The sequence below is a fragment of the Cupressus sempervirens genome, chromosome 7 (assembly GCF_028749045.1).
Source record: "Cupressus sempervirens isolate cs-2001-9-10 chromosome 7, ASM2874904v1, whole genome shotgun sequence".
NCBI lineage: Eukaryota > Viridiplantae > Streptophyta > Pinopsida > Cupressales > Cupressaceae > Cupressus > Cupressus sempervirens.
Window position 1 is genome coordinate 52,229,682 of NC_143124.1, and position 144,179 is coordinate 52,373,860.

At 34.9% G+C, this 144,179-nt stretch overlaps 1 protein-coding gene across 1 annotated transcript; it reads right to left on the minus strand.

Moving 5' to 3' along the window:
* Positions 1-68,034: 68,034 nt before the first annotated feature.
* Positions 68,035-70,807, minus strand: LOC149545437 (aquaporin TIP1-1-like). Its single transcript, XM_089790651.1, has 3 exons — positions 70,332-70,807; positions 69,958-70,208; positions 68,035-68,677 (listed from the first exon to the last, which is right to left on the minus strand). Exons 1-3 carry the CDS (start codon positions 70,462-70,464, stop codon positions 68,300-68,302), a joined length of 762 nt encoding a protein of 253 aa, XP_089646777.1. The 5' UTR covers positions 70,465-70,807; the 3' UTR covers positions 68,035-68,299.
* Positions 70,808-144,179: the final 73,372 nt, after the last annotated feature.

Consider the following 144,179-nt stretch of genomic DNA (forward strand, 5'->3'; position numbering starts at 1 on the left):
ATTGGTACCAAGTGGGTATTTAGAAAAAAGCTAGATGAAAATGGTGAAGTCACAAAGAACAAGGCAAGATTAGTTTGCAAAGGATATGCATAAGAAGAAGGAATTGAATATGGAGAGACATTTGCTCATGTTTCTAGATTGGAAGGAGTAATAATCTTACTTACTTATTATGCATACAAAGATTTCAATGCTTATCAAATGGATGTTAAATTTGTATTTTTGAATGACATATTAGAGGAAGAATTTTACATAGAATAGCTAGAAGGTTTTTTTGATGTTAATAGTAAGAACATGGTATGCAGATTACACAAAGCTCTATATGGTTTGAAGCAAGCACCAAGAGCATGGTATGAGAGACTTCATAACTATCTTCTAAAGATTTGATTTGAAAAGACTAATGATAACAACAATCTTTACATGAAGATAGAAAAAGGCAAATATATTTTCTTATTTGAAATTTTTGTTGATGATATCATATTTGGAAGTCAAGATGCTTTATGTAAGGCTTTTGCAAATGAAATGAAACAAGAATTTGAGATGTCTATCTTTGGACAGATCAATTTCTTTGTGGGTTTGCAAGTATATCAGATGAAATATAGTATATACATCACTCAGTCAAAATATGTCAAGGAAATACTGAAAACTTTTGGATTGGAGGATTCCAAACTAGTAAGTACACCTATGGTAACATGACACAAATTGTTAAAAAATGATGGTTTAGCTGAGGTGAATTAAACATTATACAGGTCTATGATTGACAGATTACAATATGTAGTACATAGTAGACCTAACATTGCATTATCTATACAGATAGTTGTAAGATTCTCTATTAATCCTAGAAAGAATAATTTGATGGTTGTAAAGAGAATAATGAGATATCTGAAAGGAATAGAGGAGTATTGTCTATATTATAAGAAAAATGAGAAATTTGAATTATGAGCTTATATTGATGTTGATTGGGCTAGAAAAATTGGTGACAAAAAGAGCACTAGTGGAGGAACATTTTTCTTAGGCAAGAGGCTAGTTATATGGACTAGCAAGAAATAAAATTGCACCTCACAATCTACAACTAACGCTAAATATTTTGTTGTTTCTATCAATTGTACAAACATTGTATAGATCAAATAGTTACTCAAAGATATGAAGGAAGAGATCACAGAACCAGTGACAGTTTATCATGATAATATAAGTACTATGAACATATCAAAGAATCTTATGATGCACATAAAGAATATGCACATTACAATCAAGTATCATTACTTGAGAGAATTAGTTCAAGATAAAGAGGTGAAGATGGAATATGTTAACACAAAAGAGAAAATTGCTGATATCTTCACAAAATAATTATCTAAGAATGCTCATGAGTATCTAAGAGGAAAACTAGGGGTGATAGCCCTATCAAAGGCTATCTAAGTAACAAAAGGAGTACCCTACATCAAATAAGTTGATTTCCATATATTACAAATTGATACAATGGATCTTGTTTTAGGAGTTTCCTAAAGTAGTCAAAGATATGAAACTACAAATTAGTCACAAGTAAGGTGACAGAGGGAGAAACTAAAAAATTTCATATCTGCATATTAAGATGACAAGTCTTTGGCATTGTTATCAAAGAGGGAGATAATTGTTGATAAAGGGAAATGCAAGAAAGAGGGAGATAGTTATTGATTAGGAGAATCAAGAGAACTAAGAAAGAGAAATCCTAACATCTACCTAGTAAGAGAGAGTTATAAGGAAGAGTTTTGTAACCTATTTAAACGATGGAAGTTGCTGATAGAGGGAGAGATTCCAATACAAGGAACTATTTTATTTTTTGGTATTTTGTTGGTCTTACTATTTTAACCTAGTTAGTTTGGTTTGCCATCAATGCCAAAGAGGGAGATTGTTGAGAATAGATTGAAGAATATTGTTGAAGAAGGAGAGTGTAGAGAATAGATTGATATAAGTATGATCAATATGTTTCAACCATTATTTTGTCACTGATATCAAACTTGATATTTTCTAGTAAGACAATTGCTTATATGATTTAAGTACTATCACTTATTTGATTGATGAAGAGGATTTGTTCAAAAGATGTAACAGTAGCACCTAGAGGAAAGGTTGAGTTATGATTATGTAAAGTACAAGAATTAGTTAAGATAGTGATAACATGATGTATTGATAATCTACTTAAGGTTAAAAGGGTTGGTTACACTAAGAAAGTTTAGAAGAACAAGTTAAAGAAATTTTTTCTTCCAAGCTTGACTGAGTGGATAGTAGGTGCTGAGCAAAGTTAGTACAAGCTAAGCAAAAAATCAGTTAGAGCTGAGTAAAAGTCTATTCTAGTGTATGCAAAGTAAAATAGTGGATGCCAAGTAAATTTTAGTTGATGAAGAGCACCAATAAACTTTATTTCATGTCAAGTGGTTTTATGAAGGATGTTGAGTAATGTAGTATGTGTTGAGCATAAAAAAAAAGTTAATGCCCAGTGGTTGTATTATTCGAAAAATCATGAATTTGATGGATTTGAGTTGACAAGTTTATTTTCTTGGATTGTGTGAACCAAGTGGAAGATAAGATTGATGAGCTAGTGGCACAAAAGTCAAGGTAAACCATTTTGAAGCAAATTCAAAGAGGATTGAAGGAGAATTTTGTAGAAGAGATATGAAATATAGGGTAGATTCATTGTATCCTACCTAATCTATCTTAAACCTAAATTGAATGATGGAGAAAGAGCGGCAAAAGATTTGAATTTCCTATTTATAGGAATGACTAGTCAAAAGCAAGGGTTGTCATGTGTGAGAACCTAAGGAAGACAAGGAGTCAAGGATTTTATTTCATCAAGTGACCTAATAGAAGAGTTTCCATTGGCATGTTAAGAAAGAATGCTTAAGGGTATAAATGCTTGAAGGGTGAACAAGCTATTAGAGCTGAAATGTGTGAAGGCTAATAAGAATGGAGGACTGAAACAAAGATCTGCAATTTACAAATGGAGTTGTAAGTTGTTATTAGATCAAGCCTTACTACTACTATCTAATAATTGTATTAGTATAAGCTAAATCCTTTGGATTAAGGTTGACCTAACAACCATTTGTAAATTCTTTAACTAGGTGACATTCCAAGTGAATGGTCTAAAGTCCTCTAATAAGGCTCACTCATAATAGGGTGATTGAAATCCTTTAAAAGGGTCACATTTAATAGTGTGTATTGTAACCTTTAACACGGTTGGCCTTTCACATGACATCACTTTAGAAGAGTGAGAAAAAGTAGCATGTTATTGGTGTTTTTTGCCAATTTGGGTTTCCACATAAACCATTGTGTCAAGTGTGATGTTGAATCTGTTATGTTTCATGTTTACATTTTTGTAAATTGATTTGATAGTAACCTACAAGTTTTATGTGATTGCATAATCTAATGGATGCATGCATGATGATAAATGTTTTATGGCTTCACTAAACTATGAAAAGTTTTATTTATATATCTGGACCTTGGATAACTAATTAATGCCCTTGCTTGTCAGCTATTATAAAGTATTTGAACATAGTATTCATCTTATATCATAGATTTGATGAATCTGAGTTGACTATTTTATTTTCTTGAATTTTGTGAAGCATGTGGAAGATAACTATGATGAGTTGGTGGCACATAATTCATGGTAAGCCATTTTGAGGTGAATTCAAAGAGGATTGAAGAAGAAGTTTCTAGAAGGGACTAAAATGAAAAAATGGGTAGATTCATTGAATCCTACCTAATCCTACCAAACCCTAAAATGGATGATAGAGGATGAATGAAAAAAGATCTTGGTTTTCTATTTATAGAGATGGCTAGTCAGAAGAAAGGTCAATCAATGTTTGAGAATCTAAGTTAAAGAAGAGGTCTAAGATATTGCTTCATTTAGAGACCAAATAGAAGAGACTATTATTAGAAAGTGAAGTATGAATGCTTAAGAGTATGAATTCTTGAATGGTGAACAAGCTATTAGAGCTAAAGTGTGTGAATGACAAGCAAAATAAAGGATTACAACAAAGATCTATAATCTACAAGTGAGTTGTAATTATTGTAGTTGATGAAATTCAACTCCGAAGATGCCCAAGATCACTTGCATGCAAAAATCTGTCAAAGGGAAGCCAAGGAAGGAAGAGAGTGGAGCAAGGGAAAAACCCTAAATGGACATGATAGAGAAAATATGCAAACACAAGAAAATATGTATTTACAATATGCTAAATGAGTTGGTTGTTGTTGATGAAAATACAATGAGGGAGCCCGAACATAAAGAGCTCCACGAATCTCCTAGAGGAAGCTAGAAGACACTAGGAGATATGTGTGACAACTAAGCATACATCCACATAAGATGGAAAGTCCTCAAACAATGTGAAAGGATAAGTATGACTTAGGAGAGAAAAAACTCTCGTATTGTCAACAACTTATAACTAACTCCTAGACTAAAATTAATAAATAAAATGCATTTACCTAAGTAAGCTTAAGTATATAGAATAAATAATTAGTAAATTAATTATTTACTCTAACAGTAATTTGTTATCAGATCAAGCCTTACCATTACTTTCTAATCATTGCACCAGTCCAGGATAAATCCTTTGGATTAAGGTTGACCTAATAGTCATTTGTAAATTATTTAACCAAGTGACATTCCAAGTGAATGATCTAGAGTCCTCTAACAAGGCTCACTCCTAACAGGGTGATTTAAATCCTCCAATCGGGTCACATTTAATAGTGTGTATTGTAACCTTTAACAGGGTTGACCTTTCATAGGGTATCACTTTAGAAGAGAGAGAATGAGTAGCATCTTACTAGTGGTTTTTCCCAAATTGGGTTTCTACATAAAATCATTGTATCAAATGTGTTATTAAATCTATTATGTTTCATGCTTACATTTATGCAAAATGGATTTGACAGTAACCTTTAGAGTTTAAGTGATTGTATGATCTAATGGATGCATGCACGAATATGTTTTATGGATATGGGTTTATGAAGCCATGAAATTTTTTATATATACATCTGGACCTTGAATAACTGATTCACCCCCCCCCCGCCCCACCATATTTATTCAAAAGAATTCCAACAATTGGTATCAGATCTATCTTCTTAAGAGGACTAGTTTGAAGGTACTAGAAGCAAAAGGACCAAGCTATCAAAAGAGAGGAACCCAAGCTTAATAGGGAAAATTTTACTCCATGGAAAATTTTGATTAAGCTACACCTAGGAGGTCTTGGAGACCATGCACACTCTACCATCACCACTAAGCATGTTGATTCGACTAGAGCCCAAACTGCTGAAGATTTAAAAAAGGAAAAATTACACAATCAAGAAATGTTGGAGATTGCCTCTACCCTAGGTTATGCTAAGTTCAATGAAATCAAGGGTTGTGATAGTGCAAAGAAGATGTAGGATGCTCTTCACACCATCTATGGAGTTTATGCCAATATTTTGAAAGCCATATTTGAAAGTATTAGAGGCAAGTTTGATGATATGAGGATGTAAGAAGGTGAGAGTATTGCTCAAGGATAAAAGATGTTGTTTATGCTATAAGAGGATCTATTGGTAAGATAGATGATGAGACTATACTAAGAAACATTTTGAGAACATTGTTGCCTATCTATGCTATTAGATTTTCTACAATACAAGAACTAAGATGTATACCAGGTTCTAATCTGACTCTTGAAGGTTTGGTAGGTAGGCTCATTGCTTTTGAGCTATCTAATTTTTACAACTACAAATGTAACAATGTTGAATCTACTTTCAAATATAAGTTGTCATTGAAGGAACCTAATGTGGACACCTAAAATTGTCCAAATCCCCTTTTTCTTGACCAATTAAATAAATATTTATTATTTATCTAATTACCTTACCTTTAATTAAATAAATTTACATTTATTTAGTTAAATTTTCCTTTCCTTGATTTAAATAAACTAAGGTTTATTTAAATCTTAACCTATTCCACTTGCATCCTAACCCATTCCCTTTAATTAAGTACTTCGTTTACTTAATTAATCCCTTTCCTACTTGGAATTAAATATTGCATTTAATCCTATTTGAGCACATGGCTCCTACCTTTAGCCCTCACCTAACCTCACTACTCTAACCTAACCCCCCTTTCTAAACCTACCCACTTCCTTAATCACACTCACTTTTTCTAATCACCTTGCTAATCACCTCTTAATCCTAAGTGTGTGCTCACACATGTGTGAGGAATCCTCACACATGTGTGAAGGATTTTCCCACTTCCCACACCCCTCATGTCTTCCATGCCTCTTGCACACTTGTCCTCTTACATGAGAGTCAAGGTGTCTCACACATATGTGAGAGACCATGCTTCTCACACCTCTTACAAGCTTGTCCTCTTACATGAGAATCAAGGTGTCTCACATATGTGTGAGAAGCCAGGATTCTCACACCTCTTACACTTGTCATTGATCATGTCACCATAAAAGGTTGCACACAAATGTGTGAGCATATTTCCCCCTTTAAATTGGTCAAAACCATAATCCACATGGAGTCTACTTGGCCTCCATTTCATGGACACCTCATTGATCTTGAGAGATCCTAGCCCTTCATCTTGCATTCAATCTCAACTATCCATTTCATCTCATTTCCTATAAAAGGAGAGCCCTCTCCTCATTTTTATCAAGAACTATCTACCTCATTTTTATGCTATAGGAATTATGAGCAACCACATCCCACAACAATGAAATCATCTACACTTGATGATTTCATGAGGTTTACATATGTGCTATTTTGAATAGTTTATACTCTTTTGATTTCATGTTATGTTTATTTCTATGTTCTCTTGCATATTTTGAGGTTTGCATAATCATGTAGGAATAGATGTTAGTTGCTTAGTGTTTATTCCGTTTATTACATTTTTATGCAACACACCTAATGAGAAGCAGAGGAAAAAGGTAAAATATGTTTCTAGTGACAATGATATAGATAAGGAGGATGTAGAATAGCTTGAAGCATTACTGGCAAGGAGATTTCACAGACGTAAAGGAAAATTCAAAGGTAATTTTACCTATCATGTGTTTTAATTGCAATGACGTTCTTCATATTTCTGCTAGATGTCTAGAGAAGAAGAACTACAAAGGTGGAGACAAGTACAAAAGTAGAAGAGATGAGAACAACAAAGATTACAAAGATAAAGGAAATAAGTCTTGCTACATTGTAGAAGGGGAAACCAAAGATGGATTTGATGATCATGATTATGAAGTGGTGTATGTTGCAATGAAGGATAATTTTGATGAGGATAAGGCAACTGCATTCATCTCTTGTGTGAACAAGAATGATAGATGGATCATTGATAATGGGTGTTCACATCACATGACTAGAGATAAAAGTATGTTAATTACCTTGAATTAGTATGAAAAAAATAGTGTAAGGTTTGGTAGTGATGAACCATGTCTGATAAAATGAAAAGGTTCTATCAAACTCATAGAAAACATTTTACGTGATAATGCTTATTATGTTAAAGGACTTTACTATAATTTTTTGTGTGTGTGATAATTGAATAGTTTAGGTTGCAAGGTTGAGTTTGAGAATAAGATTGCTAAGATATATGATTATTATTAAAAACTAATGGGAAAAGGTGATAAAACTAGAAATAATCTATTCTATCTTGATATAAATGATGCTACTTGTCTAGTTGTAGAATTTGATGATGTGTGGTGATGGCACAAGAGGTTATGTCATGTTAATTTTAACTTGGTTAGTATAAGTAACATGAGAAGAGTGAGAGGTTTGCCTAAATTGAAGAAACCTAACAATATAATTTGCAAACAATTTCAATTAGGCAAAATGACAAAGTCTAGTTTAAAGAGTAAGACTCACACCTCTAAAGGAATTTTGAAGATTATTCATACTCACTTGTGTGGACCAATTGATGTGAAAAGCTACAAATGTGATAAGTACATTATGTTATTTGTTCATGATTATTGTAGGATGATGACAATTATGTTTCTAAAATATAAATCTTATGCTTTCCAAATGTTTAAGTGATACTTAACAAGAGTTGAGAAGGAAATAGGTAAAAGCCTAAAATGTTTGAGATACAAGGATAATTTACATCAAATGAGTTTGAGATGCTTTGTAATGATAGATGAATCAAAAGATTAACATCTGTCCTTGGAACCCCTCCGCAAAATGGAATTGTTGAAAGGAGGAACAAATATGTAACGAACTGTACTAGGACACTCATGATGGAGAATATTATTTCTTTGAAATATTGGAGAAAGGCTATAAGTATAGCTATCTATACCTTGAACTATGTGCAAATCAAGAATGGTACTAATTCAACACATTTTGAACTATGGTACAAATACTCACACTATGTAAGATATTTTAAGGTATTTGGAAGCAAGTGTTATATTCTCAAAGATTCCAAGAATGGTAAATTAGATGCAAAAAGTGAGGAAGGTATATTCCTTGGCTATTCCACAAGAAGTAAAGCTTATAAGTTTTTAAATACTAAAACTAACAAAGTTGTGAAAACTACAAATGTAAAATTTGATGATTATATAGAATTACATGAGGCTGAACCTATGAAGGAACTAGAGGAATAAAAATAATTTGTATACTTTTATAATGGTATGCTTGCTAATGAAGATGTTGTAAATCAAGGTACAAATCAATAAAAAGTTTCAGTGATTGCCAAGTCACATACAATGAATGCAAAGTTGTATCCAAGAACTGAGCTAGATTCAAGTGTCAAGTTACAGAATAAAGTTGAGGCACATTTTGATTCTGAGATTAGTGTACATGTAAGAGATGTTGAATTACTTGATAGAGAAGTACATAGTGATTTCAAAGTTGACAGACCTAGTGAGGAAAATAGAATAGAACCAAGATTGTCAAAGTATGTCAAAAGACATCACCCTGCTAAAAAAATTATTGGAAATAAAGATGTAAGATTAATGACAAGAAATAGGTTGAGAAGTGATACATATTTTCATAGCATGCATGAACCTAAGATAGTGAAAGATGACTTAGAAGATATGGATTGGATTAAAGCCATGAAAGAAGAGATTAAGTAGATTGAGAAGAATAAGACATGGACTTTAGTTCCTAGACCAAGAAATAAAAATGTGATTGGCACAAAGTGGGTGTACAGAAACAAGTTAGATGAAAATAGTGAAGTCACAAGGAATAAGAAAATATTAGTTTGCAAGGAGTATGCACAAGAAGAAAGGATAAACTATTGAGAAACATTCACTCCCTTTGCAATATTGGGAGGATTAAGAACTTTTCTTTCTTACTATGTATACAAAGGTTTAAAAGTTTATCAAATGGATGTTAAATCTACATTTTTGAATGACATATTAGAAGATGAAGTCTTTATAGAACAACCAGAAGTATTTGTTGATTCTAGCAAAAAAAATATGGTATGTAGACTACACAAAGCTTTAGATGGTTTGAAGCAAACACCAAGAGCATGGTATGAAAGGTTTCACAATTATCTTCCTAAGATTGGATCTGAGAGGGTTGATGATAATATAAATCTATACTTGAAGACAAAAAAAGGAAAAGGTATTTCTCTATCTAAAATTTTTGTTGATGATATCATATTTGGAGGTTAGGATACTTTATGTAAAGATTTTGCAAATGAAATGAAGATAGAATTTGAGATGTCTATGTTTGGAGAAATCAAGTTCTTTGTGGTTTGCAAGTACATAAGATGAAATATAGTACACACATTACTTAGTAAAAATATGTAAATGAGATACTAAATTTTTTTGGATTGAGATTCCAAGCCAGTAAGCACACCTATGGTGATAGGACACAAATTGTCAAAGAATGATGATTCAATTGACATGAATCAAACACTGTATACGTCTATGATTGGAAAATTAAAATATGTAGTGCATAGAAGACTTGTTATTGTAATATTTATTGTGATAGTTGTAAGATTATCTGTCAATCCCAGAGAAAATCATTTGATTCTTGTTAAGAGAATATTGAGATATCTAAAAGGTACAAAAGACTATCGTCTATACTACAAGAAGAATGAGAAGTTTGAGTTGAGAGCCTACATTGATGCTGATTAGGCTAGAAATATTGATGAATAGAAAGAACACTAGTGGGGGATCATTTTTCTTAGGCAAAAGGATGGTTACATTGACTAACAAGAAACAAAATTGCATATCTCAATCTACTGTTGAAGCTAAATATGTTGTTGTTGTAGTAAATTGTACAAACATTTTATGGGTAAAATGCCTACTCAAAGCTATGAAGGAGGAAATCACTGAACCTGTGATACTTTACTATGATAGTCCAAGTGCTATAAATCTATCAAAGAATCCTATGATGCATAGAAAAAATAAGCACATTGCAATCAAGTATCATTACTTGAGAGAGTTAGTTCAAGAAAAAGAGGTGTAGACGGAATGTGTGATTACACAAGAGAAAATAGTTGATATCTTCACAAAAGTATTACCTAAGGATTCACATGACTATCTAAGAGGTAAACTAGGGGTGATACCCTTATCCAAGGCTATTTAAGGAGCATGAAAAGAGCCCTATATTAATTAAGATGATTGACATATGTTACACATTGATGTAGTGGATCTTACTTTAGGGTCTTCCTAAAGTAATCAAAGAGCTAGAGTTGTAGATTAGTTAGAAGCTTGGAGATCGAGGGAGAAAAAGAAAATGTTCATATCAACATATTAAGATGAAAAGTCTTTGGAATTGTTGTCAAAAAGGGAAAAATATAGAAGAGGGAGAATACAACAGAAGAAGAAATACAAAAAGGAAGAAACATGGAATATCTACTCAGAAGGAGATAGTGTACCTAATGATTTAACTACAAAAAGAGAAATGATTAAAAGACATACATCTATCTAGTAAGAGGGAGATAATGTTGAGGGAGATATAAGAACATAATACATAGAGATAGATACTTGAATATTAGATAGAGGAAGTGATCAAGAGGGAGTCATAAGGATGAGTTGATTGTCTGTTGATCAGAACAAAATTTTGTAACCTATACAAAAGATGAAAGCTACTGATAGAGGGAGAGATTTTAATGCAAGGAATTATTTTAATTTTTCTATTGTTGTTGGTAATGGTTTTCTATCAATGCCAAAGATGAATATCGTATAAAACATATTGATACAAGTATGAGAACATGTTTCAATCATTATTTTGTCACTAATGTCAAACTTGCTACTTGCTAGTAAGACAACTACTTAATTGATTTGAGTACTGTCATTTTTTGATTGATGAAGATGATTTGATCAAATAATATGACAAAATCACTTAGAGAAAAGGTTGACTTATTATATGTAAAAAGGAGTACAAAGATCAATTAAGACAATGATGATATAGTGGCAAAGTTTGGATACACTAATAAAGCCTAGAAGAAAAAGTAAGAAGAATTGAGTCTTCCAAGCTTGACCAAGTGGATAGTAGGTACCAAGAAAAGTTAGTGCAAGCCAAGAACAAAATTAGTTGGAGCTGAGCAAAGTCAAAGTTCAATGTATGCCAAATGATATAGTGTAAGCCAAGTAAAGTTTAGTTGATGTCAAGCACTAGTAAACTTTAGTGTTTGCCGAGTGATCTAGTTGAAGATGAGTGGAAGAATGATATAGAAGTTGAGTGATAACATATTGATGCCAAGTGTCAGTATTCATGTTAAATCATAGATTTGATGAATCTAAGCTGACTGTTATGTTTTCTTGAATTTTTTGAAGCATGTGGAAGATAACTATGATGATGGGCACAAAATTCATGGTAAACCATTTTGAGGCATAATTAAAGAGGATTGAAGTAGAGTTTCTAAAAGGGACTAAAATGAAAAGATAGGTAGATTAATTGAACCCTACCTAATCCCACCTAATGTTAAAATAGATGATAGAGGATGGATGTCAAAAGATCTTAATTTTCTATATATAGAGATGGCTAGTCAGAAGCAAGGCTTGTCAAAGTTTAATAATCTAAGTTAGACAAGAGGTCTAAGGTATTGATTCATTTAGAGATTGGATAGAAGAGACTGCTATTGGAAAGAAAATCAAGAAGACTTAAGAGTATGAATGCTTCAAGGGTGAACAAGCTATTAGAGCTGAAGTGTGTAAAAGCTAAGAAGAATGGAGGACTAAAATAGAGATCTATAATTTGCAGCTAAGTTGTAATTTGTTATCAAATCAAGCATTACTATTACTTTCTAATCATTGTACTAGATTAGGGTATATCCTTTGGATTAAGGTTGACTTAATAATCATTTATAAATCCTTTAATCGGGTGACATTCCAAATCAATGATCTAAAGTCCTCTAACAAGGCTCACTCCTAATAGGGTGATTAAAATCCTATAACCAAGTCACATTTAACAATGTGTATTCTAACCTTTAACAAGGTCGGCCTTTCATAGGGTATTACTTCAAAAGAGTGAGAATGAGTAGCATGTTACTGGTGATTTTTCCCAAATTGGGTTTCCATGTTAAATTGTTGTGTCAAATGTGTTATTGAATTTGTTATGTTTCATGGTTACATTTCTGCAAAGTTGTTTTTACAGTAACCTACAAATGTTAAGTGATTTTATCATCTAATGGATGCTTGCATGAATATGTTTTATGGATATGGGTTCACTAGGCTGCGAAAAGTTTTATTAGTACATCTAGACCTTGAATAATGGATTCACACCCCCTCTTCCCCCCCTACCCCCCCTTCAATTATTCTAAATAGTTCCAAAAAAGGTTGTATCTCACTAACCAATGAAATTATAAGTGATAATGTTTATTGGGTTGAAGGACTAAAGCGTAATCTACTGAGTGCAGCACAATTGAATAACATTGGATTTTGGTGTAGGGCACCAATGCAAGGACAAGGAACAAGGGTTATACATCTTCAACATCAACTAGGATTGGCATCGTCATGATTAGATCTAGATTATTCTTATGAGATCTTGGTCACTTGTAAAGGAAAATCCATCAAGATGTCTTATAAATCTTGATTGCATTAGTCCCATATGACCCTTGGGATTTTTTTTCTTTAATTTGGTTGAATAAGGCTAGAAAGGTCCAATTATTGGTTTTACATATGTTTTTAAACTTATCTTAGTCATATAATAAGGTTAGGAGTTGGGTTTTGTTGTTTGCAAAACTACACTTTATTGCGAAGGTTGTTAACAACTTTTAGAAGTTGCTTAGAAACATTTTGACAAGAAAATGTAAAAACTTGAAAAATGACCTCCAATAGCCAAATATGGTTGTAGTCATTGGAGGGAGGATATATTAGTCATTTTTTCTCTTTCTCAAGTTAAAGAGAACCATTGTATGAAAGGACATTTTGAAATCAATAAAATATACCTTATTTTTGTGCAATTTTGATGTTGTAACTATTATTGGTATGGATCTATATGGATGTTTTGACACCTACAAGTGACATGGTTCGATAGCAAGGAGAGTTGACATGATATTAGAGTTAGTTTTAAGTCATTTCATCAAGTAGACAATGAATTGTATTGATTCTTGTAGACTAGTCTACAAAACCCTTAAAACTAGGGTATTAATCAAAATAGGGCCCTAACTTAACTTCCCACAAGAGGGTTTATATTTCTAGTTGGAGGATCAAGTTAGGATGATGATAAATTAGATTCAAAAAGTAAAAACTCAAGGATAGAGTTTTCTATCTTTCCTTCATTGCGCTAGGCTAAATATCTCAATGTATTTAGCATGTAGCGAGTGTGTTTGAAGGATCAAATGACTAAGAAGTGTTGATTTGGCTAAGTGATGCTAGATTTGTTGTAGTTTGGAGTCAAGGCACTTTTTGGAAACAAAATTTCAATCCCATGGACCCATTTTAGATTAGTTCCTTAAGAAACCACACTTAATTAGGCCTATTAGGTTTCTAAGTCTTAGGATCATTCTAGGGTGTTGGAGTAGGGTTGGATTCTGAAACCTTGTATTCTTTAGGAACTCTCAAAAGGGTATCAGAATCCATAATCCATTTACCAAGGCTTTTGGAGAAATATTTTGTTTGGGAAATATTAATTTTGGAGACCTAATTGGAATTAGGCCTAAAAGTTCAATTTTCTAGTTTTCATAGTTTGGTGATTGATGAAGAAAAGTTATTATAGGATCTTAGTGAGGGTATCAAGTTGATATTATAGAAAAGAAGTGAAGGTTTCAAAAACCTATGTAGCCATACTTTTGGTGATCAAGAAATTTCTCAATGAATTGAGCAATATTGAATCCTTGTGAGAAAAAACACATTTTGTTGCTAAGTCTTTGTAGCAAGTAGTATTAGAGCCACTTTGATTCTAATTTAGGATTTTACATAGGACAAGATGTTTGAAGGTGAAGAAGGGGATAGGGAGACCCTTTGAGGGTGACCAATATGGAGTTGGCCAAGATAGTAAAGAAGTAAATGGTAGAAAGTAGAGTAGTCAGGGCTAAGAACATAGCCATGAGGAGAGAGTTGGATAAGTTGAAGGGGAAGGTAAGGAGAGGAGCCAATGAAGAGTCAAAGGTAGAAGAAGTAGAAGAAGATACACCTAGACTAATAGACATGCTAGAAGATTAGAGGGCTATTCTTGTAGCCCTAGAGAGGGTAGGGAAGAAGGATAAGGGAGGCCTACCTATATTCCATGGTAAGTTGGAACTAGGGAAGTGCATGGACTAGCTGGAGGTTCTTGAAAATCCTTTTGAATGTGATAATGTACCTACAAATGAGAAGGTTAAAATTTCCATGTCCAAGTTGAAGGGACCAACCCTTAGTTGGTGGAACTTCTTGTAGAATGAGAGGACATAGGAAGAGAAGACATATATCAACTTAGAAGAGGATGAAAGTGGAGATCAAGAAGTAATTCATATTAGAGAACTATGAGATCATGGTCCATAAGAAGCTACAAAATCTAAAGAAAAGAGATCTAGATGTAAGTACCTATACTCAAGAATTCCATTCTTTATCTTTGAAGGCCAAAATGTATTAAAGTGAGAAATAAAAGTTGGCTAGGTACATAAATGGTCTTAAGTACAGTATTCAAGATGAACTCACTCTAGTATCTATGGAGTTTGTTCATAAATGCTTTCAATCAGCCCTAAAGATTGAAGATAAACAAAAGAGAAAGAGATATTATACTAGCAAAGGAGGAAGATGAAATAACTTTTGATGAAGGGGCATATTTTAGAGTAGAAACTTCAATAAAAATAAAGAGTAATAAAGTAGTCTAGACTAGGAGAGGGAAAATTTACCAAGGAGAAACTCTAGAGGTGGCAGTGGCAATAGTAGGGGAGATTTTAAGGCAGAGGTCAGAATGTCTTCACAAGGAAATGCCTCTCCTACAACCAAGTTGGTCACCAATATTTTAGGTGTCCAAACACAACAAATGCTAGTGAGAGTAATTAGAGAGGTGATAAGAGGATCCAATTAACATATGAGGCACAAGAAGATGACTGCTAGAGTATAACCTCCTACCATACCACACAATCAAGGTTTGTAGATCTAGAAAAAGGTAAATACATAATGTTTGATAGGACTTCGTTGAAAGAAATAGTTAAGGAATCACAATAGAGGAATTCTTTATTCAAGACTAACTATGGGGTGAATGGGAAAGTATACAAAGTTATTATAGACAGTGGGTCTATGGAGAATCTAGAATTCACTAAGATGATTAAGAAACTTGGACTCAAAAAAATCCCCCACCCCACACCATATAAATTCTCTTGGTTAAACAAGGAGCAACAAAATGTGGTAGATGAAAGTGTTGGGTAGATTTCCAAAGAGGAGAATACAAAGATAATATTTTGTGTGAAGTTGTAGGTATGGATGCATGCCATCTCCTTCTTGGAAGGCCTTGGTAGTTTGATATGGATGCCCAACATGGGGGAAAAATTTTCTTAATACTTTGACCAAAGATGGGACCTATTAGAAAATAAATCCCTTACCAGATAATGAGAAGGATAGAGTCTTGAAAAATGATGTCCTACTAATAAGAGAGAAAGAATTCTTTAAAAAAAAATTAAGGAGAAGGATATACCCTATTTTTCCATTGTGGTGAAACCAAAATTAGAACCTAGGTTGAAGGATAAGAGTAAAGAACCCTTAAGGAAGGTAGGGCCAAAGGAAGTGCAAGAATTGTTGCAACAGTACCAAGGAATAGTATCAGACGAGAAGTCAAGTACCTTACCACATAGGAGGGAGATAAGTAATTGTATAGACTTGATCCCAAGTGCCATACTATTAGATAAAGTTTCCTATAAACTAACTCCAAAACAAACATTGAGATTGCAAAAAAAATTCAGGGATTACTAGAGAATGGATTCATTAGGAAAAGCATAAGCCCTTGTGCAGTCCTAGTAGTTTTGTCTCCCAAGAAGGATGGTACATGGAGACTATCTACAAACTCTAGAGACATTAACATGATAACAATAAGATATAGGTTCCCTATGCCTAGAATGGAGGACCTTATGGACTACTTAGGTAGAGTGAGCTAGTTCTCTAAGATTAATTTGAAGAGTGGTTACCACTAGATGAGAATTAGGGAAGGAAACAAATGGAAGACAACATTTATGACCAATTAGGGCTTTTTTGAATGTGTAGTCATGCATTTTGGCCTCTCAAATTCCCCTAGTACCTAAATGAGGCTAATGAATGAAGTCCTCAAACCCTTCATAAACCTCTTTGCAGTAGTCTACTTGGATGAAATAATAATCTTTAGCAAGAATAGGAATGAAAATTTAATCCACCTAGACATGGTGTTGAAAAGGTTACATGAAGAACATCTAAAGATAAATTTAGAAAAATGCATGTTTTTGCAGGAAGAACTAATCTTTCTTAGTTTTTTTTAATCTCCAAAAGGCACTTGAAGATGGACTTCACAATGGTGGAAGCTATCCTAAACTATCCTATTCCAAGAGCTCTAGGTGAGGTAAAAAGTTTCCATGGCCTAGCAAGTTTCTATAGAAAATTTATTAGGATTTTAGTGGAGTTTTTGCACCAATGATAAATACTATCAAACTATTAGGATTAAACCACGAATAGAAATAACAATTACATGAAAATATAACCAATATCATAAAATAATAGATCACATAGAAAAGAACACAAGACACTAAGATTCAATGTGGTTCACCCAATCCCTAGGCTACATCCACCAAACAACAAGTTTGATATTATTATGATCTAGTGATTATAACCGGATTAAAATCCATAATCCCTTATAGCTCAATACTATCGCATGAACCAATTTTTTCATCACCACTATGAAATAATCCCTAACCCGAGGCTATTTTATATAACTATTCTTACCGCTTTAGGGTTATAATTAATAATTATGTGTCAGCCTAAAATTCAGATAAAGTAGGGCCAATTTTTTTTTTTAGAACACTCGAACAACCATGGCTTAATGAACCTGGCTATATTGGGGGCTGTCACCCCCAAACCTTTTCTTGGGGCCTAGCCTAGCCTTGAACCCTAGCAAAGAATTATGGAGTATGTACAGTACTTCCTTGATCAGTCACCATAATCTAACAATTGCCCACTTGGGGATTGATCAGACTCCACACTAAATAACAATCTCCCATTTGGAGACTAATCTTGTACCTATGCCACTACTCCACAAGGCTCCCACTGAATCAAACCACCCTGGACTCTGCTATTCTTTTATTCATGTTTAGTCTAGAAGACCAACCAAAGCTGAAGAGGAGTTTAATTTCTCCCTGTGACTACTTTGGTAAACATATTTGTGGGATTGTCATCTATATGTATCTTGTCCAACTTTAATTGTCCAACCTCTAAAACTAATCGAATGAAATGGTACCACAACTATATGTGTTTGGTCTTTGAATGTAGAGCTAAATTATTTGCAAGCTGAATGACACTGACTATTTGTAAAAAAATAATTATCCTTTTGAGGGTGTCCCAATTCTTCCAAGAAGAATTGAATCCATATCATCTCCTTGGCTGCCTCTGTAGTAGCAACATACTCTACTTCTATAGTGTTGGGAATTCATTTTGCATGAGGTCAATGATAGGAATCCATAGTGTAATTCCTCTCTTGAAAAGAAAATATTTTTAAGGATCCACTCCAAGGTTCAGTGTTTGTCTTGCGACGTACCAAAATTTTCTCAGTAGAAGATAAATGTGAGTGTTCACAAGGAGGCCTTTGCTGGTTCCAAAAACTCTTTTACATTGGAATCAAGTAAAATCTATTCCCTGTCTCAAAAATATCACACCAAAAGAACAATTTTTTTTTTTGTATTTTCTATTTTTCAATGAATGCAACTCTATCAATGCAGCTACTATGAGGTCTTATTCTAATAGGGTGTTAGCAAGGCAAATAATGAAACTGAAAGCAAACAAAATGAAATCAAATAACTTGAAATTGAAATTCCTAAATGGACATAAGCTACAAAACACAACATGCTGCGAGTTAAACCTTTGAAGAAATCAGTAGGAAACCAATGAAAATAGGAGCAACGCTTCCTAGAATCCACTGATGCAATCATCAGTGAGAATTTGTAACAAATCGAATGATGTTTCACTCTTCATCAAATTGCAAGGCCACAGAAAGTGTGCTCATGCAAGACAAAAAGCTATGTAGACACAATCGGGTGATCTCTTCTCAAGCTCGTTATGTCAATGAAATTTATATATCTATAGAAAACACTAAAACTAAAAGATCGTACAACCAGAAACAATGAAATAAACCTTTGGCTCAATCACAATCTCATGAATAAATCCACAAAACAATGACACATTCAGGCAAGAATAACTACACTCCGAATGCTAGCACCAAAAGCATAATTTTATTGCATAATAACGACAGCCTTTTTTACATTTTATAATGGGGTATTTATAAGAAATCATCTCCTCAATTTGTGTTGAGAGTGAGAGATATCTTAATGCAATAAAATGCTTTTAAAACATTAAAAAAAACTAAATATATACAAACTGGTAATCTAACTGGTACTTAGAGGGACTCCATCCATATTTTATTCATTAATTGGATGCATGAGCCCTTTACATGTCAAAAACAATGAAAGCATGAGAGAGAAAGTAGGAGGAAACCATCAGTCGAAGTAGAAGTGCATGGAGACACCAAAAATAGAAGTTGGCCCTTCACTTGGCATGTGTCAGTGTTAAACTTGCCATCAGAATGTGCTCCCAATGCATGGAAAGTAATATTTTTGGAACTAGCAGTCAACTGTTGGCGCACCTCTGTATTGCGGAGCTGCGGAGCTCAATTCGCCAAAAATCAAAGTTCTCAATTTTGAAAACAGTTTCTGGGTTTTGCTCAAATGAGGTTTTAGATCACTTTTTGTATACGCTCCATGCCCTTTTTTGATGATTTACACCCTCTTTATAGCCAATTACTTCAATAAACTTGCACTGCCTCTACTTCTTCAATCAAAAATCTCAAGGCACCTGCGCTGAATCTTGTCCCAAAAAACTACATAAGATGAGGAACCTGATTTGTTTTATGCATCCAACCTTTGTATCTTTGACCTTTGTCTTCTCTCCACCTATCAAATCCTTCTCGAAAAGAAACCAAGTGATCCAGATTATCCAAGATGATCAAATGTTTGCAACTTTTTCATATTTTTTGCAAATTTTCTAGGCGTTTTTAAATGACCTTTTTGGAGGTCTTCTGCTCAAAATTTCAAGTCGGAACCTTCGTCAATCTCTAAAATTGGGCAACCCAAGGCCCACTATTTTAGGGATTGAAATTAGATCTTCAGTTCTTCTTTCTAACGGTGTAGGCAGTTCTGAATTTTGAGGCCCGAGTCAAAAGTTATGACCTCGACAAGTTGAGGATGTCACTTTTATCTACATAAGAAGCAAACATTAGTCCGTAGAGTTAACAATGCATAGCAAAAACACACTAGCCATTCAAACAAAACTAGAGGTGAATCTTGAAATCTGGCTAAGTCTAAAATTTTGAAGCCCTGAAATTTGGCTAAGTCTGAAATTTTTAAGCCCTGAAATTTGGCTAAGTCTGGATTTCTGAAGCCTTGAAATTTCCTAGAATCTTTACCTTATCTCCGGGAGGCCTAAAACCTATCTCAAAAGATTTGTCGCATATATTAAAATATATCTTAAGTATAAGGTCAACTTATACGTAAATGATATATTTTAAACCCCTCTCATTGGCTATTCAAGCAAAACTGGAGGGGAAAGGGCAGCTTGGCAATGGCACATGGTGCTTGGGAGTGCAGCGGCGCAAACACGCATGAGGCACCTTGATTGTGCGCACGTGCACACTTACAAATCGAGTGCAGCACTACATGGCACATGCGTGGTGTGATATGTGAGTGCAAGGTGCGACACGGAGCACGCAAGCCTGAGGCGCGACGTGACGCGGCATGGCACGCGCAGGCGCGAGGTGCAAGGCATGGCGCGGCGTGTACGTGCATGCGGGCGAGGGCGAGCAGAGTGCGCATGCAGGAGCACACGATGTGTGGCGTCGCGAGCGCACTAGTTGCACAAGCGCACGACACTTGTTTTTTTTCAAGTCTCCTTTTTTTGATTTTTTTTTTTTAATGTGATTTTTCAACTTTATTTTTTGTGTTTTTTCAATTTTTTGATTTTTTTGTGATTTTTGAACTCAACTCTAAAATCCTTCTCCTGACTCAAATTGTGAGTCCAGGAGTCAAAAAAAAAAGGGGGTCCCCATTCCTAGTGAGGAATGGGGCATGTGTTGTGGGCACTTCAACAAATAGCCTCGAAAAAAGGAAGAAATGACCAAGGCATTTGTTCATCAGCAAACATTCCTTCAATGTGTGTCAAACACCAACCGAATTTTGAACAGCTTGAGCGTATTTCAAATGACTTTGCAATCAAAATCTCAGAAGCTAAAACCTTCAAACTCAGTGTGTGCATTGTGTATTTGTTCCCTTTGATGTGTTAGGATGCAATTAATCAGAGTTTTCTGAAAACTCAGAACAATCTTCCACTCCTTTCGGCTCATTCATTCTGAATCTCCACAAAGGCTCATTATCAATCAATTGCTTGACCAGATGAGAGAATTAGTTCGAGGGCTCTTGGCGGGATGTCACGTTCTTCTAATTTTTGGCCTTTTGCATAATTACTCCATATCATTTAAAACGTTACTTTTGATGAAGCAATAGTTTGAAATGAAGATACTTGTTTTGGGAACATATCTTTTGCCATTTTAGATCTTGGAATCCTTTAGTCTTAACACTGTCCTTTCCTTCTTCTTCTTCTTCTTCTTCTTCTTCTTCTTTTTGAATTTTGTATCCTGACTATGCTTAGGCTATGTAGTTAGAACATCAGTGTCATTTCTTGGATTCGATCTCTTATGAACATCCCTTGTGTTCCTCTTTTAGAACTTTTTAGGAAACTCTCATGCTAAACAATGATCTTAGCAACCTTTCGAGGAGACCCCTTCTGCTTGAACCAGTTAGAGTTCGGATCATTTCTCATCATCTTTGAATTGAAATTGAACAACACCAAACACAATAAAATCTTTAAATTTGCAAACTATTGAGAACTTGTTGGTCCAGACTTCTGATTTCTAGATTGAAAGTCCCCTATTTCCACAAGAAATGTTGGTTGCTCGGTTGGTATTAGACACACAATCATCCAAATGTTTTGACAAAGAAATACCTCTTCCTTGAATAATAAGAATGTGGGTTAGTTTTCAGTAGATTTCTCATTATGTGCAATAGTAATGAACCACCCCATATAGTTCTCAAAAATGCTGACTTGTCTTTGTACTCAGAAAAATAAAGTTTGGACAATCTTGGTTCAAATTCTGAGCACAAATCACACAAAATCAGAAGTTGTGGTAACTCTTTATAGCCATGATTAATCCACAAACAAGTTCTCTTACCTTTAGCATCATATTCAAATTGACAATCATCAAACTGAGAGGGATAATGGAAAGATATCACCTGATCCAGCAAGTCCCCCACCATAGGGGTACACTCACACATTGTAATTTCTCCTTCTGGTGGTCTCATCTTATGGTACACCACTTCACGCACACATGGAAACACTTTAGGTTTTGGTCTAGGCTCCCTTAGACTAAGGAACTCAATTCCTAGTCTCACTTTCGAATTACAAGATTCATTACTATCATCAACCAAGACATTTTCTGCCTCATATTCCAAAGAAGCTTGTTCAAAATCATACTTTCCCTTCGTTGCAATCTCCCAAGCTAAAAAGAAATTAGGACAACTTTCTTTTGAATGGAACCCAAATGGATGGATCCTACATGACTCAGTTATTGCATGGTTTGATATGTGTGTGGAATACCAAATAGACATTTCCTCAGTCAAGCTTGAGACCAAATTTAACACTCTATCCATCTCTTTTAATGACAAATCTTGTTTTGAAGGAGGCAGCTTATTATTATCCAATGGGGAATCAATATCACCGTAGGGAGAATTGGTGTCTTCTTCTTGATGACTTTGTGATTCAAAAATCTCACCAACCTCAGGATCTTCTACATTTCCATCACCTTTTGCAACTTCATGGAGTTTTGGAACTTAAAAATTTCTCGTGTCCTCAAAACTTCTTGGCATATCCACACTTATTGTGACATCGACACTTGGAAGAATTTCTTCATTGAATGGGAATGCAAACTCCTCTTGATCATCTTCACCAAATTTTCCTCCTGTGGACTTATCATGTGATTCAAACATCATTGCACTAAACTCCAAAGGTTGTTTCTCCATGATTTGGGGAGGTTGATCTGAAACATCATTGTGCCCATACCAATTTTTACTTGGACTCATTCCTGTAATACGATCATTCTCATTGTTGATGTTCTTGTAAACGTTAAAATTTTCACTCTAATTTTGAGAATAATTGTTCTGGGTAGCAAGTTGTCTAAGATGATTGCCTTGATCTCTTGAAGAATTTGACTTTATTTTGATGAGTTCATTGGATAAAAGAGACATTGTCTCCTTCATGGCCTTAAGCTCTCTAGCCACATCATTTTCTACTTCAACGGATGCAACTACCTTTTGCTCAAAGAAAGCAATCTTTTGAGACCCATATCCGAAACATGTAATTGTTGGCATTGGAGCAGCAGTAACCTGATTTGTGAATGTAATAGCCTCTTTGAAAACCTTTTCAATGGTATCAATGTCTATAGGTAGGAGCCTTCTTAGAAAAATAGAAGTTAATGAATCCATTGTTCCACAGTAGATCTGGATGGCAGCCTCCTGTAGTACAGTGTAAGGAAACTCCATTCTTCGATACATCTTATAGAAGTGATGATTAAACTGTGAAATAGTTTCATGGGGATCCCTCTTAATTGAGATGAACTGATGATATAGAAGAGCTGGGTCAACATAGATCTTGAATTTCTCTAGAAAGTTGTTCTCAAAAGAGTTCCAATCCCTTATTGATGTTGGTGGTAGATTGAGGTACCAATTGAACGCCATTTCCACCAAAGTGTAAGGAAAAAGGTGACATACCACATCCATATGTTGAATTTTGTTTCGATTACAAATCTGTTTGAAAATTTTGATATGATCTTCTGTTGTTCGTGATTCTCCATAGATGAACCGTGGGTAAAACTTTTCAAGATTTTTGGGCAAGTCATGTAATGGTCCAGTTAGGTTCAAAGGTGAACTTTGGGCATTAAAGAAAGACATGGTGCATAATGATGAAAATGTGTGAAGTGGAATGTAAAGTGAATGATAATGATGAAATGTGTAATGTGGAAGGGTGGAGTTCTTGGAATCCCTTTATCACTGTGATGCTTATGAAAGTGACTGAGTTGTAGGAACTTCTATTTATTCTAGAAAAGTGTACCTCTGGAGAAACACACTTTCTCAAAATAGTGCACCACAAAATTTTGCGGAGCTACGGATCTGCAGAGTTGCAGATCTGCGGACCTATGGATCTGCGAAGCTGCAGACCTGTTCACCTGAATTTTTGAAAAACTCAAAAAAATTTATAAACTTGTGCGAAGTGCAGATTATTGCAAGAGTGTAAAACTTTTGAAACATTATTAATTCTTTCTTGTTTCCAAGAGTAGGTTCTTTGTTTTGGGCCCTCCTTCTAGCGCCACTTCTATTGGGCATTTATTTTGCATGAGGTCAACGGCAGGAATCCATAGTGTAATTTCTCTGTTGAAAAGAAAATCTTTTTAAGGATCCACTCCAAGGTTCAGTGTTTGTCTTGCGACGTACCAAAATTTTCTCAGTAGAAGATAAATGTGAGTGTTCACAAGGAGGCCTTTGCTAGTTCCAAAAACTCTTTTATGTTGGAATCAAGTAAAATCTATTCGCTGTCTCAAAAATATCACACCAAAAGAACAATCTTTTATTTTGTATTTTTTGTTTTTCAATGAATGCAACTCTAACAATGCAGCTACTATGAGGTCCTATTCTAATAGGGGGTTAGCAAAGCAAATAACGAAATTGAAAACAAACAACATGAATCAAATAACTTGAAATTGAAATTCCTAAATGGACATAAGCTACAGAAGACAACACACTGCGAGTTAAACCTTTGAAGAAATCGGTAGGAAACCAATGAAAATAGGAGCAATGCTTCCTAGAATCCACTAATGCAATCATCGGTGAGAATCTGTAACAAATTGAATGATGTTTCACTCTTCATCAAATGGCAAGGCCACAGAAAGTGCGCTCATGCGAGACAAAAAGCTATGTAGACACAATCGGGTGATCTCTTCTCAAGCTCGTTACGTCAACGAAATTTATATATCTATAGCAAACACTAGAACTAAAAGATCGCACAACCTGAAACAATGCAATAAACCTTTGGCTCAATCACAATCTCATGAATAAATCCACAAAACAATGACATATTCAAGCAAGAATAACTACACTCTGAATGCTAGCACCAAAAGCATAATTTTATTGCATAATAATGGCAGCCTTTTTTACATTTTACAATGGGGTATTTATAAGAAATCGTCTCCTCAATTTGTGTTGAGAGTGAGAGATATCTTAATGCAATAAAATACTTTTAAAACATTAAAAAAAACTAAATATATACAAACTGGTAATCTAACTGGTGCTTAGAGGGACCCCATCCATATTTTATTCATTAATTGGATGCATGAGCCCTTTACATGTCAAAAACAATGAAAACATGAGAGAGAAAGTAGGAGGAAGCCATCAGTCGAAGTAGAAGTGCATAGAGACACCAAAAATAGAAGCTGGCCCTTCACTTGCATGTATCAGTGTTAAACTTGCCATCAGAATGTGCTCCCAATGCATGGAAAGTAATATTTTTGGAACTAGTAGTCAACTGTCAGCACACCTCTGTATTGCGAAGCTGCGAAGCTCAATTCGCCAAAAATCAAAGTTCTCAATTTTGAAAATGGTTTTTGGGTTTTTCTCAAATGAGGTTTTAGATCACTTTTTGTATACGCTCCATGCCCTTTTTTGATGATTTACACCCTCTTTATAGCCAATTACTTCAATAAACTTGCACTCCCTCTACTTCTTCAATCAAAAATCTCAAGGCACTTGTGTTGAATCTTGTCCCAAAAAGTTGCATAAGATGAGGAACCTGATTTGCTTTATGCGTCCAACCTCTATATCTTTGACCTTTGTCTTCTCTCCACCTATCCAATCCTTCCTGACGAGAAACCAAGTGATCCAGATTATCCAAGACGATCAAATGTTTGCAACTTTTTCATATTTTTCGCAAATTTTCTAGGCGTTTTTAAATGACCTTTTTGGAGGTCTTCTGTTTAAAATTTCAAGTCAAAACCTTCATCGATCTCTAAAATTGGGCAACCAAAGGCCCACTATTTTAGGGATTAAAATTAGATCTTTAGTTCTTCTTTCCAACGGTGTAAGCAGTTCTGAATTCTGAGGCCCGAGTCAAAAGTTATGACCTCGACAAGTTGAGGATGTCATTTTTATCTACACAAGAAGCAAACATTAGTCCGTAGAGTTAACAATGCATAGCAAAAACACACTAGCCATTCAAACAAAACTAGAGGTGAATCTTGAAATCTGGCTAAGTCTAAAATTTTGAAGCCCTGAAATTTGGTTAAGTCTGAAATTTTGAAGCCCTGAAATTTGGCTAAGTCTGGATTTCTGAAGCCCTGAAATTTCCTAGAATCTTTACCTTATCTCCGGGAGGCCTGAAACATATCTCAAAAGATTCGTTGCATATATTAAAATATATCTTAAGTATAAGGTAAACTTATACTTAAACGATATATTTTAAACCCCTCTCATTGGCTATTCAAGCAAAACTAGAGGTGAAAAGGTAGCTTGGCAAGGGCACATGGTGCCTGGGAGTGCGGCAGCATGAACATGCATGAGGTACCATTATTGTGCGCACAAGCACAATTACAAACTGGGTGCAGCACGACATGGTGCACGCGTGGTGTGATGTGCGAGTGCGCGGCGTGGTGCGACGCACGCAGGCATGAGGTGCACGCACGGAGCATGCACGCATGAGCACATGACACATGGTGTCGCGAGCGCGTGGGTTGCACAAGCACGTGGCACTTGTTTTTATTTTTTGTGTTTTTTCAATTTTTCAATTTTTTGTGATTTTTTCAATTTTTCAATTTTTTTGTGATTTTTGAACTCAACTCTAAAATCCTTCTCCTGACTCGAATTGTGAGTCTGGGAGTCAAAAAAAAAAGGGGTCCCCATTCCTAGTGAGGAATGGGGCATGTGTTGTAGACACCACAACATATAGTAGATAAAGCATTAACCTTCTATAATCTAGAAACTGGGCTCATAGTTACCCCACCAATAGTAAAGACATAACCTATAATACTCTACTTGGTATCAATATCCCCTACCAAATCTAAGTTAACATAGCCCTGTAAATCAGTAGAAGAACCCCCAAAGTGTAAACACTTATTGGATGTTCCTCTCAAATATCTGAGAATCCATTTGACTGCATTCCAATGCTCAATTCTTGGATGACTCATATACCTACTAATGACTCCTACTACATGTGCAATATCTAGCCTTGTACATACCATAGCATACATCAAGCTTCCTACAACTAAAGGATAGGGTACCTTGGACATCTTATCCTCCTCTTCTTATGTCTTGGGACACATCTCCTTAATCAACTTCAAATGACTAGGTAAAGGTGTGTTGATAGCTTTAGCATTCTCTATAGAGAAACATTGCAATACCTTCTCAACATAATCAGCCTAAGATAGTGTCAATTTTTTATTCATCCTATCTTTGTAAATCTTCATACAAAGGATTTGTTTTTCTACCCCCAAATCCTTCATAGCAAATGCATGTTCTAACTAGCATTTTAGCCCCTTGATATGATCCATGTTAGACCTAGCTACAAGCATATCATCAATATATAAACATCAAATAATGTAGTTGTCATCATCCAACCTCTTAAATTTAACACAATGATCTGAATGACACCTATTGTATCCATGCTCATGCATACAACTATTAAATTTCAAATACCATTGCCAAGGTGCTTGCTTCAAGACATATAAACTTTTCTTCAATTTGCACACTAAGTTCTCCTTACCTTTGACCTCAAATCCCCATGGCTAAGCCATATATATTTTTTCATCCAAATTAGCATGAAGGAAGACTATTTTAACATCAAGCTACTCTAAATGCAAATCTTCAGTACCCACAATACTTAAAATAGTATAGATAGAAGTCATTTTAACAACAGGAGAAAATATCTCTACAAAAATTAATGCCCTTTCTTTTGTTCAAATCCTTTTACAACTAACCTGACTTTAAATCTTTTCTTACCTCCATCCCTTTCTTTTAACCTATAAACCCACTTATTCTATAAAGCTCTTTTACTTGTAGGCAACTTGCATAAATCCCATGTCTTGTTCTTCAGCAAAGAGTCCATTTTATCTTTCATTGTAGACTCCCACTAAATCTTAGTATCCACCTACACAGCTTCATCATAACATTCAGGATCACCAGCATCAATAAGTAGAATAGAATACAAAGAGGGAGAAAATCTTTTTGGAGGTCTAAATTACCTTGTTGACCATCTAACATTCACTAGCGTGTGTGGTATTTGTTGTTGTGGTTGTTGCACATCATGAGGAATGGCTAGAACATCATCTTTTGTAGTATCATCCAACACGATATAATCATCTTCTTTCTTTTCATGTTGTTGTAATAGATCTTTGTACACCACTTTCTCATTGAATATGACATCCCTGCTTCTTAAAATTTTATGATTTTCAAAATCTCAAATCCTATTACCAAATTCATTAATGTCATATCCAACAAATAAACATTTCTTTGACTTAGCTTCTAGCTTGGTTTTATTTTCAAAATCTATGTGAACAAATGCTTCACAATTGAAGCTTTTGAGAAAAGAATAACTCACCTTCTTAGCAGTCCATGCTTCCTCTTGAATATCACAATCCAAAGGAGTAGAGGGACCTCTATTAATCAAATATACAATAGAATTAATAGCCTCCACCCACATGTTAAGGGCAACCTAGCATGCAACCTTATGCTCCATTATAGTCCTTTTCATGTATTCAGCCACTCCATTTTCTTGTGGAGTCCTTGGAATAGTTTTTTGTCTATGAATACCATTAGTGGAGCAATAATCTTCAAATTCATGACTGCAATACTCACTGCCATTATCAGATCTAAGATGTTTTAATTTCTTACCAGTCTCATTTTCAACCAAGCATTTCCATTTCTGATCCGGTCCCTAGACATCAGTATGCACAAGCTCTAATTTTTACTTTTTGTTTTCCTTCCCAAAATTCACAAAACTCACTCTCTTTTGTTTTCCATACACACAAATTTCATAGAAATCCATATTAACACATTTCAAACCTGGTAAAACTATTTTTGAATGAAGTACTTTCATACCTTTCTCACTCATGTGCCCAAGTCTGTTGTTCCATAGTGCTATATTAGAATTTACAACAACTATTTGTTCTCCCTATTCAACTATAGCAACTATTCTTGAACGTTCATTTTTCTCTAAAAAAATTAAAGTAGAAGGTACAATATGACCTATACAAATATATAAGGTGCCTACTTCACACCTTTTGCTACTACAAGAGAGCCTTTTGAACCATTCCAATTTTTATCATTAAAAGTAACTATACAATCCTCATCACCGAGTTTCCCTACTAAAATTAAATTCCTACTCAGCCTTGGAACATGTCTTACCTCATGTAGTATCCAATGATTTCCATTCTACAACCTAATCTTAATTTTTCCCTTCCCAACAATCTAACAGGGTTCATTATCCCCCAAATAAATAAGTCCAAAATCCACTTAGACATAATCTATGAAATAACCTCTATCAGGTGTAACATGAAATGAAGCACCAGAATTTAAAACCCATTAATCATCATTACTTTCTAAAGATAGAAGGAAAGCATCCTCTTCAGATTTATTACTTACCACATTTGCCTTCTTGTCTACATCTAGTTTATCTCCTTCATTTTTCTTTTGGGTCCAACAATATTTATTTTTATGCCCTGGTTTGCCATAGTACCAATAGTCATTCGGTCCTCTTGATTGAGACCTCCTCTCCTTTTACTTTCCTCTTGATTTCCCATGATTTCTAAAATTACTTCCTCTCTCAGTCATTCAACCTTGACTTTGTGCATTTAAAGCATTTCCTGATGTAGATCCACCTAAGGATTTCCTACGAGTTTCCTCACTCAAAATAACACCAATCACATCATCATATTTTAGGGTACTAGATCTAGGAATAGAATTACTCACAACCATTACCAAGCCATTCTAGCTTTTAGGCAAAGAACACAAAATCAAGAGAGGCCAAAAATTTTCATCAAAATTGATACCCATAGAAGATAACTAACTAGTAATAGTATTAAACTTATTTAAATGATCTACAATAAATCCACCTTCTACCATTTTCATATTAAATAGATGCTTCATGAGAAATATCTTGTTTGAAGCAAAGGATTTTTCATATAGTTTCGCAAGGATTTGCATCAACTCTTCTGTTGTCTTTGCTTTTTTAATATTAAATGCCACTAATGATGCTAGGCATAATCAAATGCTTTTGAGTGTCTTTCAATCTAAAAGATCCCAGTCATCATTTGACATAGATCCTCGATTCTTGGTTTTTCCTTCCAATGGCTTCCATAAATCCTTTTGATAAAGATAGTCTTCCATTTGCATCTTGCATAACTGAATGTTCTACCCATTAAACCTATCAACCCTTAGCTTACCCTCATCTGCCATTGCACCCACTCAACTGTGAGACTTTCCTATAGAGGATAATTGAAAAAACAACCTCACTTTGATAACACTTGTTAGGATTAAACTGTAGATAGAAATAACAATGACATGCAAATATAACCAACATCAAAATATAATAGATCACATAGAAAAGAACACAAGACACCAAGATTTAATATGGTTCACCCAATACCTGGGCTATGTATGTAAAATAGCAAGTCTGGTATTATTACGATCTAGTGATTACAAGCTAATTACAATCCATAATCCCTTACAACTCAATAGCGTTGCAAGAACCAATTTTTGCATCACCACTATGAAACAATCCCTAACCCTAAGCTCTTTTATACAAGTACATTTACCACTTTAGGGTTATAATTAATAATTACATGTCAGCCCAAAAATCCTAATAAAATAAGGAATTATGTAGTATGTTCAATACTTCCCTGATCGATTGCCACAATCTAACACAAAGGAGGGAGAAAATGTTAGTTTATGTGGATAGATGAAGCAAATAGGTCTTTTGAATACCTCAAAACAAGGGTAGCCCAACAACCTATACTAGTGTTACCAAATTTTCACAAGGTTTTTACCATTGATTGTGAAGCAAGTAACAAAGCCATAGGTGGTGTTTTAAGGTAAGAAGGAAGGCCTATGGCCTTTTCTAGTAAAAAGTTGAATAAAGCTAAGCAAAAATACTCCACTTATGACTTAGAAATGTATGACATGGTCCAATCACTCAAGAAATGGAGAAACTACCTTTTCTAAGGGAATTTATTGTTTATACTAATAACAATCCTTTGAGATTTTTGAATAGGAAGGAAAATTTGAATCACAAACATCTTAAATGGGTGGAGTACTTGCAGGCATTTACTTTCACCACCAAGCATAAAAAAGGGGTGGCTAACAAGGTAGTGAATGCCTTGAGTAGGTAATATCTTACCATTCAAGAAATCAAATTGGAGAGTGTTGGCATTTCAACACTAAAGGACATGTACCAAGAGAATGAAGACTTCAAGATTACTTATGAGGTTTGTTTGGAGCTTGGTGACAAGTATCACAATGAATACTCTGATTTTCTCATTCAAGGTCTTCATCTTAAGGGCAATCAATTATGTATCCCTAAATTATCCATGAGGGAGAATATAATAAAAGAAAAACATTGTGGCAGCCTATCAGGTCATTTCAGCCTAGATAAGACTCTTGAACTAGTAAAGAGTATTTTTTACTAGCCTAAAATGCATTCATGTGTTAGGAGATTTGTGGAAAGTTGCATGATATGCCAAAGGGTTAAATGAGTCACTTCTAATGGAGACATGTATACACCTCTATAAATACCTTCTAAGCCTTGGGACTCTATAAGCATGGACTTTGTCTTGGGTTCACCAAAGCTCAAAAATGGGTTTCATAGCATTTGTGTTGTTGTAGATAGATTTTCAAAATTGGCACACTTTTTGCCATGTAAAATAACTAATGATGCCTCAAGCATTGCAATTCTTCAAGGATATTGTGAGACTCCATAGGTTACCTTTAAATATTGTGTCAGATAGGGACTCCAAGTTCATTGGACACTTCTAAAGGACTTTGTGGAAAAAGCTAGGAAATAATCTTGTCATGTCTTCAACATACCATCCACAATCTAATGGTTAGACTTAGGTCACAAATAGATCATTGGGAAATTTTCTTAGACTTCTAACCAAGGAGTATGGGGCATCATGGTACACTATACTATCTCAAGAAGAGTTCTCATATAATGAATCAACAAATAGGAGCATCGGATGCAGTCCTTTTTAAATTGTCTATGGGGCACACCCTAAAGGAGTCCTTGAACTTAGAAAAGTGGAGAACATTGGGAAGAAAAGTGCATTGGTTGATGACTTTCCATAAGTCATGAAGGATATACAACAACAAGTTAGGGAAAGACTACAACAAACCACTATGAAATACAAGCAAGCAACAAATATGAAAAGGAGGAATGTGAAGTTCAAGGTGAGAGATTTGGTAATGATACATTTGAAGAAAGAAAAGCTTCCCAAAGGAAGATATAGAAAGATACATATAAACAAGGTTGGCCCATTCAAGATTTTGAAACAATGTGGCCCAAATGCATACAAAATAGATCTTCCACTTGATATTTCTTTTTCTCCCATTTTTAATGTTTCTAAAATTTATGCTTATAAATCTATCAATACTAATTATTATGCTACAAGACAAAGTGAAGTTGAATCTAAGGAAGCTCTTAAAGATTTTCCAACCCAAATCCCACCAAGCATTGAATGCATTGTTGACAAGAGGATAAGGGAAAAAAAAGAGGCATGTGTATTATGAATACTTGGTAAAGTAGCAAGGAAAAGCCTTGGATGAAGCCACATGGATGACAAAGGCTCATATTGAAAAGATTGGAACAAAATTTTCTACGAATCCAACTCAAGGGACTTGAGTTCAATTGGTCAGAGGAGTATGGTGCAAGGTACCCATGCAAGAGCAAGGAACAAGGGGTCTACATCGTCAACATCAACCAAGATTGACATCATCATGATTGGATTTGGATTAGTTTTATTAGGTCTTGGTCACTTGCAAAGGAAAATGCATCAAGATGTCTTATAAATCTTGTTTGCATTAGTCTTCTATGACCCTTAGTTAGGAGTTGTTTCTTTATTTTGGTTTAATAAGGATAAAAAGGTATAATTATTGGTCTTACATCTTATCTTAGTCATTTAATAAGGTTAGGAGCCGAGTTTTTATGTTTGAAGAAAAATTGTAGTTTATTGCAAAAGTTGTTAGCAATTTTTTGACAAGTTGTAAAAACTAGAAAAATGCCCTCCAATAGCTAAATATAGTTGCAGACATTGGAGGGAGGCTATATTACTCATGTTTTGTCTCTCTCAAGTTAGAGAGAGGACCTTTGTATAGAAGGACATTTTGAAATCAATAAAATATACCCTATTTCTGTGCAATTTATGTTGTAACTATTATTGGTACAAATTTGTACATATGTTCTGACACCTACAAGTGATATGGTTGGATAAAGGGGAGAGTTGACATGCTATTGCAGTTGGTTTGAAGTCATTTCATCAAGTAGGAAGTGAGTTGTATTGAATCTCATAATATTGGTCTACCAAACCCTTAAAATTAGGGTATTCATCAAAATAGGGCCCTAACTTAACTTCCCACTAGTGTATTTGTATGACCACTTGGAGGGATCAAGTTAAAATGATTATAAATCAGATTCCAAAAGAAAAAACTTAAAGGATGGAGCTTTCTATTTTTTCCTTGCTTGCCTAGGCTAAATATCTCAATGTATTTATTATCTAGTGAGTGTGTTTGAAGGATTAGATGACTAAGAAGTGTTAATTTGGCTAAGTGATGGTCAATTTGGTGTATTTTGGAGTTAGGAAAATTTTTGGCAACAAAATTTCAATCTCGTGGGCCCATTTTAGAGTAGTTCCTTAAGAAACCACACCTAATTAGGCCTATTAGGTTTGTGAGTCTTAGGATGATTCTAGGGTGCTAGAGTAGTGTTGAAGTTTGAAACCTTGTAGTCTATAAGAACTCCCAAAAGGGTACCAAAATCCATAATTCATTTACCAAGTTTTTTGGAGAAAAATTGAGTTGTTTGGGAAATATCGAGTTTGGAGACCTAATTGGAATTAGGCCTAAAAGTGCATTTTTCTAGTTTTCATAGTTTGGTGATTGGTGAAGGGAAGTTATTGTATGATCTTAGTGAGGGTATCAAGTGAACATTGTAGAAAAGAAGTGAAAACCTTTGTAACCACACTTTTGGTGATCAAGCAATTTCTCAACGAATTGAGCAATACTGTGTCCTTGTGAGAAAAACCACCTTTTTCTGCTAAGTCTCTGTATTAGATTCAAGGTAGAATTGATGAATGGGAAGGGCAAGTTGCTTGATGTAAAAAGACATCTTGTTGGATCTGGTAACCAAACAAAAAGTAACACATTCTACCTAGATCTTAGTGAATGTTCATGTTTCATTACTAAAGTAGAAGAAAGCTAGTTATGGAATAAATGGTAATGTCATGTGCTTTGATGATTTGATCAAGATATTAAAAAAAAAGAGTGAGAGGTATCCTTAGTTTGGGAAAACTTGATATGGGCCTATGCAAAAATTTCAAATTGGTAAGATGGGCAAGAAAAGTTTCAAAAGAAAGAATTATCACTCTGAATAAGTCTTGGAGCCAGTTCATACAGACTTATGTGGTCCTATTGGAATTGAGAGCTATAATGGAGATAAGTACTTTATACTTTTTGTTGATGATTATTCTAGAATGATGACTATAATGTATCTAAAAGATAAGTCTAAAGCATTTCAAAAGTCTAAGTTGTATCCAACAAGAGTAGAGAAGGAAATGAGAAAGAAGCTAAAGTGTTTGATATCAGATAGAGGTGGTGAATTCATTTCTAATAAATTCAATGAATTTTTCACTGAAAGAGGAATTAAAAGACATGCATCAGCCCCTGGTACACTATAATAGCATGGTATAGCTAAAAGAAGGAACAAATCAATCATGGATTATGCAAGAACTTTGATGATAGAAAACAATGTTGTAATCAAATACTAGAAGGAAGCAATTAATACTACAGTGCACACCTTGAACAAAGTACAACTAAAGAAAGACAAAAATAAAACTCCTTATGAACTATGGTATGGATACTAAACCTAATGTAAGTTACTTGAAATAATTTGGTAGCAAATGTTATATCTTGAAGGAATCTAGGAAAGGTAAATTTGATGTCAAAGGTGATGAAGGAATATTCCTATAGAAGTAAAGCATATAAATGTTTGAATTTATCCACTCATAAGATCATAGAAAGTGCACATGTGAAAACTAATGAGTTTGTAGAGAAGAGTGAATAAGAGAGTAACAAAGAACCTAAGGATTATAGGAAATTAGTTTACTTTGAACCTGATACAGTGCCAAATCCAATTGGAAGTTAGTAGACTTCACCTCCCAAGTCTCCAAAATCTCTAGAAGCTACCAAGTTGTATCTAGGGAAACCAGAGTTATAGTTTGAAGGACCTGAGTCACAGTCAAAGGCTATAGAGATATTGCTAGAGAAAACCAAGTATGAAGGACCCAAATCACAGAAAGTAGGACCTGAGGTCCATACAAAAGATCATGGTGAGGCAAGTGGAACAAGTCCTAGATCCAAAGTAGTTGTGTTAGCAAGATATATTAGAAAGCACCATGCACCAAATCAGATCATTGGAGACAAGTATCGTGGAATAATGAGTGTTGGTCTTAGATTGGTTTTGACAATTGAGTGTCAACACACTTAACCAATTCTTTAGTTGATGTTGATTATAATATAGAAACCAAGCTACAATGTATGCTTAACTAGAAAATTCAATAGGTATCAAGTGAACTTCAGATGCTGAGCAAAGTATAGATGCTGAGTCACTATAGATGTTGAGTGAAAAAAAATTCTATAGGAGCCAAGTGAGCCAATTTTCCTATATGTGTTGAGCATCAACACCTAGTATGTGTCGAGTAATACAGAATCAACATATGAGTTTGTGCCTTCACAAACTTAGATGTAAACCATTTTTGGAGCCGACATAGGATGAATCTCGAAGGATGTTGAAGATAATATTGAATCTTTTGCATTACCTATGCAATCAACATGCCACCAATAAGAAAAATGAAGAAGGCATGCAACCAATAGGAAAAGTGCAAGAAATGAGCAAGAAATGAAGATTTAATATTGATCGTAGATTCATACCTAACCCTAAGTCTTTGAAATCTTTAAAAGGAGAACAAAGCCATATTATGTAATATGGAGGATATGCAAAAAAGTAGTGTATGGGTGAATTATAAAAAAGTGCAGAAGGGTAAAAAGAATTAGTAAAGAATAGAGCAGAATAGCAAAATCCAATTGTTGAAGAATAGAGTATTAGAACCTCAAAGAGTGATAGAGCAGAATAAGGATCTGGAATTAGCAATTGAAAATTGCAAAGCTATAAGGTCAAAGACTTTCTAATACTCTCTAGAAATTGTGTTAGATATGGAAATCCTATGAACTTAGGTTGGCCTAGCATCCATTTGTAAATCCTTTAATAGGGTGGCATTCCAAGTGAAAGTACTAAAGTCCTTTAACTAGGCCTACTTTTAGCAGGGTAGTGAAATCCTTTAACCAGGTCACTTTTAACAGGGTGTAAAGTCTTTAATAGGATAGGCCTTTCATAGGGTAGACCATTGGAAGTGGTCAAACATTTTAACCTTGAATAGTTACACATTGTTGTAGTGATATTTTTTGGGTGTCATCCCCACCCCAGTTTTACCTTCTCATTTTGGAGGGTTTCTGGGCTACCAAATTTGTGTGTTATCTGTTTTTATGCATGTCTTTACTTTCATATTTATTAGATGAATTAGATGCATGTAAATGGTTTTAGTTAAAAGGATTTGAAAAGGTTAAAGTCAGTTACTTCTGATTCACCCTCTCCCCCTCTCAGAAGTAAATCTTTCCAAATGTTAATTCCAACAATGACAAGAAGCAAATTGAAAGGTACATGTTTTCTTATTGAATTTGAACCTAGATCTATTAAAGATGCTTTGGCTAATGAAAGTTGGATAGAAGCAATGAATGAGGAGATATAATAAATAGAAAGGAATAAGGCTTGGACTCTTGTTCCTAGACCCAAGGATAAAAATGTAATTGGCACAAAGTGTCTTTTTAGAAATAAGATGAATGAAGATGGAGAAGTTTCCAAAAAAAAAGAAAGGTTAGTATGCAAAGGTTATTCTCCAGAAGGAGGTATTGATTATGGTGAAATGTTTGCTCCTATTGCAAGATTAGAAGGTGTTAGGACTTTTCTTTCTTATGTTGCACATAAAGGATTTAAAATTTATCAAATGAATGTGAAATTTGTAGTCTTGAATGGAATTATTGAAGAGGAAGTTTACATAGAACAACTAAAAGGTTTTGTAGATCCTAACAAAAAGAATATGGTTTGTAAAATGAACAAAGCATTGTATGGACTCAAGAAATCTTCTAGAGCTTGGTATGAAAGAATCCATAGCTATTTGATAAAGATTGGTTTTCAAATAACAAATGATAACAACAACCTATACATCAAAGAAGGACTTGACAAGAAGATTGTGTTGGCAAAAATATTTGTGGATGACACATTATTCACTGGAAATAATGACTTGTGCAATTTTTTTTAGAAGAGATGAGTAAAGAATTTGAGATATCCATGTCTAGAGAGATAAAATTATTTTTTGGATTATAGATTCAACAAAAGAAAGATGGTATCTACATTACTCAATGGAAGTATATCAAGGAGATACTAAAGAAGTTTGGAAAGGAAGATTGAAGACTAGTTGGAACACCTATGTATATTGGAAATAAGCTTTCCAAAGATGATGATTCAAAGGAGGTAGATCAAACCACATATAGATCAATGGTTGGACAACCACAATATGTAGTGCATACAAGGCCTGATATTTTATTAGTAGTTGGTATGGTGGCAAGATTCTTAACAAATTTTAAAGAAAATCACATGATGGAAATCAAAAGAATCATGAGGTATCTTAAGGGTACTGAAGACTATGGTTTATGGTACAAGAAAGGAGACAATTTGGATTTGAGAGCCTTTACAAATGTTTATTTGGAAGAAAGTGTTGATGGTAGGATGAGCACCAGTGGTGGAGCATTATTTCTTGGTGAAAGACTAGTGTCTTAGAAAAGTAAGAAGTAGGATTATATTTCTCAGTCTACAACAAAAGTAAAATATGTTGTATTAGTAGTTAATTATTCCAATATTGTTTGGTTCAAGCAATTGTTGGCAAGTATGAAGGTATAAATCAAGGATCCATTGGTTATCTTTTATCATAACATCAGTGGAATTTATATATCTATGAATTATGTGATGCATATGAAGACCAAGAACATTGCAATAAAATATCATTTTCTGAGAGAATTGGTACAAGATAAAGAGGTAAGATTGGAATATGTGAATACTAAAGAAAAAATTGTAGACATATTCACTAAGCCATCACCTAAGGATGCATTTTTTTAATCCAAGAGGTAAATTAGGGGTTATTCCCCTATCTGAAGCTTACTAAAATAAGTTTAGTGATGCATCAACTAGAGCATGTTGAAGATCAATCAGTTGATGTAGTAATGAAAGCACAGATTGCATATGAATTATTACATAAGGTATATTGATATTTAGTGAATATTGTCTTTGGCATAAGATGTCAAAGAAGGAGAGTTTGATGTCATGTTCACATAAATTTTATAATGAGGGAGAGCTCTATGATGAGGGAGAGTTTGCAGATGTCAAAGAAAAAGAACTTGGTATAATATCAAAGAAGGAGAGTTTTCTATTAGAAGAAGATGTTGAAGATAGAGTTTTTTGACAGAGGGAGAAATTGAAGGAAGAGGGAGTTCACAATGGTAGAGGGAATTCTAATGGATGAGAATCAAAATGAAACTAAGGATATTTTCCTTATTTTATTTTTCTCTAAAATTTCATTGTATTATGACATTTGTTGCCATCAATGCCAAAGAGGGAGATTGTTGAATAGAATTGGTTAATTGTGTATTGTCTTTGATGTTACACAAAATGTCATATCTTTACTAGTCAGTATATGTTGAGCTCACTCAAGCAATGAAGATAGTTTCCTATCTCATTCAAGCATTCCAGTGTTTGTCAAGTTCAGAAGGTAGTGTCTACTGAGTTCACTTAGGCATTATAGAGAAGGTTACTTAAGTTGAGTGTTAACCGAGCTCATCCGAGTAACAAAGGAAATGTTGGATAGAACTAGTGTTAACCAAGCTCACTCAGTTATTAAAGGAACTTTTTGAAGATGTAGTGTTAACTGAGTTCACTTGGTTAACACAAGAAAATCATTTTTGAGTTAGTGTCTACCGAGAAGGGTTAGCTAATGAAGGATTTTCTTGTTTTGGCATATTGAATTCAATAGAATTGTTTGTTGGTTCTAGCTGACCGAGGAGATGAATATTAATTATTTTAAGTTATATTCAAGCCAACTTGACAATAGATATGATATAAGTATAAGGTCAAAATGAGGATTGAATGTATGTAAGTGTATGGAAGAATAGAAGATGCTAAGAGGAAGCAAATTAGAAGGATAAGAAGAATATCCTTGAGGAGCTGAAAAGATACATTTGATCAGGAAGGATAAAGTACTCAAGCTAGAATTGAGATCTATAATAAAAAAATTAGTTGCACTAGAAATCAAGTCATCTCATTTTTACTCTCTAACCATTGTAGTGGTGATCTAAATCTCTTAAAAGAGTTGACTGAACAACTATTTGTAAATCCTCTAACAAGGTTGCATTTCTAGATTGAAGTATCTAAAGATGTTTAAAAAGGACACTCCTAATAGAGTGATTAAATCCTCTAATAGTGTTGAACCTAATAGTGTGTTTTGTAACCTTTAACAAGGTTGGCTCCCTAACAAGGCTCACTTTAGAAGAGTGAAAAATAGTAACTAGTTGTAATTGGTGGTTTTTTCCAAATTGGGTTTCCACATTAAATATTGGTGTCATTTGTGTTCATTTTGTTTCTTTCATGTGTATGAAACCATGTTAATTAAAGTTAATCACAACAAATATCTTAATATTTTCATGCTAAGCATTTTCCAAGTTACATTTGTTATTTCAGTGGTTACCAAGTTCCAACATAACATTAGTATTAACTAAGTGCTTGAGTGTTTTCCAAGAAACAATGTTTATAGTAGTGTTTATGTTCTATCCTGACATCTAGGGGATCTGGGACTTATTTTAGTGGTAATTGATTCTCCCCTCCCCTCTCACTTACTCCTTGTATATTTCTAACAGATCCAGTACCATCATGCTCTCACTTTCTATGTCCCACCATAATAAAATTATAAAAATATTGTACTCCACTTGTCACATGCACCCTACTCAACCAATAGAACATCATTGCAATCATGAATTGTGTAGTAAAATTGTCTGTCCATATAATGTATTAATTGTATGTTACATCTCTTTCCCTCAAATTTTCATAGAAAACTCTAAAACATCCTTGCACAAACTCTGATGAATGAGTTTGATCATCATTGGTATAGAAGTAATACTCTCTTAATATTTTATGGCATCCTTTATGATATCATGTGCATGAATAAATGCTATGTGTATAAAAAATTAACACTTGTATAGAGTTGTAATACATTGGTTGCACTTCATCTTAAGGTTTTAGTGTATATTTTTTAGTGAAGTCAACAACTAACACAATCATACCCAAGGGAAAAGTGTCCTTACCCAACTTGAATTGCTCATCTCACCATCTAGCTCTATGTATATGACTTATGTAGTCATAAAGTATTATCTCTTGAAAAAGAATCATAAAATCAACTACACATACATCACTTTTCACTAACTCACACCTCTTTAATTCTTTTCCATCTTTAACACCATATATAACTCACTTGTACTTTCCAAGAGAAACTAGTGTCATACCAATTTCATGTGTGCTATCTAGATGTAGGCATCTAATCAACTTTTTCAAACCACCACATTGAGGGCAACAACCTTTCAAACACATGGTCTTATAATAAATGTACCCATCATCTTGTTTACATAGTACACTCGCAATAAATTCTCTTAATGACTTAGGAGGTAATTGTAGACCACATTCCTACAATATTTTGTTAGTATGGAAAGCACAACATACAAAACAATAAACATCACAATGCTTAGAAAATTCAACATGAACCCTACAACAACATGTAGTGCATGTATGATTTATCTGTTAGATTGTGGTGAATTATTGGGGAAGTACTGTACATACTCCATACTTCCTTGGCAAAAATACAAATTTTACATGTTGTAACTATACATGTTTTAACTAATTTTAACCCTAAAGTAGAAAAAATACTTGTATAAAAGGGTGTAGGGTTAGGGATTGTTTTATTGTGGGTGATGCAAAAATTGCTTCTTGTGCTAGTATTGAGTTGTAAGGGATTACAAATTGTAATTAGGTGTAAATAGTGGATTGTAATAATATTGGACTTGTTATTTTGTGGATGTATACTAGGGATTGGGTGAACCACATTAAAAATTCTTTGTGTTTTGTGTTCTCTTCTATACAATCTATTGTTTTTTATTATTGTTTATATTTTCATGCAATTGTTATTTATTTTTGTGGTTTTATCCTAACAAGTGGTATCAGAGCCAGGTTTTTTTTCAATTTTCCTCTGTAGGAAAGTCTCATAGTTGAGTGGGGGTGATGGAAGACAAGGGTAACCTAAGGGTTGACAAGTTTAATGGGTAGAATTTTTAGTTATGGAAGATGCAAATGGAAGACTATCTTAATTAGAAGGATTTATGGAAGTCATTGGAAGGAAAAACCAAGAATTAGGGATCCATGACCAATGATGAATGGGATATTTTAGACAAAAATCCACTTGGAAGCATTCGATTATTCTGAGCACCATCAATGGCATTTAATATTACAAAAGCAAAGATGATGGAAACCCTAACAATTTTTTATGAAAAGCCCTCTGCTTCAAACAAGGTATTTCTCATGAAGCATTTATTTAATATGATGATGGAAAAAGGTGGATATGTTATAGATCATTTAAATGAGTTTAATACTATTACTAGTCAGTTATTTTATATGGGTATTAATTTTGATGAAGAAATTAGAGCTCTCTTGATTTTGTGTTCTTTGCCTAAAAGTTGGAATGACTTGATAATAGCTATGAGTAATTCCATTTCTAGATCTAATACTCTTAAATATGATGATGTGATCAATTTTATATATTGACTGAATAAATAGAGTGATCTTGCTTGATGCCAAAACTCATAGTGTGTCTCAGTTCATAGGTGCATCACAACGTAACTTTAATATTGTTGATCTTAACATCAAATCATCAATGCTATTAGTTCTGGATGGGCAGGTGAACTTAGTGACACCCTTTTTCTAGCTATGGAGAGCCTCCAACATTCACAACCTACCCATACTAAAGAGTCTCCAAGGTGCTTTAAGTGTGTTTCAAGGTTGATCTTCTGAGGGTCGTAACTAAGAGCTCTTGAGGGCTATTGATGAAATGTCAAATGTTGGAAGATGGTCATGCTCAGGCCTAAAATAACCTATCTCATTTTTAAGAAATCACATTTTATTTTGATTCAACACGACGATCTTGCTCGATGCTAAAACTCGCTGTGTGCCTTAGTTCATAGGTACATCATAGTGTAACTTTGAAACCACTGATCTTGGCATCGAATCATCAATGCCATTAGCTTTAGATGTGTAAGTAAACCTTGATGACACCCTTGTTTTAGCCATAGAGAGCCTCCATTGTTTGTGGCCACCCCATACCGAAGAGTGTCCAAGGTGTTCTAAGTGTGTTTCAAGGTCGATCTTCTGAGAGTCATAACTCAAAGCTCATGCAGGCTATCGATGACATGTAAAATGATAGAAGATGGTCATGCTAAGGGATAAAATAACCTATCTCATTTTTGAGAGATCGCATTCTGTTTGGATTTGGCACATCGATCTCACTCGATGCCAAAACTCATAGTGTGCCTCAGTTCATAGGTACATCACAACGTAACTTTGAAACTGCTAATCTTGGCATCAAATTATCAATGCCATTAGATCCATGGGTGAATGAACCCTAGTGACACCCTTTTTCTATTTTTGGAGAGCCTCCATCATTTGCAGCCACCCCATACAGAAGAGTCTCCAAGGTGCTCTAAGTGCGTTTCGATGTCGATCTTCTGAGGGTTGTAACTCAGAGCTCATGATGGATATCAATGAAATTCTAATTGCTAAATGATGGTCATGTTGAGGCCTAAAATAATGTATCTCATTTTTGAGAGATCACATTTCATTTGGATTTAGGACAGTGATCTTGCTTGATGTAAAAACTCACAGTGTGCCTCAGTTCATAGGTGCATCATAGCGTTACTTTGAAACCACTAATCTTTGCATCAAATCATCAATGCCATTAGCTTCAAATTGGTGGGTGAACCCTAGGGACACCCTTGTTCTAGCTGTGGAGAGCCTCCATCATTTGCGGCCACCTTGTACCAAAGAGTCTCCAAGGTGCTCTATGTGTGTTTCAAAGTTGATCTTTCAAGGGTCGTAACTCAGAGCTCGTGAGGGATATCAATGAAATATTGAATGATATAGGACAATCATGATGAGGCCTAAAATAATCTATCTCATTTTTGAGAGATCACATTCTATTTGGATTTGGCACAATGATCTCACTTGATGCAAAAACTCATAGTGTGCCTTAGTTCATAAGTGCATCACAATGTTAATTTGAAACTGCTGAACTTGGCATCAAATCATCGGTGCCTCTAGGTGCAATTCTGAATCTTTGCCTCATTTCATTCTAAAAAATTTTCATAATCAAATTCCCACTGTCCAATATTTTATCTGTTGGATTTCTTCTACACACTTCTATGATATTCTCCATTGTACACCTCTCACTATTCATAATCTCTGTGACTAAAAAATATGGAAATCTTTTAAGCACATGAAAAATATGTTATTAATCAGTGACTAAAATCTAAACACACCACTCTCAATCCTCTTGATCTTTTCTAGGTTTTCAAGAAATTGTTGTTGAGTTGTCATTTTGCATGATGCTTAACGAAAGAAATGCTTTTGAAAAGCTAATTTGGGATCAACTCCAAGGTTTTGGGTGATCTTGTGACCTACTAGAATCTTCTCACTAGAAGATAAATGTGAGTGTTCATGAGGAGGCCTTTGCTAGTTCGAACCCATTTTGGATAAGATGACCAATCTACTTGTTGTTTCAAAATTAACCATAAAAAAAGATATATATTTTTTGTATTTTTTGTTTTTAAATAAATGCAATTTAACAATGCAACTATATGAATTCCTAATTTAACCAAGAGTTAACAAAGAAAATAATGAAGATAGGGTAACAAGAAATTTAAACAAATAACATGAAAAATAAAATCCTAATGGACTAAAGCCACAAAAACAACACATCTATGAGTAAAGCCTTTGAAAAGATCAGTGGGTAACCAATGAAAATAGGAGTAGTCCTTCCTTAGTTCCACTGATGCAATCATCGATGGGAATTCAATAACTATAAGATGTTTCACTTTTCATCAAATCACAACACCATGAAAAATGCACTCATGCAAGATGAGAAGCTATGCAAGAAAAATATGGTGATCTCTTCTTGAACTAAGTATATGAGCGAAATTTGTAGAGCAGTAGCAAACACTAAAATTAATATATCACACAACCAGAATAATGCAATAAAACTATTGGATCAATTACATTCCATGAACATACATTCAAAAAATATAACACACTTAGGTAAGAATCACTACACTCCAAATGAAAGCACCAATAATATATATTATTGCATCAAAATAATGGTCGCCTAGAATACATATTACATTCCTGAATTTATTGGAAATCATCTCCTCAATTTGTGTTGATAGTAAGAGATCTCTTTATGCAAATATATGCTTCTAAACTAATAAAACAAATCTAATTATGTACAAACTACTATCTAATTGGTTCTATGTAGGACTCATTATATGGATGCATAAGCCTTTACATGTCTTAAAACAAAGAAGCATGAGAAAATAAGAAGTAGAAAGCCATTAGATGATGTAGGAGTCTCTGGAGGTGCCAAAAATAGAAGCTTCATCTTCACTAGGTGTTTGTAGGAGTCAAATTATCATCAGAATGCATTTCCAATGCATGGAAAGCTCTAAATTTAGAACTGGTAGTTAACTATTGGTACACCTTTGGCTTTTTTAAAAACTTCCACCACAGATCTAAAAAAGCACAACTCAAAAGTAGTGCACCTAGCGCACCTGAGCATCTACACACTTATGCACCTTAGAAAATCAGAAGCTGAATTCGCCAAATCAAAGTTCTTAGTTTTGAAAATAGTTTCTGCATTTTTCTCAGATGAGGTCTTAGATAAATTTTTGTGTACTTACTTTTCCCCTTTTTGATGATTTATACCCTCTTTAAATCGAAACACTTTCATAAACTTCAACTCCTTCTACTTCTTCTACCTAAAATTCTAAGGCACCTATGTTGAATCTTGTCATTAATAGTTGCATAAGATGAGGAACTTGTTCTAGTTCATGTGTCTAACCTTTGCATTTTTTATCTCTTCTTCTCTCTAACTAACTAATCCTTCTGTGTCAAAGAATAGGTAATCCAGATTATCCAGAACAATCAAATGTTTGAAACTTTTCCATATCTTTTTTAACAAGATTTTCTAGGTCTTTTTACCTAGCTTTTTTAGAGGTCTTCTGCTCAAAACTTCAAGTTGAAACTTTCATTAGTCCCTAAAATTGGGTAGCCAAAGGCTCGCTATTTTAGGGACTAAAATTATATGTTTAGTTCTTCTTTCCAATAGCATAAATGATTTTGAATTTCGAGCTCTAGGTCAAAACTTATGACCTTGACAAGTTAAGGATGCCTTTTTTATGTACACAAATAAGAAAACATTAGTCTAGAGAGTTGAAAATATAACCCAAAAAAAATCCTAATTGTTGCAAAAATTTAATCCAAAAACTCTAAATCTCAAAACTCTTAAAAAACACTAGAAAACTTAATTCTATCCCCAAAAACAAAAAAGAGCACACCTGGCGCACCTTAGAGGTGTGCTTTTCCCTTGTGCAAACTTTAAAAAATTAAAGTGCAAACTTAGTGCACCTCATGGGGTGCACTAAGTGAGCACCTTTTTCCTTCATTAGTGAAGGTGTGTAGCTATGCACCCTAGATAGATGCACAACTACGTACCTTTAACTAGGTGTAGTTTTTAAAGTTTTTAGGTTTTTTAAGATTAATGCAAACAAAGAGGTAAGGTGTGCACCTTGGGCACCTAATGAGTTGCACTAGGTGCGCACCATTTTTTAGAGGTTTTAACTTGTTTTTCTGGTGTTGTGTGTAGGCATGAGGGCGGGGTAGTGCAGAGGCACACCTCTTAGAGGTGTGTCACTACATAGTTATGCACTTCTAAGAGGAAAGTGTTTTCCCATGTAACTTATCACACTAGTGCACCTGGTGATTTCCAAAATCTAGGTTTTCAAGCAGAGACCCAGATTAGCTAAAGAAACTAGGCAAAACCCTAAAAAGACCCAAACCCTAGACTAGGGATCTGAAAAGCTCAAAAATAAGTAGGGGGTCCCCATTCCTAGGTAAAATGGCACATGTGTTTTGAAACCACAACAATTTCATTCTTAGTATTTCACTAAGGTTAACTTGTTTGTTCTCAACACTTATCTTGTAGGCTGCATAGATGAATCTGGCTGACAATTCATCAATCTTTGAACTTGCATATATAGAGTAGGAAATGATTCTACTCGGGAATTTTACAAAAAATTTCTTAATGGTGTTGATTACCATGGCCTTTCCATTATATACTACCTTTGTGTAGCTCTTAGCTTTCTTCTTAACCACTTTTTCACCTATAGGTAGACTGCCTTGTTTACAAAGACTAGTTACCTCATGAATAAGGTTGCCTGAGATATCAACTACACTATCTTGCATTCATAGTTTCCCATCATGTATTCTACTTAGTATGATATGTATCCACTCATTAGTGTCTAATTCTTAGTAAAAATGATATTTGAATAGGTCCAATTCCTTCAAGTGTTCAAATTTGGGTTTCATAGTCATATCGTGATTAAAGACTAATTCCATATCCTTTTTCATAAACTCACTTCCAATAGATTCAAACTTGTTATTAAGATAATTTCCTACATCTTGCAAATAAATTACATCATTTAGAGTAATGGATGATGCTAAACCAGGGTTTCCTTCTACAAGTTTCATGAAAACAACCTTCAATTTCAATCTCTACTCATTCTCAACATTGTGAACTCTTGACATATCCATGATCCTATTAAATATGAACTTTTATTGAATAAATTATACAAAAAAAATCATTAAAATACCTTTTTTGAAAATAGGGTTTGCTTCGAAATCATCTTGTCAAGTTGCTTCTGAGTGCTCTATGCTTCTGATTTATTCGCAATGAAATGATAATCAAGTCTATACTCCATTTATTCCTTCAACTTGAACTTGCATTAATTGGGTACTTTGCAAATACCAAAAGGATTTCAATTGCATTTTGAGATCAAATAATTGCTCAAGATCATCTATCCGATCTTTAGATGCCACTTGAGGTTTAGTATATCTTCCTCCCATCATGATAATGCTCCACAAAACTTCATTCCATGAATTTTTTTAGCAAAAACATAGTTTTCATCTTCTACTATAGAATTAACTTTCTCTATAATAACAGTAACTCTTAATTTCTTCATAGCTAATTTAGATAAGCTCCAAATTACAAGCAAGCTTAGATATAGTTTAAACTTATCATGATACACTTTTAACCAACTTCGCTACCCATACCTCCATCCCTGAAGTTAAAAATTATGGTGTTATGAACAAGCTTAGTTCAACTTAGTTGAATCAAACTCGATAACTAATTTTGATCTTCATGTCTCATCATCTTCTAGCTTTTCTTTAGAGATGTCTAATCCTTTTACAAATGCCTCATTGAGTTCTTCTTGAAGTTTACTGGCTACATTTCCTTGTTCCTCATTATTTTTCTTAGTTATGAAGTTCCTCTCATGGTTCCTTTTGTCATTTCTGATGTTTCTTCCATCATTCCTTATGTTTCTAAAGTTTCTCCCATTGTTCCTTCTATCTCTAAAGTTTCTATCCATTCTATAATACTTTGTTGTATATCTGAAGTTGTTGCATAGATGATATATTGGAGTTTTGCTTCTAGGATTCTGTTGATCATCAAGTGCCTAAAAATTTCAAAGCTATGTGTCCAAATTTGTTGCACTTATAACACACGATCTATCTTCCTTCTTCATAAGGTCTTCCTTCTTTGGGTGTCCTTTCATTATATCTTCTTCTATCTATAGGGTTAATATTTTTAGACATTTTACTATTCCTTCTATCAGTATCATACTTAGGTTTCCTACAATCAATTGCTTTATAACCCATAACATGACAATTATGACAATAAAAATCCTTAACATGATTAAATGACTTATTTGTACAATCTATTTTCATATAACCTATTTCATTACATAAAAAAAACATACCTCTAAATTCATGCTTGGTTTCCTTAAGAGATTCCATTTGCTTTGGTTCATCTAATATTTTAACTTCCTTGTCTTGTTCAATTTCTTTAGGTTTATTAGAAGATTGATTGGATTCAATCTTATCATTAGATTTATCCTTTTTCTTTAGGATATGACCTAATCTTAGGTTTCTTTGCACACATGCTAAATAGATAACCAAGACCAGTCTTACTATAAGTAGGTCTCTATATTGCCATTAAATCATCAAGCTTTTGTCTACTAGAATAAAGCTTCTCAAGTTGTTTCTTGCACTGAGTTAATTCGCCTTTCACTATAGTATTGTACTTATGAAGTTCTTCATGGTCTTATTTCAATGTTTCAAGCTCAGATGTCTTCTTTGCCAAAATTTCTCTAAGATCTATATTTTCAGTCTTAAAATCAATTTCAATTTTGCTAGGATCACTCCTCAAAGTTAACTTCAGATTTGTAATCTTCAATTCATGCTTAAAGACCTTATACCTTGTTTTCAGTTTTGAATAATCATCATCACTTGTTTTAGATTCAATAGATTCAAGCTTGGATTTGAGAAGTTCAATCTTTTCCTTCAATTGTCTAATGTATACTTTGGAGTCCCCATATCTATCCTTTAGCTTATCTCTTTCTTCAGTAAGGAGATCAATTTTTTCAAGTGCCTCTTCAAAGTTCTTCATCAACTGTTCCATATCCATAGTGATCTTACTCAAGTTGTTAAGCCTCTTCTAAGTAATTGCACTCTGATATCAATTGTTAGAAATAGGAATTACTTGGGGGGGAGGGGGTGGGGCGGGGGGGTTGAATTAGTAATTTAAAAACTTCATTAACTAACTAGATATTATTTGTTACTTTAACCAATAGATAACAAAGTAATAAAGTAATGTTGAATAGTAATAGTAAGCATGCACAAAGATAACTCATAACACCATATTTTGTTAACTAGGGAAACCCTGGTCAGGGGAAAACCCCAGTGGGGATGATACCCACTAGATAATATATTGATATATAAGTTCATTGTTAGAGGATGGACCCTGTTAGGATTCAATGAGCAAATTTAGTATAGAAAGTCCCTATGAGGAGACTTTGAATCCCTGTTAGGAGATTCCAACCCTGTTAGGAGTCATGCCAACCCTATTAGGAGTTGTAGTATAGTAGATGCAAGATGAGCCCACTGCCCAAATATGCACTTCCAATTACAAGAAGAGCTCACTTCCCAAACAAGTAATCAAACTTCTGTGATATAGATTCTTTCTCAGTTCAATCTTGGATCACAAAATAGCTTCACAAACTTTGCATCTATTTATTTCACAAAAGTTCACATACAATTTCTCAACACAATTTCTCCAAGATAGCACAATAGCACAAAATCACACTTTGAGATCGCAAGATGTCCTTTGCGTAAATACCATGGTTTTACACAAATTGCTACTAGGTTAGCTAAGACCACAATATGCTTTTCCAACTTAGAGTAAACATCTAGGATGTTAGCCCTCATTGGACAAGTAATTATTTTGTCAACAAAATAAGTCCTTTCCTTAATTCTGTTGTTCTATTTCATTGATAAAAAATGAATAACTCTTTTTCGTATAGTCCATACTGACTTCCAAGGTTATACATGTCATCATCAACTTGTATACTATCTCCATCTAACTTTCCTAGTCATAAAATGACATCAACAACAAGTTACAAATAAAGCAAAACACTATTATATACCAAATTCATACTTAGACAATTTTCTATGCAACAAAAGCTAAGTATCTTTATTTTTGAGGTTTCCTGTAAGCATGTACATCATGTATTTCCATAAATAAAAACAATTACATATCCTCATTAGCCAATTTTCAATAGGTTAAACGGTCAAGTTTTAAGGTGAAGTGTTATTTCTTGAAGGGTTGCCAAGTGAATCAGAGATGGAGATGAGAATAGAGCCCAGACAATGAGTCAACTGTTGAAACTAAATTGTGACTTGTATTTTGAAAGTGAGTTGTATTTTTTTAGATCAACCTAATGATACTTTCTAACCATTATATTAGTTGAAATAATTTAATCAAGGTTGACCTAATAGTCATTTGTAAATTCTTTAATCAAGATGACATTCAAATGTAATGTTTTTAAGTCCTCTAACAAGGCCACTCCTAATAGGGTGGTTAAATCCTTTAATAGGGTCACACCTAATAATGTGTATTGTAACTTTTACCAAGGTTAGCTCCTCATAGGGCTCACTTCAGAAGAGTGAAAATTGGCAATGTGTTAGAGACCTATGGATTTTCCTGAACTGGGTGTCCATGTTAAATCCTGGTGTCTTACTTGTGTGGATGTTATTTGAGTTGATTTACTATTAATATTTTTCATTGTGCAAGTTAGTTACTTTTGGGACAATGGACTGCAAGTTTAAATTACTAATATATTCCTATAGAGACTGAGTGGATGAAAACATAGATCTAAGTGCTTAACATTTTAATTGGTATATCTAGACCTAAGGATAAATGATTCCCCGCCCCCCTTCCTCGCCCCTCGTAGTTATTCTATATCATTCAAAAAATTGGTATTAGAGATTTAGTGCTTATAAATCAAAAGTTTGAAGGAACTTGAACCTAAAGATCAAGATGTATAGAAAGGAGATACCCAAGTTGAAGAAGGAGAACTTCCTATGTATGGCAAAGTCTGATGAAGCTCCATGTTGTTAGAATTGGAGATACAAGAGTAGTCTACTATGTGACTGTGTCTTCAACTTTGATAGCTCAGCTAATATAGGAGAAACAAGAACACATCATAAAATGTTTGAGATTGCATCTTCCCTAAGCTATTCAAAGTTTGATGACATGAAGGATTCCAATATTGCAAAAAAGAGGTAAGATAAGTTGGCATAAGAATGTAGGAGATAAGAATGAACTTTGAGCTAAATTAAAAAGTTTGAGAGGAAAGTTTGATGACATGAAGATGATGGAAGGTGAAAAAATTTCTCAATATGTTGGAAGAATCAAAGAATTTGTGAATGTTATCATAGGGGATAAGGAGATATCAGTGATGAGACTATGATCTAAAAGGTATTGAGAACCTTAGTTCCTATTTGTGCTATTAAAGTATCTATAATACAAGAACTGAGATGTTCTCCCTATAATGACATAACCTTGGATAGTTTGGTTAGTAGGCTAACTACTTTTCAATTGTAAAATTTTGATAACTTTACTACCCCTACTATTGAATCTACTATCAAGTAACAATTGGTGTTACATAAATATAAGAAGAATGGAAGGTATGAGGAAATTAAGAGTGAATCTTTTGATGGTGACGTTGAGGATCCTAAAGCAATAATGGCTAGGAGATCACCTAGTGTGATGCAAGAGCATCCTAGGTTGACATGTTATCTTGCTCATTTGTGTTTATTCTGCTAGTTTTTGTCAAGTTACAATCATTATCGAGTTGCAACAATTGTCGAGTGCTAGTAATTTTGTAGTATAAGTAGAGTTAAAGTTATCCCACATCATGTTAACATTCAAATTAACATGTTATCCAATATCACTCTGTAGTATGTGTTGAGTTCTTCAATGTGTGCTGAGTTACCTAGTATGTGCCGAGTGTTCCTGTTGATGCCGAGTGTCAACATTTTTGATGAGTTTTCTACATTTGGAAGCTAAATTGCATGTTCAATTCTAATCATGAATTTAATGAAACTATCTTCTCTTGGGATGTGTCCAGACTATTTTAGGGTTGACCTTTTTGTTATGTAATGTTATAGAATCTTCTGTAAGTCATTTTGGAAAGTTAAATAGGGTGTTTAAGCTTAGAGTTAGAACATATTTTTGGGTTAGAAAACTTAGAGATTTTGGAGGACTGTGCAAATTTTATGTATGTGTCTAGAAGTGTGAATTTGAAGCTGGATCTTGGATCTAGAATGCATTTTGTATCTTTATGTGTTTGCTTCCATTGTGTTTACTTTGCAAGGTTGGTTTGTATTACAAGATGTGCCTTTGGCGCTATTTCTTCTTCCCCTCCTTGCATTAGGTGGTATCAAAGCTTGAGGTTCATCCTTGTGGAGATTGGATCATGTAGAACCTTGATTCAAATTTGGTTTTAGGGTTGCAGATCTGTAGATTTGACCTATAAATTGTAGGGGGTTATGATCTTGCAGGAACTTGATTTGTAAAGATGGTTCGAGGTAGAGGAAATTTTGGTAATGCAATATTGGATACATTGAGACAAATTGTAGATAGATTAGATGTTGTGGAGACAACCCAAAGGAGAGGAGCACATCTTGAGGATGTGAGTGACGATGAAGTAGTAACACTAAACCCTAATCCAGAACCTGAAGAAGATCAAGATGAGGAAAGATTGCTAAGAATATTGTCTAAGGCACATTCCAAGCCTATTGCAAAAGTTGTTCCCTATGATGGAAAATTGGACACCAATGTTGTGTTGGTTTGGATCTCTAATATGGAGAAATTCTTTGAGTATGAAAAAACTCCTGATAATAGGAAGGTGAAACTTTTAATTACTAGGTTGAAGGGTCATGCTTCACTATGGTGGGAGAATTTACAAACTAATAGACAAAGGAAAGGGGAAAAAGTAATTAGAACTTGGGTGAAAATGGTGAACAAGGTAAAGAACACATTCCTTCCTATTGATTACCAAGTTAGCTTGTTGAGAGAGATGCAAAGTTTGAGACAAAGAGACATGACTATGAAAGAGTATACTGAGAAATTCTATATATTGGACATTAGATCTAAACATTTGGATGATGATGTTGAGAAAATTTCAAGATATCTAAATGGATTGAGATCTAGAATTCAAGGTGAGATAAGTTTTGCGAAATTGGAAATTGTGGAAGAAGCATTTCAATATGCCTTGAAAGCTAAGGAGATCTTGATAAAGAAGCATGAACAAAGACAAAGAGGTAGAGGTGGCAGATTTGAGAGAGGCAAAGGTCGATCTAATGGTGATGGTAGTAGATATGATAGTTTTGTGCAAGAAAAGGGAAAATTTGAATGGAGGAATAATGATAAAGACAAGACAAAATGGAAAGGATGTAGTTCATACCGAGGAGGTACTAATTCTTACCAAGGAAGAGGTAATTCTTATTCTAGAGGTGGTTTTTGTGGTAATTGTTTCAGATGTGGCAAAGAAGGGCATAAATTTTTTGAATGTAGATCCTCTAAAAGTGGGCAAGGTAACAAAAATGTTGTGATTCAATGAGATATTGAGTGTTCACCAAGTGGACCAAAGGTTGGAGAAAATTTGATGGTCAGAAGAATGCTATGTAATAAGGGAAGTGATGAGGAACATGTCCTTAAAAGAATTTTTTTCAAGACTAGATGTAAGATGGCTGAAAAATGATGCAAGGTGATCATTAATAGTGGAAGTTCTACAAATTTGGCATCAGAAGAGTTGGTTACAATTCTGTAGTTGCAGAAGCTAAAGCATCCCAAACCCTATCATGTTTCATGGATCAAAGAGGAGCATAAGATATTCATAAGCGAGAAATGCATTGTGAAGTTCAAGATTGGACATTACTTTGATGAAGTGTTGTGTGATATTATGCCTATGGATTGTTATCATATTTTGTTGGGTAGACCTTGGAAATATGATACATATGTTATACATGATGGAAGATTGAATCAATATACTATTTGGGTGAATGGGAAGAAGAAAATATTACTACCTTTGATTGAAAGTCCAAATGAGGTTAAGTGTACTACTATGAGAGTTTGCATGGCTAATGGGAAACAATTTGAAAAAGAAGTAAAGAAGAATCAAGCTTGTTTTGCTATAGTTCCTGGAGGACCGAGTGTTGGTAGTAATGACCGAGCAACTAAAGCTAGTAATGACTAAGTAACAACAAAAACTAGTGATATTGACCAAGTACTAGTAGAACTTATAGAATTTCTTAATGAGTATAATGATATTGTTGTAGATGATATTCTTGATGGTTTACCTCTAGTAAGAAGTATAAGTCATTGTATGGATCTGATTCTTGGAGCTAGTTTTCCTAACAAAGCACCATACAGATAGACACCTATAGAGAATAAATTACTTAGCAAACAAGTGCATGAATTACTACAGAAGATATTAATTAGAAAAAGCTTGAGTCAATGTGTTGTACCTATTATACTAGCACCTAAGAAGAATGGAGAATGGAGAATGTGTACTGATTCCAGAGCTATTAATAAGATCATAGTGAAATATAGATTTCCTATGCTAAGGATGGATGATATAATAGATTGTTTGAGTGGAACAAAGTATTTTACCAAGATTTATTTGAAGAGTGGCTATCATTAGATCAAAATTAGAGAATGAGATCAATGGAAGACTACTTTCAAGACAAAATATGGTTTGTATGAATGGTTGGTAATGCCTTTTGGTTTGATTAATGGACCTAGTTACTAAAGTTTTGAAAAGATTTATGCACAAATTTTTGATTGTATATTTGGATGATATTATGATCTTTAGTAAGACTAAGGAAGAACACCTTGAACATGTTAGACAAGTATTGCAGAGATTGGAAGAGAAGAAGTTTATGGTTAATTTGAAAAAGTGTTCTTTTATGCAAGAGGAGATTGTGTATTTGGGATTTGTTATTTTAGCTAATGGTTTGAGAATGCATCTTGAAAAGGTTAAAGAAATTTTGGAATGGCCTACACCTGAGAATGTGGGTGAGGTAAGATCATTTCATGGTTTGGCTAGTTTTTATAGAAAGTTTATAAAGAATCTTAGTGTTGTTTGTAATGCTACAACTGAGACAATGAGATGAGATACAATAGAATTCAAGTGGACACATGGAGCTGATAAGAGTTTTGAGACTTTGAAACAAAAGGTTGTTGAGTTGCTTGTACTGGCTTTACCTAATTTCAATAAGATATTTCAAGTTCAATGTGATGCAAGTGGTAGTTCAATAGGAGTTAATTTAAGTCAAGAAGGTAAACTTGTTGCTTTTTGTAGTGAGAAGTTGAATGATGCTAAAAGGAAGTAGTATGTGTATGATCAAGAGTTTCATGCTATTGTTCAAGCTTTGAAGAAGTGGAGACGTTATTTGATTCCTAAGGAGTTTGTGTTGTATACTGATCATAAAGCTTTACAGTATTGACAAGTCAACATAAATTGAATCAGAGACATATGAAGTGGGTTGAGTATTTTCAGAGTTTTATATTTGTGATTAAGCATAAGAATGGAGTTAGTAACAAAGTCGCTAATGCATTGAGTAGAAGATGTTCTTTCTTGACTGAGATGAAGATTGAAGTTCTTGGTTTTGATGAAATGAAAGAGTTGTATGATTCTGATCCTAATTCTTCTAAGGTGTAGAGAGAGTGCAAAACACCAAATCTAAAATATCACATCAGTAAGTATGATGAATATTTTATTCAAGAAGGTATGTTGTTCAAAGGTATTCAGTTGTGTATTCCTAGAAGTTCTATGAGGTTGAATTTTATTAAGGAAAAGTATAGTGGTGGATTGGTTGGACATTTTAGAATTGATAAGACATTGAGTTTTTTGAAAGAAATGTATTATTGGTCACAAATGTATAAGGATGTTTAGAAGTTTGTGAAGAGTTGTGGATTTTGTTAAGCTGCAAAAGGAATGAGTTAGAATACTAGATTGTATACACCTATTTTTATTCCCAAAAAACCTTGGAGTGACATCAGTATGGATTTTGTTCTTGGATTGCCTAAAACAACAAAGGAGTATGATTCTATATTTGTGGTTGTGGATAGATTTTATAAAATGGCTCATTTTATATAATGTAAGAAGATATCAAATGCTGAGCATGTTGGTAAACTTTTCTTCAAAGAGATTGTTAGATTGCATAGATTACCAAAAAGTGTTATTTCTGATAGGGATAGTAAACTTGTTGGTTACTTTTAGAGAACTTTATGGAAGAAGATGGGTACTAAGTTGAAGTTTAGTTCTACATTCCATCCATAGACTGATGGATAGACAGAGGTTGTAAATAGAAGCTTGGGTAATTTGTTGAGATGCTTAGTTAGAGATGAAACACATAATTGGGAGATGGTATTGGCCCAAGCTGAGTTTACAAATAATAATTTTGTGAATAGAAGTATAGGGAAGACCCCCTTTTGAGATTGGTACTAGAATGAAGCCTAAAGGAGTATTAGAATTAAGGGATGTTGCTGGTGAAGAGAAGAGAAGTGTTGTATGAGAAGAATTTGCTGATTTTATGGAGTTTTTGCATAAGGAAGTGAAGTTGAAGTTAGAACAAAGTAATCAAAAGTACAAGGAGAATGCTAAAAATTCTAGGAAACATCATATTTTTGAAGTTGATGATGAGGTGATGGAACATTTGAAGAAAGGAAGATTTCCTGTTGGAACATATATAGTAAGTTGAAGATGAAGAAGTTTGGACCTTGTAAGATCTTGAAGATGTTTGAAAGTGGAAATGCTTATGAAGATGAGTTACCTAATGACATGGATATATCTCCTATATTTAATATTGCTAATCTATATAAGTATCATGAGTCAAATTATGAAGTTTCTATACTTGATGATTATCCTAGGAAGCATATTGATGAAGTTCAATAGATATTAGATCAAAGAGTTGGTAAAAGCACAAGAGGAAAACACTACTATGAATATTTGGTGAAGTGGAAGAACAAACTAGTTGAAGATGCTACATGGATTTCTTAATCTGAGTTGGATTTAGCTCAGGTTGTGACATCTCAATGATTCAGGAGAATCATTTCATTCTACCCTTGTTGTCTCTTGCAAGAGCATCCTAGGTTAACATGTTATCCTGCTCATTTATGTTCATTTTGCTAGTTGTTGCCGAGTTGTAGTCATTGTCAAGTTGTAGCAATTGCCAAGTGCTAGTAATTTTGTAATATAAGACAAGTTGAAGTTATCCCATGTCATGTTAACATTTGGATTAATGTGTTATCCCATCTTGCTTTGAATTATGTGTTGAGTTCTTCAGTGTGTGGCAAGTGATACTTCATGTGTCGAGTTCCCTAGTATGTGTTGAGTGACCCTTCATGTGCTGAGTCTTCCTATTGATGTTGAGTGTCATCATTTTGGACGATTTTTCTGTATTTGAGAGCCAACGCATGTATTCAATTCTAATCATGACTTTAATGTCATGATCTTGTCTTGGGATGTGTCTAGACCATTTTAGGGTTGGCCTTTTTGTTATGTAATGTTTTAGAATCTTTTGTAAGCTATTTTGGCAAGTATAAATAATTTGTTTAAGCTTAGAATTAGAGAAATTTTTTGGTCAAAAAAGTTATAGATTTTGGAGGATTGTATAAGTTTGATGCATTGTGATGAACCTCCTTATAGCAATATCGTGAGAATGCTCGAAATAACAGAATACAAAGTGATAGCAGAACTCAGAATGAATCTACTGATCGTAGGCCACTTCGAGGGGGTAACCTCCTTTGAGCAAGCTCAATACAATAAATTTGTCCGTGCCCATCAAGGGCCTCAACCTATTCTTATATACTGGGTACGATCTAGAAAAGTAATACTACCTATGCATGTGGGATAATAAAATATACTCACGGGACGACTTACAAAGCATATGCGTCCAACAACACTACTCTAACAAAATAAACAGAAGGAACACACAGGTTCCTAACATCCCCTCTCCCTTAGAAAAAAATCTTTTTCCTCAAAGCTTAAGGTGTGGAAATTGTTGTTGAATCTGAAGAAGGGGTTCCCAGGTAGCATCCTCTGGTTGCATGCCATGCCACTGAATCAAGACCTCAGAGATGGAGCGAGAGAGAAGCTGGCGAGTGCGCTGGTCAATGATTGCCACCGGCTCCAGGATAATGGATCCTTCCGTATCCATTTCAGGGAGAGTAGTTTGTGCTCTGACAGTGGTACCCAGAACTTTCTTTAGACAAGAAACATGAAAGACTGGATGAATGCGGGAAGAAGGAGGAAGTTCCAGTTTATAAGCAACTGAACCAATCTTCTGCAGAACCTTATAAGGCCCATAAAATTTTGGGGCCAGCTTATGACGCCCTTTCAGCTTTAGGGAGGATTGTTTGTATGGCTGTAGACAAAGAAAAACCATATCCCCAACTTGAAATGAGCGCTCAGAACGGTGTTGATCTGCTTGCTGTTTCATCCGATTACGGGCCATGTGAAGATTATCCTGTAAGGTATGAAGAATCTGATCCCTGCTGCGGAGAACTATGTCAACTGCCTGGACTGGTGAGCTGTTGGGAGTGTAGGGAAGGAGCACTGGAGGTGCCTGACCATAGACTGCTTCATATGGAGTCATTTTAGAGGCAGTGTGGTAAGAGGTATTGTACCACCATTCAGCTAAAGGGAGCCACTTGGCCCACTGATGTTGCTGTTCGGAAGTGAAGCAACGAAGATAAGTTTCCAAGCATTTATTGACAATTTCAGTTTGACCATCAGTTTGTGGGTGATAGCCCGAACTCATCTTCAGTTTGGTGCCAGTTTTCTGAAACAGTTCAGTCCAAAAATGACTGGTAAAAGTTGCATCACGATCAGAGACAATGGAAGAAGGGAGTCCATGAAGACGAAATATCTGGTCCATGAAGATTTGTGCAACAGAGGAGGCAGTATAGGGGTGGCTGAGGGCACAAAAATGACTATATTTCGAGAGACGATCAACCACAACCAAGATCACTGTCTTGCCACCGGATTTAGGAAGCCCTTCAATGAAATCCATAGAAATATCAGTCCAAATCCATGTAGGGATGGGCAATGGTTCGAGCAAGCCAGGAAGGAGGGTCGTTTCACCCTTGTGGCGTTGGCAAGTATCACATTCAGCCACCATCTGTTGAATCGTCTGTTTCATCCCTTTCCAAAAGAAGTTTCTCCTTGCTCGCTCATAAGTTTTGAGGAAGCCTGACTGCCCTGCTGAAGGAGAAGCATGGAGTTCATAAAAAATAGCCTGATGTAGAGCTGGGTTCTGAGGAAGCACTAGCCGACCCTTGTATCGAAGAGAAGCACCATCCCAAGAGTAATGTGGTATAGCAGAAGGATTATTGGCTAGCTGGTGAATGATTTGAGATAAAGAAGAGTCACTATCATAGCCCTGCTGAACAGACGCTAACCAATTGGGAATGGGCATAGAAATAGCGGAAAGGGAAGCTTGATTATCAAATGTGCGAGAAAGAGCATCTGCCACAATATTCTCCTTACCCTTCTTGTAGGTGATCTCATAATCATACCCCATGAGTTTGCTGACCCATTTCTGTTGTGTAGGAGAGGATACCCGTTGTTCCAGGAAGTATTTCAGACTTTGGTGATCGGTTCTGATGCAAAAATGACTCCCTAAGAGGTATGGCCGCCACTTCTGTACAACATGCAAAATAGCCATCATTTCTTTTTCATAAGTAGAGAGGGCTAGATTCTTACCAGAGAGGGCTTTGCTAGTGAACACAATAGGATGGTCATCTTGCAGGAGAACAGCACCCAATCCATTGCCGCAAGCATCACTCTCAATAGTGAAGGGTTTGGAAAAATCTGGCATCGCGAGAACAGGTGTACTGCACATAGCCTGTTTCAGTTGTTCAAATGCAGTCTCAGCAACAGGGGTCCAGGAGAAGGCATCCTTTTTTAACAGAGCTGTCAATGGTGCTGCAATTTTCCCGTAATCTTTGACAAACTTGCGGTAGTAGCCAGTCAACCCCAAAAAACCCCGAAGGCTCTTGAGAGTTTTAGGATGCGGCCAAGTTTTCATGGCATCTATTTTTGTAGGATCCACCCGCACTCCATGGTGTGCAACAATATGCCCGAGATACTCCACTTCCTCCTGGCCAAACACACATTTAGATAGTTTTGCACAGAGTTGATGATCAGAGAGAAGTTGCAAGACAAGCTCCAGATGATGGAGATGCTCAGCCCAAGTTTTGCTATATATGAGGATATCATCAAAGAAGACCAGAATGAATTTCCGAAGGTATGGTCGAAATATGTTATTCATCACTGCCTGAAATGTTGAAGGAGCATTCGTGAGGCCAAAGGGCATGACTAAAAATTCATAGTGACCATCATGTGTGCGGAAGGCAGTTTTAGGTATATCCTCCTCATTAACCCGAATTTGATGATACCCAGAACGAAGATCTAACTTGGAGAAAAAATGAGCCCCATGAAGTTCATCAAGAAGTTCATCAACAACTGGAATGGGAAACTTGTCCTTTATAGTGAGATGATTAAGTGCTCGGAAATCAATGCAGAGTCGCCATGACCCATCTTTTTTGCGAACAAGCAGAACTGGAGAAGAAAAGGAACTGGTACTAGGGCGAATAATACCTTGCTTCAGTAAGTCACGGACAAGTATCTCAATTTCGGTCTTCTGATGAAATGGGTAGCGGTAGGGCCTGATGTTGGGCGGAACACTGCCAGGAAGGAGCTGAATACGGTGGTCCTCTGGACGAGAAGGAGGTAATCCCACAGGTTTAGCAAATATACCAGAATACTTGTCCAAAATGTGTTGGAGATCGGCAGGAGTGCTAGAGACTGCTGATGGCTGCATCTGAATGGAATGGAGCTAAGCGATGACACCATGTGAATTCTTCTTAAGAAGTTTTTCCATACGGTGTGAGCTGATGATGCTGAGAGACCCTGGTTGTAAGCCTTTCAAAGTGTGTTGGTGCCCCTCGGCTGAAAACTGCATCCAAAGTTCAGCAAAATTCCAGAGAATGGGGCCAAGAGTGCGTAACCATTGGGCACCCAAAACCACATCACAGCCACCTAAGGGTAAGGCAAACATGTCAGAGCGCATGTTATAATCTCCAATAGAGAGACGCACATTGCGACATTTCCCTTTACAAGGTAAAGTGCCCCCATTGGCAATCATGACTTCAAAGCTAGAGCAGGGATGGATAAAGCAATCAGCCTGTTTGGCTATTCGTGGATCAATGAAGTTATGAGTGCTACCAGAATCAATGAGTATAGTAAGAGGGATCTTCTTGAAGAAACCCTGGACCCGCATGGTTTGTGGAGTAGTGACTCCTGCCAAAGCATGGACAGATATCTCTGGTGGAGCTTCTGGTGAAGGAGGTTCAGGCTGGTGAGGCTCAACCTCATCATCCACTGTTTCCTGAGCATCTACATATTCTTCCAGTTCCGGTGGAGAATCCACATCCAAGAGATAGAGCTTTTGCTGAACACATCTATGGCCCCGAGACCATTTCTCATCACAATTATAACAAAGCCCTTTGTCTCGCCTGACTCGCATCTCTGTTTCAGACAAGTGCTTGATCGGAGTAGTTCTGGGAGCTGGTATGACTGGAGGGTTGTGAGAACCTGTATTTCTGAATGGAACAAAATTAGATCTGGAGCGTTGTAGAGCACTAATCTTGTCTTCCGCTAACTTAGCCAACCCAAGGGCTTCCATCATTGTAGTAGGTCGAAACATTTTGACTTCTGAGCGAAGTGCATCCTTCAGACCACTGACAAAACAACTACGGAAGAATTCATCAGACAAGCCCTCTGTGTAATTAGCTAATTTTTCAAACTCTGTCTGGTATTCTCTTACAGTGCCTGTTTGACACAGTTTAGTGAGTGCTCCTGTGAAATCATCAAAGGAACTAGGGCCAAAGCGCTCCAAAATGAGGGTGCACAATTCTCTCCACGTTGGGCCTACATTAGCCTTGATGTACCAACGGAACCATTGAAGAGCTTCATGTTCCAAATGAAAAGATGCAAGGGGGACTTTGTGGTTATCCAAAGTATTATGCAAGCTGAAATACTGCTCTGCCCTATAGATCCATCCAGTCGGATCAGAACCATCGAAGCGTGGAAAATCAAGCTTTGGTCCACGGAAATTGCCAGAAGAGGACCCAGTATCTCCTGAATGGTTTCGGCTCATGGCTGACTGCTGAAAGTTAAGACCTAGAATTTTGTCATCCAGATCTTGAAGTTTGGTTTTGAGGGATGCAATTTCCTCTTCCATGATTTTTGCTCCTGTACGCGTAACAACCATAAACAAGGTTTTTGTTTTTTTTTTTTTTTTTTTTTTTTTTTTTTTTTTTTGGAATGGGTAGAAGATGAGAAACAAAAACTTTTTTAGTTACGGCAAACTTGGATTTGGGTAAAACTCATATAGGAAATGGGTGTTCGACGGGTGGTGGGAGACTATCTAGGGATAAGGGAAAAAGAAAAATGAGGGTTTCCAGGGTAGGGAGGCGAAATGAGGCGAACAGTCCAAGAGGGATAAGGGAGCAAAATGAGGAATTGAATCTTGTGGCTCAGTTTGGTGGCGATTGGATGAGAGGTGAAAAAGATAGGGCAAACCCTAAAATTAGATAAACGAGGGATTTAGGGCTTTGATATGTAAAATTTGGGGTTGGGTCGCCAAGGAAGGAAGTATGCGAAATGATATTGCAGACGTTCTGCGGAAGTATGAGCAGAAACAGAAAGCAAACAAGGAAGCTACGACTAAAAAACAGAAAAATTTTTACTCTATTTTTTTTTTGGTTTTTTTTTTTTTTTTTTGAACAGTCGACTTAGAAAAATTCACTCACAGACAGAACAACTGAAAAGAGTTATTGCAATAACAAGAGATATTAGAAGTGAGAGGAACCTGAAGGCCACGACAGAAAAAAAAATTTGATGTAATTTCCACCCAGCGAGCCCAAGAGAGTGCTCTGATACCAGATGTGATGAACCTCCTTATAGCAATATCGTGAGAATGCTCGAAATAACAGAATACAAAGTGATAGCAGAACTCAGAATGAATCTACTGATCGCAGGCCACTTCGAGGGGGTAACCTCCTTTGAGCAAGCTCAATACAATAAATTCGTCCGTGCCCATCAAGGGCCTCAACCTATTCTTATATACTGGGTACGATCTAGAAAAGTAATACTACCTATGCATGTGGGATAATAAAATATACTCACGGGACGACTTACAAAGCATATGCGTCTAACAACACTACTCTAACAAAATAAACAGAAGGAACACACAAGTTCCTAACATGCATGTGTCTAGAAGTATGAATTTGAAAGCGGATCTCAGATCTAGATTCTATTTTGTATCTGGTCATAACCTAGAAGGCCTTATAGTTGGGCATGTATGCTAATCATTTGATGAATCAATAGAAGAATCTTGTTCTCTCTTTGTGTGTTTTCTTGTATTGTGTTTACTTTGCAAGGTTGGTTTGGATTGTTAGGTGTGCCTTTGGCCCTAGTTAATCTTCCCCTCCTTGCATCATAGAGGCAAAATAAAATACAAAGGTAAACTTTATGTAATCTATTTTCCTTGCAATAAAGTTGGTCATAATGTTGCAAGATGTCCTCACAAGGATGAGAGAAAAGAGAGAAAGTTCAAATGAAGAATAGATGGAAAAGACAATAAAGGATACAAAGACTACAAAGGTAAAGGTCCTTAGAAGTCTTATTACATTGCTAAAGAAGAGACTGATAGTGATATAGAAAGTAATGATGAAGAAGTTGTTTATGTTGCTATGAAAGATGATTTTGATGAGGATGGGAAAATTGCACTTATTTCATGTGTGAGTAAGGGTGATAGATCAATTATTGATAGTGGTTTCTCACATCATATTACCAGTAATAAAAATAAATTAAAAAACCTTGAACATTATAAAGGAGGTAGTGTTAAATTTGGTAATGATGCACCATGTTTTATGAAAGGTAAAGGATAAATTCAATTAACTAATTAGATTAGATGTGATAATGCTTATTGGGTTGAAGGACTTAACTACAATTTGTTGAGTGTAGCATAGTTGAATAGTTCAGGCTATAAAGATGAATTCAAGAACGAGAAGGCCAAGATCTACAATGGTTTAGTAGAATTCATTAGAAGTGGAGATTGAAAAAAAGGTAATTTGTTCTATCTAGATCTATCTGATGAAACTTGTATAATTACATGATGTGATGATATATGGTTATGGAATAAGAGGTTATATCATGTGAAATTTGATAATTTGGTAAACAATAGTAATATGAAAAAATTAAGAGGGTTACCAAAATTTAAGAAATGTGATAATGTGATGTGTAAACAATGTCAGTTGGGAAAAATGATAAAGTATAGTTTCAAGAGAAAAACCTACATTCCTGATGATATTTTAGAATTGGTTCATACTCACCTTTGTGGACCCATTGGTGTGCAAAGCTATTGTGGTGACAAATACTTTATTTTATTTGTTGATGACTGTGATGTTTTTCAAAGAAAAATCTAATGCATTTCAAATGTTTAAGTGGTAATTGTTTGAGATCTTATAGAGGAGATGAATTCATATTTGGGGAATTCAATGCATTTTTCAATGATAGATGAATCAAGAGACATATGTCTTCACCTAGGGCCCCTCCATGGAATGGTATTGCTAAAATTAGGAAAATATCAATCATGCATTGTGCTAGGACAGTGATGATGGAGAAAAATGTTGCACCTAGCTAAGTTGTAATTATAGTTGTTTATACCTTGAACTAATTAAAGTCAAGAAAGGTACAAATCTTACACCTTTTGAGTTATGGTATGGATATGCACCTAATGTGAAATATTTCAAAGGTTTTGGAGGTAAATACTATATGTTGAAAAATAATAGAAATGGAGAACTTGATGCAAAGAGTGATGAAGACATATTGCTAGGATATTCTACTAAGAGAAAAACATGTAAGTGTTTGAACTTTAACACTAATAAAGTTGTGGAAACTAGAACTATGAAAGTTGATTAATATGTAGAAAAGAATGAAATTGAATGTAAGAAAGAGCTTGAAGATTACAAAAGATTCATATACATTGATGAAGGTGAGTTTGACACCTTACCCGAACCTGAGAAGAAAGTTGTTAAGAAACATCAACCAATACATGTCAAGTTACAACATTAGGTAGTGGGTGTCAAGCATTAGGTAGTTGGTGCCTAGCATCAGGAAATGCGTGTCAAGCATCAAGTTGAGAATGTCAAGAAACAACAAATAATTACTACACAACTAGAAGAACAAGATGAAATACAAGAAGTTCTACTTGAAATTAATCTACAAGATGCACATGAAGAAGAAGAAAGAAGAAAAGAGCCTATTTTGGAAAAGTATGTGACCAAACATCATGCAATCGATGAAATCATTAGAGATAGAGACTCTAGAGTTATGACAAGGAAAAGACTAAGGAGTGATACATATTTGCTAATATTTGAGCCTAAATTAGTGAAGGATGATTTAGATAATGAATATTGTATTTAATAAATAAATGAAGAGATTAAGAAAATTGAGAAGAACAAAGCTTAGACATTGGTACATAGACCAAAGGAGAATGAAACAAAGTGGGTATTCAGAAACAAGTTGAATGTGAAAGGAGAAGTCACAAGAAACAAAACAAGGCTAGTTTTTAACGGATATGCAGAAGAAGAAGGTATTAAGTATGGAGAGAAATTTTCCCTTGTTGCAAGATTGGAAGGAGTGAGAACATTACTTGCATATGCTTCTTACAAAGGATTCAAAGTATACCAGATGGATGTCAAGTCTACATTTTTGAATGAAATTTTGGAAGAAGTCTACATTGAACATCCTAAAGGATTCTTGGATCTAGAAATAAGTGATATGGTATGTAATTTACACAAAACCCCTAGAGTGTGGTATGAAAGGTTACATACAAATTTGGAAAAGATTGGATTCACAAGGACAAATGATAATAAGAATTTCTATTAGATAACTGAGTCTGACAAACAAATAATATTAGCTGAAATATTTGTTGATGATATCATATTTGGAGGAAAGGATGCATTGTGTAAGCCATTTGCAAATCAAATGAGGCAAGAGCTTGAGATGTCCATGTTTGGAAAGATCAATACTTGTGTTGGCTTGCAAGTCTATCAAATGAAGAAAAGTATCTACATCACACAATCAAAATATATCAAGGACATACTCAAAAATTTTGTAATGGAGAACTCAAGACCAATTGGAACACCCATGGTTGTTGGACATAAACTTTCAAAGAATGATGATTCTGCTGAGGTGAATCAAAACTTGTATAAATCAATAATTGAAAAGCTACAATATATTGTTCATAGCAGACCAAATATTGCACTAGTAGTTAGGATTGTTGCTAGATTTTCTGCAAGTCCTAAGAAAAATCATATGTTGGCTACAAAAAGAATACTGAGATATTTGAAATGCACAGAGGATTATGGATTGTATGGATTGTATTACAAGAAGAATGACAAGTTTGAACTAAAATTCCATACATACACAGAATGGGTTGGAAATGTTGATGATAGAAAAAGTACAAGTGATGGACCTTTCTTTCTAGCAAAGTGTAAAAATTTGGTATAGCTTTGATACTATGTAAGAATTTGCCTAAGGCAATAATTCAACACTAAGATGAAGAAGCTCAATAGATAGCACAAGAGAGACTAATGATGATCAAATGATAATGGATATTAGATGATTAGATAATTGGATGAATACATTAAAGAAGTGCCTTGTATATAAAAGCAACAAATATGACTAGGAGTCAACAAAGAGATAAGCATAAAAACAAAGCACATGTTCACCAAGAGTGGATTATCCTCCATTGTGCATGAATGTACGTGCAACAATGAGAAGATAAGAATGCAAAGGTGTATCTCATAAAGAGATGTAATAGACAACATGTGCTCAATTAGAGTGCAAACTACTGTGTTGTCTACATGACAACTTATATGAATATGAAAACTCCTAAGTGTCTATATGACAATGAATATGAATATGTATTATCTTATGTAAACTTAAATGTAAATAGTAAATACTTATTTTACACCAACACAAAGAGAATAGTTTCATGGATAAGTAAAGAAGAAGAATTGCGTCTTGTTGAAACTAAATATGTAGTTGCAACAATTAAATGTTCTAGTATAGTATGGATCAAGCAATTATAGTGTGGATCAAGCGATTGTTTAAAGGGATGAAGAAAGAAATCACCGAACCTATTGTCATATTCTATGATAACATAAGTAAATTTTTTTTATATAATAGGAAAAAAAAAGAGTTAAAAGTGGAAATTTAAAAAACAATAGTTAAAAGTGAAAATTTAAAATATAATCTTCTATGAATAAATTGTATTATTAATAATTTTCAATTTAAATCACATAATATTTTCACTAAAATCTTTTAACTAGATTAATAAATATTATGATTAAAATTTAATTTATCAAACATGAAAAAATAATAATTTAAAAAAACTCATCAAAAAATCTATTATGAAAAGAGTCTCTAACAAAGATTGACTAAATAAATTATACAAACCAAAAACAACATTTAAAACAAAAAAAACTAAACTAATATAAAAGAAAAATTAAAATAATTTAAAAACTAAAATCTAAATCAAAAATTAAATAGATAGAGATCACAAATAATTATTTTTTAAATTTAAAAAAGTTAAAAAAATAAAATAACAACTAATAAATATCAAAACAAGTGAAGTGACAATAGAAGAAGATTGCAAAAAGCAGAGTTTTTGGTCCGTAGTAATTCAATCAATGAAACCCGAGAAGCTAGTCTTCAAAAGCTTCGTGTGAAATGGAAAAAAAAATGCTAACAATTGCATCGATCATTAAGGAAATACATGTTTTTATCCATAAGATAAGAGGCCCAAGTAAAGATCAATTATTATTGAAGCAAATGCAAAGAGATCTTAGGATCTTGTCTATCATTAAGGAAACTAGCAAATGCAAAGAGAACTTGCAAAAGAAAAACGAATTCCTAACAAATCCAAATCCAAATCCAAATAATTGTTTCGCAATAAAAATATGATTAATTTATTAATTCGAGAACATAAATGAATTTACAGACTATATTACATGTGATACGATATTAAATCAAAGCTGAAGGAAACCAGCAAATGCAAAGAGAACTTGTTCAATCAAAACATGCAAAAGAAAAACAAATTCCCAACAAATCCTCAAAATGGTACTGCATTTACCATAATTGAATTGAAATACACTTAAATTATTCTCAAGTTCTTCAGCGAAATACGATAGTAAAACAACCACAAATATAAACAAATACACAGACTACATAATATCTATTAGACCGCTCTACACACAACTAGGATCACACACACAAGTTTTTCCTCGGGTAATCACGAGTTCGAACCCCAAACAAAACAAAAGGCACAATTTATCTCTCCACAAAACGAAGCCATTTTCGTTCTCTAGAAGCTCAGTAATCCTCAGCAGTCAGTGGCTGATGAGTAGGTTCAGATCGAACCATTAAAGATTCGTAAATAATCCCAGCAAGACCAGCTCCAACGAAAGGTCCAACCCAGTAAATCCAGTGGTGCCTCCATGCCCAGCTAACTAGAGCAGGGCCAAATGCTCTGGCAGGATTCATGGAAGCCCCTGAAAATGGGCCTCCTGCAAGAATGTTCGCAGCCACAATAAATCCAATGGCGATGGGAGCTATGGTGCTTAATTCACCTCTTTTGGGATCAATGGCCGTCGCATAAACTGTGTAAACCAGGCCAAATGTCATTACAATCTCGAAGACAAGAGCATTCCCTTCGCCTATGCCATGAGACAGTCTGAACGCTCCTGTACGCTGCATATCCACAGGAATCACATGTCATTATATCACATCTTAACACATCCATTTTTTATTTATTTTTTCAATAATATCTTCATATACACATTGTATATATAACCCTTTGCGCAACATAAGTACACATCTCTTCGCCCATGTATATATACTTAATGTACATGTATATTGTTAAGTGTATATACCCTTTGCACGCTTATACACAAATAATCATAAATATTACACATACATATATTTGAGTGTATATTATTTCCGTTAATAAAAAACAGGGAAAGTCCATGACTCCATATGTAATTTCTAACTACGACATGAAAGTAATGCTAGAAAATGTTACTTATTGTTTGTTTATATACTCATTGTATATATATTCTTTGCGCATATTCATAAACAAATATACAGGTTCACATTACTTAAATATTATTTTCACTTGCACAGGTCCAAATATGTGTATGTGCATGTAAAGCTTCAAGATTGCAAGAAAATATCGTACACACATAAATATGTATTGAACATGTATACATACTTCAAATACAGGTGTATTATTTACATTACATACATATAAATATTCATCAAAATCACATATACATAATGCACCTGTATATAATCACATTATTAAATAATCAGTGTATAATCTTCACACATTTATATTTAATCTTTTCATTAATCATATGTTCTTATACTCATTGCACATATACCCTTCACGGATTTATATACATATCAATGTACGTATATACACGTATATTATTTCGATTAATAAAACCAAGGATTTTTCTGACTGCACATGTAAAGCCTAAATATGGCATGAGAGTAATGCCTGAAAATGTAACTCTTTTTTCTAATATTTACACCGATGTACATGTATTTAGTATATATATAGATATGTATACTCTTTACAGCTGTATTTATACTTATAACATACATGCACATTATTTACATTTACGTCGTCATGACATACACATTGTATATATATCCTTTGCAGATGTATATACATATAAATATTCATCAAATACTACGTATCCATAAATATACGGTTATATTTAATAGAGTCCAGTGATTTTTATGACTGCACATGTAACCCTTAAATATGGCATGAAAGTAATGTCAGAAATGTTACTCCTTTTTTGTTTATATACTCATTGTATATATATTCTTTACGCATATACATAAATAAATATACAGGTTCACATAGCTTAAATATCATTTCCACTTGTAAAAACAGGGGCCTACATGTATGAATAAGCAAAGCTTAAAGATTGCAAGAAAATAGTACTGGAAAATATTACCAGGCCGCCTGTTGTGAAGCGAAGCAGCAAGCAAGCAACGACAGCTCCAAGAAGCTGTGCAATCCAGTACAAAATGGCTCTGAGCAGGGTTATATGTCCTCCAACAAGAGCACCAAAGGTTACAGCAGGGTTGACATGGCCGCCAGAAATATTGGCCGCGATCGCAACGGCAACAAACAGAGCTATGCCATGAGCCAGCGCAATTGCAACCAGACCAGCCGGCGTTGTTTCTGCACCTTCAGTAATTTTACCTAAAGAAACCCCAAAATTGATCATCAAACCCTAACTCTCCAAAAACAAAACACAAAACAAAAACGATTTTTATTTTTCATTATATGCCACAATGATCTGAGAAAAAGTTAAGATCTTGTTACGGAAAGCCATGACAGCGCCTTCTCCAGCAAAGACGAAGATAAGAGTCGAAATAAACTCGGCCATGGCGGCTCTCAGAGTGTGGCGATCCGTGGCCTCCTCGGCCCTCCCAAGAGCGAATCTTCCGAGCGGCATGATTTCTTCCTTGTTCGCGAAAAATGAAAGGAAAAACCTGGAAGTGGAACAGGACGGATGGGGATTCGAACTCCGGACCTAATCGCGTACGCAGCTAGCAGAAGCCGCTTACATGCAGCCTACACACGAATGAATACGAATTTGTTTCCTTTCGCAGGAATAGCGAAGGCGACACGAGAGTTTATACTGACAAGCGAGGCTATCTGAACAGCAGGAACGCGCACAGCCTGCCACGCGATGTATGCCAGCTCAGTAAAGTCTTGGTAACATCGTGTTTTCAAACAAGTAGCCTGTAAACGCGCAGTGAAATTCCTAGCTTTTCTCATTTCAAATCTTGAACGTTAAAAATATCAGTGAACCGAACCGCTCTTTTCATCGATTGCAGCAGATTTTTTCGTCTACATCTTCGCCTTTCGCTCTCCCATATTTTGAAAAAGGTTGAATCGTTTTTCGAGTGGAGATCTTACGGAAAAGGAAACGTGGCATCCAAGTCGCAAGTCAACGGTTATGATTCGGCCACGTAAGCAACAAGGCGATTTTGTTGTAGATTTATGGATATATTGGTTCTAAGTGCCGATTTTTTCATCTCATTTTGTTTTTAAAATATAAAAAATGTTTATTTTATTTTTTTAAAACAGAATTCTATATTAGCACATTCTTCATTAAATATTATTGTAGTACATAAAAATATAATAAGTAATATATTTTATAAAAATAACAATAAATACAAATGCAATTTTTTTATCAGTAAACAACTTAGCTATTATCATTTTATTTTATTAAATTATATTTTAAATTTTATGCCCCACTCAACTGTAGGCACTAGGGAAAAAGAATGGTGTACGAAAAGTCCCATTAAAGCCTAATGTTACAATAGATGTCCACCCTAGTTTAATGAGAGATTTATCAATTTTTTAAATTTTACATTTAATTAAAAAAATTACGATATAAGATTTATATATGTGAATTTTAAAGTGACTACATGTTACAAAGTAGTCATGCACTTCTTCCACATCTTTGATTTAGTTAAATTGTGACAAATCTAGAATATGTGTATGGGGATTTCTTTCTAGTTTACCCACTCATGAAGTATACTTGTATTTTAAACATCTTTATCCAAGATCAAATTGTTAGTTAGCTTAGTTTTATTCATGGGGTAAAAAGAGGAAATTATTGTTAAAGGGACGATTTATGAATTTAAACCAATAACTATTCTATATTGATATTATAGTTGAAATTTGAATTACCTTGACAACTTTATAGCTCATAGACACATAAGAAATAATATAAAAGAATTCTAATATCTATGATCTTGTAGCATGATAATCTTATCATCTGAATTGCACAAGATCATGCTATGTACAATATGATGCAGAGCCACACCTTGGAAAGCTCAGGAGGAATACTCACTCAACTAAGTTACTTCAAGGGGCACGACATCAATTAGCCGGGATCGAACTCGAACCAAACTCAAGATTGGATTAATCAGAATATATAAATCTCCATAGTTTATCTTCACCCGCACACCAAGATCTTTAACCCGAAATGTCCTCAAAGAAAATATATTTGCACTTTGACAAGAGAGACCAAGATCGAATTGCTGCCAAACTCCATAGTCGATTATCTATATCCTTTCTAAGGCAAAAATTGAAACTTTTCTCTATTACCCAAATTCGAATGCCTCTCTTACATAGCCAACCGGCTTATTTAAAACTGACTCTCCTTTTCTAATAAAAGGATGAGAAACATTTTTTTTTCGTCTTCTATCCAAGAAAAGGATAAGAATCTGAAACTGCCTACTACCTATTATTGGAATCTGACAATCATGCAGTAGGCCACATTTTAAATATCCACGTTTTTTTTTCGTCTTCTATCCAAGAAAAGGATAAGAATTCAAAACTGCCTACTACCTATTATTGGAATCTGACAATCATTATCTACGAATTAAAACTATTCTAATTTAAAAAACCTATCCCTGGTCCTAGGTGGCTATATCTGGAGAGCTCATCGAACTGCTACTCTAGGTATGCCACCACATGTAGGACATTTATTGAAAACATTAAATTTAAATATTGAAAACATAAAACATTTCTTATTTTATTTCTCGCTCTGCTATTGTAGCATACTCCCCTGTAGAAAGAATCTCAAGTCCACTTGAGATGAGATCGTGTACTGATGAACCATGTTTGCTAATTTGTTGCTCATCCATCCAAATAGCCTCTGTCATTGGTGTTAGATTGTGGTGACTGATCAGGAAAGTACTGTACATACTTCATAAATAGTGAAAATTTTTTTTTGGGAAGTAGCCAACATATTATGGCCGACATATGGCCGACATGTTATAACCCTAAAGTGGTTTAATACTTGTATAAAAAGGGCTTAGGGTTGGGTATTTTTCATATGTGGTGATACGAAATTGGTTCTTGCGGCGGTATTGAGCTGTAAGGGATTACGGATTGTAATCAGGTTGTAATCACTGGATTGTAATAAGATCGGACTTGCTGTTTGGTGGACGTAGCCCAAGGATTGGGTGAACCACGTTAAATCTTGGTGCCTTGTGTTCATTTCTGTGTGTTCTATTATTTTTTGTTATTGGTTATATTTGCATGTAGTTTTTATTTCTGTCTGTGGTTTATCCTAACAAGTGGTATCAGAGCAAGGTTGTCTTTTAGTTATCCTCTGCAGGAAAGTCTCACGGTTAAGTGGGAGTCTCACAGTTGAGTGGGAGCGATGGCAGATGAGGGTAAGTTGAGGGTTGACAGGTTTAATGGGCAGAACTTCAAGTTATGGAAGATGCAAATGGAAGACTATTTATATCAAAAGGATTTATGGAAGCCATTGGAAGGAAAAGCCAAGAATCAGGGAACTATGTCAGAGGCTGAATGGGATCTTTTGGACAGAAAGGCACTCGGAAGCATTCGGTTATGCTTGGCACCATCGGTGGCATTTAATATTACAAAAGCAAAGACGATAGAAGATTTGATGAAAACCCTAGCGACAATGTATGAAAAGCCCTCCGCTTCAAATAAGGTATTTCTCATGAAGCGTTTATTTAATATGAAAATGGTAGAAGGTGGATCTGTTGCAGATCATTTAAATGAGTTTAATACTATTACTAGTCAATTATCTTCTGTGGGTATCAATTTTGATGAAGAAATTAGGGCTCTCTTGATTTTATGTTCTTTGCCTGAAAGCTGGAATGGCTTGGTAATGGCGATGAGTAATTTTGTTCCTGGATCTAGTACCCTAAAATATGATGATGTGATCGGTGTTATTTTAAGTGAGGAAACTCGTAGAAAATCCTCAGGTGGATCTACATCAGGAAGTGCTTTAAATGCACAAAGCAGGGGCAGAATGACTGAAAGAGGAAGTAACTCTGGAAATCGTGGGAAATCAAGAGGAAAGTCAAAGGGGAGGAGGTCTCAATCGAGAGGACCAAATGATTGCTGGTACTGTGGGAAACCAGGGCACAAAAAGAAAGATTGCTGGACTTGAAAGAAAAATGAAGGAGATAAATCAGATGGAGACAAAGAGGAAAATGTGGTAAGTAACAAATCCGAAGAGGATGCTTTGCTTCTGTCTTTAGAGAGTGTTGATGATTCATGGGTTTTAGATTCTGGTGCTTCTTTTCATGCTACACCTCATAGAGATTATTTCATTGATTATGTCCAAGGGGATTTTGGGCTTGTTTATTTGGGGGATAATGAACCTTGTTAGATTGTTGGAAAGGGAAAAATTAAGATTAAGTTGCAGAATGGGAATCATTGGCTACTACATGAGGTAAGACATGTTCCAAAACTAAGTAAAAATTTAATTTCAGCAGGGCAACTCGGTGATGAGGGTTGTGTAGTTACTTTTAATGATAAAAATTGGAAGGTTTCAAAAGGTTCCCTTGTAGTAGCAAAAGGTGTGAAAGTAGGCACCTTATATCTTTGTATAGGTCATATTGTTCCTTCTACTTTGATTGTTTCAGAGAAAAATGAATATTCAGGAACAATTACTGCAGTTGAGCAGGGAGAACAAATAGTTGCTGTAGATTCTGATACAGCGCTGTGGCACAATAGACTTGGGCACATGAGTGAGAAAGGTATGAAAGTACTTCATTCAAGGAAAGTTTTACCAGGTCTAAAATGTGTGAATATGGATTTCTGTGAAAGTTGTGTGTATGGAAAACAAAAGAGAGTGAGTTTTGAAAAGACAGGGAAGGAAAACAAAAAGGAGAAATTACAGCTTGTGCATACAGATGTATGGGGACCGACTCAGGTATCTTCCCTTGGTGACTCTCATTATTATGTTACATTTATTGATGACGCAACTAGAAAAGTATGTGTTTATTTCCTTAGACAGAAATTTGATGTATTTCAAACTTTTAAGAAATGGAAATGCTTGGTTGAAAATGAGACTGGTAAGAAATTAAAATGTCTCAGATCTGATAATGGTGGTGAGTATTGCAGTCATGAATTTGAAGATTATTGCTCCACTAATGGTATTCGTAGACAAAAAACTGTTCCAAGGACTCCACAGGAAAATGGAGTGGCTGAACGCATGAACAGGACTATAATGGAGTGTGCAAGGAGCATGAGGTTGCATGCTGGGTTGCCCTTACACATGTGGGCGGAGGCTGTCAATACTGCAGTATATTTGATTAATAGAGGTCCCTCTACTCCTTTGGGTTGTGGTATTCCAGAGGAAGCATGGACTGGTAAGAAGGTGAGTTATTCTTTTCTCAAGACCTTCGGTTGTGAAGCTTTTGCTCATATAGACTCTGAAAATAGAACCAAACTAGAAGCTAAATCAAAGAAATGTGTCTTTATTGGATATGGCATTAATGAATTTGGCTATAGGCTTTGGGATTTTGAAAATCATAAAATTATAAGAAGCCGGGATGTCATATTCAATGAAAAAGTGTTGTACAAAGATCTGTTGCAGCAACATGAGAAGAAAGAAGATGATTATGTAGTGCTGGATGATACTCCAAAAGCTGATGTTCCAGCCATTCCTCATGATGTGCAACAACTGCAACAACAAATACCACACACACCAGTGAATGTTAGACGGTCAACAAGGCCAATTAGACCTCCACAAAGGTTTTCTCCCTTTTTGTATTCTATTTTACTTACTGATGCTGGTGAACCTGAAAGTTATGATGAAGCTGTGCAGGTGGATACTAAGATTCAGTGGGAGTCTGCAATGAAAGATGAAATGGACTCTTTGCTGAAAAATAAGACATGGGATTTGTGCCAGTTGCCTGCAGGTAAAAAGGCTTTACAGAATAAATGGGTTTATAGGTTGAAAGAAGAGGAAGGAGGTAAGAAAAGATTTAAGGCTAGGTTACTTGTAAAAGGATTTGCACAGAAAAAGGGAATTGATTTTGATGAGATATTTTCTCCTGTTGTTAAAATGACTTCTATTCGTACTGTTTTAAGTCTTGTGGCTACTGAAGATTTGCATTTAGAGCAGATGGATGTTAAAACAGCCTTTCTTCATGGTGATTTGGATGAAGAAATATATATGGCTTAGCCACAGGGTTTTGAGGTCAAAGGTAAGGAAAACTTAGTGTGTAAATTGAAGAAAAGTTTATATGGCTTGAAGCAAGCACCTCGGCAATGGTATCTAAAATTTGACAGTTTTATGCATGAGCATGGATATAATAGGTGTCATTCAGATTATTGTGTTTATTTTAAGAGGTTGGATGATGATAGCTACATTATTTTATGTTTATATGTTGATGATATGCTTATAGCTGGGTCTAACATGGATCATATTAAGGGGATGAAATGCCAATTAGCACATGCATTTGCTATGAAGGATTTGGGGGCAGCAAAACAAATCCTTGGTATGAAGATTTGCAGAGATAGGAAGAACAGAACATTGACGCTATCTCAAGCTGATTATGTTGAGAAGGTGTTGCAACGTTTCTCTATGGAGAATGCTAAAGCTGTCAGCACACCTTTACCTGGTCATTTGAAATTAACTAAGGAGATGTGTCCCAAGACATAGGAAGAGGAGGATAAGATGTCCAAGGTACCCTATGCTTCAGCTGTAGGAAGTTTGATGTATGCTATGGTATGCACTAGGCCAGATATTGCACATGCAGTGGGAGTCGTTAGCAGGTATATGAGTCATCCAGGATTTGAGCATTGGAATGATGTCAAGTGGATTCTCAGATATTTGAGAGGAACATCCAATAAGTGTTTACACTTTGGGGGCTCTACTACTGATTTACAAGGCTATGTTGACTCAGATTTGGCTGGGGATATTGATACCAGGCGGAGTACTACAGGTTATGTCTTTACTATTGGTGGGGCAGCCGTGAGCTAGGTTTCTAGGCTATAGAAGATTAATGCTCTCTCCACTACAGAGGCAGAGTATGTTGCTGCTACAGAGGTAGCCAAAGAGATGATATGGCTTCAGTTCTTCTTGGAAGAATTGGGACATCCTCAAAAGGATAATTATTTGTTCACAGATAGTCAGAGTGCCATTCATCTTGCTAAGAATTCAGCTCTACATTCTAAGACCAAACACATACAGTTGCGGTACCATTTCATTCGGTCAGTTTTGGAGGATGGACAGTTAAAGCTGGAGAAGATACATACCAATGAAAATCCAGTAGATATGTTGACAAAGGTTGTCACAAGGGAGAAGCTGAACTACTCTTCAGCTTCAGTTGGTCTTTTAGACTAAATGTGAATAAAAGAACAGCAGAGTCCAGGGTGGTTTGATCCAGTGGGAGCCCCATGCGGTAGTTGTATTGCTATAGGATCAATCTCCAAGTGGGAGATTGTTGTTTAGTTTGGAGCCTGATCAGTCCCCAAGTAGGAGATTGTTAGATTGTGGTGACTGATCAGGAAAGTACTGTACATACTTCATAAATAGTGGAAATTTTTTTTTGGGAAGTAGCCGACATGGTAGGCGACATATTATGGCCAACATATGGCCGACATGTTATAACCCTAAAGCGGTTTAATACTTGTATAAAAAGGGCTTAGGGTTGGGTATTTTTCATATGTGGTGATACGAAATTGGTTCTTGCGGCGGTATTGAGCTGTAAGGGATTACGGATTGTAATCAAGTTGTAATCACTGGATTGTAATAAGATCAGACTTGCTATTTGGTGGACGTAACCGAGGGATTGGGTGAACCATGTTAAATCTTGGTGCCTTGTGTTCATTTCTGTGTGTTCTATTATTTTCTGTTATTGGTTATATTTGCATGTAGTTTTTATTTCTGTCTGTGGTTTATCCTAACAACTGGTTTGTTCTTCCATTTGACTAGATACTGAGTGTATTGTCATCTCCGAGTTTTCTTTATTTTTGTATCTAGGATTTTCTCCAACTGAGGTGGTGCTGGTTTAGGTAGTTGTTGCAGATCTTCTGTTACTGAATCTTCATGTACGACTTGTGTTTCAAAACCTCTGTATTGTGTGAGATCACAAACATTGAATATGGGTGAAATATCGATGTCTGTAGGTAACTGAATTTTGTAAGCATTATGTCCATATTTTTCCAGAATTTGACAAGGGCCAACTTTCTTAGGTAGTAACTTTGTATTCTTCCTTTGAGGTAACCTCTCTTTCTTCAGATACGCCCATACTAAATCACCAACTTTGAATTGTACTTCTCTTCTTTTCTGATCAGCAACTTCTTTGTACTTTTGATTTGAATTCTGTAGCTGCAACTTGACTTGATGTTGGACCTCTTTAATAGCTTCAACAAATTCTTCAACATGTGAACTACTTGGAAAAGTATTTGGAAGTTCCCTCAGCTCGAGAATTCCTCTTGGATGTGTACCATACACAATCTGAAATGGAGATTTCCCTGTACTTCTATTCACTATATCATTGTATGAGAATTCAGCTTGAGCAAGTATGGAATCCCACTTTTCTCCATGTTGTTTTGTAAGGCATCTTAATAGATTTCTCAAAGATCTGTTGAAAACTTCTATTTGACCATCGGTCTGTGGATGATATGCAGATGAAAATGATAAATTTGTGCCTAGTTTCTTCCAAAGAGTCCTCCAAAAATGACTCACAAATCTGCCATCTCTGTCTGAAACAATATTTAGTGGTAGTCCATGAATTCGCACTATCTCCTTGAAAAATAAATCTGCAATGTATGATGCATCTTTGGTGGATTTACATGGTAAGAAATGTGACATTTTACTAAATCTATCCACAACAACAAAAATGCTATCATACCCCTTCTGAGTTCTTGGTAATCCCATAACAAAATCCATACTAATACTTTCCCATGGTCATGAAGGAATAGGTAAGGGTTGATACAATCCTGCATTGGTACTTTTACCTTTACCTTTCTGACAAATGGTGCATTCTTCCACAAACTTCCGCACATCCTTTTGTAACTTTGGCCAAAAATAGTGTCTATGAACCAGCTCTAAAGTCTTATCCAGTCCAAAATGACCAGATAATGCCCCACTATGTTTCTCCTGTATGATATTATCTCTCATTGAACACTTTGGGATGCAAAGTTGTCCTCCTTTGAACAATAATCCTTCTTGAACCAAAAAATCAGAATATTCCCTATTGTACCTTTCATCCAGATTAACACATGCTTGATAAATGTCTTTGAAATCAGCATCATCAACATACATACCTTTCAGATTTGAAATGCCTGTAGTTTCCAACTGGATTTGTGACGTAGTCAAAGTTCTTCTGCTTAATGCATCAGCAACCTTATTTGTTACTCCCTTCTTGTTCTTGATAGAAAATGTGAATGCTTGCAATATCTCCACCCATTTCATGTGCCTATGATTCAATTTTTGTTGACTGTTTATGAAACTAAGTGCCTGGTTATCTGTGTATACAATGAATTCCCTGGGTAGCAAATAGTGTCTCCATTTCTTCAGGGATTGAACAAGTGCATACATTTCCAAATCGTATGATGAATATCTCTATTTGGCTTCATTGAGTTTCTCGCTAAAAAAGGCTACTAGTCTGTCCTCTTGACTAAGAACACCTCCTATGGCTATGTTGCTTGCATCACATTCTATCTGAAATACTTTATTGAAATCAGGAAATGCCAGGATTGGTTGTCGAGCCACTTTTTGCTTAAGAAGTTCAAAGGCTTTATTGGCTTCTTCTCTCCAAACAAATTTACACTTTTGGCCTCCTTTTATGGTATTCAAAATAGGTGCACAAATCAAGCTGAAATTTTTGATAAACTTTCTGTAGAAAGTGGCTAAACCATGAAAACTTCTAACTGCTACAATAGTTCTGGGAGTTGGCCAAGAAAGAATTGCACTTACCTTATCTTGATCCATCTTGAGTATTCCCTTTGAGATCACAAAGCCAAGGTATGTCAGTTCCTCTCGCATAAAACTACACTTCTCGATATTGATCATTAGCTTTTCCTCTTGTAACCTTCTCAACACCAAATCTATGTGTTTCAGATGCTCCTCTTTTGTTTCGCTGAAAACCAAAATGTCATCTAGATATACTATCACAAACTTCCCTGTAAAATCCTTCAAAACTTCATTCATAAGCCTCATAAATGTACTAGGAGCGTTAGACAATCCAAATGGCATTACCTTCCATTCATACAATCCCTCATTTGTCTTAAATGTTGTTTTCCATTCATCTCCTGGCCTAATTCTTATCTGATGATACCCGCTTTTCAAATCAATCTTTGAAAAATATCTTGCTTTCCCTAAACAATCCAGTAAATCTTCTATTCTAGGCATTGGAAATCTGTACCTTATAGTGATCTTGTTTAGTGCTCTTGAATCTGTGCATAATCTCCATGTTCCTTCTTTCTTTGGTGCTAGGACTGCAGGTACGGCGCATGGGCTTAGACTTTTACCAATCAAACCAGCCTCTAGCAACTCTCCAATTTGTCTTGCCATTTCTTCATTTTGTTGTGGTGTTAGTTTATATGCTGCCTTGTTGGGTAATGTTGATCCTGGTATGAGATCAATGCAATGACTGATTTCTTGCACTGGTGGGAGACTTTTTGGTATTCCATCAGCTATAGTTTCTTTCTACTTGTCCAAAATTGGTTCCACTTCGTCAGGTACCTTTTCCTTGTTCTTTTCTATCACTTCCACCTTCAAGTTTGAAGACTCCATCTCTGAATTTTCTTCCTCAGTTTGATTTTCAGCATCATTTTGCAATTTGTCCTTGAGTACAGGAATTAGTGCAAAGAGTGGGCTCTTCTTTTCTTTCACTTCTTTCAAGAATTCTTTCTTACCCATCACCATAACTGTGGCTTCTGCGACTTTTTCTTCTCTTGACTTGGCTCAACTAAAGGTGTCAGTTCAATGACCTTTCCATTCTTTGTAATGGTATATGTATTCTTCACTCCATCATGATGTGCCTTGAGATCATATTGCCAGGGTATGCCGAAAAGTAAATGGCATGCATCCATGTTAACAATATCAAACAATAATCTGTCCTTATAGGCTCCAATATGAAATTCCACCCAAGCTTGTTCTTCCACTATATTATGTTGCCCTTTATTCAACCAAGATATTTTGTAAGGGTACGGGTGTTGTATTCTTGGTAGCTTTAACTTTTCCACCATTTCAAGAGACACAAAATTTTCTGTAGAACCCGAGTCTACTAGTACCTTACAAACTTTTCCTCCAGATTTACAGGTAGTTCTGAAAATGGACTTCCTTTTTGGTGGTTCTTCTCTGACAGGCCTTTTCAACAGTGTTCTTCTCATCATAAGTGCTTCCCCCTTTTTCGGATAACCATGGTTGTCTAAATCTTCTTGTAAATCTGCTTCTTGTGTCAAATATATTCTTCTTTCGCCATGAGTACTAGAGCTTGCTTTTGCTCGACATATGTGTGCCATATGACCTTCCTTATTACAGTTGTAACATCTTATTGGTCCATTCGTCCTTCCTGGTGATCTTCCTCTGAAATTTGGCCTTCTACCTCTGAAACTTCCTCTGAAATTATCAAACTTATTAACTTCATTATGCATCTCTGTTTGTGGCTAAAAATTTGGACTCCTTCCTGCAAATGTACCTCTTCCTCTGAATGGTTGTCTTCCTCTGCCTCTGTTATTATTTTCTTGTCTCCTTTTCATTTTCTCTTCCACCTTCAAAGCCAGCTGATAGCATTTAGCTACCGTGTTAGGACTTAGCAACTACAACTCTTCTTGTATGTTCATCCTCAAACCATTTAGGTATCTTGCTACCTTGATACTCTCAGGTTCTGCAAATTTTGACCTTAGACTTAACTTCTGAAACTCTTCTGTATAAGTACAGACATCCATATCCCTTTGTCTGAGATTCTGCCTCTTCTGATGCAATTGTACCTCATAGTCTTCAGGGAGATATGTCTCTCTTATCATTGACACCATCTTCTTCCACGAACAGATCTTCCTCTTATCTTCCTTTACCCTTTCTTCTTGCACGAAATTCCACCATGTAAGGGCTACTCCCTTCATTCTGGATTTGGCCAATTTAACTTGCTGCGATTCTAAAACTTTCTCACATTCAAAATGATTCTCTAAGGCTTCAATCCATTCCAACACTAATTCAGCGTCCATCTTTCCTGTGAACATAGGTAAATCAATGGGTTTTCCTCCCAAAGCCTTTAAAGCTTTAAAAAATGGCCTCTCGTTCTCAGCTATTCTATCTTCTTCACTGTCGGGTACATCTTCCTCTTCTTCCATTTCTTCTTTCATTTCTTTCTTCTCAACTACACTCTGCATATATTCCAACTTACTGGCTAGTTCTGCCACTATCCCCTTCAACTCTCTATTCTCGTTCTGGAGAAGTTCTTCTTGCTCCTCAACCTTCTTCGCTAACTCTGCATTGGTCACCATCTTGCTTGACCCTACTGAAGAATCTTGATCAGGGGTGTTCAACATATAACTTCACAACCTGCAACTCTCAAGCTTTGATACCAAAAATGATGCAGAGCCACACCTTGGAAAGCTCAGGAGGAATACTCACTCAACTGAGTTACTTCAAGGGGCACGACATCAATCAGCCAGGATCAAACTTGAACCAAACTCAAGATTAGATTAATCAGAATATATAAATCTCCATAGTTTATCTTCATCCGCACACCAAGATCTTTAACCCGGAATGTCCTCAAAGAAAATATATTTGCACTTTGACAAGAGAGACCAAGATCGAATTGCTGTCAAACTCCATAGTCGATTATCTATATCCTTTCTAAGGCAAAAATTGAAACTTTTCTCTATTACCCAAATTCGAATGCCTCTCTTACATAGCCAACCGGCTTATTTAAAACTAACTCTCCTTTTCTAATAAAAGGATGAGAAACATTTTTTTTTTGTCTTCTATCCAAGAAAAGGATAAGAATCTGAAACTGCCTACTACCTATTATTGGAATCTAACAATCATGCAGTAGGCCACATTTTAAATATCCACATTTTTTTTCGTCTTCTATCCAAGAAAAGGATAAGAATTCAAAACTGCCTACTACCTATTATTGGAATCTGACAATCATTATCTACGAATTAAAACTATTCTAATTAAAAAAACCTATACTTGGTCCTAGGTGGCTATATCTGGAGAGCTCATCGAACTGCTACTCTAGGTATGCCACCACATGTAGGATGTTTATTGAAAACATTAAATTTAAATATTGAAAACATAAAACATTTCTTATTTTATTTCCCGCTCTGCTACTGTAGCACAATATAATAGCAAATCGACTTAATTAACGATGGGAGAACTCTATAACACCATGCTACCTTAGCAAAGAGAAGATAGGATACCAAGAAAATAGGACAAAATGATGAAGGAGGAACTTCTATGGAGGTTTTATTTCCTTATAATCTTGCTATGAAAACAAGACTATTGAGGATACATTGATACAAAAAATGCATGGGGGATTAACAAAGCTAAACAAAGAAGAACAAAAAAGATAAAAGAAACTAATCTTTGTGATCTTGTAGCTTGATAATCTTTAAGTATAGAATTTAAAGATTATACATGCTACATTATAATAGAGGGAATGAGATAAGATTAGAGTCAAAATAAAACCAAAGCTTAGAAGCCAAAGAGGAGGGTTGAGGAAGGAAGAAGAAGAAGACAAACAAAAATAATATCATACAAGACTACTTGTGAAAAGAAAGGCTACAAGGATACAACAACAGGGGAAAGCTATATCGAAGAACAAGGAATCCAAGAAGCCTACCTAGATGAGGAGAGGAAAAGAAAAAATAGAAAAAAGGAGCCAAACCTAAAAGCAAATTAGACAAACCAACATGCAAGGGTAGGCAAAAGACTTGACGAGGAAGGAGGAAAGAAAAAAGGATAGCAGGATATTGCATGCAATGATCCATCTTGAAAAACTAAGATCAAATCATTAGTAAGATATATAGCTTCAAAAAATTCTAATTATAAAGATAAGAAAAATTATTTCTAATTGTAAATTGGATTATTTAATTATCATCAAGAAGAATTTTATCATTCATCATAGAAAGATTGGAGCATTGCAAACTCCTAGTTAAAACTGATACTTGAAATACATATTAAAGATGCACAAGGCCAAAAGAAGCTAATAAATATGATCTTTTAGCCTCATAATCTTGATATCTAGAGTTTCCAAGAATATATAGACTACATTACAATAGAATAATCAAGACTAGAGACAAAGTAAACCTCCACTATACATTTAAGGGAAAAGGCTATGAGAATGGCAATAGAAAAAATGAGAGGAATCCAAAAATTGTTGTGCCTTGTAGTCTTGCTTTCTTAAATAGGACCATGAATCACATTCAAAGTCATTTAGGGTTTTTTGGATAGTCATAAAGTCAAATAAGCCCAAGTTGTAATGGCATTACCATGTTGGCATGGTTATAAGCCAACTTGGCCAAATGACCAAATAAGGGCAATTGATGCAATTTTGGTTTAAATTAGGTGTTTTGAGTCAATTAGTGGGCCTTAGTGAAGTAGGAAATTGACATTCCCTATGGAGTTCCAAATGTTTTCATTTTGAAAATTTTTCTCACAAATGTTAACCATGTATATCGAAGAGTCTAATGTTTAGGAGGATATAGAGATTGAAAAGAGTCATTGAAAAGGTAGATTGTGTGCATTTTGATTTATGGAATAGATTTGATGAATAAGGAAACACAATTTTGAGTCAAAATTGTTATTATAGTGATTTTTAAAAACATGTATGGACTTGTTCGAGCCCAAGACCAATTGAAAAAGGTAGAGGAATGAATTATATTTCACATGTACTAATTTTGAAGATTATATGTGATAGGAGTTGAGAGAAGACAAAGATTTTGTGCTAACAGGCCTAGTTTTACATCTTTACCTAGGGTTTCATAAAGAATTGTTAATAATTTGAATTTTTGCATCTAGTTTTTAACGAACTTTTGGAACTTTCAATCCTTATTAGTTTATTTTGAGATTTGGGAGCTCATTTTTGTGTATGCATAGGGAGGTAAGATAAAACTAGTGCCTGGGGTAGTATTTGTTGTATAGTTTCATTGTGCACAGATTTGGAAACACCTATAACTTGTAAACCAAATTGAGGGAGAAGTTGAAACTCTAGATTTAAGAATTTTATGGGTTTAAACTATAAATGTTTGAAGAGTTAATTGTGTTAAGCTCGATATATAATTAAGAGTTTCTTAACAAATCAAAGCTAATTAGGCCTATTAGACATCTACAACTTATCAATTTTTGGATACTTTTTATTGTGAGTTGTGAACTAGTGTTTAGGGCATGGAAGTAAGTCCCAAAGGGTATCTAGAATGCCCATTGTTTTTCAAGTTCTTTGGAAAAGTTGAAAGTTAAGTAGGAAAAACTAGTTTGATAAAGTTGTTAGGAATTAGGACCCTTGTAGAAGAAAGTATGATCAATTGTGTTGGGGGATTTAAATGAATGGTTGGAACATGATTAGTTGGAGGGCCTTGTTGGAAAGGATTCACTAGTAGTTGGTTTTGTTTCGGGGTTGTGGACCCAAATAGCTTAGTTAAAGGCATCCAAGGAGAAAGTGACATATGTTGTTTAGAACTTATTTTGGAAATTGAATAAAGAGAGTTTGTTGAAGATGTGATTGAACTAAGCAGTAAACACGGGCCTTAAATTCTACAAAAGTATGTCAAATTGATGGATTAATTTTGTGTTGAAATTCCTTGTTGAAGGATCCCTTAGCAAAGGTACCACAAAGTCTCTCTACATCATATTTCTTTTGCACATAAGTATGTAAATAATTAAGTAGACAATATTTGTTTAATGCAAAGTGGTTCAAGCATATTTTTAATTTCAAGTGGAGTTGTATTTGGTTTTTGATCATTAATAATTGATTTGTATTGATTCCAAAAATGTTCATTACACTTAAGCCAACCTATGGCATATCCAAACACCTAGATAGAAAAAGGTCTCACATAGGTAGATTAACCATGATACCACCCATCACCCAAGTAAAATAAATATGCAAACATGATTGCAAACATGATAGCACATGACCATAACAATAAACATAGCCCATAATAGAAAAAATTTCTATGTAGGGGTCCTTCAACTAGCTCCTACCCAAACCAACGGGTTGTATTATCCTTTGAGAAAATTGGAATAGCACACTCAAACCAATTTTTCACACCATGATGTTAAGAACCAATACTAGCATCACTCATAGACTTTCCCTCATCTCACATAACATCAAATCTAGAGCTCAAAACAATATACCAAATTGTGCCTTGCATTTTACCCTGCATGTTCTCTCTTGGTAGCTGATGACAAAGAAGGGGTCAACTAGTCGCATCCCTAGGAGCCATGGATTTTACTAGAGTTTCCTTGTGGTGGCCATTTTCGATCAATGTCCTAGCTTTAAAAGAATCCTTGTTGTCCCTAAATGAAGTTAAATTCATCCACTCACAACAAAGCTAAGTCATATGGCTCTCCAGTCCTCAAGTGGAAGTCCATACTATGGGTGGTTCTGTCTCCACCCCAAAATAAATCTCCACATACCCTGATTCATGCAGACTCCAAATCCCAGCACAACCCATGACACAATATCATCTATCCCTCCAACCCTTTTTCACTCAAGAAAAGCACCATCCATACATCAAACCTAATCCTCAGAAGTTCTTGCTAGGAGTGCCAGTCATAGAAAAGGGGAAGAAATGTCCAAGTTTTTTCTTGGCTTAAGCTCCTTGTTGGTTGAGTGCACCAAGATGGTGTACAAAAAGGGGTATAAGTGTACACACTTTCTCTAAGATTAGGTAAATCTAAACTTGGTTGAGATATTTCATGGTCATCCACTAAAAATGACAAGATGTGTAAAACATATAAATTGTAGTACTCTGAATCTACTTTCTAAACTACAAGAGTTTTTACAAAATGGATAAGATTAGGTGGGTCAAACCCTTTGCACACAAAAAAATAGTTCCTAATTTTTTTTATAGAAAAGATAAAATAATTGTTTTGGTGTACAGTACAAAAGACATAGTTATATTTAGTAAATTTTGCATATCCTTTTGGTAGGATGATAGTTAAGAGTCATATCTAGAATTTGTTCATTCTTTTGTAATTTTATGATGAGTATTCTTTTTGTTATGAATTATTGAATGGACTACATCCTGAAATTTTGGTACTTGGTCATGTGCTAAGAATAACTTGCATCAAAATAATTGACAATTGAAACTTTTTTTTAAATGTGTATATAATCAAGTGTAGAACAATAATATGTAATTAATTTTGAATTTGATTAAGTATATCAAAATTTATTAAAGAAATTGTAGACATATGTTTGTGAGGAATGTCAAGGCATTGGAAAAAGGAATTAAAGTTTACAATGTTAATGTTGGCCAAAAAAAGAAAAAAATTTATATGGTTAGAAAGCTAAGAAGACGTGTAAGATTGTGGTGGTTATTTTAGAGATACCCACTTCACGATTAGCATACCTGATGAAGACAAAGATGATAATTCATCTTAGAAGATGAAAAAACATTTAAAGGAAAAATAGTCTCCCAAGGCTTTGGGTCATTTTCCTAGGCTATCACCAAGCCAAAACCCAATCAGGTTATGAAAATTAAAAATGCATTTAGAACATGATCAAGTTTCGTAAAACCTGATTAGGTTCTACATAACCCAATCAGGTTCCAAGGTTAGATTGAGGGAGGGAGTGAGGGAGAGAGAGAGATAAGTTTATGTATTATACTAAACAAGTATCTGTCATATCCTCCAATCCCTCTCTCTCTCTCTCTCTCTCTCTCTCTCTCTCTCTCTCTCTCTCTCTCTCTCTCCCCATCACCCCCTCTCTCTCATTTTTCTCTTTTTATCATATCCCTATCTCTCTTTCTCATATCCCCTTCTCTCTCTACTCTTTATATCATATCCCCTAATCTATCTCTGTATCTCTCTCTCTCTCTCTCTCTCTCTCTCTCTCTCTCTCTCTCTCTCTCTCTCTCTCTCTCTCTCTCTCTCTCTCTCTCTCTCTCTCTTTCTCTCTCTCTCTCTCTATCTCTCTATCTCTCGCTCTTTCTATCCTTTCACCAAATCTCTCTCTCCTCCTCCCTCTTCATCTCACTCTCTCTCACACACACATTCATATACTCTCTCTCTCTCTCTCTCTCCTATCCCCTTCTCTCTCACTCATCTTCCCCATCTCTCTCTCACTCTTTCTATCATATCCCCTAATCTCTCTCTCTCTCTCTCTCACACACACACACACACACACACACACACACACACACACACACACACACACACACACACAAACACACACACAATTTCTATCATATCACCCCCCTCTCCCCCTCTCTCTCTCAAATATTCCCTCTCTCTCTTTCTCCTATCTCCTTCTCTCTCATTCTTTCTATCATCTCTCTCTCTCTCACCACCATTCACTCTCCCTCTCCCTCTTCGTATCCCCTTCTATCTCTTTATCCTATCCTCACCCTCTCTCTCTCTCTCTCTCTCTCTCTCACACACACACACACACACACACACACACACACACACATGCACGCGTGCACACACACACACACAATGTCTTAGTCACTTCCTCCCTCCTTCAATCTACCTTTTTTTGTGGGGCACCATGGATGGAAATGCAATCAAATACTTGTTTTTTAGGCTAAACCTATTCGAGTTTTCGTATTCTCCTTCGTAATCCACACCATTTTTGTCATTTGAGGGTATAAAAATATCCTCAAACATGGACATTAGACATAATATATAGTTTACAAAACCCAATCAAATTTTTAAAGTATAATGGCCAAGCTTGGATACCAAGCCTGGCTAACCTTTCACTTTTAAATAACCTAATTGATTTATTGATTTATATTTTTTTTCGGGGGGGGGGGGGGGGGGGGGGGGGGGTGTCCACTTTGTTGTACACTAACTTGGTATAGACACCTGATCAAGGAAGTCATCCCAAAAAATATCAAAAATTGCCTCCTAGACTTTGAAATCATCTAACTTAAAAATGTGCCTCATATGAATGACGAACACCACACCCTTGATATTGTGCCTTGGATTGGCATCTAGAGTGAAATGTTGGCCTCTATGAAGTTGTTACAAGCTTACCGCACTCAAGATTGGTAGCTCTGCACAAGCCAAAACTATTATCTCCAAATGCAAGATGAAATTGGTTCTAGTCTTCTTCTACTTAAAGAAATAATTGTTGTCCTTTCATACTAAGTTGTGGATGGGAGATGGCTTTCACTAGCTCATCCATCCTTTGAAATCTATTGAAATCTATAAGTAACCATGTGATGTGGTACTTCCATTTCTTGGGAAATAAGGCACTCCTCATCGTGCTACTATCTCACTAAAATATCAGCTCATCTTATACTCTAGGTGATGGGAGATGTCAATCAAGGGGTCTGAAACAAGTTTGAAAGATCTAAGTGCAATAAGTACTTGAGATCTTCAAAAAGCTTGAATTTATCTTCTAAGGACTTTTTTTCTCCTATGTTTGAAAGTTGATATGCTCATGAATTCTCTTCTCAAAAGACATGAGAAACCTTAAATACTTTTAATTCCTCAAGTAGTACTCTAATTGCTCTGATATTCAATTATTCAAATACCATGAGAAACCTTAAATACTTTTAATTCATCATGTACAACTACCCTCTAAATTACAAGGTACAACTTCCTTAGGACTTGCAATGATGTGCAATGAGTTTTTCTTTCTAAGATAAAAATTTTATGATAGAATAAGCTCTTAACCTTAGAGCAGTCAAGGCTAACCAAATTTCTTGTAGGTACAAAAATCTTAGGAAAAATGGATTTGGATAACTCATAACCCCCAATGGAATGTGTTCCATCAATTATTTTGCAACACTTCTATCTAGGTTTGAACTACAATCTCTCTCTACTTATGCAATCATGATTGTTAACTCTAATAAAGAAAAACAATAAGAGGGAGAGAAGAAACAAAATCATATATGGATAGTGGATGGAATTAGTTATACTACTAACACCATGATGAAATAGAATTCAAAAGGAGATAATAGAGCCACACACAATTGTCTTTCATCTCTTCATATAGAAACTACTTTAAAATTAAGTGGAACAATGAAACCTTAAAAGAAAATGTAGGTACATGGAACTACAAGACCAATTCACCATTAAGTTTTTCAAAATTTGCATTATCAGAAGAAATTACATTTATAGTTTTCTGTCATTCCTTAGTTTTAGTTGTGCAACAATCACACAGTAGAAAGAAAATATGAATAAAACATGAAAATATCTAATCTACAACATGGCATGGATGCATGGAATCTTTCCTAGTAATGACCCTAATCCCATGGCATCTCTAAGAACACCTAGTGACCATTTATCTTCATGTGGCTTTAGAAACCCTGTGAAAATATTTATTTCCTTCATATTCTACTATAGGTACCAAATCCATATAATTCATATCTCAACGGTCACAACAAGTTTAAATCTCCACCATTGATCTCCTATTAATGATCACAATTTAAGCATGGAAACCATTTCATCTTAAGCTTTCTCACTTCTATTTTTGACTTTCGAAAAAATGCTGGTTGTTATCTCCCCTTTTTCATCATTTTGAAGACTCTTGGATTCACTTTATGTAATCCCTTTATGACCATACACTCACCCATATGTTGTGGCTTCGAAAACCCTCACTGTTTGGTCTCATGATCTCATGATCCACTCCTATTCATATCTTCTTAAGTCCCCTTATTAGCCTTTATGCTTATGTGATTCTCCATTCATCATAAGATTGTAAACCTCCACAACCTTTGCACTTTATGTTCTTATGATTTCACAATCATCTAACCTTTGTATCTTTGGTAAACTCAATTTCCATGTGTCTCAAATTCTTTATGCTCATGCACCTGTGACCACTTAGCAACATTGTATCACTTAACATTTCCTTTCTTATGACCTTAGGATCTCTTCACTTTTTTTTCTTCAAAAATCTTTCTAGAAAAACTCAAGCTTACACAATCATCCCTTTATCGCAAGATTGTAACTCTACATAACCTCAGCATCTTTTGTTCTTATGAGCTCATGATCCTCTTGCTTTTGTATGGTTGAGAGTTCCCATTTTAGCTTTTATCTCATATGGTCCTCAACTTATTGTAACATCATATCACTTGACATTTACCATGAGATACCTTTGATGATACAACAATAGGATAATCGTGAGATCAAAAACTTGAAATCACACACCTGGGATGCTATGACAACATGGTATATGATAAGATCAAGATACTCAACACTTGCCTTTATGATCCTTCACTAGACTTTACTTCATAAAATCAAAAGAGAGAAAACTTTAATTATCATGTTTACCCTTTGCACCATCACAACTTAAATTTCTTTAAGCCAGAGTTAAGTTGTGACCTTCAATCTTATCTTCATCTGATGGTTAGGAATCCATCTCTAAGGGAAATTGACCCTTTCAACCAGTGATGTGGAGATTCTGATGCATTCTACATCATTAATTTGATTTCTATCTTTCACTCTTACTACCTTTGACCAGATCTTTTGCCATTAAACTTTAGACCAATGCGAATCTTCATTACAAAAATGCTTTAGAATATAGAACAATGGATCAACAAAAAATTACAAACCTCTTCTCATCAAGGAAAGCTTGACTCCACCCAAACCCTAATCACCTAGCCACTTGAATAATCACATGCTTACATGATTTCCCACCTAGTTTTCTTGAAAGGCAGATGATAAGAAGATCTTCCTAGAGGTAACCTAGACAGATTCAATACATTGAAAAATTGACTTGACTACAACTTAGAGAAAAATGGAATGAAACTAAAAACTTGGAAATAACTAGTTCTATCTGGGGATTTAAGCATGACAATGCTTAAAATGACCCTATTAATCTATATTTTCACAAAAAAGGTGACAACTTGGCCACAAAAAGAATAGGCTTATCTAGAAAAGCAACAACTAAGAAAGTGAGCAACTAAGCACAAGAAACTTGCATGAAAGAAAAACCTACCTAACTGCTACTATGCAGGGGTTATCTGCTTCAATTTTGCATTTGATACACCTTCAAATCCTAACCATTATAAGAACATGGCAGGGGTTCTCTAGTGGGATATGCCAACTTGAAAGATTTGTTTTGGTTCACTTGCATGATTTGAAATGAACCTTTCCACAAAGACTGAAACTTGGAGTGCATTTGTCTTGGTTCATGCCTCTTACCCCACAACAGGACCAAATCACCTTTCATGAGTTTCCTTGGTCTTGCGCTTTTATCAAATAACCTTTTTACTCTCCCTTGATGTTCAATAAATTTATCTGACATTTCTTCTCTTTCCTCTTGCAACTTGGTGAGATACAAAATTCTATTTTCTAATCCACCTCTTCATATACCATCTTCAATTAGAGTCTTCAATTTACAAGTGACAAGCTCTAGAGGCAATGAAAAGTTAGCTTCTACTCCATAAAACAACTCAAAATGTGAGATACCAATGGTTTTAGGATTAACCTCAAATAGAAATAATAGTTACATGCAAATATAACCAATTGATACTAAAAAATAGTAGATCACATAAAAGAGAATACAAGACACCAAGATTTTCACCCAATCCTTGGACTATGTCCACCAACAACAAGTCCAATATTATTATTATCTAGTGATTACAATCTACAATCCCTTACAGTGCAATACCTTTGCAAGAAGCTACAATATCACCATTACATTATGAAATCTCTAACCCTAAGCCTTTTTTATACAAGCTTTTATTGCTTACAAAATTAAGGCTAGAATAAGTCATCCAATAGGAAAAATAGTAGTTGACGCCTTTTACAATATAAGGGCATTTTTGGCTTCAGGGGTGCTATCCCTAAAAACCCCCACAAGAGTGCTTCCCCATGACCTTTTAGGGGTGCTATCCCTTGACCCCATCTTGGGGGCACTACCCCCAAACTCTCGTACAAATAATATGGGGAGAAAACCATGTTGAATAAACCTCCAAGTCTAATTAGGCTCCGCATCACAAAAAATGACTCTTTTAGCTGTGGTCCTATCTTCCCATAAAGTATCATGTATCTTCTTGTGCTAAGTTCTCTAATTATCTGAGATCAATTTCTTTAAGATATTAATTAGATTCTTTTTGCTAGATTCAACCTGTACATTTCCTTTAGGAAAATAATCAAAGGAATGACCGACTTGGATACCATTATCGTAACAAAACTCAACAATTTCTGAGGAAGAAAAATAAGATGCATTATCCATTATCAATTTCATAGGAACTCTAAATTTGGCCAATATATGTCCTTTAAGGAACCCACATTCCACCTCTGATGAGGTCTTTTTCATTGGCTTGGCTTCCACCCATTCACTAAAGTAACCTATGGAAATCAATATGTATAAGTGTCCTTGAATTGAAGGAGGATTAATTGGGCCTATAAAAATCCAAACCCCATTAATGAAAAGGAGCTTTATGAAGGATTTGATCAATACAAATCCGCAAATCCTGAAGAATACCTACATATAAAAACATGTCATAGATGAAAAAGAGGAGAGGAGGAAAGGGTTTTTCTCTAAAAATATACAAATTGTATTCTCAGAAATGAAAAAGATGCAAGATAATTACAAATGGTCTATCCTTGTAGTAGGAGATCAAAACCCAAAAAGGGTAACCTAAAAGGTAAATGCTATTTAATTATTACTAATTAATTATTAAATGAGAATGCAAAAGTTGCATGTAGTGAGATCTTAAGGGATTAAAGAGAATTTAATAAATGAAATGAAATTAATGCTTTACTCTAACACCCCCCTTAAAGATGAGCAATAATGTAGCTATAAAAAATGCAAAAAGAGAAAGGAAACTATAATGCAATGCTGAAAACAAACTTGGATCCTAGCAACAAGGCCTAATGAAAATACCCAATCACAACCAAATCTATATGAAATGGAGAAATAGAGAAAACCTAGTGGGAAAAAATCTACTCCAAAAAGAGATAGCATAAAAAAGAAGGAAGGAAGGACTCATCACTGAGAACCCCCAAGAACAACTTTCTTCACCCCAAGCATAGAACATAGTTCAAGATACTATGAGGATGCAAAGGTTTAGTGAAGATGTTTGCAACCTATTAAGAAGTAGGAATGTACTCCAAGCTCAAAGCATTATCTTTAATTAGGTGCCTGATAAAGTGCATGGGAAGGTCAATGTGCTTGGTCTGTTGATGCTCAACTGGGTTGTATGAAATCTGCATAGCACCCTGATTATCACACCACATAAAGGTGAGACTATTAGGAGAAAATCCAAACTTTGTCATCAACTGTCGAAGCTACAAAACCAACTGATTAGCCAATATAGCTTCCCTATATTCTTCCTTTGTATATGATAATGCATGAGCATGCTTCTTCTTGCAAGACCATGTGAATGAACATGAACCAAGAAATAATAGAAAACCAGAAGTAGACTTGCAATCATCAACATCACCAACCCAATTTGAATCTATGAAACCAACAATGTGAGGATCCCTTGATGTGTAGTAAATGCCATATCATGTTGTACCTCAAGATATATTTGGAAGCATGCCAATGACTCTCATGAGGATCATGGGAGAATCAAGAGACAAGTCCAACTACAAAGAAAATATTAGCACATGTGTGTGTCAGGTACAACAAACTACCCACATGTTGTCTTTATAAAGTGGTACATAAAACAAGAAAAGAAGTGGTACATAAAACAACACCTGACTGAAAAGGTGTGGGAGAAGGCTTGCAATCAAGTGTGTTGAATCTTTGAAGCATAGCAAGAGCATACTTCTACTAGAGTATAGCTATACCATCCAAAGATTGAACAACCTATAGGACCAAAAAATAGTGTAGAAGTCCAAGATTTTTCATCTCAAGCTATTGTCTCAATGCTTGTTGAACACTTTTTATCATGGAGATTGAACTTCCTATGATGATGAGGTCATCAACATAAAGAACAAGTATCAATAAGTCAGCCCCATGACATTGAATGTAAATTGTAGGATCAAAATGACATTGAGTGAACTATGAAGCAAGCAAGAAGGAGTTAATCGTCTCATACCAAGCCCTAGGGGTCTGTTTGAGACCATATAAAGAGCTCCAAAGCTGGCATACTAATGAAGAGTCCTATACAAAACCATGAGGCTACTCCATGTAGATCTCCTCATGAAGGTCTCCATGCAAAAAGGTACTATTCACATCCATTTGAAAAACTATTCATCCCTATGAAGTTGCAAGAGAGAGTACAAGGCAAATAGAATTTGTCTTGGCAACAAGGGAAAAGGTCTTAGAGTAATCAATACCCTCAACCTATGAAAAAAACCTTTGTAACATGATACACCTTGTAAATATCAATAGAACCATCTGTAGAATACTTGGTATAGTACACCCATTAGCATCGACCCAACTTTCTTCCTTTTGGAAGAGGACAAAGATCCCATGTGTGGTTCTTCATCAAAGAAAAATGATCCTCATTCATAGCCCTATCCCACTCTGAGTGTCCTATTTCCTATGAAAAACTTTGTGCATCATCTGAAATGGCATCTCTCAAAATTCCACTACCTATAGTCTAAGCATGAGTGCAATGAGCATCTGTAGGATCTCCTACCAAAGGTCTAGCTACATCAATAGTATCACGAGCCCACTTGGGCACTCATAGAACATCTGTTAGGGGTGGTGAAGGGGGATAAATATCTATTTCTTCCTTAGAGGATGCATAATCTTGTAGAGTAGAGGAAGTATTGGGTAGTGAGAAAGAAGCTAGAGATGGAGGATCCATTGGAGGATAATGCTCATCAAAATGAACATTTTTCTTAAACAAGACATCTCTAGAATCAGGATCAAATAGCCTATGTGCCTTCACATCCTCATAGTAGCCAACAAAAATGAGTGAATGGATCTTTTTCTCCATGGCTTTCCACTAGGCATCTAGAATAAATGCCCAAGCCTCACTACCAAAAATGCAAAAAGTAGAAACATTGGACTTGACATGAGTCCAATCCTTTTTTAGGAGTCATGTGTTAGAATATCTTGTGAGGCAAAAAATTCTAAATATAGTTGGCACAATTGATAGCTTCAACCTAGAATGAATAACTCATAGATATAGACTAAATCATACAATTGGCCATCTTCTGTAATGTCTCGTTCTTTCTCTCTACAACCCCATTCTATTGAGGTGTCTAGGGGAAAGAGAACTAATGTTGTAAACCATGCTCAGTGCAAAATTCTCTTAAAGACTAATTCACTTATTCCCCCCCATTGTTAGTGTGTATACTCTTGATAGAAAGACCACATTGCTCCTCAAAAAATTTCTTAAAGATTTGAAAGGAATCAAAGACATCGGACTTGCACTTCAAAAAGTACACCCATGTGCATCTAGAGAAGTCATCTATAAAGGTGCACACATATTGAGCACCTAAAAAAGATGGAGTGGGAAATGACATAAGATCATTGTGTATCAACTCGAATGGTGCCTTAGCACATGTGGATCTACCTATTGGAAAAGGATCTCTGTGATGTTTTCTATGTACACAACCTTGACACATACTATAAGTACAAGAGATCTGAGGCAACCCAATCACTAGCTTCTATGTACTCATTTGTTGTTGATATCTATAGTTGACATGGCTAAAAAGCTCATGCCAAATCTTGCTCACTATTTTTGCATGAGCAATGAGAGAAAGACCTATAGAATTAGAGCTCTCAAAACCATAGAACTAATATAAGTGAGTCTAAAGATCAACACTCCATATAGCAATAACAAAGTCAGGATCATGGAGGTATCAAATAACCACATAATGTGGTGAGAACTCAATTATCTTTCTAGATCCTGAGTGACAAATCTAAAAGATAGATAAGAGGTTTGTAGAAATGGCTAGAACCAAGAGAACATCATGTAGTGAACCACCTTCTAAAGAGATAGTTCCTAAACCTATGAATGAAAGTTGAGAAGAATCACCAACTATAGTATGTGTAGTAACACTCTTAGAAAGTGAGATAACCAAATTAGGTGAGTGTGTCATGTGATGAGAAGCTCTAGAATCAAGAATCCAAGAAGCTATAGAAGACAATGCTCATCTAGAAAGAGCATGTCCTTTCCTTGTAGGAGGAGGTGGAGGCTTTGGAGAAGCAATAATGGAATGTTTCATGGCCTCCTCTAATGCCTCAAGATGTTTCCAAAACCTAGAAACTAGATGTCCTTCCTTGCCATGTAAACTACAAGGTTCTCTTGTGTACTTCTTAATCTTGGAAGAAGACTCACTAAACATAGAAGAATTACCATTCTAAGAGGGTTTTCGTGCATCTGATTTGGGAGTACACTTGGAGAAGCTCTCACTGCCTATTGAATCTAACTTATTTTTCAATTTCTACTTCGACTTTCCTATAGATGTTCGAGCTACCAATGACTTCATCTTAGAACTAGTAATAGTATCCAAATGTGTAAACTTTTACTACTCTCTAGTCAAGAGATCACAAAATACTTAAAAAGTAGGCATAGAAAATATATTCCCCAAAGAATCTTTGGTGGAATAGGAGGAAGTAAAAATCTGAAAAATTTCCTTGAAGATTAGAGAGAATCAGATAGACACACTTACCATCAGTCTTCGTCTTTCCACAACCCTGCAACATGGATATCTATTTATTAAACTTCATTAAGAAGTCATCAATATTGATAAAGGAATCTGGTACAAGAGAGGTAAGCTTTGCCTCTATCTGAAGTGCTCTAAACTCATTCACAATACCAAACAAGCCATGAATCTTGGTCCACATAGCTAGAGGAGTATTACAACCATCCAAATGAAACTATAGACTATTTGATACTTGTAATGCAATCAATATAATTGCCTCATCCAACTTGTTTTGGTACTACATGATCTCATAAGGCTTCTAAAAAATAGGCTACAGAGGATCTAAAATAACCAAAAGTTTTTTGATTGGAGAAGCCAAGTCAACGAGGTCTTCCAAGTGTGGTATTTTTCAGGAGTCAGAAGTTTTAGAGAAGAAGAGGTCCCAAGAATTATTTTAGAAGGGGTTTTTGATGTTTTCTAACATGTTGATATAATAAAATATAGTAATATAAATACACACCCCACAATGCAAATAATCAAACTCCAGTTTACATAAAGAATGCATAAATGAGTGAAGAGAAAAAAAGATTTAGAAATGAATCACAAATACCTAGTACAAAAATATTGGTGAAATGATAAAGAATTTGGAAAGTTCTCAAAAAGATTTTTTTGGCGCTTAGTTTGGATCATAAAATAGAGCTATAATGAACAAGTTTTACCTCCCAGAAGATAGAAGTCATCAATAGACTTCAAGAACAATAAAAAGTACCAAACTAGAAAAAGAATCTGAAAAATACCCGATCCATCATCTCCATCTTGGAATTAGCTTTTTGGTACTTCTTTTGAATTGAAAAAATCCTTCTATGCTTGAGATATTGTGAAAAAAAAAGGGCCCCTAGAAGAAATACAAATTTTAAAATAATAATAATAATAATAACTTTGTTAAAAATTCATTGCTAGTAGAGCAACACATGGGTGGAGATTCAAATGACATGGCTTGTGGTGGGACTGTGGTGGTGGGCAAGCTAGCTAAGCCATGGGGGTGATGATGGAAGGGCCAAGCTACAAAACTGGTGGTAATAAGAGCTACTATGGTCTATGGGACTGCTAATAGTTTTTAAAAATTTTCATTAGATTTTGTATGGACTTTTATGATTTTTTTGCAAAAAACTACCTCAGAGTACATGTAGAGACCATATGGCCCTGTTGTGCAAATTTTGTTTGCCTCTTGAATCAGCATTGTCCAGAATCAACATGCTTTATATGAAAATGGGGGTTTTGACACCTTTTGAATCTATTTGTGAGGTTTGTTTGGCCTCAAAAGTGCTCCACAAATTAGAGACCCCTTATTTTCACAAGAAATACCCAAAAAATTCCAAATCTTCTCTATCAAACCCTCATTCTCCTTATTCTCCAAATAATAAACAAGCTACAATAGATTTGGATTTGATACCATGAAGGATTTGATCAATACAAATCCACAAAGCCTGAAGAATAATGACATGTGTAAAATTTTGACAAAATGAAAAGATGAGAGGAGGCAAGGGTTTTTCTCTAAAATATGCAAATTGTATTCTCAGAAATGAAAAATATGTAACATAATTAAAAATGATCTATTCTTATAGTAGGAGATCAAAACCCAAAAAGGGTAACATAAAAGGTAAAAGTGTAACTTAAAAGCTAAATGCTATTTAATAATGACTAATTAATTATTAAATGAAAATGCAAAATGTGCATAAAGTGAAATCTTAAGAAGTTAGTTAAGCACATTTAATAAATGAAATGAAATTAACACTTTACTCTAACACTTCATTCACCACTAGGCTAAAAGGAAATGCAACTAGTTGAGGTTTACCAGTAAACATCCTACATTTCTCACAATTGACAACCCACTTATATGCATCCTTAAACATACCAAGCCAACAATAACATTTCCTTAAGATCTTGAATGTAGTGATAGTAGAAGAGAAATTTTCTCCACATGCTTCATTATGAAAAGAATTTAAGAGTTTCTCTTGCTGCTCCTTATCAACACATCTTAGAAATGTATCATCAATTGCTCTCTTATACAAAACATCATCACAAATTACATATCTTATGGCATTTTTTTAGATCCCTCCTCTTCTTAGTAGTCAATCTATCATGGCACTTACCATAGGTCAGAAAGTAGGCAATATTTGAAAACTAAGGATCTTGAAGGCTAACCATGAGGACCTTTGGAATATGTTCTACTTTAACTTTCTAATCTACTGCCAAGGCTTTACAAATTGCATTTCCTCTCACAAGTTTGGTAGGCTTAATTTCTATATCATACTCTTGGAATTTTTCTATCCAAGCTCCTCTATTATTGCAACCAACCTCTTGTTGTGTCAAGATACTTTTAACTATAGAATCAGGCACATATATCATTGAATGGGAATGCAACACATAGAACCTAAAATTATTGAGTGGTCTCACCATTGCATATGCATGTTTCTCCATTTGTGAGTATTTCAATTCTTGATTCTTCAATGGCATATTCATGAAAGCAATTAGGGTTTGTATTCCTTCTTTGTTTTCCTGCATCAATATGACTGACATGGTATGCTTTGATGCATAACAATACATGATGAACTCCTTAATATAATATAGATGAATAAGGAAAAGGGCTTTGGCAATAGCACCTTTGATATCTTCAAAAGCTCTTTTTCCAATATCATTCCATTTGAAATTTATACTACCCTTCATCATATTTACTATACACTTAACTGTTTCAAAGAAATTAGGCACAAACCTCCTTAAAAAAATTACTTGGCCAAAGAAAGAATTTACTCTAGGTTTTCTCAATGGCGGACTTAATTGTTGAATGACTTTAAGTCTATCTGGATCAATCTTCACCCCTTCTTGAGATACAACATGACCAAGTAGTTTACCTTCTGTTACACATAATACTAATTTCTTGGGATTTAGTAAGACACCATGATCTCTACACCTTTGTAGCACTCTTTCCAAGTCTTTGATGTAATCTTTTCTTATCTTGGAAAATATTTTCAAATCATCAAGGTACACAATAATGATTTTATCCTTCAAATCACCAAAAGCCAAATTCATTACACATTGAAATGTTGTAGCTACATTAATTAATCCAAAAGGAATCCTACTATATGTAAAACTACCCAAATGCATGGTGAATGTTATCTTGAATTGATCTACCTCATCTACTTGAATCTAATTATAACCTAAAAAGCAATCTAACATAGGAATCATCTCTGACCATGTAACAGTCTGCAATAGGTCATCCATGTTGGGGAGTGCAAAGCTATCTTTGAGAGAAGCCTAATTTAGATTTCTAAAATCTAGAGAAATCCTTATCTCTCCATTTTTCTTCCTCACTGACACAATGTTAGCTACCCAAGTAGAGTGATGAGTAGGATACATGATTCTAGCCATCAACATTTTATCAATTTCCTTAAACGTTTCTCCTTTAACTGTAGAGTTGTAGTTCCTTTATTTCTATCTGAATGGTGTTGCTCCTACCTTAAGAGGGATTTCATGTTTGAATTTCCCATCCATTAATTTTTTTAGATCTTCATAGCTCCAAGAAAATACATATTGATATTTAATGAGTAATTTCTTGATTTCTACACTTCCCTTTTGTGTGTAACACTTTTCTATGTTTATCATTTTTGGACTGATTGTTGTCCCTATATTTACCCCATCATACTCACCATGAGATTTTCATTTCTTATCTCTTTCTCTCTTAATGTATGCATCATGTCTATCAAAATATTTTCCAAACAAATGAGATGAGATGGGATCTTGTTACCTTTTAGTTGGATCATATATGCCTCTGGTTTCCTTTTTCTATTTGTCAATGGATCACCACATGAATTAGTGTTTCCTTCAAAATGCAAGCCTAAAAAAATGTTATGCTCCTTCAATGAATTTTTATATGTTCTTTTTATCATCAAACACCTGCCAAGAACCTTCATTACTAGGAACATTGGGCCTGAATAGAACTTCCACATTATAGATTTGATCTCTGAAGTTAGGATGTGGTAGGAGTAAAGATGCAGAAATTGCCAAAGAATCAACTCTTGAATTCAATTCCATTGGTACTACTATATTTTAGAAAGCATCCAAAATTTCAATATCATGCCAGACCTTATTACAATAGCTTTTCAATATTTGGTTATTTATTGCATACTAGTTATTCACTTCTCTTACCACTAATTCTGCATCTCCTTGAGCTTTGAGTATCTTGAGTCCTTTTTTTTCTACAATTGTGCCAAGGAGAAGGGATTCATACTCTATAGTATTATTAGTATTCTTGAAATCTAATTTATATTCCAAATAATTTGTTTCTCCACTAGGTGATGTCAAAACCACTCCTACACCTAAACTAGCCTTGGCACAAATACCATCAAATTGTAAAATCCACAATTGTTCACCATTAGTCTACTCGTATTCTTCTTGAATATCAAGGGTATAATAAAATTATATAGATAACAACTATATTTCTTGATATAAGACTTGAGACCTAGGATCATCTAATTTTAGGATAGTGAACTATACATTTTCTTTTGGTTCTAGTCTCTCCATTTTGTTCCCAATTGGGATGTTAGTATGGGACCAGTCTAATTTTATTTCTCCTCCCATGTCCTTGAAAATACTTCTACTTAGGAGAATTCCATAACTTGTAGGGATGTTTGCCACTAGGATGGTGAATTTTAGCCTTTTAGAAGGATAGGCAACTAAAGAAACTTGAGCATCCTTCATTTTTCCAAGAAAGGGTGGTTGTTTTGCATCCATTGAGTAGCAATGGCCAAAACATTTAGTTAGGGGTAGACCTAGAGATTTAGATACAGAGCTAGGCATCACATTATTAGAAGCCCCTAAGTCTATGATGTAATTACTCAACCTATTTCCATCAATAAACAAGGAAATGTAAAAAGGATCTAGTGTTTGATTGGGACAAGTAGCTAAGATAGTAGAATCTTCTTCTTGAAAAAACTTAGGTAGTGAAAGATCTTCATCATCCTAAGATGTTCCACTAGTGCTAGCTCTTTTGTGATGATCAACATTATCATTCATACTATCATGACCTCCATCTTTATTCGTACAATGCTCAACAAGTGTTTGAATTTGGTCAGGATTAGACTTCAAATAATGTAGTTGAGATATCTAAATTCTCACCTTTTCATAGTATTGTATTATATCAAATGAATTAGATAACTTACCTTTGTGTTCCTTTTCCGAAGTTGAAGGTACCATGCCACTATTTTTAGCTGCTTTATTTGATGGTGCATAGTTTTTGGCATGAACTAAATAGGAGGTTTGATTCTTATTCTTTTGACCCCTAATCATGACTATCAATTGAGGTACATCTAGAGTTGTAAAATAGTCCTCTCCAGTCTTTGAGTCTGATTCATATTTCATATATAACTCTTTAGAGTCACCACAAGGAGTATGATCATCTTCACTTTTTGAATATTCCACTACTTGTTCTTTATTGTCCACCATCTACTTATATCTGATCATGTCAACACATGTATCCCCATCATGATCTGCCCTTAACTAAAATGCACACATGTTTTGTCTCTTTGAAGTAGCCCCAATTGCTAACGTCTACTGAGGAGGTGATATTTGAAAAGTCTTACCTCCATCTGGATGTCTATAACCTTCTTGATAAGGTTGGTGAAAAGAATGAATAGGCTTGTTGATTTGTTTCGTCAATTAAATAATCTCATTAGAAAATTTTTGGAGCATGACATTTCTATTATTTTAAGTTCTAGTTACATTACCTATGGTTATAGATTGAAGTTCTCTTTTCCACTTACTAGAGGCTATCATGTCATCCTCCATCTCCACAACTAGCATTTGGGCAACCTATAAATTTGCTACATTTTCTCTCCTAATTCAATATACTAGATTAGGAGGCATAGAGTTAATGTAGAAGGCTTTTCTATTGTCTTCTATTGGTACACTTTTAGTAGGTATTCTCTTGATGAGTTTAATAAACCTTGCATTAAAATCCCTCATAGAAACAAATGGTTCTTCCTTTACTTGTGCCAATTTTAGCAACAACACTTGCACATCTTTTGTACTTTTATAGTATTCTTCAAACCTTTTCTTCATGTGATTCCAATATTTGATCAACCCTATAGGTAAATCATGAAACTAATCAACAACATTATCTACAAAAGTATCCACAAACATCCTAATTACCACATCTTCATGTTGATGATTCATCTCACCATAGGCTTTATGAAAAGAAATTAGGTGTTATTTTGTAGAGATTATGCCATCACCATTGAATCTTGGGAATTTTTTCCTTGATGCTCTTGACAAGTCATTATTAGCTCCAACATAGAGAGGACCAATTGCATTTACCTAAGAAACTGCCATAGCTATTGGTAGAATGATATGATTTGTTTGGAAAGTGATTGAAATAGGGAGTGCTACACCATGTAACAAGAAAGAATTGAAGATAGGAAGAATAGAAGTTCTAGAAATGGGAGGAGAAGAAGATTGACTTCTCCTTTTTCTAGTAGAAACAACTATAGACAAATGCATTTCTTGGATTTTCTTAGCCATAGATTCCATAGTAAGTTCTCTTCCCTTTCTAAAAAGATCTTATAGAATAGGAAAGTTGGCCTTCATGAGTTCCTCATATACTGGGTCAATCCTTCCTCTTTCCTTGGTACTCTTGGTATACTTGGGATCCAGGATAAATCAACCACTTAGAATTGGTATTTTGAGTTTTCCTTAACCCTAGTGATCAAGGAAACTTTACTAGTCTTGAAGTTTGTGTTAGCTTCTCCTTTTCTAGTAGGTTGGAGCTATAAAACTTGTACTAGGTTCTTATAGAAAAAACCTCAGCTCTACAAGACCTATCTTGCAAGTCAATATATATATATATATATATATATATATATATATATATATATATATAAGGAATTAGAGTGGAAACTAATTATAAAGGGAAATTCTTCAAAGCTCTTTCATTTTGAATTCTCCTCAGTAGAGTTGCCAAAAACTATTGGTTAACAGTTTGTTCTTCTTTTAGGTTTTATAACCTAACTCTTTTTAATGCCCAATATTTGGAGAAAAAAAAGGATGCCTCCAAAAAATGGGTCAATGTATGTGTTATATCAGTACCCTCTAAGTTACAAGGTATAGTTTCCTTAGGTCATGGCATGAATTTTTCTTTCTTAGATCAAAATTTTATGACAAAATAAGATCTTAACCTGAGAGTAGTAAAGGCTAAACAAATTTCTTTTAGGCACAAACAACATAGGCAAAATGGATTTGAATAACTCACAACCCCCAATGGAATGTTTTTCATGAATTATCTTGCAACAATTCTATCTAGCTTCTAACTACAATCTTACTCTACTTATGCAATCATGGTTGTTAACCCTAAGAAAGCAAAACAATAAGAGGGAGAGAAGAAACATAATCATATATGGATAGTATATGGAATTACTTATAGTGTTAACACCATGATGAAATGAAATTCAAAAAGAGATAACAGAGCCACACACAACTATTTTTCAACTCTTCATGCAGAAACTACTTTCAAACTAAGTGGAATAACAAAAACTTAACAAAAAATATAGGTAGATGAAACTACAAGACCAATTCACCATTAATTTTTCTAAACTTTTCATTATTATAAGAAATTACATTAATCATATTCTATCATTCCTTAGTTATGGTAGTACAATAGAAAGAAAATATGAATAAAACATTAAAATATCTAATCTACAACATGGTATGGATGCATGGCATCTTTCCCAGTGATGATCTTGATCCCATGGCACCTCTGAGAACACTTGGCTACCATTTATCTTCATGCGGCTTTAGAAACCATGTGAAAATCTTCATTTCCTTCATATTTTGTTGTGGGTGCAAAATCCATATAATTCATATCTCAATGGTCATAGTAGGTTTTATTCTCCACCATCAATCTCCTATTAGCAATTACAATGTAACCATGACAAGCCTTTCATCTTAATCTTTATCACTTCTACCACTGACTCCTAACCATATGTTAACTGTTATCTCCCCTTTTCCATAAATTCATAGACTCATATATTCACTTTATGTTATCTCTTTACGACCATATGGTCACCCATATGTCATGGCTTTAGAAACCCTCATTTTTGGCTCCCACGATCTCACAATCCACTGCTCTTCATATCTTTGTAAGTCTCCTTATTACCTTTATGATTATGTGATTCTCCATTCATCATAAACTCACAACCCTCCACAACCTTTACAATTTATGTTCTTATGATCTCACAATCATCTGACCTTTGTATCTTTAGGAAACTTAATTGCCAAGTGTCTCAAATTTTTTATGCTCATGAGCCTAACCTCATTCACCAATGCCATATCACTTAAAATTTACTTTCCTATGATCTTATAATCTCCATACTTTTATAGCTTTGAAAGTCTTTTTGGGAACACTTATTCTTACACAATCCTCCCTTTATAGTAAGATTATACCTTTGCATAACCTCAACATCTTTTGTTCTTATGATCTCATGATTATTCTTCTTTCATATGGTCAAGAGTTCCCTTTTTATCTTTTACACTCATGCTCTCCTTAGCTTATCATAACATCATATCACTTGACATTTACATGAGATACTTATGATGAAATGATAGTAGGACAATTGTGAGATCAAAAACTTGAAAACACAAACCACATTGCTATGACAACATGGTATCTTGTAAGATCGAGATACTCAACACTTGTCTTTATGATCCTTCACTAGCCTTCACTTTGTAACATTGGAAGAGGGAAAACCTTAATTTTCATGTTAACCCTTCACACCATTGAAACTTAAATTTCCTTAAGCTAGAGTTAAGTTGCAACCTTTGATCTAATCTTCATCTGATGATTATGAGTCCATCTCTAAGGGAAATTGACCTTTCAACTAGTGATGTGGAGATTCTGATGCATTTTGGGACATTAATTTTACTTCTATCTTTCACTCTTACTACCTTTGACCAAATCTTTCATCATTAAACTATAAACCAATGTGAATTTTCATCTCAAAAATGCTTTCAAATATATAATAATGGATCAATAGAAATTAAAAACATCTTCTCATTAAGGAAAGCTTGACTCCAACCAAACCCTAATCACCTATCCACTTTATTAATTGCATTCTTACATGATTTCTCACCTAGTTTGCTTGATGGTTAGGTGAGAACAAGATCTTCCTAGAGGCAACCTAGATTTATAATCAAGTTAACACACTAACTTGACTAAAACTTAGAGTAAAAGGAAATGGAATTGAAAACCAGGCAACATGTTCAAAGGCCTTTATTAGGTTGTTTGCATCTGGCCTAGATGCACATGAGTATGATCCCACAACAACTAGGAAAGGAATTTTTAAGGAAACTTAGGTGTAGAAACAACTTCCTACACTAATCCCTTAAGGAAAGTATTGTGCAATTTCCTATTAAATCCTTATAATTTTAGATTTGATATTATGTAAACAATAATATTGAAGTCAACCATGAATACACAAAATAGATAGAGAAAGAAAATACATTAATACAAAGATATTTTGGTGTGGAAAAACCTTTCAGTAAAACAACCCCACCCCTTCAAAGCCCACACAATGTATTATCTTCAACACAAAAGGTTACAAAACACTTACAATGCAAGTTCTTTCAAGACATGGTAGACCAATCTAGTAGCAACATATCATACCAACAATACAATTTCTCTCTGTACTATCTAAAACCCTAAAAAATCTTATATCATGTGCTTTTAATTGTTACATGTCTTCATATCTTCACCCATCATTAAATCTTCTAGAGATAGCTCTTACGCATCATAGGAATCTGTCATAAACTATTCAACCATGATCTCCTTACAGACAATTCAAGATGTAGACACATACAAGTGGAGTGACACATCAACATGCCAACTAGCCATGTACACTTACATGTAATTATATTATTTATAAAAAATGCATTTACAAAACAAATAAAAAGAATAGAAATTATCCAAGGTTGAGAAACCTTATTCCTAACAAAATTCCTTTCTAATAGCTCCACATAAGACATTCACCTCAAGTATTTTCCTACATAGTTTAGTAAGCACAACCCTATCTTCAAGATATGTTGGAAACTTCAATGGGAAATCATCAAATCCATTGATTATGATGTAGGAGAAGGCCATAAATTGGATGAAACAATATCCGAATTGGGTAACCACCAAAATTGCCTCTAGTGAGAATCTCCTTTCAGGGCATCCTTGTAGCTCTCTCTGTAATCTCATAGTAAAGACATTATTTGTAAGACATGGCTTGGGAAACCAAGAGAGTTAATCTATCATGATTCAATGTTTACATAACTATTTTTATTAAAGTTTAAACAACACAAGATAACAATGTAGAAGCAATATACACATACACATCAAGTACACATAAACAATTACAAATATAGTTTTTTTTTGCTCAAGGCTTCTTTCACATTATTTCACATTTAAGAAGTGTATAATAATAGTTTAATTCTTTAGTTCATGTTCATGTAACATAGTGCAAGGTAGGAGAATCTCCAAAGGAGATGTCCTAGCCTACAACAAACTAATTATAACTCTTTATTCATAACATAACTAATTACATGAAATGTGCCAAATTGTAAGGCCTTCCATATTAGGTCAAATAAAAACAACAACTAAAACATCAGTTTTGCAAGATCCCACAAGGTCCAACTTATATTCCAATCTTAGCTAGTCTAGATCAACAACTAGATAAGAACACTGTGAAAAATCTACACTTGTACCCTTAGGTCCACTAAGAAACCCTTTGGTTCTCAAGCCACATCTACTAGCCCTTCAAAGGTCACATTCTCTTCTCCAAGAAAAATGATATATTGATTCCTAAAGAATTCAAAAATCCCCCTACTTACAAAGCCACAAGTTGGTCTAGTTCATTACAAATTAAATTAAATCCCTCACATTAAATATATGTTGATCCACAAGTAAGCTAAAATATAGATTAAACACCCATACATAATTAAATGCCAAAACTTAGTTCATAGACAACTTGACACCAATAGGAACCAAGACCAAGCCAAGTGCTAGAAAAACCAAGCTAAGCATCAACCACAACATAAGAAATTCCAAGCTCCCAAAGCATGCCAAGCACCATGGTGGATGCCAATCTTGATAGAGTATGTTGAGCTCCCAGTGTATTCTAAGCACCATAATGGATGCCAAGCTCCACAAAGTATGTTGAGCTCCTAGTGCATTCTGAGCACCACAACTAAAACTATACCCAAAAGTGGCTGAGTAACACTCCTTTTTAGACCAAGTCCTCCAATTCCAAATTTGAACCACACTTCCCTGTGAGATTTCCAAAAATCCTAGGATGCTCCTCCATTAGACACCCCAGGTTTAAAAGATGTTCTCAGTAACTAAACAAACATTATTTGGGATTCAACACATAAATCTTGAATTGGTTCTTCACATACATATCCTACAATACTTCAAATTGTACACTCTTTCCTTTGATCTTCTTTTGCTACTTCACATCTAGTCTAGGTGTGCTATAGGTCTAATTTCCATACTAATCTCCAACCTTCTTAGAATCCCTCAACTCAGCTCAGTTACCAATACTTAGGTTCCTCCTACTAAGCTCTTCATTATATAAAAGGATTCAATTATTACTCCCTACCACCTTTCTCAATAGTAAACACATTCTTAACACAATCATGCCATACAATCATACTATCAAGGTCTACCAAGAAACACATGTCAATTTTTTATATCCACAATATCACACAACACTTGATCCTTATACTACCCAATATTGAAACCAATAAGGCATTTCTCCCTCACTTTCAAAGCATTCTCATCTTTGACCTAGCCAATCCTATAAGGATAAGGATGTCTCACTCTTCTTAAACCAAGTTTATGAACCATCTCCTTAGCAACAAGGTTATTGGTACTACCACCATCCATAGTCACCTTGTAGACATTACCTCCAGACTTACAATGAGTCCTAAACAAACTAGTTCTCTAATAAGAATCTAGTTTCCTCTAACCAACTAGTACTCATTAAGCTACTCAACTCTTTCCTTGCTTAGGTTGACTATCTTAGACTACAACCTCACTCAAAACAACAACTTTCCTACCATGAGGAAATTCAAAAGATATTTTTCCTTCATCACAACATCTAAAACAATTACCACTAAACCCACCTCCACTTATACTTCTCTTTTAATTAGCAGGTTTTGGTTAACCTTCAACACTTAGTTTAACCTCTATCAAGTTACCTTACTTCTCCTTCCCTCTAGCATTACCTAGACTTGTCCTCTTCAACTTATGCTCTACCTTTAGAGCATACTAATAAGCATCCTCAACTGAAGAAATATTTAACATACTAACCTCATCCTGAATATTTAATCTTAAACCATTAATGGTCTACACTACATTTTCCTTTGACAATTCTCTGTGCCCAGACTGAATAGTCAACTTGTAGAACTCCTTAAAATAATCTTTCACAAACATATCATTCTATTTTAGATTTTGTAATCTCTTAAATAACTCAATTTCATAATAAATGGGAATGAACTTAGCCTTCAACTTAGTCAACATCAACCTCCATCTAGTGATCTTCATGTCACCTTCCTCCTCTCTGACTCTTTGCAATTCTTTCTAGCAAAGAGTAGGACATCCTTTTAGCTTAGTTTGTGGTAACCTCACTCAAAGTGGATCCTCAATATCCTCAAGCTCAAAGTAGTCTTCCAATTCACCAATCCAATCAATCAAGTCTTTAGGAGTCAAATTACCTAAGAAATTAGAAACCTCCATCTTATGCTTCAACTTTAACTAAGATCTAGGTCCAACAAACTAACCAACCCCAATTCCAATCGGTCTCTCCACATGACTACTTATATGCTCATCACTAGATCTAGTAAGTTCAAAGTCTTAAACAACTTCCACATAACCATCTTTAGTACCCACATGCCTATGTACACCACATAAAGCACTCACAATTTCAACAATCATGTCACTTCTCATCAATGCAATATTAGACATGAATTCTACTATAATGTTCTCTAAGATTCTTTCTTGCACAACATCACTAAGATCATCAATTTCCCTAGTGTCCAATATTCTTTGAAGCATCTTCCAAAATTTTTGCAAACCCTAAGCAATAGATCCACCAATCAAGAAGGTTAATCAGTTGCACAAAACCAACCTTCTCCAACCCAAGATCCTATGCAAAACTCCCTCAACTTCAGTGATCTATTCAAAAATGTAGGAACAACCTTCTCTCTAATACCACTTGATGTAGTGCAAGGCAAGAGAATCCCAAAAGGAGATGTCCTAGCCACCAACAAATAGCCCCACATCAGAAACACAACACAAGATAAAAGACTAATACCAATTATAACTCTTTATTCATAACATAATAGACTATATATAATGTGTTGGGCTATAAGGCCTTCTTAGTTAGGGTGAAATACAAACAACAACTACAATATTAGTTTTTCAAGATCCCACAATATTCAACTTACAATCCAATCTCATCTAGTCAATATCCACAACTGGATAAGAACACCACAAAGAATCCTCACTTGTACCCTCATGTCCACCAAGCAATCTTCTGGTTCTCAAGGTGTAGCTACTAGCCCTTCAAAATTTGCATCCTCTTCTCTAAGATTAATGATTAATTAATTCCTAAAGACTCCAAAGCCCCCTTTTTATACCCAACCATGCCATAAGTTAGCCTAATTTATTACAAATTAATTTAAATTCCTCACATTAAATATTTGTTTAGCCACATGTTGGATACAACACAAATTAAATGCCAAAACTTGGCTCATAGAAAACCCTAAACCAATGGGAGCCAAGACCAAGTTGAGTTCCATAAAAACCAAGCTGAGCATCAGCCAAACCATAAGCAATGTCGAGCTCACATAGCATGTTGAGCACCACAGTGGATTTTGAGCTCTACAGATTATGTCAAGCTCCAAGTGGATGCCAAGCTCCACAGAGTATGTTGAGCTCCCAATGGATGTCGGGCACCACAACCAAAACTGTGCTCAAAAGTGACTGAGAAACATTCCTTCTTTGATCAAGTCCTCAAACTCCAAAGTCAAACCACACCACCTTGCAGGGTTTCCAAAAAGCCTAGGATGTTTTTGCATCATCATGAATCATAAGAAAATAATAGATACATTATCCCATAATAAAATACATAAGTACAACTTATACAATGAAAATACATCTAATGAATAACATCCACTACACATGTCAAAGGGTAGCGAGAATAGATAGAAGTGCATTAGAATAAAAGATACATGATAACATACATACATCAATTGAATAGAAGTCTATGATATAAGAATACGAATGATAATGGTACAATTGTATCCATAAACATCCAACAACTATCACACTAAGGTGACCCAAATGGTAATAAGACACTACTTCTCGACTACATTGTCACCTAATCAAGCTCCCACTCCCACTATGTAGGAGGGATAATGTAGGATCCACAAATAAGAATCAAATCATAGAATAATCCTAGGAAAGGAATCTTGATAGCCAAATCTACCTCAAGGGTACATAAACTACTAATAAAGAAAGACAACCAAAGTCAAACAAGATTCTCAACTAATCATACACCACATACCAAGATCAACATCAAACACAAAGTATAAATAAAGTCTCTAAATAAACAAATATTGTAACAGCTTACTAGGGAACCCAAAAGAAATTAACCTAAGGTTTCACTAAGTTTGTCAAACATTTTTTTTGAAAGATAATAACTTAACAACAATAGATATAATATAGTGGAAGAAATTAACATACACTCATACATCAACAACACATAAACATGTTACAACTCTTAAGGTGCCCCTAACAATAAATTACATTTAATTTTAATTAACACTAAATCCAATATATAATAAATCCACATCAAATAATAATATAAAAGTATGAATCCATTTAAATAATATACAATCATCTTGAATGCCACTTGGTGATAATCATAATGCACCATCATCCACTATACAAGTCACAAGGCATGAAGAGTTGAAATAATATACATCATGAAATAGATTACATCATCTTGTAAGATCTATGAAATCAAATACAATACACTAAGTATAGCCATCAATCATAGAAATACAATAATAGATAGAAAGGAACATTTGCACAAATGCATTTAGTAGTGGCATCCAATGGTTGGATCTCAATGGTATAAGGAAAAGAACTACCACCCGACCTTGTGGAACCTAAATGGCTCACTCCCACCATGTCGAGGAGTTAAACTCAAGTCACAAATAGTATAACAAACTCAAAAGTCAAAACCAACATCAAGGTTCAAGGAATCTCCTGAAAGAAAACTATCTCAAAGGGTACCAAGACACAAGTATCAACTAATTCTAGAGGCAAAAAAAACATGTAGGAAATCTATTATGCATGTGGGAAAGTTTCATCACACAAACCAACTCTAAGGTTACCTAACTAGTCTTTCAATGCTCTGCCCCCCTAGTGACTCTATGCAGCATTAGTATCCTTTCATACTGACAAGGCATACTAACAAAGCATGGTCATAACCAAGCATCCTCTCTACTCCCATCCTTGTTGGAATATTCAAATATGGAAAGAGTACTTATGAGAGCGGGGGGGGGGGGGGGGGGGGGGTGAATCATAAGTATCCCATTTGATCCAATAAAACTTTTAACTGAAAGTAAATTGCATACATGTAAATACATCAAATAAACTTGAAACTAAACACATGCATCAATAAGTCATAACACTGGAATTTGGTAACCCAAAAACCCTCCAGGAATAAGAAGGTAAAACTGGGGTGGGGATGATACCCACAAAAATTACTGCAGCAATATTGTTCAACCACTTCTGATGGTCTGCCCTATTAAAGGCTTTATACTGTGTCAATAGTGACCTGGTTAGAGGATTTCAAACACTTAAGATGAAGTGTTACCCTGTTAAAGGATTTAATCACCTAATTAAGGATTTATTGAAATAGCTGTTAAGCTAACCTATCACCTTAGGATTTTCATTCTAATACAATTGCTAGAGAGTATTAGGTACAATAAATCGGACTGATTACAATCCTTGATTGCTAAATGCAAGCACTTGTTCTTCTTTCTCTGATCTAGATCCTTTTTGTGATCTGATAATCCTTGCTTCTAAAAATAGAATTTCTTGTGAACCCTTATATGTCTTCTCACACCTCTCATCTTCTTTACAATGAAATTTCATCTTCCTTATAAAGACATTTGAGAATTTAGGGTTAGGTATGGATCTACAATCCACATTCAATCTTCATTTTCTGCTCAATACTTATCTTTTGCTGATTGGTTGCATGCCTTCATCATTTTTCTTATTGGATGCATGTAAATTGCATAGGAAAAATAAAAAATTTGATCTCATTATTAAATTCTTGGAGATTTACCTTATGTCAGCTATAAAAACTGTTTGCATCATAGTTTGTGCAATTTCAAACTCTTATGTTGATCTACTAAGTTACTCAACTCCTAAAGTATTGCTGATACTTGGCACATGCTATTTCTTGGATAGCTCGACACCTTAACAAAAATGTATCACTCGGCACCTTAAGTAGCTCGACACTTGTTAACAGTCGACACTTTGTGTTACTCGGCACTTATACTTCACTTGATATCTGATCTTCACTCGGTATCTGATCTTTACTCAGTATCTGATCTTTACTCAGTATCTGATCTTTACTCGGTATCTAATCTTTACTCGATATCTGATCTTCACTTGGTATCTAATCTTCACTTGGTATCTGAAAACTACTCGGCACATGAAGATCACTCAGCATGCATGATGTACTCGGCTTCCAATGTGGAATGTGATTACATGTGTTGGCACTCAAATATCAAAAACCATTATGAGGTTAACAATCTCCCCCTTTGACATGAGTGATAAAAACACTTAACTGACCTTATAAGTATATTTACTAATTTGATTGGTATGTACAGATTTTGAAGAAAACTTGATCAAAATTTGTAACTTACAATCTTACAAAATATACCTCAAAATTTTTTTGTAACCCCCCCTGAGTTGATTGTGCCTTAACTGTATAACAAGCTCCTCCTTTGTATTTTTTCATTTTATAACTCCCCCATTAATTTATCTCATATCTTTATCTCACTCTTTTAATCGGTATCACCCCCTTTTAATCTATATCTCCCCCTTTTTGACACTTATGTCAAAGAATGTTTAAGGATTAAGACCATATTTAGCCAAAAATGTGCTATTTACCTCCATACTCATTCTGAGAGCTGCATCCCAATTTTTCAAAGCAATTTCTAGTGACTTATGCTGGATAGCAGTCTTGAAAGCAAGGTGAATAAGTCCATCCAATGTAGAAAGATTTGGATCTTTCTTGAGAACAGTTTCAGCATAGACTTGTTCTTTATGGAGTATCTCTAAATGTGGGGTAATGGAGGACTGGAGTTGTATTAATTTGGCCTTGATATTAGCCTCATTTGTTGTTAAGATAGCTATTTCTTTATGAGTGTGAAGCGATTGAGAAAAATGCTTCTCACTTTGAGCTAGATCACTTGGTAGTTGCATGCTTGAAATGTTTAAATTTCTTTCCAAGCTTAGTATCTTTTGGCTTGTTTCTTGTGTGAAGTATGAAAAATCACACAACTTTTTGTACAGTGAGAATATATTCTCAAGTACCTTCTTCAATTTATTAATAAGCTTTACCAATTCAACTTGTGAAAGTGTAATTTCTCTTGATATTTTCTCATTTAGTTTCCCCTAAAATTTTCTTTCTGACCATTCTATAAGTTTTGCATTGGTTTCTAGGTCTTCATTTGTCACCTGGTCAACAATATTTGTTAATTTCTCTGTGATATGCTTTGACTCATCTGGTGATTGCAAACTGAAGGCATCCATAAAGATGTCCTTTAAATCATAAAGTGTTTGCTTATGTTTATACTCCTTCCCGAGTATCTCCTATCTTTTCCTTTTATTCAGGGCATCCTGCACCTCATTGATTTGATCAATGGTTATTGATTTTGAGTCATAGCTTGGTATGACTATCTCCTCATCTAATTCAAGGTCTCCATAGTGAAGTACCCTTGCAACTCTAGCAGTACTAGATGATGGTACATAAATTTGCAATGGCTGGTGTGAAGGAGTTCCCGAGGTAGGCAAATTTATTAATATTTGTATTGCCTCCTGTTCTTTAGAGGTTTTTACTGTTTCCTCCTCCTTTTGTCTACCATGATCAATTATTTTAATTTGTGGAAGTGCACCTTGTGTTTGTGTTGTATGATCAGATGTAATAGTTTGTCCTGTTTGTTCTATTTCTTTTTCTGCAGCTACACTTTGTTTTTGTCTTGCAGAATCAATTATGCTTGTTGGTATTTTGAATTGACTACTAGTAGTTGTGATAGAAGGTGGTTCTTGTGGATTCACCTTATCTTTGACTATATTTTCTACTAGTTTTTGTAACTCATCTATACAGAACAATACTGGATCTGTACACAATATTGCTTGTTGTGTAGATTGGTCAAGAATTCTTTTCAGATTTTCTGCAGTTAATGGATTGATATTCTAACCAAAAATATCATGAACATTAGTAATCATCACAGTGTCTACAAGTGAGATGGATTCTTGTGGAGGGCGAGGAGGTGGCAATTGTGTGTCTTGCACACTCTAATCTGGTTGCTGCTCTTGCTCAGCTATTGCCATTTTGTCCTATTTTTGTGTCTCTTCCTCCTCTTCATCTTTCTTTTCTTCATCCTTCTTCTCTTCTTCTCTTTTCTTTTCTTCTTCTTCTTTCCTTTTTCTCCTCTTTTCTATTGGTACAACAACTTCTTCCTTGTATTCTTCCTCAAGAAAATCTTCAATCCTTTTGTACAAATTCTTCCATGATTTCATTGTTCTTTGAACAATCTCTTCCATTCTATTTTGGAGTATGAAGAATGCCCTATACTTAGGTGTAAACCTATTATTATGACTTTTGACTGCTTTGCTAACTTGTTCTCTAGTCAAATCTGGCAATACATTGGCTAGGGTTGATTCCCTCATCTCCTTCTCCATTTTCAAACAAAAATGCCATCTATCTTCTACAATTGTTGACAGCTCCTTTGGCAATTGACCATATAATTCAAGTGGAGTGTACTTGAACTGTGCCATCATTCCATACACTATTTCTTCTATTTTATTTTGTTCTTCTTTATTAAATTTACTAAAATCAACTTTATTTAAATTATTCAAGTCACCACTTGCAATCTTTTTACATAAGATATCAACTAATGAATTGCTTACCTTTTCTGATTGATCTTCTTCATCAGTGTCAGGTTGAGCCACATACCTTCTTCTTTTCCTCAGCTCTTCTTGTGATTCCTTGACTTGTTTCTTCTTGGTAACTTCCTCTTTAGCCTTTTGAGTAGAGGCTCTTGCTGATGCTCGTGTTGTTGGCTTTTGAGGTGATGGAGTGGTAGCTTTCTTTGATTTGGGCTTAGCTGAAGGCTGTTCTGTTGTCTTTCTCTTCTTTGGCTCAGCTTCACTTGGTGCTTCCTTGGCTTCTTCTTCCTTTGCACCTTCCTCCTTGTCTTCTCCAAGACCTTGAGTTAGTTCCATTGGCCCTTGTTCTTGCTCATCTTCATCATCACTGTCATCTTCCTCTTCTTCTGCCTCAGCCTCAATTTCTTTGCCAAACTTCTTCTTAATCTTCTTGATTAATTTCTCTTTCTTCTTCAATGTAGAAGTAGTTTTTAATTCCATGTTTATCTTTAATCTTACCACATCATAAGTGCCTAAATGTGGTGCATTTTTATCTACTTCTTCTGCCAATAATGCAGTTATTGTTGTAGGTGCCTCATCAATATTGATTTCGTATCCAAATGGCCTTAGCCATCTTACCCTTGGTATTACTGCTTGAATATAGGTAAAATCTATGTCAACTAAGAAACATATATCATTAGTATGTTTTTCCACTAAAGAAGCTGGTATCCTTGATCTTTGCTTCATGAATTTCTTGAAATCCTCAAAATAGCTTGTCATCAAGGTATCAAAATTTTCTCCCATTTGCTCTATATATTCATTAATTTGTGCAATGATGGTTTTGTCATTCCTCCATGCTACTTTACCAAAAGAAGGAAATTCATTCTGTACATAAAAGAATATGCAAACTAGGATTGCTCCAAATTTGTATTTAGTGCCTTTTGTTCTACTTATAGCAGCTAGGTTTTCATTGATCTGTTGCAATTGCAGTTCTGCAAGATCATAAGTATGATCCTTTTTCACCAATTTGTAACCTACATCTACTGCAATGCATGGTACACTATTGAGTCTACTAGATTGATATAATTTGTGAGCAATGACTCTAACAACAAATTCAACTAGAGGATCTTGTATGGTGTGAATTTTCATTCCTCTTTTGTTCCACTATGCACCAGTATTCTTTTCAATGACCTCCTTTGATTCATTTCTTAAGGTTTTGTACCGATCTAGGGTTGGGTACCCTATTACTCTATGTATAATTTCCTTTGTCAATTTGATGGGCATATCTTCTAACCACAAGTTTCCTCCATGAATTCTACTTAGTACATGTCTAATCCATTTAGTTTTGAATACGGTAGGAAAGCTTAAAACTTAGGTCAAACCCTTTCTTTCTACGATTTTGAATTCTTCTTTGAGTACTCCATCTACACACAGTTTATCATATGCTTGTCTAATTTCCATGTCTCCTAGAGCTCCTATCTTGCAATTGTAACATTTCCTCACATCTTGAACCATTACAACTTTTGGGAGAATGTGGGAGAGAGCTCTGGCTGGGTCATTTTTGTAGGAAACTTTGGGAATATGACAGAAATCAGGTTGCTTGACTTCATTTAAAACTAACTGAACTTCAAATGACTCTTTTTCCTCGACTTTCTTTGAACTTGATGCCATTTTTGTGAACTAGGGTTTATACAACAAATGGGTATGAAACTATGTAGCTCAGCTCAAATGAAAATACCTTTAGATTGATGAAAAACATGTTGAATGAGGATGCAATTTTCTTGAAACACTAGATTCTTGCTATGAAGTCGCTCATCTCTCTTTCTTCTCTTTTGCTTCTTGATCGTGATGAGAAAAACTAATTGAAATCGCAATAATATACCCTAATTTCATTGCATTAAATGCTCAACTACCAACTCGGATTTTGAAAAAAATTTAACCTAACTTGGCTTCCACTATATTTCACTTTACTCAGCTTCCATTGAAATTATCTTAATTCAGCATCGGTTATCAGCTCGGTCGCTATTGGGAGCTCGGCATCTATTTTAACTCGGCATCCAAAGACAGCTCGACATCAACATTTAGTTTTTTTTTTTTTGTCTTGACATCTTGTTTCATGTAGATTTATACTTTGCTTAGCTTCTTTGTCTTGGGACTGATGTGTGATATAGCTTTGTATATCACTCCTGTGTACTTCTTATGCTTAGTTTAACGAAGTGTGATCACTTGACCCATTGGGTGAAGTGATCCCTCCACTTGATGTGTTGCACTCATCTTTCTTTTTCCAAGTCTTATTCATTTTCCCTCTTATCTTTTCGATGTCAATCTTTTGTTTTCCTTTTTTATCTTCAGTCTTGGGTGCCTTTGATCTTGTAGGACAGTTTTTGCTGATATGACCAGTTTTCAAACAACTGAGATTCAACCATCTTTTGTAATTCCCTTTGAAATGTGTTCTTATACAGTTCTGTGGTATATGTCCATATTCTTGGCAATAGTGAAAACTGTACCTGGTGTTGTAATCCCAATGATAATGACTTTCATTACCTTCTATTTTTGCTGGATGATTTGATGTCCACATAGGTTTTGATTTGCATTCAAATGCCCTATTTCCATACTTTTTGCAATTATAAAAATGTCCATCAAATCTCTGAGTCTTTATGACATTGGATCTGCAATTTTTTGTCATATGTCCTTGCATATTGCACTTGTGACAGAAACTTTTGGGTATGTTTGATTGATTGAATCTTCTACTCTTGCACACATTAGCTATATGCCCCTTCTTATTACAATAATGAAAAGTGGGTTTTGAATTCTTACCTTTATCACTTCTTTGTTCAACACTTTTTGATGATTCTCCAACTTCAGTGCTATTGTATCCTAGTCCTGATGTGTCATGGGAAGATTTTGGAGATTTCAGCAACTATTCAAAATACTTGATGGCTTCACTTGATTTATTGAGATTCTCTGCTACCTCTTTTTCTCTATTTAATTCATTCTGCATTTGTTCATTTTACATCTTCAAATTAGCGATCTCAATATCTTTTACATTGAGTTCATGATGAAGGTTCATCATTTGGGCAAGTGTATCCATCTGCATGTTTGAGATCCTTGTCAGTTCAATACATTTTTCTTCAAGTCTGTTTGCAAGATTTCTTTTGTCATTTTCCATCATGACCTTATCATCAACTGCTCTTTTCTTTTGCTCAGTAATTTCACATATCATTATGGCCTGTGATTCATGTTCCATCTTGAGAGATCTTATCTCCTTTGCTTGAATTTTGTTTTTCTCCATCAGTTCTGCTATTGCTGCATGAAACTCTTTAGTGTCTCCACTGGAAAATATGTTGGTGGTATCAATCTCCTTGTAGTGCATATCATTTTCAGGTATGGCTAGATCCTTCCTTTTTTTAATGAGTTTCTCAACTTGTTTTTGAATTCCTCCAAGCTATGCAAAGCAAGTTGCACATCTATCACCTGATTTTCAATGATCTTTCTAAGTTTGAAAGCTTCCATCTTTAGATCTTTTCCTCCAAGTTGTTAGGCTTTTCCTTGTGAGAACTTGGATTAGCTCTGATACCAATTGTTGGAATATTCAAATATGGAAAGAGTACTTATGAGAAGGGGGGGTGAATCATAAGTATCCCATTTTATCCAATAAAACTTTTAACTGAAAGTAAATTGCATACATGTAAATACATCAAATAAACTTGAAACTAAACACATGCATCAATAACTCATAACACTAGAATTTGGTAACCCAGAAACCCTTCAGGAATAAGAAGGTAAAAATGGGGTGGGGATGATACCCACAAAAATTACTTCAGCAATATTGTTCAACCACTTCTGAAGGTTTGCCCTGTTAAAGGCCTGCCCTATTAAAGGCTTTACACTATGTCAATAGTGACCTAGTTAGAGGTATTCAAACACTTAAGATGAAGTGTTACCCTGTTAAAGGATTTAATCACCTAATTAAGGATTTATCAAAATAGCTATTAAGCTAACCTATCACCATAGGATTTTCATTCTAATACAATTGCTAGAGAGTATTAGATACAATAAACTTGACTGATTACAATCCTTGATTGCTAAATGTAGGCACTTGTTCTGCTTTCTCTGATCTGGATCCTTTTTGTGATCTGATAATCCTTGCTTCTGAAAATAGAATTCCTTGTGAACCCTTGTATGTCTTCTCACACCTCTCATCTTCTTTACAATGAAATTTCATCTTCCTTATAAAGACATTTGAGAATTTAGGGTTAGGTATGGATCTACGATCCACATTCAATCTTCATTTTCTGCTCAATACTTATCTTTTGCTGATTGGTCGCATGCCTTCATCATTTTTCTTATTGGCTGCATGTAAATTGCATAGGAAAAATAAAAAATTCAATCTCACTATTAAATCCTTGGAGATTTACTTTATGTCGGCTGTAAAAACTATTTGCATCATAGTTTGTGCAATTTCAAACTCTTATGTTGATCTACTGAGTTACTTGGCTCTTGAAGTATTGTTGATACTTGGCACATGCTATTTCTTGGATAGCTTGGCACCTTAACAAAACTATATCACTCGACACCTTAAGTAGCTCGACACCTATTAACACTCGACACTTTGTGTTACTCAGCACTTATACTTCACTCGGTATCTGATCTTCACTCGATATCTGATCTTTACTTGGTATCTGATCTTTACTTGGTATCTGATCTTTACTTGGTATCTGATCTTTACTCAGTATATGATCTTCACTCGGTATTTGATCTTCACTCGGTATCTGAAAACTACTCGGCACATGAAGATCACTTGGCATGCATGATGTACTCAACTTGCAATGTGGAATGTGATTAAGTGTGTTGGCACTCAAATGTCAAAAACCATTATGAGGTTAACAATCCTAGCATGTACTAGCACTTGATGCATGGGAGAGGAAAAAAATGACTCTTATTAATTCATTTAAAACCCATTTAATAAAATTGTATACCTAATTAAATAACCTACAATGGATTACCCATTAGCCTCTTTTGGGCCTCGGCCTCCATTGCAAGCCACTTCCCAACATGACATATATATAATCTACACTAAGCTCAATAAAATCAAAAGGAATCTCGAAAGACTACATACCATACATTAGTTCTTAAACAAGCAACTAACAAGCATTGAAATATCACTCAAGAAAATTGCACATTCCACGACTACAATCATCCTTATAGGACTGATCAAAAATCAAGTACACATAAACCAATCCATGTCATAACATGACATCACTAAGAAAAAATCATACAAACACCTCAATCCTATACAAGTGACTAAAAAGAAATCCAAATACAATTGATTGAAGACTCAAAGGTTATATCAGATAGGTCACACCATTCACCTTAATTTCACATAAGAGCACTAGAAAAAAATAACAATCAATAGATAAAAACACCTTATAGAACATACAAAACACATTACCATGGTTGAGTATAAAAAATCATGATCAAAACATCATCAAAACATCACAAAATAGAACTCCTGATCCTCTGGTGCACATCTTGATAATTTCTCAAACGTACATCAACCCAACACCCAACAGTAAAATCACACATCATAAAAAGAGTGCATACAAAAGTTTGTTTCATAAAATATTAGGTTTTGAAAACACACAAGTCCCATTTTCACTTATAGGTTTTCAAGTTTTCAATTTTGTTATCAAGCATATAAGTTATAATATTTTTCGATCTCAATCCGGGTTTCAATTTTCATTTCTCTAATTGCCAGATTCACTAAGGTTTTCTGAAATTCTAGATGATTCAAAAAATTATATAAATTTTCTTAAACATAGTACCATAGTTCAATTCATTTTCCAGTCTACAAAATTCAATAACCATACACATTATAGTCTTTGTCTTTCAAAATATGTAAACTTGTAAAAGGGGTTTTTGAGTTCTCATTTTTCCATTTCAAAGTATTATAGTAACTATGTTTTGCAATTACAATAAATTGTTTATGTTTTCATTTCTAAGGTATCAAAACTTTTAAGGCTCTCAAATTATTGAAAGATGTAATCAATTTCCCCTAATAGTACAAAGACCATTTTCATATATCTGAACCATATAAATGCATCCAAGTTTATAAAAGAAAACATTAATTTCTTTGATTTTTAATTTATTTTATAATTATATTTAAATAATAAAGTAATAAATCAAAATTTTAAATTTCAAATTTTAACAATACTTATTAAAATTAATAATAATAATTATCAATTATCACCATATTTTTTATTTTTTTAATGAATAGTCATTTTCTATTAATAAATAATGTATTAAGATTACAATTCACAAACAAGCGACAAGGGATACAAGATCACCCCACAAGAGTTCACATGGCCAAAGTCAAAAACATTAACTATTCATAAAAAAAAATATATAAAGCAACCCTTAGGCGGCTAAAGCAATGCTTGTTGAGGGAGGTGGCTCATCTCTATCATGAAAAACCCAATATCCTTGTGATTGGGAGGCAGATTGGGAACAATCTAGCCATTAGTAACAACATCAACAACATCAATGGCATGGTTAGCATCCTTTATATTAGGAGGGGGAGGTGAAATGGCTTGTCCTAGGTGAAAAGGCCATTTCCTAGAAACTACTCATTGAGTGCCAGGAGGAGGAGCCAGGGACCAACTAGTTCCACCTTAGGGTAGGGAAATTGAGTGACACCTCCATCCATCATCACCACCACTAGGAGAGTAGTGGTGAGAAGCCTGGGAATGCAGCATATATGAGTGACATCCTAAAGTGTTGCACCTTTGGATGTAGCCTCTAGGCATTGTGGTATCAATCAAGGCATCTGGAGGTACCTTGGCAATAGTACAAGGGGCATTGCCCTAGTGATTGAGAAGCTCTTAAAGGTGGGCCACCTCTAAGGCCACGTTTTTTTCTTATACTTGAATCTGCATGATTACATTATTACAAATGCATGCTTTATTGTACATAGAAATATTAATATCAAGAAAACTGTGAGTGAATAGAACAACATTTTTATCTTTTCACAAAGTAAATAAAATCTCCATCCTAAAGTTATGCCAAATTTGGATAAATTTTCAAGGGATCTTGGGGGAATCATCCAAATTAACCATGTGCGATGAAAAGGGTTCAGGCTGAAATGACTTATAAAAATCATGAATCTAGTGCCAATAATTTTGAGCATGTCTATAAAACTAGAAAATATGCAAGAAGGACTTTGGTTGGCCATATAATGGACACCTAGGATTTGGAACCCCAATATGCTTGAGCTGAGGCCCAAGCAAAAGACCTCAAAAAGATAGGCACCGAGCAAAATGGGAAAACTTGGGTTCAATAAAAGCACTCCAAATAGTGTCAAAGTGCTTTCTCCATTGAGAAAGAGAAGATTGCAAATGTCATCTCTAATTGAGTGTATCCACCATTGGCAGATGGGGATAAATCCATCTATAACCCAAAATTAGTTTGTAATTAGTGAAAGGAGTGGCAGGATACCAATTCCAATTAGACCACCAAGGTCTAATAGACCAAATACCCATATTATAAATTAATGTAGAAAGCAATAGGTCAAAAGTATGCCAATCTAAATGGGAAATATGGTACTAGACTTTCATATCTTCCTAAGATCTAAAACTCATGGAAACCCTAGAGAAAAGATCTGTAGGAGTCTTGATGCCTCATTTGAAAAAATGTAGAGCACTAGTTGGCAAGAGGTGTGAGGCCTCACCTGATCTGTCATAGTACTAATGAGATGATTGTATTACGATGATTTTAATCCTTTGTATTGATACACTTTTGAGACTGTAGGGTTATGTTATTTTGATATCTTCATTTTGATGATCTGCAATTACTTATGCATATTATGACCTAATTGATGCATTTAATGATTCTATTCATGTTTTAAGCTATTGACATTTCTTTAACAGAAATTGAATGGTAGAAATGCTTGTAATGTAAGAATGCAATGTTTAAAGTGGAAATTAGAGTAAAAAGATAAATTTTGTTATGCATTGAGACCTAACCCGCATACCTAGGGATTCAATAGTTGTGGATTCAACATCTTGTCGCAATGATAAAAATAGACTATGAAGCTATTCAAAATATTAAATTGACAATGTTATGATAAGTAAAGTGTGATGTTATAGTATTTTGAGCATTTTAAATGGAAATTATTAGAAAAAGTAATTTAATTAAAAAGAATGAAGTATGGAACTCAAATGTCGAATGTGATATGTAAGTTTTGATATTTTAATATTTTGAAGGTTATATTTGAAATGATTAAGAAAGGGAAAGTTAATTTGAGATGATGAAATATATGCAAGTCTAATGTTGAATGAGATAGTGATTATTTCACTTATGTACTTATTGTTTACATGATTTTCTTGGACTACTGATGCTTGAGTTTAGTGTGCAGGAATTTGACCATGGGTTTAAAGGGGAATTAAGGCTCAAACTACTACAAACATGACATAGCCAAGGTTGAATCAGTGGAAAAGATTCAAACCTCATTGTAATGTGTTTTATTTTGTATATGTGAATTTATATGTGTGTAATAGCTTAGTTCATGCATTATTGGAGTTAAGTCACTTTTAATGTAATGTGTTGTTTTGTGTGTGTCATTTGACACTTGTGTTGTCCATGTAGAGATGCCATGTCATTCAAGGTTTGACAAGAAGTAACCTAACCTAAACCTAACCCCAATGTTGTAACCAAGTTAACCTCACATAGAAAAAAAATGCCATGAGGAGTCTCAATCAAAGGAAATTCGAATTTGGACTTGGCTAGGGTTTTTTAGGGGTCATTAGGTGGTCCCTAAGTGTCTTTTAGGTGAAAATAAGTTACCCATATGATAGTACATCATGTCAGGGACCTATTTTTGATCATGTGAGTGCCTAGATAGCCTAGGGAGCCCCTTTACCCATGCATTCTTCCATCAATTCGAATTTGGAGTTGTCATATCCATGTTCCCACTTAGTCAAAAATAGAAAAGTTGGAGGAGACAAGTTTGTAAGAACTAGTGGCTTAGTGTTTTTTCTAAAATAAGTTAGTGAGAAGGATTTATTAGAGGGTCTTGGCCAAACTAGTGCGGTGTCTACCCACTCTCTAATTTTAGAGACTGTTAGGTTTTGGAGGGAGACTAAGGGAGCTATACTATAACTATCCTCACCATAGCTTGGACCAAGGTTGGTGTCTCAAAACTTGTTTCTTTCTCATTTCTTACTTTTAGTATGGTTAAACAAATCTGTAAGTGTGAGAGTTCATTAATAGAGTATGCATTTGCATTATAAATCTTGTGATATGGATTTTTGGGTATTCTGTGAAAGTGTGGTGTTCTTGTTGCATTATGAGCATTGATTATGTATTGTGACAATGTGAGAATGTGTGATGTTCTTGTAAATTTCTTGCTTCACCTTCTTGGTTTTGTTTTGTTGGAATGGAAAGAGAATGTGTTTTGTGCTTTTGGAGATCCTTTCTTGGTTTTGTTTTGTTGTTCATCATTTGTTTTGCTGTTGTTCTTGTTTGAATGTGAGTTTTGATTGTGATTATGGGTGTGAAGGCTTCACTCACCCTTGGGAGGGCAGAGAAGCCTTGGGTGAAGGGCATAAGTTGGGCTTGACATTGCAGGTGAGAAAGAAAATTTTTTTTTTACCTCATGATGAGGTTGTTATTATGGAGCATGGGCTCCTTCATGGCCATGAATCTTGTTGTTTGGGAGGTACAAGGAGGTTTGGTGGATGAGGAGAAGATGGTTGTTTTGAAGGCATTGAGAGGCAATGCAGTGGTAATATGTTTTTTATGTTGTGGAGGCCTTGAGAGGCAAAATGTATTGGCAATATGATATTTATGAATTTCTCCTGCTTGAAGAGCCCACCTTCACCCAACGTTTTATCATTCCAATGGTGAATCATTGTGCAAGCCATGGGAGGGTGTTGATTGTGTTTTGTGTTGTGTATTCATGCAAAAATTTTTGATGTATGTCTGAAACCCGATTTGAGCCTTGTTCCCCTAGCGCGGGGGTGGTCTCTTTGGAGGCCTATGGTTGGGTGGAAAGCACCCATGGTCCTTGTTGTTTTCTTTGTGATGCATTTGCAGATTTGTGCCCAAGGGAGCAATGGAGATGGCTTGGAACGATCACCTTGCAGATTGATGGATGAGAAAACTTGACATTTTGCTCCTCCCTTGTGAAGGAGGATTCACTAGCTTGTTCATGTTCTCAATGATCATGATGATCAGTGTTCATGTTACTCATTGTTCATGTCTTTCAATGATATTGTTTCATATGATTTCTAAAGGTCTCGTGTTGTCTCATTGTGATGAAAGGAGATTATGTCATTGTTACCTAATGTATATGTAGAGGAAGTAATGGAAAATGTTGTATATGTATGTTCCTTGTTAAGATATGATCATGAGTTATGGAAGAGTAGAATACCTTGGCATCATTTTTCCATTGGATAATTGTAGAAGGAATATGTCAGTTGGTAATGTTGTTAAAAGAAAAGAAAGCTACTTCCTATTGTATTTAGTTGTGATTGTGGAATCAATTAGAAAATTGTATACTGTTGTTCTTGTATGGAAATATGTTCTTGTATGGAAACATTGATTGTGAAGGAAGACATGTTGAAATCTGATGCACAAGTTTCTGCACATATGAACTTTTCTTGTTAGTTAAAGCCAAACCTCACAAGGACTTTACATAGGATAATCCTTGTAACATTATGCAAGGTAGATTTAGCAAAAGTCATTGTAAGTTTCACAATTAGAGATTGATGTAATTCTGGAGAAGATTAAGTAATGAGACATTCTTTCTTATTAGAAACATTTCATAGATTATTGTGAGGAAGTTTTCTTTTCTATTGATATAGTTGTGTCTCAATTTGAAGCATAAGTGATGGGCTTGTAAGATCCTATGTTATCACAAGAAAGAATTATATTGTTAATGGAACATTGTATATGCATGGTAGATAATGACATTAAGAAAATTATCAGATTATGATTTAAATGGGAAGAAAAAATAAATAAATCTAATAACTTTATGATGAAACTCACCACTAGAACTCTAAACCTGAATGTACACATTTTCTCTCTGAAAAATGTATGGAAGGAAGAAATAAAGTGTTGCCAAGAATACAGAGCAATATTATAATTTAGAAAGAATATCCCTAGGACCATGTGCACAAATCAATAATAATAGAATAACTTGACATGGGGAAATCCCCACACTAGCTAGCTCTTAATCATGTAAGAGAGCTTCTCATTGTACCCGTGACCCTTGTGTCACCATCCTAGAAAAGAAAATACAAAGAAATGTATATTTATAAATTTATAGGCTCACTAACTAAGACCACTTAACTTTCAAGACTCAAAGAAATAAAATAAATAAGTTAAATAAATGACATAATAATGAGGGGACTCCCCAAGGTCGACCACCTTGGGAGCCTCCCCATCATGTATTCCCACCATCTCACATGGAAACTAGGCGCCAAGCATAGTTTAGTGGGAAAATCCAAAAAGGACGCTGATTTGACTAAGAGATCGAATGTACCCTACATCATCCAACTACCAAAAAAAAAATGATTACAGCTATGTGTCCTAGGTAGTCACATGGACCTAGGAAGGATTAGCAGTGAAGAAAAATTCAAATCAAAGCCTTGAACTATTTCAGATGCCAGCTATGGAAAAGTAAGGTAGGTGCCAGTTTTAGAGGTAGGAATCATTAAAGGGGATAAGTATTAATGCTTGGATTGTAGTATTGTTTAGGGTCCAGTATTATTGGATGAATAAGCATGCCAAATAGGATTGTTTCATTTTTATATATATTATGAAAAGTTTGATATTAGGTTAGGTTGGAAATGTTTTTTTAATGTTGAGTTAATGATTATAATGCTTTATTTTAGTTGGGTCTAGTGAAAAGGGTATGTAGAAATTTGGTAATGATAGGATTAATTGGACATATAGAAAACATTAATATTCTTTTAATGAGATTTGAAATTATAAATAATTAAATATATTGAAAACATAATCATAACTCCCTAAATAATTATGGGTACTCTTCAAGTATTAAGTTCATAGAAGGAAGTTGATATACTTGTTAGTATGAAAAGAACATTAGATGCATGCATGCCTAGCCAGTTTTAGAATTAGATAATTAAGTAAATAAAATTAGAATGCTAGAATGAATAGAAAGTAATACATTATAGTAATTGGGAGTATGAGTTATTGTCAATTGAATTAAACACCTAGTCCAAGGACACTAATTTAGTTAACAAAGGATAAATATAAGAATTTCAGTAAATAGCTATACCTATATCCTATTAAAATGGATCAAAATCAAACATAGGTTGTAACAAGTAAGGTCACATATATACATATAGTAAGACGACTTCAGATAAGGGCATCTAGAACAATTAGAGACATATTTTCAATTCACAAACTATTATAGCAACTACATGGATACAAAATTGATAGGGATAAGATGTGAAATAAAAAAGATAATATTTTCTAGTTATAATTTGGACTTCCAATGAAGGTTAGAAAACTAACCAAATTTCCCTAGAAACTTGAGGTACTAAATGAAAGAAAATTCTTTGTCATAACTAAATTAATTATCTCCCATTCAATGACTGAATAAAGTAACATTCTGATAATATCAAAGGATATAAATTATTCCTGACATCCCATTGTTTGATAAAATTCTCATAACAGAGTATGGGTCTTCTTATGTGCTATCCTTAGTTCATCTTTCAAAAAAATTGGTTGTGTTTTATCTCATAAATTTTGGGCATGACAAGAGGAATACCCTGGATGGAAAACATGGGAGACCACCAAATGTTCTGCTGGTTCAAAGAGAGCCCATTGCCAAACTCATCGCCAAACCAGTGATGCCAAGGATTGATAGCTTCCCATGCTTTGCATATTCTCTTGATAACAAAAGAACCCTATATGAGCATGGGTTCTCACATGATGAGAAGGGTGTGAAAGCCAATCCCCTTCCATGTAGGCCTATTGATAGGAAATCTAGAAGAAATGCAATGTCAAACCAAAATCTTCTAGGCTTCATCTCCAGTGATTGCAAAAAAATCCATTTGGCACATAGAGAAAGTCCTTGCTTCTATGTGGAGAGAAGGCCAAGGCCTCCAAACTCATTTGGGAGACAAAAATTTTTCCAAGCAACTCTATGAAAGCCATCATGATCGAAACTAGAGGCCTAGAGAAAATCATTGAGAAATCTCTCTAATTTTTGATAGGAGGCTTTTGAAGGAGCCCAACAAGAGGAATAATAGACATGCATAGCTACAAGGAATTTTGAGCAAATCTAGAATTTTCCCGCAAGAGAAAGCAGTTTTGTAAGCCAATAATCTAGCTTCTTACTAATCTTGGCAAGCACTACATTCCACAAATCCATTGGCAACACTTGAAAGGAAAAAGGAATGCCTAGAATGTGGAAGATCTCCCCGTGAGTGACCCATTTCCATTCAAACTAGTTTAGCCAAGGTGGCCCTGACAAAAAGACTGGCGATAATAGTGTGTTTTATGCCATTGAATAATAGAACTAGAGGCTTGACAAAAAGTGTTAAGGAAATTTAAGGCATTATTGATTTTTTCTTCATCCTCCAAAAGAGTGAGAAAGGAATCATTAGAAAAATGACCATTGACCAACTAGAAAGAGGATTTTGGCAAAGAAATGCCATGAACCAAACTAGAAGACATAGAGTGGGGTAGGAAATAGCTAAACCCTTCAAAAAATAGAACATAAAGCACTAGAGCCATAGGGAAACCTTGCCCAATGGAATGAAAAATTCCAAAAGTTTTGGATTGGGATCTATTGATGGTAATGCAAGCATTAACATCTCCAAAGAGCATCTCCACAGACTGAAGAAAATTAGGACCAACCCAAGAGCCCAGAGCATACCCAAAATGAAAGGCCATTCAATCTGGTCATAGGATTTTCCAAAATCTATTTTCAAAAAAGTAGCCAGCTGCTTGGACTTGTGAGTCCACTCTATTGGGACTCAAAATCAAAACCTCAATTTTGAGTACCATTGAAAAAAATAAGCCCTTAAGCAACTTTAACACATATGTACATAGCTATCCATTTGAGGTCCATGAGGTGTTTAATGTTCCTAACACCATGCATTCAATACATATATGTGCTTCATGAAGATAAATTGACATTCTAAGCTATTTCGTGAAGTCCCATTTTGAGTAATCTCTAATTTTGCATTTTTGTTCGTGTCAAATAGCAATAGGAGGCCTTGTTTGCAATTCAGTATCTCACACCTAGTAATTTTTCATGACCTACTACTTTGGGAGTGTTTAGTGTCCATACTAGAGAGCCTATGTTTCAGATTTTGAGTCATTTTGAGTCCATTTTTCTAGGTTTTAAATCCCTCTAAATTGGTCATTTGTAGTTGTCATGCTGATGTGAATTGTTCAAAATTTTGGGAGGCCCTGTTTGATTTGTTATATTTATGACCCAGTTGACTAAAATGCTAAAATTCCTTTTGTGCTACATTCTAGAGGTTAGAGACTTGTTATGTTTTAATTTTCAGTTTATGAAAAATCCATTTGGTTAGTTTTTGAATGCGATTCCAAATGCAATTTGTAACTTTTTACTGATGTCAAAAAGTGCAGATTTGTTAGAACCCCTGTTCGTTATGTCATATCTCAAAATCCATGATAGGTGAGATCAAACAGATTATACCACTATGTTGCACCCTAAAAACACTTTAAGTGTGCCAGTTTTGAAAGCTTGATGAATCCATCTACACACTTTCCTAGGTCCATTCCATTTGCAAAAAATGCTTTTCTACTAGTGTTTCCAGTCTACAAAATTCGAGTAGCCCACTTTGACCACTCGCCAAATGTGTCTTGTTATTCATCATGAGTCCAAATCACAAATTTATACTCTCCTCATGACATGAATGAATGCCCCAGTTTTCATTTTCACAAGTGCTAGTTTATCCAATTTTTGAAGTCAAATCCACACACGATTTATTGTTTTCTGATGTGGTTTCTTGCAGGCAATTTTGAGAAGGAAACTTTGACAGTCAATATATTTTAACTAAGAATTTTTCATAAGATAAAATTTGATAGGGTAAGAGTGTGGAACAAAGAATTAGTATGTCTATTTTAAGAGCCCAATTAAGCATTTTGATCAGTTTTTGAAGCTTGTCAATAGGCCTTATTAGCAAAAAATCACAAGTTGCAGAAAGAGGTGATTTGAATTTTAAAAGTTGAATCAATGCTGATTGCATGTTTTTAGTCAATTTTAGATGTTTAGTAGGCCACTCTGAGAATTTAGTTGTCTGGAAACAATTTTTTTTTAAAGCCGAACCCACTTTGGGGCCCAACTAAATTCATCAAATTTGTGACAACTATATGTTTATGTATGGCGTGCACTATGTGGGTACTTGGGGGACTTCATAATGTTACAACTAAGTTCTCTTCCAAGGATACTAAAGTTTTTCTTTCAAAAGGTTTGAAGAAAATAATGCATGATATGGCAGTGAATAGGCTAATGACCAATGGAATCCCTATTGTGCCAAGCCATGAAATCCATGAACTCTATGACATGTTTTACTCTTATCTCTCAAGGTAGGGAGTGGATGAAGTAAATATAGATGTAATCTAGGGGTTTGAAACTATGTGCAAAAAGTAGGGTGACACAGTGGAGACAAACAAGGAATACTTTAATGCCTTGTTGAAGCTGCTAGAAAGTCTCTAGGTGGGAATAATGTTCTAGCAAGTATGGAGCAGTGCAATGATTTTATGCTTGTGGGTGTTGTCAAGGTTGTGGAGAAGAAGGAGCCAACTGGTGCCAAGGTCACCAAGGCTACTGCCATGAAGAAGTGAAAGTCTAGGGAAACTGTGCAGGAACTTAAACATATTTAAATGCACGACTTGACATTAAAGGCCAAACTTGACTTTCTTCATTTGGTGGTACAGTGCATAGTTATTTGATTTCTATTCAAAGTGGGGTAAAAAAGAGAACTCACCTATTTGAGAGAGAGAAACTTCCCAAAATTTTGAGTAATTTGTATGGGTTGATAAGAAATAATTAATTGTTGTACCAAAGATACAAATCCAAACTAGATGTAAATTTTTTACTCGAGTTGCTCCATACTGCTATGATGCCCAATGTCATTCAAGCATACCCTTAGCCTTCAGATAGTTTGAGTTAAAATTAGAAATTATCTATAAAAAATGTTGAATTATTTTGTGGTCCTGTTATATATGGTCCAATTGGGGGAGGGATTGTAAATTGCACAGTATGAATTTAATGGCTCCATTTTCCTTCAAGATTTCATTAGGTTGTGGATCTCTGTTGATATGGACAATAATATTGCAAGCTCATTTTTCATTTTTATCTGAATATTTAGAAGATGAGAGAAGTTATTTACTAGAGTCCAAGGTGGCATAAAGGAAGAAGTAGGGGAGATAGCTTGCAGTGATAGAGGGAGATCATAGTAGAACATTGAAAAAGAGCACCCATGCCAAAGTAAGAAGCCTTCCAAGCTGATGAAGAGGCATTAAAACTCATATCTCTATCCATGATGGTGAAGGAGGCCACAACATGAGGGCATAAGAGCTCCCACATTGGGTGTGGGGAAGTTTTTTGGAGCAGGTATCAACGACAGTTGTGGGAAGTGCCTTTTTGACTGGAGAGAAGTAGTTTGAAAGGAAAAAGCCCACAACATTAGAGACATGAAGGATGTTCACAACCAAGTTTTAAGATGTGTATGGAGCATTAAAAGGGAGAATAAAGAAAATACAACCTTTCAATCACTATCTTTGCAACTCGTTTGAAGGGAAAGAAGCCACAACACTCAAGGAAGGCCATCGTGGCATCAAAGAAGAGCTCCAATGCAAAAAGAAAGGAATCCCATGCTAGATTGGAAAAATGTGTCAAAGAATTAGGAAATGAGAAAAAGTCTCCATGTTTCTCCATGTTATTGGTTTCCCCCAACTATTTTGATTATTTCCCAATGCCTTTAGTGGAGTTAGCAAAAATAAATTACAACAGATATAACAATAAAAAACACTTGGTTTTATCCTCAAATGGTGGCTACTTCTTTTCAAACTAGAGACATGAGTGTCAGGGGAAGACCACAATTGGAAGCCATTGGAAAGGGATGGACATTACAAATAAAAAATAGAGGAAGAATAATTAGTGATGGCTTAATCATAGCTGCAAGGGATGTGAGTCAACTTGCACATGAGTTATTTACACTGGGAATGTACCTAAAGTCTTCAAAGGAATAAAATAAAGATGATTGTGAGCTTGATTAGAATAAAGTCATTAATCAACTAGAATGTTGCCATAGTATGTAAGGGAAGCCACTTCAAAACAAGAGAGATGCCAATTAAATGAAGACACTCAATGGAGTAAACATGAGCTATGGATCTACAAGCCCTTTGACACTTGATAATTTGAGCTGATCACAAAAGAGCTTCTAATGAATGTTTCCACAATAAAGGTCTATGGTGCATTGAGAATGTCTGAGAAGATACTTTTAATGTTAAAATCCAAAGTAGCCAGATTCAATCTCGAGGCTCTTGAGAGAGGTGCTAACGATCTACATGAAATCAACAGCTCTTCCCATGCCTAAAGTGTTTGAGATCCCAGAAAAACAAGAAGAAACCCATCAGAGAAATAGTAGGGGCAAAAGCAATGACAAACAATTGTCCCACATTCATCGTGTGGGGGCATTTTATGTGTTTAAATACAACAACACACATCTTATAAGATGTCTTAAAGACATTACTCTTTTGTGGACATGAAGGCACATGCTGTGGGGCCCATGGCTGGTGAACTAGATAATGACATCAAATTTTTTTAAACAAACCTGCAAAAATACCAAATGAGCATGACAACGATGATGTAGAAACTGAGAAGCCAAATGATGACATGTGGATGATCAAGTGTTCATCGTTATGTCGCCAAGACAAGATGCATGATGATTAACCATAGCGACATAGCAACCAACCAAGGTGGCAGTGACATGGCTGATCATGCGCTAAGGTGGCATTGACATGGCTATCAAGGAAGGAGTTCACTAGAAAATGTTGCCAAAATATGGTGGTCGCCATGTTGCCACTGAAAAATGGGAGGATTTTTTGGCAAGCGACATGGTGACCTACCAAAAAATCCAAAAAATTGGCAAGTATATGTGGGATCCACAACAACCAGAGGGCCTATCAAAATTTGACGTGGCATCACATGAATGGATGAGGGAGGTTGGAGGGAAAATATTTTAAAATAATAAAAAGCTTTGCATGATTTTGAGTGTGAAACTTCCAAAATTTGAAATTTTGGTTTTAAATGGTAAGTTTCTATAGTTCAGACTATACAATTTTTTTAAATTTCTCATTTTAAATTATTCTCCCCATAGTTGGAACCTAGATTTTCAAATGGCTTCCATAGGGGCAATTTTTGTCCAAAATAGGAACTGCAATATACCATTGGAACTAGGAGGAAACAAACTTTCCAAATATGAGGTCAAATTTTTCATAACTATCTATTGGTTTTCTCTATAAGAAGATTTATGTTTTCTGGGGCATTCTCACTTGAATGGGCAGATTTCACCATTTGAGCATCAAAATGGGTTAGAGGGTAGATATGAGAGCTTGTTGAGTCCTGCTTATGGAGAAATTTTTTTTTGAAAAGTTTATCTTGCCTATTGAGGTCATTTAACTAATTTTTCCTTTTGCCTTTAGTTTCAAATTTGGCATCAAAATCAGTTATCTTTTCAATCAAATATCTAAGATATTTGGTGCCTTTGAGATCCAAAATGATTGAAGATTTGATATGCAATTATGGATTTAAATTAGAGAGATTTTTTCACTGCTAGGAGATGTTTTCCAAGTGGACACATGTCGTCTGCACAACAAATCTAAGAATTCACTCTGCTCTATATCATTCTCTTTCTCATTCTTTGTAGAGGTTCAATTTTTTTCTGTGAAACTGAGGCTTTGGTTTCAGTTTTGGAAAAAAATGACTCATTGATGTGATACCATGTGTGTTACAATCTGAAGTTTTCTTAGCTTTGTGAAACTAGGGTTCTAGTCTTGATGTGTTCTCATCACTGTGACACCAATTTCCTCTAGTATAATTCTCTTGTATGAATAGTAGTAGTGAAGATAATATAGGAGGTTCAAATTGGTTAGGTGTTTTTATGTCTTAGTTTCATGCATCTAAATGTATAGTTTGAAAGAAATAAGTAAAAATGAACAAAATCTCATTAGTTTCATTCTAATTCTCATCTCCTATCTTAGTAATTTGCAATCTTATATGGTCAAGGAAAAAAGAACCGAGACTCATTTGCATCCCATTAAGGTTGTATGTCATATATGTTTTGTTGTCGGAACAAAGGGTCATGTAAATGTTGGATGTGTTTGATAGGATTGTTGGTTATTTTGAGAAGGATACTTCATAAGAATGAGTTCTTTATGAAAATTGATCTCTGATTCACAAAGTGATAGGATAGATCTAATGTCTAGATGTACAAAATTTTTCCTTTATATCATAGTTATATGTATTTAATTCATGGAATTGACCAATAGATAAGGCACTGATCAGTTACAGGATCACTAGTTCTTACTGTTGCATATTTGAGGTCTTGCTGAAATCAACATCATTAATCAATTGCATCTCCCTTTTATGTTGAAGAGCCAAAAAGGATGCCCTCACTCAGCTTGTGAATTCCATAGAGTTGCAACTTGCTACTACATATCTTTGTTATTACATAAGTATAGGAGAATAAGGGCTAAATTTCCTATTAATAGATTCAGGAATATGTTTAGCACTAGTACCATATAATTTGAATTTGAGGTCCACCTACCTATGTTTTACAGAGCCTAAAGTGAAGGAGTTATGCCTTATAGTTGGCCCAAGATTGCAGTTGAGTGCATTCATCATAGGAATTTGCTAGCCTTAGATGTATTGGTCTAGTTTCTTAGTTAATTTTAAAACTATTAAATTAGGAGCCAACACACTCCACTCCTTCCTAGGTAGCAATAATGTTGTCAAGAATATATCTGGACTTGATAAAGCAAATTTTCTTAGGCCACATAATTAAGGTAGGAGGTGGAAAATTTTGAAAGAAATTGCCTTAGCAATAATTTTATATGATACATTCAAAAGGGCAATAGGTTACCAATTGAAAATATCCTTTGGATCTCCAGCTTTAGATATGAATTTAATTTTTCCTTTGTTGATAATAGCTCCTAGAATTTTGGAATGATAGGCTTCAAGATAAACTTTGTGCAGATCAGAACCAATTTATTCCCAAAGGTGTTTATAAAATTCATACAGGAACCCATCACACCTGAGGGACTTATCATAGTCCATGGAGAAAATTGCCTCTTTAAGGTCTTAGAGGGTAAGAAGTTTGTCATAGAAAGCATGTTACTCAACTACTAGGTAGTTTGTGAGTAACAAAAATACACTTTCTGAGAGCTTCCTTCTAAGCAACCAAATTTCCCTACGAAGCAAAAATGTTCTCATAGTGATGAACAAAGGCTTGTAGGATGTCAAGAGATTGGAGAGAACAAAAGTGCCTTGTTTGTTTTTCTAATCCCAAAATTGGTATGACAGGCTCAAAGAGACAGGAAGAACTCCTTTGAAGCTTTGTCATGAACCTCCAACCAATAGAGGTGAGCTTTGATTTGGGCTCCCTGAGCAACATAATTATCTACAACTTATTTGTCATGGTGAAGTTTGGCAAGTTGAATTTGCAAATCAAGATCACAAGGATTAAGGGTGAGAGCCCTAGAAGCTTTTTTGAGAGCAAAAATAATGGATTCATAAGACCACATTCTAAAAACAGCTAACCGTCATACATAGATGCATACAAAATGAGCAGTTCTAGTAATGGCATCATTCCACCATTGTCTCCACCCTATCTAGGAATGTGGACGTGGTTCCATATTCTAGACACATAGGATATGAGCAATAGTGGAAGCATGAATCAACACAAATGTTTTGAAGAATTATGACATGAAAACTTTTGGGATAGCTATTTGCCATGAAATGGAAAAATAAATGTGATAGTGGTTAGATAATGTCACATCTAGCAATGGAATGACTTGACTAAATCTCAATCTTTAGAAATGGAGAAAAAGGATTATGCAGTACTCATGGCATGATTGAGATGCTTTAAAATGCGCTCAAAGACAACTTGAAAGTTGGACCAAGTGTGCCAAACCCCACTATGTTGGTGGCAGATAGTATTGGGATCAAAAAGGGCCAATTTATTGTGCATGTAGTACTAGGCTTCCTTTCCCTAGTTATCTGGCAAAAAGGAAAAATGCTATCTTTGTTAGAGGCCATCTCAACCATATTGAAGTCATTACACATAACCCAAGTAGTTGGAGGCAATTTTTCAGCCAACCAGCCCCACAATTGAGATCTTTCCACAGCATCATTGGGAGCATAAAAATTAACAACTCCAAAAGAATGATTGCTAACAAAAAACTAGAGCCAAATAATTTTGTGCATAGGGTCAGAGCTGTGTGAAATAATTACTAGAATGAAGATGAGGTAACAAGAGAATAATTACACCACCTCTTCCAACATCATATTGAGAGGAAAACATAATTCCATCTAGAAAAATGATGTGACATGCAGAAGAAAGCATGAAACCAAAGATCTTAACTTTTTCATATAGAGAAAATCTAAATTTTCAAGTCCATGACTAGTATCCCTAACATAGTACTTTCTGGAGAAGTCTCTAAGCGCTCGCACATTCCATGATAAGAAATTCATGAAAAGTATTCCATATCTTCCTCATCCTCAAGAGAGAAGTAACTATTCTACAAGAAGGTAGAAACTAGGTTAAAGCTAGAAGGAAAATCCTTTGGACTGATGGCTCGTTATTTCTCCTCTAGTTTCTTAGCATATTAAGGAGGATTGTGAGAATGCTGCATATTCTGACTCGCTATGGAAGAAGAAAAAAGAGGGTTATCCCTTATGAAACACCAAGGTTTGAAATCATGAAACACCAGGGTTTGGTTCCAAAAAACCACTTGCATCCCTAAAGTGGTTGGAGTTTGTGCTCTTGTTGAAATAGGAGGAACACAAAATGACCATCGTATATGACTATTTAGGAGCTAAGGGAGCCTTTTCCTTGTGCCCAAAAGTAGTCCATTCTTCTTTTGTCTTTTTTGCCGATTTGGCAAGAACCTCTTTAGGTGAGGGTTTAACCCTAGGCACAACCAAAGGGTAATCCCTAATATTATGTTTTGCTAACTAGTTTGAGCCCTAATCTATATTTCCATAGAATCCTTAAGATCCTTGGAAAAATCAACCTCAACGCAAATGTGTTTCTGAGGGAGAGAGTTAAAAAATTTCTCACATTCTTTTGTGATAACTTTGCCAAGAGTATTGGAAATGGACTCCATAAAAGGAAACCATGGCAAGGGTAAACCTAGGAATTCTACCCACACAAGAACACTAATCTTTTTGTTGTCAAAGATAGTGAAGTCTCTCGACCATCTTTGAAAAGCAAGTAGAGAGAAACACATAGACTAAGGACCATTACTATAAGCTACATCTGCCGATGATGGGTTGGTGAAGCAAAATTTAAAAAAACATTTGGTAAGGTTTTACACAACATCAAGGCAAACTCCATGAGGATTCTAGCTCTTGTTAACCCATTCTCAGAGTATAGCTTTAGGAGAAGTCCTACCCACAACATACCCTATCAAGCTATGTTGTTTTAACCAATCACAAGTAGCATCAAATTCTTGCAAAGGAAGGGTAATATTAGGATTACCTCATGAAAAACCTTCAGGATGAATTTGTGAGGACATTTGTTCAATGGAGGCACATGACATTCTGAAGTAGCAGCGTGAATACCAATATCAACAACTGGGTCACCACTAGCTAGGGCCATTATAAACGAGCCTAAAAACTCCTACAGTAAATGGAGTTTGACAAGTGGAAACAACAGAAGGAAAGCTTAGATAGAGTCATATGCAAGAACACTCAAAGATCCATTACCATAATAATTTTCAATTAATTAAACTTTGGAAACACTTTCCCAAAAAAGGAAACTTCCTAAAATAGAGACTTTCACAAAATAAAAACTTGCTAAAAATAGAAACTTTCCAAAAATAAAAACTTGCTAAAAATAGAGACTTTTCCAAAATAGAAACCTACTAAAAATCAAAATTTTCAAAAAATAGAAACCTACTAAAAATAGAAACTTTCCCAAAATAAAAACTTGCTAAAAATAGGACTTTCCTAAACTAGAAACCTACTCAAAATAAAAACTTTCCAAAAATAGAAACTTACAATAAACATAAACTTTCCAAAAATGAAAACTTACTAAAAATGAAAACTTTCCAAAAATTGAAACTTACTAAAACCAAAAACTTTCCAATATAGTCGTTATATAGAAATCCAAGCCAATCAGTCAAATTCTATAAAACTAAATTTCTTTTCTTTTTAGAACCCAAAACTTGATTTAACAAATCCATATACAAAACCTCAATTTAACAATAAGGGTTTCAATTTAACTCTTTCATAGATGTATTCAAGAACTAATGATAGTAAATCTTAACATGAGAGTTTTCTAATTTCCAATTTGTATATAGATGTTTCCTAAGAATGGTAAACACCCAAATCCATACGCAAGGTTTTCGATCATTAAATTGCTTACAGAAGCTCCCAAAAATGAAGAATAATAAATATGTAAACAAGGGTTTCAACCTAGAATAATTCTAAAAATAGAAACACAATAGACATGGAGAAGACAGGAATTTGAAGGATAGAAAACTACTGTACAAATAAACCATGAGATCCTACCTAGATCTGATGTTAAAACAATAATCACACGAAGCATGCAAAATAATCCCTTTTGTCCAAAAACTTACTTTTTTGAAATTGCTCCTCCAAAACCCGTGTAATTGCAAAATGAGCTCTAGATCTCTGATAATGAGTTCTCCCTAAATTTGGGGCTCTGATTTTGCAATCACGCAAGGGAACTTGTTGATCAATTATTGTTTATTACTTTATTACCTTTTACCTTTTCATGCACAACTATTTTAGATATTTAAAATATCTTTACTAAATTAATTAACTTCCTTTCTTTAATTAGTTTATTATAATTTAATTTCATGCATAAGCTTTATGTAATTTAATTAAAATAAAATTTATTAAATTATGTTTTCTCTCTCCTATTAAATCAATAAATATGTCTAAATTAGATAAACAAGATGTTTTAATAATATATTTATTAATTCAACTCATAATATTATTTAGAGTCTATTACTTAAAATAAAACTCCTAAATAATTAATATTAAATTAAATGGCATATTATAGCTCATGCAGGCACTTTTGCATCCACCGTTCACCTTTAGTTCAGCGGGGCACTTTGAATCGATGTCACTTAGGGTTTTTGTTGAGTGAAGTTTTTGATCGGATCTATTCCTTTTGATCCGCTTGTGTTTTTTGATCGACCTAGGGCTTTGTCAAGGTGGCGACCTCTGGCATTGCCATTACTGATGATAGGGAACAATGCAGTTCTCTTGTGCAGTTCATTGATCTAGACGCATCCCTTTCTACATCCAGCATTAAAGACTTTAAGATGTTTGAGGTGAGTAATGGAAAGACTACCGAGAAAGTACCAGGTAATACTTTTTCGACGACGGCTAAATTTGTTCCAAGTATTGGCATTTGTAACCCAGTCTCTCATAACAGTGATCGACCTAAATCTTTTTCTGAGGCTGTGGGTCGATTATCAGTCATTAACGATAGAGCTAGGTTTGAATTTGCAAACACATATAACAATGATGTCTCCGAATCTGGTAAGACTCCTTCAGCTTCTCTGTCTCCTTTTGCCATTGTTCCTAATCCTGAAATGTTGGAAGAAATTTTTAAGGAAAAATATAGATTAAGAGATACTACAATTTTTTTCTTAGCTGTTGAAATTGATAAATGTCCACCAAGAAAATTTATGGATGACTGGTTCCATGATTACTAGAATAAAAAACTTGGGTTGCATATTTCATTTTGTAGGCAAATACAAAAGGGTTTATATGTGATTTTCTTTGTGAATCATGATGCTCAAATAGAGGTTCTTAAAAAACAATATTGGAATGTGGGTTCAACATCATTTAGAGCTATTGCTTGGTCACCAGAGGTCATCCATGAGGAGGTTCTTGCACTTTCAGCTCCAAGATGGATACTGGTAAAAACCATTCCCTCTTTTTTGTGGCATTTTTTGCCCCAATTGCTTGAGCCTATTGGTAAAATTATTCAAATGGATGAAACTGTGATACTCATCCCGCATATGGATGCTAGAATTCTTATCTCTCTCTCTTGCCTGGTAATGACTTTCCTTCTAATATTTTAATTAACATCCTAAATGATGCTTATATCTATCCTATAAAGGTTTTGGGGGGGTTGAATGCCTATTTTCTCTGCTGCAAAGAAGGCCACCTCTGTAAGGATTGTCTTATCATTAGGAGAAAACCTAATCCCTCCAATGATTCAACTAAAAATGTGGTTAATCCTCCTATCACCAATAATCCTCCCCTTGAGAATGCTCTTTGTCGATCAACCCCTGCTTCTTCTTCATCCCCATCGCCTCACACTGGAACCCTTAACCCCACTATTGTTTCGACTAATGTTAGGAACAATTTACTGTTGTTCAAGATAAGAAAAAAAGAAGAAGAGGAAATAGTTCCTCCATGCCTAAAATTTTTTGCCCCAACAATAGTAATAATCATCATGTTAAATTGTTAACTGGTCCTGCTTTGACTAATGCAAATACTGTCAATTAGATTGTTGATATCAATCTTAAGCCCCAAGCTAGTGAGTCCTCTCAAAAATTCCCCCAAAAAATCTTCCAAGAGATTGGGGAGGATTATGAATTTGAAATTATTCCAGCTGCCCTTGTTCCCCTGAAGTCTAATCATGGGCAATGCATGGATGTGGATTCTCTAGCAAATATTGAAGACGATGTTAGTACCTACTCTCCTACTGCCAGGCGAAGAGGAAGACCACCTGGCTCAAAAAATAAGCCATCTGTGACTAAACCAGGGGACTCCTCAAATAATTTTTTCATCCTAGCTGATCAAGAGGGTATTGCGTGCTCCACTTCTAACATATTGTCTCAATGAATTGCCTATCTTGGAATGTGAGGGGTTTAGAGGCCCCTGATAGAAAGTTTGTTATCAAGCAATTGCTAAACTCTCTGCATTCTATAGACTTCTTTATGATGCAAGAAGTTAAATCTGTGGGATTCACTTTGGATTCCAATCTCAAATTTATTTGGAAAGATGCTATTAAGTTTTGCACTAACCATGAGAGAGGTAGAGGGGGAATTTCCCTACTTATTAATAATAAATGGGAAAAACATATTACCAATAATGGATGTTCTCCTTGTCAGAGAGCGGTTTGGGTTACTTTGCAATATGATAATAAAACCTTCGGGGTCTCTGCTATTTATGCTTCAAATGACACTAAGGAAAGAATTGAGCTCTAGAAATGGTTTATAGACCTCCCAGATATGCCTTGGCTTTTCAGTGGAGATTTCAACATGATTGAATCTCAGGATGACAAGTCGGGGGGCATTCCCTCTCATTGGAAGGATAATGAAAAATTCTATTGGAATAGATTTTTAAATTCTAACTATCTTTTTGATCCTATTGCTGGTAACTTGAAAACCAACCCTAGATTATGGCACACTTGGTGCAACTTTTAACAAGGAAATGCTAGGATTTATTCTAGGCTTGATAGGTTTTATGAGAATAAGTATTTTTTCTCTTTTCCTCCAGACATCTCTGAAAATATTGTTCGGATTATTGCCACCACTTTGTCTAATCATCACCCTATTTTGTCTAAGGTTAATTTTAATAGTAGTCCGCTTCAACACAAGTCTAGAAGTAGTAAATTCATCTTAAACACTAGTCTCCTCATGGATGAGGATGTTCTTGCTGCTGTGCAGATTATTAGAGGTATCAATAAAATTAACCTTCAGCACCTTTCCCATCTTGATAGATGGAAAACTAACCTTTCTTCATGGAGGATTTTTCTTCAAACCATTGGTCAAAAAAAGTCTAAGGATTACAGGTTTGTTGAAAAACAATTATCTTCTAAATTGCAAATAGCTGAGCACAACATCCAAAGGGATTCCTCCAATTTGGATCTTCTCTCCCATGTTATGGCTACCAAAGATGCTCTTAGGAAGCATCAACAAGTTAGGATTCATGGACCTAGGGTCAGATCTAGAGCCCACTGGCTCCAACATGGGGACAGGGGTTTGAAATTTTTCTTCAATCTTCTTAAACATAAACATATTAAAGAGTCCATTGATAGACTCTCGATTGATAATCAAGACATTTTAGACCCTAAGATTATTATTCAGGCTTTTGCTGATTATTACAAGACTCTTTTTACTTCAGAGGACTCCTTTGAGGCTGAGTCTTCAAGAAATAAATGCAAAATGCTTATTCCTAAAAAGTTGGACTCGGAGG

Excerpts from the sequence above, each read along its gene's own strand:
- LOC149545437 (XM_089790651.1), bottom strand. The coding sequence starts at position 70,464 with ATGCCGCTCGGAAGATTCGCTCTTGGGAGGGCCGAGGAGGCCACGGAT. Across the intron at positions 70,209-70,331 it reads AGGCGCTGTCATGGCTTTCC|GTAAAATTACTGAAGGTGCA; the intron begins GTAACAAGATCT and ends GGGTTTCTTTAG. Across the intron at positions 68,678-69,957 it reads GCTTCACAACAGGCGGCCTG|CGTACAGGAGCGTTCAGACT; the intron begins GTAATATTTTCC and ends GTGGATATGCAG.